The 116,496-nt window shown below is 41.4% G+C and overlaps 2 protein-coding genes and 1 pseudogene across 3 annotated transcripts; 1 reads left to right on the forward strand and 2 right to left on the reverse strand.

Annotated features, from left to right (window-relative positions):
• Positions 1-395: 395 nt before the first annotated feature.
• On the forward strand, positions 396-61,406 carry LOC101286035 (phosphatidylinositol 3,4,5-trisphosphate 3-phosphatase TPTE2). Its single transcript, XM_049701084.1, has 19 exons — positions 396-3,580; positions 4,844-4,897; positions 5,564-6,351; positions 15,956-16,006; positions 17,191-17,352; positions 19,161-19,280; positions 20,742-20,841; positions 20,984-21,047; positions 21,798-21,862; positions 27,810-27,870; positions 28,863-28,944; positions 29,050-29,138; positions 32,761-32,822; positions 34,501-34,581; positions 37,870-37,975; positions 43,717-43,808; positions 56,095-56,190; positions 57,466-57,536; positions 61,166-61,406. Exons 3-19 carry the CDS (start codon positions 6,287-6,289, stop codon positions 61,272-61,274), a joined length of 1,476 nt encoding a protein of 491 aa, XP_049557041.1. The 5' UTR covers positions 396-3,580; positions 4,844-4,897; positions 5,564-6,286; the 3' UTR covers positions 61,275-61,406.
• On the reverse strand, positions 24,714-26,000 carry LOC117203119 (serine/threonine-protein phosphatase 4 regulatory subunit 2-like; annotated as a pseudogene).
• A 1,523-nt stretch (positions 61,407-62,929) lies between the features above and the next one.
• On the reverse strand, positions 62,930-106,113 carry SLC25A15 (solute carrier family 25 member 15). 2 transcript variants are annotated; one of them, XM_049701085.1, is made up of 7 exons: positions 105,940-106,113; positions 102,922-103,046; positions 98,984-99,242; positions 89,277-89,414; positions 86,900-87,069; positions 67,147-67,305; positions 62,930-65,490 (listed from the first exon to the last, which is right to left on the reverse strand). In XM_049701085.1, exons 2-7 carry the CDS (start codon positions 102,974-102,976, stop codon positions 65,366-65,368), a joined length of 906 nt encoding a protein of 301 aa, XP_049557042.1. In that variant the 5' UTR covers positions 102,977-103,046; positions 105,940-106,113; the 3' UTR covers positions 62,930-65,365. The 2 variants fall into 2 exon arrangements, with proteins under 2 accessions (XP_049557042.1, XP_049557043.1); XM_049701086.1 differs by lacking the exons at positions 89,277-89,414; positions 105,940-106,113 and having other exon boundaries at positions 102,922-105,880.
• Between the last annotated feature and the right edge of the window lie 10,383 nt (positions 106,114-116,496).

Consider the following 116,496-nt stretch of genomic DNA (forward strand, 5'->3'; position numbering starts at 1 on the left):
AATGGGGGGTGAGGGCTGCGGAGGGGGTGGGTGAAATGGGTGAGGGAAGTCAAAAGGTACAAACTTCCAGTTATAAAATAAGTCACCCTGGGGATGTAATGTACAGCATGGTGACTATAGTGAATAATACTAATAATACTGTATGAGGGATGGTACCTGCAAACTACACTTGAATTTGAAATAATTGCAAACACAAAAACCAGTTACACCCTGGGATTAGGTTCAAAAGTAAAGAAATGTTTTTAAATCTTGATCCAGTGAGGATTCTTTTACAGGCCTAGGAATTTCATTGCCACCATGTAAAGCCACATTTCTAGGGTAAAATGAAATACTTATTTCCAAATAACCAAATTACGCATGAATTTGTAATTTTCAATTCATAATTGAAAATTTGTTTCTCTCTCTACAACTTAGCTAATTTGAATGAAAAAAGTAAGTCTATGAAATCACATGATGTTTCTGTACATTTTAATCCTTAAGCTATGAGCCCAATGAATTGATATCTGTAACCAGTGAGGAAGCCGTCACTAAAAGGTGAGATTATATACAGATAGATAGATATGTAAAGATGCACACACAGAGATATTTAATACTAAGTTTCTTGTATGCTTTTTCTAAAATGTTGGCATGTTCTGTATGTAACATTCTTTTTTTGATCTAGTTGGATAAAAGAGAAACAGATCAGAAGAGGGAGACTTACTCCCATCTGAGAGACTAGTAGCCAAAACTCTTGGAAACCTGTCAGATTGCCTGTGTGAGACTGCTAGAATGGGTTGTATTAGTTTGCTAGGGCTGCTGTAACAAAATATCACAAATCGAGTGGTTTAAGCAACAAAAATTTGTCTCAATCCTCAAGGCTAGAAGTTGGTATCAGGATGTTGGCAGGGTTGGTTTCTTCTGAGAGCTGTGAGGAAGAATCTCTTCCATGCCTCCCTCCTAGCTTCTGGTGGCTGCTGTCAATCGCTCCAATCTCTGCTTTCATCTTCACATGGCATTCTTTCCTTTTGTATAAGGACATCAGTCCTATTGGATTAGGAACCCACCCTAACCAGTAGGACCACATCTTGACTAATTACTTCTGCAACAATGCTACTTTCCATAAGGTCACATTCTGAGTTAAAGGGGATAAGACTTCACCATATGAATTTTAGTGGGATAGTATTCAGCCTACAATGTGGGACAAATGAGGAGAGATTCATATTTGGAAACAAGGGGAAGGCTAGCAGTGGCCTGGCAAGAGATGAGCCCTCAACAGAAGAGAATGGAGCTAACAGACCCTAGATCTGTCCCACACCCTCCAGAGCTCTGCCACTACGTAAGGGTCCTCAGACCCAAACCCGTGATGGCAGTGGAAGTGGCTGGAGCCATCACTGCCTCAGGCCTGCAGTTGTTGACCCTGTGTGAGGGATCAACATTATGTAGTGTCCTTCCTTGTCTCTTGTAACATTCTTTATTTTAAAGTCTATTTTATCTGAGTATTGCTACTCCAGCTTTCTTTTGATTCCCATTTGCATGGAATATCTTTTTCCATCCCCTCACTTTCAGTCTGAATGTGTCCCTAGGTCTGAAGTGGGTCTCTTGTAGACAGCATATATATGGGTCTTGTTTTTGTATCCATTCACCCAATCTGTGTCTTTTGGTGGGAGCATTTAATCCATTCACGTTTAAGGTAATTATCGATATGTATGTTCCTATGACCATTTTCTTAATTGTTTTGGATTTGTTTTTGTAGGTCCTTTTCTTCTCTTGTGTTTCCTGCCTAGAGAAGTTCCTTTAGCATTTGTTGTAGAGCTGGTTTGGTGGTGCTGAATTCTCTTAGCTTTTGCTTGTCTGTAAAGCTTCAGATTTCTCTGTCGAATCTGAATGAGATCCTTGCTGGGTAGAGCAATCTTGGCTGTAGGTTCTTCCCTTTCATCACTTTAAGTATATCATGCCACTCCCTTCTGGCTTGTAGAGTTTCTGCTGAGAAAACAGCTGTTAACCTTATGGGAGTTCCCTTGTATGTTATTTGTCATTTTTCCCTTGCTGCTTTCAATAAATTTTCTTTGTCTTTAATTTTTGCCAATTTGATTACTATGTGTCTTGGCGTGTTTCTCCTTGGGTTTATCCTGTATGGGACTCTCTGTGCTTCCTGGACTTGGGTGGCTATTTCCTTTTCCATGTTAGGGAAGTTTTCGACTCTAATCTCTTCAAATATTTTCTCTGGTCCTTTCTCTCTCTCTTCTCCTTCTGGGACCCCATATAATGCGAATGTTGTTGCGTTTAATGTTGTCCCAGATGTCTCTTAGGCTGTCTTCATTTTTTTTTTATTCTTTTTTCTTTTCTGCAGCAGTGAATTCCACCATTCTGTCTTCCAGGTCACTTATCCGTTCTTCTGCCTCAGTTACTCTGCTATTGATTCCTTCTAGTGTATTTTTCATTTCAGTTATTGTATTGTTCATCTGTTTGTTTGTTCCTTAATTCTTCTAGATCTTTGTTAAACATTTCTTGCATCTTCTCGATCTTTGCCTCCATTCTTTTTCCGAGGTCCTGGATCATCTTCACTATCACTATTTTGAATTCTTTTTCTGGAAGGTTGCCCATCTCCACTTCATTTAGTTGTTTTTCTGGGTTTCATCTTGTTACTTCATCTGGTACACAGCCCTCTGCCTTTTCATCTTGTCTGTCTTTCTGTCAATGTGGTTTTGTTCCACAGGCTGCAGGATTGTAGTTCTTCTTGCTTCTGCTGTCTGCCCTCTGGTGGATGAGGCTATCTAAGAGGCTTGTGCAAGTTTCCTGATGGGAGGGACTGGTGGTGGGTAGAGCTGGCTGTTGCTCTGGTGGGCAGAGCTCAGTAAAACTTAAATCCACTTGTCTGCTGATGGGTGGGGCTTGGTTCCCTCCCTGTTGGTTGTTTGGCCTCAGGCAGCCCAACACTGGAGCCTACCAGGGCTCTTTGATGGGGCTAATGGCAGACTCTGGGAGGGCTCACGCCAAGGAGAGCTTCCCAGCACTTCTGCTGCCAGTGTCCTTGTCCCCTCTGTGAGCCACAGCCACCCCCCACCTCTGCAGGAGACCCTCCAACACTAGCAGGTAGGTCTGGTTCAGTCTCCTATGGGATCACTGCTCCTTCCCCTGGGTCCCGATGTGCCCACTACCTTGTGTGTGCCCTCCAAGAGTGGAGTCTCTGTTTCCCCCAGTCCTGTCGACGTCCCGCAATCAAATCCCGCTAGCCTTCAAAGTCTGATTCTCTAGGAGTTCCTCCTCCCGTTGCCGGACCCCCAGACTGGGAAGCCTGACGTGGGGCTCAGAACCTTCACTCCAGCGGGTGGACTTCTGTGGTGTAAGTGTTCTCCAGTTTGTGAGTCGCCCACCCAGCAGTTATGGGATTTGATTTTACTGTGATTGCGCCCCTCCTACCGTCTCACTGTGGCTTCTCCTTTGTCTTTGGATGTGGGGCATCTTTTTTGGTGAGTTCCAGTGTCTTCCTGTGGATGACTGTTCAGCAGTTAGTTGTGATTCTGGTGTTCGTGCAAGAGGGAGTGAGAGCACGTCCTTCTACTCCACCATCTTGAACCAACCTTGAGTCATGAACTTTCTGGTGGGTCAAAAATATTCCTTACAATGTATATAGAATCATTTCTAGGAAAAATGAGATATCAAGTTCCAGATAACTGATTTACATGTGAATTTCCTAAGAGCCAACCAGTTTATAAGCTTAAGTGTAATTGTAGCAGGGAATTCTCTGGCGGTCCAGTGGTTAGGACAGCACACTCTCACTGCTGAGGGCCCAGGTTCAATCCCTGTTTGGGGAATTAAGATCCCACAGGATGCACAGTGCAGCCAAAAAAAAGAGTAATTATAGCTAATTTGAACTAAAAATGTAAAAGTCTAGAAGTCATGTGGTATCTTACTATGTCTGTTTTTAATACCATAGCACAAAAACAAAAACATACCATAGCACTACCCTGAGTGAATTGGCAGGAGGATTCTTCATGGCAAACTAAGATATGATAAATAAATACATGTATAATATGTACACACATACAAACATACAGAACATAACATATTCAGAGAGATTGAGATTTGGGATGTTCACCCTTAGGAGCACCCATGGGAATATAGAGTTCCCTCGATACTGTTCCTCACGTCTGCTCGTGGTAAGATTCTATGTGGAATACTCTTTGTCTTTTGAATTGAGGTAGAAAAAGAGGCACAAGACATAGAGGGAATCTTCTTACTCCCAGTCTTGACTCTCAGTTACTAGCAGCCAAACTCTCGGGAAACTGTCAGATTGCCTGTGTATGAGACTCTCCTGGAGTGGGTGTGGGGAAGGTGAAAGCCGTCTGGAGCAAGGAGAATAATAAATTGTATCAGCTACCATGTGAGGCCGATACCCCAAATCCAGACCCGTGTTCACATCAGATGGAGCCCCTGACTCAGGCCTGTGGTTACTTGACCCTATGTCAGGGGCAGGAAAGACGAGCATGCTTCCTGTGGAGCACAGACGTGGTCAGGAAGCTAGATTGGTCAAGAAGGTTGGGTACCTACAACCTGAAGTTGAATTTGAAATAAATTCCACCCCAGAAGGTTGTTACACATTGGATCAGGTTCAGTTGTAAAGAACTGTACTTCAATCTTGAGTCATTACCTTTTTGACAAGTGTAAGATATTCATTACAAATACATAAAGCCTCATTTCTGGGGAAAATGACCTACCAGGTTTCAAGCAATCGATTTACATGTCAGTTTTTAAAGGGTCATCTAGTTTATAAGTGAAAGCATTAATTTAAACTAATTTGAACCAGAAAGTTTAACTGAGAAAATTATAGGGTGTCTGACTCTGTGCCTTTTTAATCCTTGAGCACTGCTTTGAGTGAATTGACAACAGGAAGACCTGATGGACCCACCACTAATACGTGAGATAGAAATAAAGATAGATGTCAACAAAATATATATATGTGTATATAAATGCAGAGAGAGAGAGCATGTGAGAATGAGAGAAACAGAGAGAGGAACGGGGAGAGAGGTTGATTATATTTGGGAGGTTCATTTTTAGGCGTATTCATGACATAACAGCGTGTCTTTGACATTGTTTCTAAATCTTTTGACTGTAGCCTATGTAAGTATGTTTCTTTCTTTTTTTTGTATCTAGTTGGATAAAACAGAAACAGGTCATAAGAGGGATGCTTCTTACTCATCTGTTTATCACTCTTAGATGCAGCCGAAACCCCTAGGGAAACTATCCAAATGCTTGTGTATGAGGCTCTACTAAAATGGGCCAAGAAAGGAGAGAAACTTATTTTGCAAGGAGAAAGTTGTACTCCTGAAGGGGTTCAGGAGTCAAGAAATGTCTATAAACTTGATTCATGACTTCCCCCCCGCCCAGGACTTAAGATTTTCATTACAAATGTATAAAGCCTCACTTACAGGGGAAAATTAAATACCAGGTTTTAAATAACTGATTAGAATGTTATTTTTAGGGCAACTAAATTATAAATTGCAGAGTAATTATAGCTAAATTGCATTTAAAAATAAATCTATAAGACACATGGAGTCTTACTATGTACATTTTAATCCTTTAGCCCTGACTCATGTGAATTGAGAGGCAGAGATAAAAGGTGAGATATAAATATAGAGAGAGGGGAAGAGGGAGGATATTGAGATTTGTGAAACCCAATTAGTTATGGAGTCCTTGTCTCAGGCAGTGATTTGAAACCTATTCAAGGAGAAGACGATATCCATGGTATGTGAAAAGTAGGTGGTGCAGGGACCCAGGTTCCAAATAACTGACATAATTTTTTTAGAGTTCAACCAGTTTATAAGTTCTAGAGCAAGTGTATCCAATTTCAGCCAAAAAAAGAAGTCATTTCGTGCTATGTACATTTTTAATCCTTCACAGTGACCCAAATAAATTGACATTAAAGGTCTTTGACTACTTTGATATATCTTGCCTTTTAGTTATGGTGCCTTCCAAGGCTGCTGATATAATTTACTTGCATCAGTGCTATCTATATATTATTAATCTCTATCTTTATAGAAAGAGTGAGACAGAGAGAAGCAGAGACAGAGACATAGGGAGAAACAGAGAGGGAAAGACTTGGAAAATTCAGTCTTAGAAGTATCCATGGAATACAGAGTTTTCTAGACAGTGATTCTAAATTTCTGTAAGATTGGGTCATCCAGTGAGCTAAGTCATGGTTCCTTTAGATTCAAGGAATTCTTTTTCTTCAAATAAGTTTTTCATATCACTGTTCCATGTAGCAAATCTCTAATGATATATTTTTGCATTTGTTGGCGGTTAAAGTATGACGGAACAGCTGTCCAAGATCGATGATGGTGATGAAGACATTGACCTTCTCAATTCACATTAGTAAGTCAGTTTGAGGTTCGGAGGGAGGGAGCTGTTGATGGATTTATCTTTTAGAAGATGGGGCTCATGTTGAGGTGAAAAAAAAAGGAGCTATGGAAAAGATAGCAAAATGTTTGGGAGGGAGGGTATAAAATGATTCCATTTGTATTTGTATGTAAGTACCATACTTGAAAAAATATTTCCACATATTCACAAGTGTTCTAGTTTGAAAATGTGAAAATATCCTTAGTAGAGACTAATTTTATTACAAAGTTTCTTTCTAAACAGAGGATTGCAGAATGCTACTTCTCTTCACTCGTGTTCCTTTCTCATTTTTCTTGGATATGTTCTGATTCCTAGTTTTGTTGATTTTGTCTATGAGCAAATGGGACTGAGAGCAAAAGCAAACATGTTTTGCTGATTAAAGACCTCTTAATGTCCGTTGGGATTTTATTAATTTTGACTTGTTTCTGAGTAATCTCACTAGAGTACTTCCTGTTGCACTGATCTCAAGGCATTTTTACCAGTACTCAATGACAGGGACACGATACCTTCTTAAAATCACACACGTCTGACTCTCCCTCCCCCAAACTACTATGTATAAAATAAGCATCAAGGATATATTGTACAGCACAGGGAAATATAGCCATTATTCTGTAATAACTTTAAATAGAATATAATCTATAAAATTATTGAATCACTATGTTGTACACCCGAAACTAATCTAATATTGTAAATCAATTGTACTTCAAAAAAAAAGCCCATATGTCTGGACTGCAGAATTATTCATGCAATTTTTCTTCTGCTACTCTCTTGGCCAGTTACTGGCCAGTAACCATTTACCAGTAAATGGCCAGTAACCATTTACCAACTTGAATTAATGTTGGGGAGTGAGTATTGCTAAAGAGGCAATGAATTGGTTACTGTTGTAATCTGTTGGTGTCCAGACAAAAACAACATGAAAAATAAAGGGGCGACTAATGAATACAAGTAGTTCTTCAAATTACCCATGAATTTCCATTTTCTGTTTTTTCATCATGGGCCATCAGTGAAGAGTTCACTCTGCTACTTAATTAAATGATATGTCTGCATATTAACTATATATTTTCTGCAATGAGGCTGCCCAGGGCGGGGGCAAAATTTGAATAGACTGAGGAAGGCAAGCATTTCCTTCTTCTTACAAACAAAAAGTGTTAGTTTAGTTTTTTAAATGACAAATGCTTATGGTAGAGATTTGGGTGGCATTTGCAATAGTCCCTGTGTGAGAGACACTGGTGTTTCAGACTGGGGGATGGTATTAGATTTGGAGTAAGACCTGGAATCAGTGCTTGGCTTTGTCATCTAATATGCACTGGACACTTGGCAAAATACTAAACTACTTTAAATTTTAGGTCTTTTATCTGTAAACTGGTAATAATGCTATCTACAATATCTATCTACTGGGTGCTAGGTGTAGTATAATAAAAACCTAAAACTAAATGGGGAGTAATATGTACACACATATTATTCAGTGTGATTTTAAAACTCTAAAGCACCATAAATAATTTTTATACTAAAAACCAAAAGTAAAGCAATAAAATTTCACTATTAGGAAAATCAGAAAATACAAACAAGCAATAAATCCTCCCATTAATAGGCATTCCTAATGTTTAATAGATGCCCTTCAAGGTTCTTTAGGCTTTTTGTTTATGGATATGGTATAATACATTGTTTTAAAAATAACCTTATTACTTAGTGACATATCATGACTATATTTCCATGCATTTATATTTGCATTTACAACATTATATATTTTTTAATTTCAGATTTTTTATTGTTGCCTGAAGTTCTGCCTGTATTTGATTTTATTGATTTTTAAATTTGCAACATTCCTTTTGACAGCTGTATAATATTTCATGGTATAGATGTTTAAATTGTCATTCATTTAAATTGTCAGATATTTCTGGACAATTTAAGCTGTGACTTCTTACAAAAAATGATGAATAACTTTGAGACCAAACCTCTGTATATTTTATTTCTTTATAATAAAAATTCTCGGAGGGCTTCCCTGGTGGCGCAGTGGTTGAGAGTCCGCCTGCCGATGCAGGGGAGGGGGGTTCATGCCCCGGTCTGGGAAGATCCCACATGCCGCAGAGCGGCTGGGCCCGTGAGCCATGGCTGCTGAGCCTGAGCGTCCGGAGCCTGTGCTCCGCAACGCGAGAGGCCACAACAGTAAGAGGCCCGCATACCACCAAAAAAAAAAAAAAAAAAAAAAAAATTCTCGGAGGTGGAAATTCTGTGTCAAAAGGAACGTTTGTGAGGCTATTGATTTTGACACTTTCCACACCAAGATACAGTGTACATTTCTTCCCCTTTCACGCTAGCCATTGCTCATCTTTTCAATGTTAGTAAATATGTTTGTTCTAATGCACATTTGACATTGTTTTTGTTTATACTTTTTTCATAGAACTTGTATTTCATTGTTTGCAAACTACCTTTGCCCGTTTAAAATCGGGGTGTTTATCACTGCCATTGGATAGAAAAGTTAAATATATCCTTTTTATATCATAGATAGGGCAAGTATTTTTTCCCAGGTTGCCTAGCTTTTCACTATATAGAAGTTTATAATCCTCATACAGTTGAATGCATCTGTCCTTTTCTTTATGATTGATGCCTTTAGTGTCAGAAAGTCTTTCTCTACCTAAGATTTTAATATATTCACCAAAATTCATCTATGCTTTGAATTTATTTTCTATATTTAAATAAAACATCTGCCCAGGATTTATTTTGTATTAAGGTATAAAATGTAGGAGTCTACTTTTCTCCCAGGTGACTACTTAGTTTCCCCAGCATCATAGTTGCATCCCCCTCCATTGTCCTTACCCTGATTTAATGATCCTTATTGCATTTATCACCTTATAACTTACTACCTTATTTATTTATTTATTATATTTATGGTCTGCACGAGACAGAATTTAAACATCATGATGGAAGAAAATTTTGTCCATTTTTTTAACTGCCGTATCTCCAGTGCCTCAAACAGTGCCATGGCACATAGTAGGCACTCAGTGAGTTTGGTTGAATGAATGAACCCATTATTGAAAACATTTATATCTTGTTCAAAGATTTTAAAATCCATCTCTATTATGTTATGAATCTTTATACACTGGGTCTTTCCAGAATCTATTTAATCATTTTTCTAGCCTTCTGATTTCAGCATGCTTTTCACACATTATGATATAATTTATAGTGAACTAAAACATTTTTTAAAAACATAAGTTCCATCCTTTTCCTCGTCCCCTTTTGTTTTTGTAGTCTCAAATTACCTGTTTTTGTTTAGTGAGTTTGTTACCAAACTGTAGATAGCTATAGTTATTTTTCTGCTTTCTTTTTTTCTCTCCCTTTAACCTTTATACTATAATAAAGTATTTAAAAACGTATCTTGGTAAAGAGTGGCAATTTTCTGGTTCTATTTATCACCTTGCTCAAAGTTTTGTGTATTTTTGTCATTTTGTTTCTGATAGAAGGGTTCGTTTCAACATCTCTTGTAAGGCAGGTCTAGTGTTGATGAACTCCAGCTTCTCTTTGGGAAACCATTTATTTCTCCTTCATATCTGAATGATACCTGTGTTATATAGAGTATTCTTGGGTGACAGTTTTTTTCTTTCAGTATTTTGAGAATGTCATTCCACTCCCTCTTGGCCTGTAGGGTTTCTGCTGAGAAATCTGCTGATAGCCTAATAGTGGGGGTTCCCTGGTAGGTTACCATCCTTTTTGCCCTGGCTGATTTTAAAATTCTTTGTCATTCACTTTTAACAATTTTAATATTATGTGTCTTGGAGAAGGTCTTTTTGCATGAGGTAATTAGGTGTTCTCTTAGCTTAATGGACTTGTAACTCCAGTTCCTTCTCCAAGTTTGGGATGTTCTCAGCTATTGTTTCTTTAAATAAACTCTCTGCTCCCTTTTCCCTCTCTTCTCCTCCTGGGATATGCACTATCCTAATGTTGTCCTTCCTGAAAGAGTAAGATAACTCTCTCAGGATTTCTTCCTTTTAAAAATCTTTTTTCTCTTTCCTCCTCTACTTGTATCATTTGTAGATTGCTATATTCCAGCTTGCTAATTCTCTCTTCCATATTGTCTGCTCTGTTTCCAGTGCTTCTAATGTGTGTTCTTCATCTCATTTATTGAGTTCTTCAGCTCCAGAGTTTCTTTTTGGTTCCTTTTTATTTAAATTATTTTTTATTGACATATAGTTGATTTACAATGTTGTGTTAATTTCTGCTGTACAGCAAAGTGAATCAGCTATACCTATACATATATATCCACTCTATTGAGTAGAGTTCCCTGTACTACACAGTAGGTTCTTATTAGTTATCTATTTTATATATAGTAGTGTGTATATGTCAATCCCAATCTCCCAATTGTTTCTTTTTAGAGTTTCAGTCTCTTTGGTAAAATATTCTTTCTGTTCATTCATTTTTATTCCTGAGCTCATTAAACTACCTCTCTGAGTTTTCTTATATCTCATTAAGTTCATGGGCTGTGCCACTGCAGGTGGGGGAGTGGCAGTGAGGTTGTGGTCACCTCGGCGGCTGGAGGGACAGGATCCCAGGCCCCATTGTTGGTCAGTTACATGTAGCCATGGGTGCTGGTGTGGTCTGGAGCCTGTAGTCATGTGTGCTGCTTCCCCTGCTGCTACTGTGTTCTCTGAAGCTGTGGGCACAGCTGCTGTGGTCAGAGGGCCAGGATTGCAGGCACTGATTCCACTGTTCCCTCGTTCCATCTCTTCTATGTTCCAATTCACCCGCCTTTAGATGTACAGATGTGTGGAGTCCTCTGGCAAACTGTTGTGTTGGACAGTGGCACCTTTGTTGAGTTGTGGGTTTTATTGGTTGTAGATTGAAGGGCAGAGACAAAGGTAGTTTTTCACTCTGTCATGTTTCTGACATCACTGTGAATGTACCATATTTTCTTATCCATTCACCCATTGATGGGCATTTGGATTATTTCCAGTTTGGGCCTGTTATGAGTAATGTGGCTATGAACATTTATGTACAAGTTTTTTGTGTGGACACAGCTTTCATTTATCTTGGGTTAGTGCCAAGGAATAGGATTGCTGATACTTATGGTAAAGTGTATGTTTAATTGTATAAGAAATAGTTTCCAAAATGGCAGTACCATTTCACATCTCTTCTTATCTTTAGGTTTTCATTTTCTTTCGTCAAGTTTTGTAATTTTCAGCATACAGATCCTCCACGTATTTTGTTACTTTATAATAAAAGTATTTCATGGGTTTTGGTGCTAATATAAATGGTTCAGTTGCTTAAATTTCTACTTTTCAATCATTCATTGCTAGTGTATAGAAATATAGTTGAATTTTGTATATTGACCTTTTATACAATAACTGTTAAACTCACTTATTAGTTCTGTTAGCTTTTTTGTAGATTCCTTGGGATTTTCTAGGTAGGCAAGCATCTCATCTACAAATAGTGAGAGTTTTATTTCTTCCTTTTCAATCTATAGGCCATTTCTTGCTTTATTACATTGACTCCAATATAATTTTGAGTGGAAGAAATGTGAACTGACATCCTAGATTCCTAATCATTGGAAGAAAACATTCAGTCTCACCATTAAGATTGATATCAGCCATAGTTTGTTTGTTTGTTTGTTTTGGGGGGGCATAAATGCCCCTTGTCAGGTTAAGGAAGTTCCCTTTTTTCCTAGTTCACTGAAAGTTTTTATCATAAATGGATGTTAAATTTTGTTTAAAAAATTTTTTACCTCTATTGAGATTATCATATGTTTTATTTTCCTTAGTTTGTTGACATGGTGAATTACATTATTTTTAGAATGTTGAACCATCCTTGAATTCCTGGAACAAACACCAAGTGGTCATGAATTTAAAATATATATATATACTGCTAGATTCAATTTATTAATGTTTTGTTAAGGATTTTTGTATCTATATTTATGAGGGATATTGGTAATTTTCTTGTCAGGTAATGTCTTTACTGGTTTTGGTATCAGGGTAATGCTAATCTCCTAAAATGAGTTTGGAAGCAGTCCCTATTCTTCTGTTTTATGGAAGAGTTTGTTTAGATTTGTATCTTTCTTAAAGAATTAAGTAGAATTCTCCTGTGAAGTCACTTGGGCTTGGACTTTTTTGTTGTTGTTGGAAAGTTTTAAACTACAAGTTCAATTTCTCTACTAGATATATTACCTTTTAAGCTATTCAGGTTATCTATTTTTTCTTGAGCACATTTTAGTAGTTTGTGTCTTTCAAACAATATCTCCATTTAATCTAAGTTGTCATATGTGGCACCTTTAAAATTTCTGTAGTGATAAAATGCAATTAAATATCTTGTATAGTACTCTTCCACTTCACTGGTTTTATTAAATTGTGGTCAGAAAATGTAATCTGAATAATTTTTATATTTTAGAATACCATTAAAGTTTTTTTTTATCTTGTAGGATAAATTTCTTTTAAAATTTAATAGAAATGCTTTAAATATGTTTTATCTACACAATAGAAAAAAATATATATATATAGTTTTTAAATAAATATATATATATTTTAAAATGGATAGTGTTTGACCAGGGACACTCAGAGCTTATCCTTGCTACCAACACCCACTCCAAAGGGAAGTATATCCCTGAGGACCAAGCTGGGCAAAGGACACTCGTAGGTACTTTGGAGGTTCCTCTCTAAGTCCCAGTAAAGAATCCTAATGAGCTAACTTAGGTTGGACTCAGATCTAAAGCCTGACTCTGCTCTCTTCAACCTGAGTTTAATCTAGGAATATAGCCTTGTCTGTTGTGGATAGTTTGGTGGTGGGGGGACCCAGAGCCCTGGAGTGAGAGCAGGAAAACCAAAGAATCATCCCAGTGCCTTTAATGCTTTGAGTATGACCACGTGCCTCCCACCACCATCTGTGCAGAGAAATAAGTGTCCAATGGGAAAGATAGGACCTGCCCGCAATGCAGATCCCACCCCTGTTCAGCATGGTCTTAATAGTATCTTATAGAGTCTACCTTCTATCAGTATAAAATAAGTCTTGGTCATAGTTAATATTTTTGCTTTGAATTCAACTTTGATATTAATATTACTTTTAATGTTTTGAGATTTAACATTTGCATCTGATCTTTGTCCATCTCTTTATTTTCAAACTATCATTTTAATTTAGTTTTTGTCCTTGTATACAGCATATATTGCCTTTAGTTTTTAAACTTATCTAAAAGTATTTGTCAGTATTTGATGTGAGAGTAATGTGTTTGTATTTATTATCATTTCAGGTATGTTTGGTTTTATTTGCTATCATTTTACTTTGTTTTCTGTATTAAACACTTCTTGATATTTTTTCTTTAAATTTTTTTAACATTATACTATTAGTTGATTTGTTTTTATTCAAGTTTTAATAATAAAGTTATAAACCTATTTTTAGAAAACATAACTGTACCTTTGTTTCTCCATCAATATCCAGTTTAAAACTGGACTTGTACCTGGGAAGATAGAAATGCAACATGCTTTTACTTCTGTCTTCTGAGAAACCCAAATTAATGTGGGAAAATCCTGCAAATTTAAATCCATACTTTTATCGAGAATTTTGTTATTTATCTTTGCTTTTAGAATCATTTGTTTACATTTCCATGTGCTACATTAACAATGATTATTTGGACTTAGTTCTGAATTTTTATGACTTTATTTCTTGACACCTTTTCTCTATAAGGCATCTTCCTTATTCTTGCCTCCTTCATTTTTATTCCTTGCTCAGTTGGCTCAAGCACTTCTCTGAGTAGTCATTTTTAGGAAAGTTACATGGTTGCACTGGGTGTTGGGGAGTGTATGTCTGTTGCTCCCAAATATGAATAGTACTTTTTCTAAATGTATAATTACCGAGTTACAGTCCTTTCCCAGCAAACTCCACACACATTGTTTGAAGCTGCATTTATATAGCACACTCCTTTTTAAAAAAAACCTCAATTCTATATTTACTTGGGGTAGTTTTGGGAGGCACTGAAAGTGATAGTAGAGCCTAAAGCCACCCCAAGCCATCCTTTTGTGCCCCAATGATTCTGTCGGGCATGGTTCTGTAAATTCACTTTGTCAAGTAAGTTCTGATTTGTTGTAACATTTCTTTGCTACCCAGAGATCTGATAGTCTGTCTGGGATCAGAAAGGGCTTGTATTAAGAGAATGACGTGGGCTTCCCTGGTGGCGCAGTGGTTGAGAGTCCGCCTGCCGATGCAGGGGACACGGGTTCGTGCCCCAGTCTGGGAAGATCCCACATGACACGGAGTGGCTGCGCCCGTGAGCCATGGCCGCTGAGCCTGCGCGTCCGGAGCCTGTGCTCCGCAACGGGAGAGGCCGCAGCAGTGAGAGGCCTGCGTACCGCAAAAAAAAAAAAAAAAAAAAGAGAGAATGGCAACCTCAGGGGAGGTTCACCTCTTTTGGCCAATCAGTTCCCCATCCACATCAACCTTTGCTCGCTAAGCCTGGGCAGAGGTAGTGGGTGCAGATGGAGAAGGGAGAAATTAGAGGGGGTGGGGAGATCTTATAGCTCAGCTTAGCCCAACAGTATCCATCTGTGGCTCGTTCCACTTGGCAGTGCCCCAGTTCTATTTGGCATATATCCTCCCTCTTCTCCAGTCTTGGGCACAGTCTGTGAGCATTGCTTTGGGATTAAATCCCACTTGGGGTGGAATTTGGGTCACGTGTTGGAGGCTTCAGCAGGGCAAGAAATTGCTCCTCAATGACTACCTTGTCTCCAGCCATAGGGCAAAATGAGGCACAACTGCTGGCGCTATAAAACCGTCTCCTCCTCCTCCTAACAGAAGGAGCCCAGCCTCCAGTGTGTTTCCCCTTTGAAATGTATCTTACTAACATTCCTCACCTCCAAAGTGCCCTTCCCACCCCAGCTGTGAGTCTCATTAATGCTTAACTGTCTTATTCATGGGGTGACTTGTTTCAAGAAATGAATATTACAAGACAAGAGCTTCCCTGAAGTCCCTTATTCTATTGCTGTAGAACAGGTCTGGCCATAGTTTGATGACTTGCCCAGGATCCCACAGCTCACTCATGGGAGAGCTGGAACACACATCTCTTCTACCATTCCCTTCTGTCTCCATGCTCTGTTGCTTTAGTTGATGACCCCAAGCTTAATCTTACCATTACGTTGGGATTAGAGCCTTACAGTGAAGGGAAAGTTTAGTGGTTTTTTTCACATATATTCTACATAGGAAAGAAAAAAAGAATCAGGTGAAATTTTTTTTTTTTTTTTTTTTTTTTTTTTTTTGCGGTACGCGGGCCTCTCACTGCTGTGGCCTCTCCCGTTGCAGAGCACAGGCTCCGGACGCGCAGGCTCAGCGGCCATGGCTCACGGGCCCAGCTGCTCCGCGGCATGTGGGATCTTCCCGGACCGGGGCACGAACCCGTGTCCCCTGCATCGGCAGGCAGACTCTCAACCACTGCGCCACCAGGGAAGCCCCAGGTGAAAATTTTACAGTTATTAGTAAAAAGCATTTTGTTAGGCCACTTCAGGAGACTTTAAAAATTATAAAGGCCTTTGTTGGTTAAATTCATACTAATGTTAGGAAAAATCTGATACACTTGAAAGCTCTGAAATTTTATTTTTACTTCTTATTGCAGCAGCAAGATTAAGAGAATTGTGTACTTGATTGTATCATCCTTCACTTTCAGGTATGTGAGACTCCAGAAAAGGAGGTAATTAAGTATGTATTACATTTAATATCAATATTTTTTAATGGCAAAGGATCTGGGAGGGAAAAAAAAAGCATTTCCACTGTCAGTATGTCGCTAAATAACCTTTGTGCCCCATTTAATGCAATCTAATTTATCTTGGAATTTTAATTGAAGCTAAACATTAAGAATTGCAAAGAAATGGCATGTACGGAGTTTAATATCAACATATTAACATGTTTTTTTCTACCTGTAAAAGTAAAAATAATGAAACATGCATTTCAAAATTCTATAGTTATAAGGAAAGTGTTTTAGTAAATATTAATAAATACTAGGTGTTTATTCACCTAGAATTACTCCTTAATTCTGGAAACATTTTACTTAGATCTTTCTTCTCTACATGATAGTAAGATTTCATACTATGTTACAGATTCACACAATGTACTTGCTTCCTTTTAAATTGATATTTTAATTTGCATTGCAATTGTGAAAAAGTGCTTTAAGATTAATTTATCTTCATAGAGTATACAAATAGTATAATCAACTTATAGAGAATGTGTTTAGCGTATACAGGAAAAAGGCTTAGGAGTTACTTTAGAGTTCAATTATGTATGTATTTATTGAATTGAATTCCTTCTTACGTGCCCAGAACTGTGCCAGAACCATCCATTGATATGTAATCTTATATTTGTTGATACACTCACTGATAAGAAGCCTTACTGGTCAAAGTAGTCTTTTAAGGGCTTATGTTAGTCATGCTTTCACTTGGTTTTTATTACTAAATTCTTTAAAAATATCAAGATTAATGAGGTTTAATTTATTGAGGGAAATGGGTAGAAGACCCTTCTAAAATTCTTAAATTTTAAGAAGGGTTTACAATTGGAAATGTAATTTTAATGTAGTTTGCCTCTTCTGTCTTGGAGTGTTGGTCTGATGTGTCTTAATATAAAAGGGCATGATATCATGAAGTGGTTTAGTGGGAAATTTATTTCTCTAACAACTGCTTCTATTGGGTGAAAGCAGAGTCATTTATGTTGGGGTTCTAAGGGCAGTTCTCCCTACCACTGAACAGTTTAACCCCAAATAATGACATTTTGATATCAGATCATTGGGCTGAAGTTAGTCTACCTATAGGTGTGAAAACCACTTTATCCTTATTTGGTTTATTTATTTGTTTGTTGTAGAATATTTGGAATTTTGCTGACCTTTGTGGATGTGTCCCTCATCATTACAGACATAGTTGTCTCTGATAGCACGATGTATATTCCTGTGGAATATCGTTCAGTTTCTTTAGCTATTGCTTTATTTTTTTTCATGGATGTTTTCCTTCGAGTATTTATAGAAGGGTAAGTTTGATTAATTTTTTAAAAGCACATAGAGCTATTTTGTACTGCTATGAGAAGCATCCCAAGGAATTACCAGGTCAACCCAACTAAATGTGCCCCTCTTTATCAAAATAATTCTCCTTGAAGGCATACTCCACAAGAGCAACAACAATCCAAATCCCAATTTCTATCAGACTGAGCTTTAATAGTACTATTGCAACTGGCACTCTAGTCTCCAAACCATGTATTCTAGATAGTTCCTTCAACAGGTAAAGCTTAAAGGGTTTGCAAAATGGGGCCAGGCAGCTAATATGTCTACATGCATGTTATTAAGAGGAATATGTATGTGAAGTATAAATATTGATATTTTTATTGAGTTCAATGTAAATAAAAGCTGACAGTATATTAAGTACTAGATAATAGATCATGAGCAAACCCTACCTCCGTTAAAATAAAAATTTGTGGTACTTCCCTGGTGGTCCAGTGGTTAGGACTCCATGCTTCCACTGCAGGGGGCATGGGTTCGATCCCTGGTCGGGGAACTAAGATCCTGCAAGCTGCACGGCCAAAAAATTTTTTAAAAATGAGAAATTTAAAAATAAATGAACAAAAACTTGTGTTAAGCTCTATGGGAGAGCGAGTCAGGGACTAAACTCCCCAGCCTCACTTCATCAGAGCATTTTGGAACATGCTTGTCTCCTTTCTGGCTGAATCTCTGTCCTCGTGCCTCTGAGCTGAGGACAGTTGCCCACTCCCAGGTTACTCAGAGCCTAAAGGGGCTATCCCAGGATTAGAAGATGATTTCCCTGGAGCCCCAGTGCCAATGGCTGAAGGAGCTAGTGTTGAGGAGGTGCCAGGGCTGAAAGTTCAGCTTTGCACAGAGGAGGCCACACCAGCTCACTGGAATTCCACTGTGGGTGCAAAGCCAGGTGATGAGTTTGCAGGCCAAAGTAGTGGACCCATCTTCCTCTCACAAGCTCCTTTCATGCACATCTTACAGCCCGTTTCTCTAGGGCTGTGACATGTTCAGCTTCCATTGTGCGATAGCATCGCTCACCATCCCATCTCTCTCTCCCACCTGTGTGAAGGCAATGCTTGTCTCTTGTTCAATGGTTTGGTTATATCTCTTACTATACTATGGTTATACTTGCCATACTGATGTTCTTGTCCTATATAAGTATAAAATGAGTATGAATATTTTTTTCCTTAATCTAGTCTAGTAAATGCACTTTAAATCATTCATCAAGGGCTTCCCTGGTGGCGCAGTGGTTGAGAATCTGCCTGCTAATGCAGGGGACACGGGTTCGTGCCCTGGTCTGGGAAGATCCCACACGCCGCGGAGCAACTAGCCCCATGAGCCACAACTACTGAGCCTGCGCATCTGGAGCCTGTGCTCTGCAACAAGAGAGGCCACGACAGTGAGCGGCCCGCGCACTGCGATGAAGAGTGGCCCCTGCTCGCCGCAACTGGAGAAAGCCCTCGCACAGAAACGAAGACCCAACACAGCCAAAAATAAATAAATAAATAAATAAATCATTCATCAAAGCTGAATTCCTTTTTTTAAAAAATATTTATTTATTTTGGCTGCGCTGGTTCTTAGTTGCAGGATGCGGACTCTTAGTTGCGGCACGCACGTGGGATCTAGTTCCCTGACCAGGAATCTAACCCGGGCTCCCTGCATCAGGAGCGCAGTCTTACCCACTGGACCACCAGGGAAATCCCAAACCAGAAATCTTAAGGGGGATGAGTCAAATAATTTGTGCTTTTAAAATATCCCTACCTCTTCTTTGGGGAAGCGTAAACTTATATATATATATTTTTTGTTACAGGATACGACGGTATTTTTCTGATATATTTAACTCCTTAGATGCTGCCATTATTGTGGTGACTCTACTGGTCAATATTGCTTGTATTTTCTATGACTTTAAGGTTCTTAAAGATTTCCCCAAGTAAGAAACATATGCTTCCCTTCTCTTAAAGTTTTTCTTTCTTAAAAAATATTTTCTGTGGCTTTCATTTTGTGTAATCTTTTTAACTCTGAATGTGCTAATTCTGTGCTAAATGAGCTGCTTGAAAATGAAACGTTGAGATAAATTTCCACATATCTGGAAACTAAAGGATGGTGGTGTTTAGGGACCAGTGAAGGGTGTCCACACTGAGTACCTTTAGTTGAATGAAGAAGATGATGCCCCCAAAGAAGAAACTGGGGACTTGCCTCTTGTCCCAACTTGAACTTCTCTACATTTTGAAATTCCCACTAAATTCCCACTTGCGCTTCAACCACAAATTTCTTACACGTGAAATTCCTGGGTTTTTCCTATAACCAAGAGAGTACTGGTTTGAGTTGATGAAAAATGTGAGTGCCTCCAATGATGATTCTCTAAAAAGGAACAAATGGAAGAGAAAAACGAGGTGACATGGGTAGAAACACAGAGGTACAATTTTTGCAGTATAGTTAACATGATGAAAGCTGAGGCAAGGTTAGAACCATTAGGGATCAAACAAAAATGTGTATGAGAGACCGATGGCTTTTTTCTTTCTCCTCCTCTTTCTACTGTGGCAGTGAGAAGAAAAAGAGCAAAAGTGTTCTAGGATGTAGCTGTTGGGTGGCTCACTAGGCCTATTCCTTAGTCAGATAGCTTGCCACTTCCTGCACTCCAGCTTCTCAGGACTTTCCCTCAGGTCCCAACAAAACTTGATGTGACAAGCTTTCGGAGTTTTTGAAAATAACCAAAACCAGTATGGTCTTCAGACAGGCAACCTCAGCATCACCGAAGAGCTTGTCAGAAATACAAGAAGAAAAACACCTCAGGGCCCACTCTAGACCTACTGAATCAGCATGCACACACAAGCTAGAGAAGCGCTAGCCCAAACCATCAGTTCTTTGCCAGCGTGTTTCTTCCTGATGGTAGGAAGTAACTCATCTGCTACCTGCCTGATGTGTGTTCACAGCTCTAGTGAACCCCTGTTACTCATGGGAGTAACAGAGGGGAATAAGAATTCTGTTTTGATGGGAAAAAGATTGAAAAATGCTTGTCTTAAACCACAGAAGTTAAACCCACAAATTCCGAGAGTCTACCATATGACTTCTTCTTTAAATCAGAGTTTCTCAACACCAGCACTACTGATATTTTGGACAGATACATTTTTAGTAAGGGAGCTGTCCTGTGCATCGGTACTGAACAGCATCCCTGGCCTCTACCCACTAGATGCAAGTAGCAGCCCCTCGCAGGCAGTTGTGACAACGAAACATGTCTCTGGACATTGCCAAATATGCCCGGGGTGGGTGGGAGGCTTGGGCCAGGGGGTCGTGTGCAAAATTGCCCCTGGTTAAGAGCCACTGCTCTAAACTTAGTCCATACTGACAAAATCCTCTGTTTCTAAAGCAAAAATGAATCTTTTATTGTTAGGTCGACAATTATTTTACGACCTCTACGACTTATCACTCTGATAAGAGTTTTTCATCTGGCTCATCAAAAAAGACATCTTGAAATGCTGACCAGGAGGATGGTAAGTGGGCAAAATATGTTTATGATTCAGAAAAAATGTTTGTGCTTCAGGAAATACTGGCAAGGGTTGTAGATATCTATATATTGTTCTTTTTTTATGTTGATTTATGTTTTACAAATGAATGATTGTTTTAAACCCTCAGGTTTCAGGAAACAAACGGCGATACAAGAAGGATGGATTTGAGTTAGACCTCACTTACATTACTGGTTTGTGAAGTTTTCCTATATTAACATATTTTTCTTGTGTGTGAGTAAGTAATTATATGCTAATTTTTGTTCTTTCTCTGTCTGAGGCATGTTCTTTCAAAGCATTTTTTATCCACGAAGACATATGTCACTATGATAATGGGACATATTTGGAGTTTAACCCTGAAAATGGAAAAATCTTGATTTTCATCTCAATTCAGGGTTACTTGCTTATAGTATAGGAAGTTGAATGGATTTTCAGCTGACTCCATTTGTTTGGTTTCGAATTTATTGAATTCTAGTAGTTATCCTCGGTCCCAAGGATTTCAGAAAGACCTGTTCTCTTCCTAGAACGCTGAAGTCATTGCTTTGTAGGTCTGAGTTTCTGAGCCAGGGGAACACTGGAAAGCATCCTAGGAGTTCCCAACATTGCTGGAGCCCAGATCTCTCATTTTTCTTTGGTGTTTAAATAAGAAATCAATTCCCACCACAGGGGGCCCTCCAGACTAAAGTCAACGCAAATCTATTGCATAAGGTTGGAACCAGTTGAGACTTGGGAACACTGAATGTAATGGTCAAAATAGTGGATACTTTAATATCCAGTATTGGATATTAAAGTTGATTATCCTGAGGGTTAGTTAGCTTTTTTCCTGTCATTCTCAATCCTGACAGTTCTTTTCTATGAAAGCAGTCTGATTATATGTAAGTCGAGTTCTCATATATTGTTTCACATCTATCACATTTGTTAATAGTGACTGTTTTGACTTCCAGAGCGTATTATTGCCATGTCATTCCCATCTTCTGGAAAGCAGTCTTTCTATAGGAATCCCATTAAGGTAAGAGTTTTTAATCTAACAAATGCTCACATTTCCCAGTAAGCATAGACTGTGGAATTGTGAGATAATGTGGGCCCAGAGGTGACAGTGTTCTCCTAAAAATTTACTCTTTCAGGTAAAAAATTATCATGGATTGCTATCAATTAGCTTTTGCTCTGTGATGAATCACCCGCAAACTTAAATGACTTATAACAGCAAACATTTACTTTGCTCGTGATAATGTGGTTTGTGAATTTGAGTTGGGCTTCACTGATCAGGGACACGCTTAACTAATTTCAGCAGAGCTAACTCATGCATCTGTGGGCAGCAACTGGGCATCTGAGGGTTGGCTAGTCTAAAATGGCATTGCTGGCTGGCTCCAAGTGATGTCTCATTCTGTAACAGGCTAGCTTAGGCTTGTTCACATAAGGCAGTGGCAAGGACCTCACTAGCATCCAGCATAAGAATGCAGAGGCCCTGGCTCTCAACTAGTATAATGTGGCTTCTACCTTATCCTATTGGACAAGCAAACTACAAACCCGGTTCAGATTCAAGCAGACGACAGATGCCGTCTCTGGAAGGCAGGAATTGTGGTGAATCGTGGCTGTTTTTCATGGTCTGTCATAGGGAAGAAGATAGAGAATTCTTTAACTAAAATGTGTATTCTTAGATTGAGATCCTAAATTACAGTGGATACATACTGCTTTAGGTCCCGTAGATTAAAGTTCAAACATCAAGTGATGCTTACTATGAAATGCCAGTTAAAAGTCATTGTTTAAGAAGTTTGCATATGTGTGTATACATTAGTGCAATTTACAGTATTTGTTCTATCTCAATAAAACTGTAATTATGTATGTATATATGTCTGTATATAACTATGTGTATATATAATTATACTTTGAGGCATGTAAATTGTGCTAATCTCATGTATATCTTGATAAAATTATATATAGATATATATACAGCCAACACCCCTATCAAAATATAGAACATTTCTTGCTCTTTTTCAGTCAATACCCCAACACGCTGGAGGTGATTACTATTCTCCCTTGTGTCACAACAGATTAATTCTACTTTTTCTTGAATTTCACATAAATGGAATCATAGACTACATCTTCTGTGACCAGCTTTTTATGCTTAAAATGAATTCTGTGGGATTTATCCAATATTGTTGGGTGTACAGTAGTTCTTTCTAAATAGTATAAAATAATATTTATTGCTTCTAGAATACTGATTGAAAGCTCAAGCATTCAGTTTACTTACAGAAATTATACAATTATACATTGCTTCACAAAGGCAGCAAACACATTACACTCTAAAAAGTCTATTTTACAGAAAATTAAAAATTCTAAATATCAAAAGGTACATCTGAAGAAACAAGTATAAATTTGGCAGCCAGTAATTTTGACAGGAAGTTGTACGGCTTGCATGACTTTAATCTGTGATCAGTCATTTAGCTCAAGTTCATCATTAATTTAGTTTTCCAGTGTAATTGTGTTTCATACCATTGACATCTGCATACTCTAGAGTATGTTAGAAAGAAATGTGTAGTATTCACAAATGTTCAGAAAAGCAAGCAAAAGTTCTGTGAATCTGCCCAGTTCTTCTGAGACGGTCTCACATCAACTTCATAAGCATATTCAATCCTACAAAATAGTAAGCTAATGTTTTAACACAATTTCCAAGATAAAGCACATTTTCTCACAAATAGTGAAGTCTTTTTCTCAAGCACCACAAAAGTATACAAAAGAATTTTAGTTTGAACAGATCTCTCAGAACGTGTTTAACCTGATACTTCAACAGACTTAAAGTTTCCATGGTTTCATAAGGACCAGATTTTTAATTACTTAGAGGAGAAAGGAACAGCCTTGAAAGATGTGGACTCGATCATTACCAATAGAAAAAGTATCCAATGCATATTTTATAGAGACAGAAAAATAGAACATTTCCCCTCTCAGAATAATGTGTATATAATTATATGTAATATATATTATATATACTAACTATATAGCATATATAAGATAATGTATAGTTGTACATGTAATTATATAATATATAATACATTTCCCTCTTAAAATAGTGTATATTTAAATAAAATGTATATTATAGTATATATTAAATATATATTAATATATAATGTATAATATATAAAATTAGTATATAGTAAATGTAATATATATCATATGTTGTATATAATTATATGTTATATATTACTGCATATAAATTTTATATAGTATAACTATTATTCTATTTATAAATATATATTACATATATATCTTATTTCTTATAGAAATAGAAAAATATAACATTTCCCCCTTAGAATAATACATGTATACTTATATATAATATATATTATACAGAATAATATATAATTACATGTATAAATTATATATTATATGTATATGTCTTATATAACATGTAAATATATTATTCCATTTATAAATATATAATATAAACTTATCTCTTATAGAAACAGAAAAATATAACATTTCCCCTTTATAATAATATATATTTATATATAGTATATTATGTTATATATAATTATATAATATATAAATTATATAACTATATATTACATATCATATAATTATATAACAATAATATATAAGTATGCATATATTATGAATATATTAACATCATAAATATATAATACTATAAGTATATAGGTATGTAACTTATATAAATTTATAATTTATATATTATATAATTTATATTTTGTATGAATGATATGTAAATTAAAATTATATCATTTATGCAATATATAATTCTGTTATATATATTATTTGTATATAATGTTATGTTATATTTATTTTATATATGTATTATATTACATATGTTATATCATATAACATATATAACATTATAAAATATGTTATACATAAATATACATATATTATTCTAAGGGAGCAAATTTAAAATTTTTCTGTTTCTGTAAAAGATGAACATATATGTAATTTATAAATAATATAACTACCATGAAACCCTTTAATTCATATGGTAAATGTTGAAACTATGACCAAAATATGAAAACTACCAGAGCTGTTAGAAAAAGACTAGAAGCCTTTTCACATATGTATAATCTAAGCATGACACTCTCCAAAAAAAAAAAAAATTGTAATTATTACCTTCCAGTTTGAAAACTTTAATTCTAAATTAAAAAAAAATCTATACACAAGCCACTGATTTAACCAGATCCTCCCCCACCCCCCCAAAAAAGTGTTTAGTAAGCAGGACCCGGAAGAGCTGATACTCACAGTTCCTACAAGAACAACTCTTTCAGGGTTTATCCCATGAAGTACTTTATTTTACAACCTTCTACTTGTGCAAAACTAAAGGTCCATTTGATTACACAGAAATTTCATACAGTGTAAGACTAGAATTGAGTGTGAAATACTGCATGTAACTATTTCTAAATAGTCTCGTTCTGTTGGTTCATCAGTGACTTCTGTGGCTTTATAGTCATTTTCTGTGGAAGATTCTGAGAGAATCTCTCCAGTTCTACTGGAATTGGAGCCTCCTAATTCTTCTGTTTCATGGCAGTTGGAATCCTACTTGCAGGGCCTCTGTTTTCACTGTCTTCGGAATGTAAATCTGTCTCATCCTGAGACAGATGAGATTCCTTTATTTGATTATTTTCCACAGAATTCTCTTCATTTATAGTTAAGGCATCATCAGATTCTTTCTCTTGAATTTTTTTTTCTGGAATCATTTCTGTTGTTAAAGACACTTGTCCTCTTCATCCTCTTCTCTTCGTCTTTATTCTTAGATGAAACTGGTTCTTCTGTTTCTTCTGTCGTAACTGAAGAAGTGTGACTAGAAGTTGGTTGGTCATCTCTGACTTCACCTTCTTTGTCAAACTTGAGTTTTTTAACCTCATGTCCCTCAGCTCCCAGACCATATTCATTTGGATGTTTATTTTCTATACGGCTGACTGAGGAACTCCTGATCCAGATGTCAGAGTCATTGTGAATTTTGTCCTCGTCATGCTGTAAGTTTGTAAAGACTCTTTGCTCACTGTGCGCTGAAGCAAACCATTCCTTCCTTCCTCCCTCCCTCCCTCCCTCCTTCCCTCCTTCCCTTCCTTCCTTCCTGTTCTCTCCCTTCCTCCCTCCCCACCCCATTCTCTCTCTCTCTTTGTTTTTGTATAAGTTACAGGAGTACAGCATTAAAATTCAACATCTGTATACACTACAAAGTGATCACCAGCACAAGTCTAGCTGCCGTCTGTCACCATACAGTTGACCCTCTACCTATTTCAGCCACACCCCAAACCCCTTCCCCTCTGGTAACCAGTAATCTGTTCTCTGTATCTATGTTTGGTTTTGTTCACTTTTGTTTGTTCATTTGTTTTATTTTTTTAGATTTCACATATGAGTGAAATTGTACGGTGTTTGTCTTTCTCTTCCTGACAATTTCATTTAGCAAATACTTTCAAGGTCCATCCATGTTGTTGCAAATGGCAGGACTTCATTCTTTTTATGGTTGAGTTGTATTCATTGTGTGTGTGTGTGTGTGCATGCACACGCACGCGTGTTTATCACATCTTTATTCATTCATCAGTGGACATTTGGGTTGTTTCCATTCCATTAATAATGCTGCAGTGAATATAGGGGTGCAGATATCTTTTGGAATTATAGTGGTTTTTTTGTGTTCTTTGGCTAAATACCCAGAAGTGGAATAGCTGGGATCATATGGCATTTCTAGTCTTAATTTGGGGGGTAATCTCCGTGCTGTTTTCCATAGTGGCTGCTCCAATTTACAGTCCCACCAACAGTGTTTGAGGGTTCCCTTTTCTCCACATCCTCTCCAACATTTGTTATTTCTTACCTTTTTGATAATAGCCATTCTAATAAGCGTGAAGTGATATCTTATTGTGGTTTTGATGTGCATTTTTCCCTAATTATTAGTGATGCTGAACATCTCTTCTTGTGCCCATTGGCCATCTGTATATCTTCTTTGGAAAGTTGTCTATCCGGGTCCTCTAGCCATTTTTTAATTGGGTTGTTTTTTTGTTTTTAAGTTGTATAGTTCATATATTTTGGGTATTAACCCCTTATTGGATATATAAATTGCAAATATTTTTGCCCATTCACTAGGTTGCCTTTTCGTTTTGATCATGGTTTTCACCACCGTGCAGAAGCTTTTCGGTTTGACGTAGTCCCATTTGTTTACATTGGCTTTTGTTTCCCTTGCCTTTGGAGTCAGATCCACAAAAATATCGCTGAGAGCAATGTCAATGAAATTACCAGCTATGTTTTCTTCTAGGAGTTTTATGTTTTCACATCTTACATTCAAGTCTTTAATCCTTTTTGAGTTAATTTTTGTGTATGGAGTGACATAGTGGTATAGGTTCATTCTTTTGCATGTGGCTGTCCAGTTTTCCCAACACCATATATCAAAGAGACTATCCTTTCTGTATGTTCTTTGCTCCTTTATCATAAATTAATTATCCATATATGTGTGGGTTTTTTTCTGGGCCCTCAATTCTGTTCCATTGATCTATGTGTTTGTTTTTGTGCCAGTACCCTACTGTTCTGATGACTTCAGCTTTGTATCAATAGTATAGTTTAAAACCAGGGAGTGTGATAACTCCAGCTTTGTCCTTCTTTCTGAAGATGGGCTATTCAGGATCTTTTGTGGTTCCATACAAATTTTAGAACAAATTACAGTTTTCTTAAAGCTTGTTAACCACCTACTAACTTCCTTCTCTGGTAGCTTTAAACAATGTGTATTTACAGTAGAGGCTAATCAGAGTAGTCATCACAACTTTTGTGGGCTATTTGAAAACCATCAGTGGGTTAGATATGACTTGGAATGTATGTACCTTTTTATTCCCTGAATCTCCCATAAAAGGTGCTAAGTGACGGACCAGTGAATAGAAGGGTGATAATCATTTGAGGTTAGTCCTAGGAAAAGGCTTATGTTGGTGCCATGTGGAATATGTAAGGTACGTGTCCGTCTTTTTTAGGAAGTTGTACGGTTCCTGGATACCAAGCATCAAAACCACTACCGAGTCTACAATCTATGCAGTATGTACATGACTTGATATTTTGCTATTATAGATAGAAAACAGGTCACTCACTGCATGTAAGAAGGTGATTCAGTTTTTACATTTCATTTAATCATAGGTATTTGGTGGTGGTGGGAAGTGAGTTTTTAAAAGTCTCCATCTTGTGCTGGCTCTATTTGGTAGGAAAAGAAAGTGCAACAGCACACAGTGCCCCGTGAGGTAGGCAGGAGACTGGGGGCAGAGCTATTTTAGGAGACTCAAGTCTAGTGGTAGTAGGTTTTGGAAAATATTAGTTTTTTCCTGCCAGCTTGTGTTTTGAAGACAATTCAACAAATGCATGCTCTAACCCACTAGGAATGAGGAGTGAGGAGACCAGGGCCCTGCATGGGAAGAAACCCCCAAACCCTATAGCAAACAAATTATAGCCCAGCTGACCCTCTTCCTGTATATTAAATGGACATTTTCAGGAGGCAAGTATTTTGGTTGGCCACACTGGCTTCTGCTCTGTGTAACCTTCTGATAATGTAGTGAGTAGCCTGCTAGAAAAGTACAAGTAAGTCCTATTAAACCAAAATAATTTGGGCTTATGTTACTCAAGATGGACAAAACACTACTCTACTTTTATTTTTATTATTATTTTTTTTTGCGGTACACGGGCCTCTCACTGTTGTGGCCTCTCCCGTTTCGGAGCCCAGGCTCCGGACGTGCAGGCTCAGCGGCCATGGCTTACGGGCCCAGCCACTCCGCGGCATGTGGGATCTTCCCGGACCGGGGCACAAACCCGTGTCCCCTGCATCGGCAGGCAGACTCTTGACCACTGCGCCACGAGGGAAGCCCCTACTTTTATTTTTGAGACCCTTACGTTTCTTTTAGAGCAGCAGGAGCCAGACAGAAAGCTCCTTTTAAAGGTAGAGGAGGAATTTCAAATAGAAAAGTATAACTTATTTATACCTTGACCATTTACTGTGTTTATTAGGGTTAGAGATATGACCCGTGCATCATTTATTTCAGGTGAAAGAGCTTATGATGCTAAGTACTTCCATGATAGGGTCCGTCGATACATGATTGACGATCACAATGTCCCCTCTTTGAGGTAAGTTTGATGCCAAGCTGGCTGTCATAAGGGGGCTAAATATAAAGGGCTTGATTTTTTGGGGAAGTATTTTCATTCAACTAAAAATCTTTCACTTGGAATCAGTGAGATGGTGGCGTTCTCCAAGGAAGTAAAAGAGTGGCTGGCTCAAGATGAGGAAAACATCACAGTGATTCACTGTAAGGGGGGCAAAGGTAAAAAAAACATTTTTCTTTTTCTTTCTCTTCTTCTAAAGAAATTTGAAAAATATATTAAAGTACACCAACAAGATACGTTCTGCTATTAACCGGTATTAATCATTGTTAACATTTTTTACTATTAGCTTCAAGACTAAAGGAAGGGGAAGGAAAGAGGGAGGAAGCGGGGAGGAAAGGAAGAAAGAGTAAAGAAGAGAAGAAAGCAGGAATAGAAGAACTGAGGAAGGTTAAGTGTGTTTTCCCTTGTTTATTGACTATTTGAGTTTCTTCATTTTTGATTTGCCAAAATATCTGTCAAAATACAAACACTGTTTAACTTTAGAAACCATCAGAGCACTTTTCATTTTATTTAAGGTTGTTCTTAAACTTTGTGAGGACCTTTTAAAGTTAAGAGTGTCGACAGCAATGCCATTTCAAAGACCAAAAATCATACTGGAATTTTTATAGTGTAATGATACATAGAAGTTGATTTTGGTGGGGGGAAAATGGGGGTGGGGGGAAAGCCAGTTGTGAATTCAACCAATTTAACTTGAGTCAGATTTTCTCTCATTCAGATTTAGGCTTTTAATAATCATCTAGGCATATTTCACAATTTTTGACAAATAAGGAATTATGGTTTCGTTGGGCTGTGAAACAGTTTTTTATATTAAATTCCAGGAAAACACACTTTAAAACTGCCTTCTGTAATTGAGTAGAATAAAGTTTTAGTCTTATTTGAAAAGTAGTTTCAAGCTCATGAGTTAGTAGGCAAGTTCTATCTTTAGTTCCACAGGTCGAAATATTCTGTATGTACGGCAATTTACAATATTGTGCCTAAATGAAGAATACAGAGGTTGAACCACATGGAATTGCCTTTCTTTGGACCATCTTTTACTTTTAAAAAAGGCCATTTAATATGGCTCAACCAAAATATTATAATCTAAGAGTTGGCTTTAGTTTTCTTTTAATCAGGTTAATTCCCTGCTTAAAGGAAAACCTTCATTTCAAATTTAATTATTTTTCCTGAGGGCAGACTTACATTATTCTGTGTTCATGTGTGTTTCATTGCTTTTCCTTTAGGATTGTTTGGAAGGCTAGTATTCAGTTGGTCCGTACCAGAGCAGCTCCTTTTTTCAAGTTTTCATTCATCTTGGTTTTGCTTCTTTTTGTTGGTTGATGCCTGCACATTACCAGTAATATCATGATAGCCCAAATATTTTGTTATTGATTTATAGGACTTCTTTAAATAATCTGGGTGCTAATTTTTTGTTAGCAGTTTGTATTGCAAATATCTTCTTCCACTGTGTTGTCTTTTAAATTTGATTATGATTTATTTTTTCACATAGAGGTTTTTAATTTTTAATGTAGTGAAGTTTATCAATCTTTTGTGTGTGCATGGTTCGTGCATTTTGGTCACGTTTAAGAAATCCACCCATACGCTGAGATGGTGAAGATATTCTCCTTATAAAATAGTAAAGTTTCGCTTTTTACATTTAGGTCTTTAATCTAATTGGAATTTGGGGAGGGAGATTTTTTTCCATATGGATAGACAATTGTCCTAAAACCATCTATTACATGCTCATGTAGTCCCCATCAACTTGTAATCCCTTCTCAGTCATATACCAAGCTTCCATATGTATTTGGGACTGTCTGTGAATTTTCTATACCACACTATTATAATTTTTATATATTTCTGGTTGCATTGCATTGTGGTCAGAGAACATATGCATGTTTTTTAGTTCTTTGAGATGTATTTAGACTGGCTTTATCGCCCAGAATTTGGTCAATTTTATCAAATGTTTTCTGTGCACTTGAAAATAAAGTGTATTATGCATTGTCCAGAACAGTGTTCTATATGTGCCCCTTAGGTTGTTTGTTAATTGTTTTATTCAAATCTTCTATATCCTTACTGATATTTTATTTTGGTTTGCTTGAATTCTTTGCAGCATAATTCCTTCCTCCCACCACCACCATTTGCTTGGAAGTCATATACTCTTTTTATATTCCTTAGTAATTTCTCTAAAGATTTCAACTGACATCCCTTATTTAGCTATCAGTTTTTGCTTCTTTCTTAGGGTTGACCTTGTATCTTCCTGAACTCTTTCATTAGTTTTAGGGGTTAGCCTATAGATTTACTTGGACTTTTCTAGTCTGCAAATAATGAGTTTGTTTCTTCTGTTTTTATCCCTATACATTTTGTTTTTCTTATCTTACAATACTGGCTAAGCCATGTAGTAAATAGAAGCAGTGAATAGTGGATAGTTTGTTTAGTTCCTGGCTTTAAGAGGAATGTTATCATCATTTCATCATTAATATGATATACCTGGTAGGTATTTTGGTAGATTCCTTTCATCATAGTTAAAAACTTAAAACCTTTGTCCAATAGCAAAAGTTTAGTGAATGAATATATGTTTATGTTTTAAGTTAAAATACTGAAGACAAGTGTAAATCATTTTAATGATTCCTTGCATACCTGACTTGACTGGATGAGAGGGCATCTACTTTGTCTGTGGTTGTGCTTAGCCATAGCCACTGGGACATGAATCTGCAAGTTTTTTTTCGAATGGGAATATATAAGGGCTGTAAAGACTCAGAGATGTCCTCCAGAATTGAAATGTGAACCATCCATGCTAGAGAGCTAGAGAGCTAGATTGTCAATGGTCAGTAGCCTCCTTTAGCAAGAAGCTTTTCCTTATCAGAGCACAGGGTGGTACAAAGTCCTCTTTGGAAGTACTTGGCTTAGAATATTGTTTTTCAAACTATGGGTTGCAAAATAAATTTAGTGGTCCATTTTTTTAAAAGGATAGAATAGAAAATAGGGTGCATCTTAAGGTAAAAGGATAAGTTTGGAATTACGTAAAATAAAGTTCAGCATATACTGGCTGAGACAAAACTACAGATCATTGTAGAAAGAATAGATGCAATGTACTTTTTAACTCACATATTATGTGGCAGGGCAAAAATATAAATTAGAAAAAAACATGAGACTTGGAGGATAAAATGACATGAAATCAAGGATTTGCTTTAACGTGCTGGTGGGGGGGCTGGGGTGCATGTAGAGAGGGGGAGGGAAAGAAGGATGAGGGAAGAAAAGGAAGAAACAAGTATAACAATTAATATGATAATTATCGAACCTGGGGAACAGGTATATGGGGGCTCATTATTCTGTTCTTTCTACTTTAATATATGTCTTATAACACAAAAAAAACTCTAAAATGGAAGGAATAATAGATATGGCAAATGCTAGGTGGTGTTTTGGGTTCTGTCCACGTTTTATCTTTTATAGTTTCTTTTATTTACATTAGTAGGAAAACAGGGTGTGTAATTAGCTCTTAATTGGTAGGTATCTCTTTAGCTTTAGAGTCCTGGAGCAGAGCTCATTGCCTCTGCCTGTTACTGCAGTCTCCAGGGGTCATGAGTCAAGAACAACATACACGTGCACAGAATTAGCACAGAACTCCAGGTAGAACCTCAGAGCAAGCAGTGTAAGGGCTTTGTCTATCTCTGAATTGAAATATTTTGAACCAGCACTTTCAGAGTAGAAGAAAATCAATCCAAAATGAACTCTAAATACTTCTGAGAGTAGTTTTATACCAAGTGCTGCCATGGGCAATGGTTCATGAACTAACTTCTTTTCTAGGAAGAACTGGAACTATGATCTGTGCCTACCTTCTTGCCAGTGAAATATTTGCAACCGCAGAGGTATGAAAGATGCTCCTACCAATGCTGTCTTAGGCTGATTGAATTTGCTAGCTCTGAAGCCTCGCTGGTGGGATGTTAACGTGATCCCTGAGTCATGGTAATTAATGGAGTTGTAATTGGAGAGGTGATTATTAGAAAGCCTGGTTTGGATACTTTCTCATTTAACTGGCACTAGTTAGTAACTGACCTCAGGGCCTCTTTCTTTGGGACGGGATGAGGGTGAGGTCAATGAGACGCTCACCTTGGACACAAAATTTAAGGGAATGCCAGAAATCTCAGTAATTAAGAGAAATAATATTCCAGTGCAGCATTCAAAAAATCTAAGTTAATGCCAAAACATCCATCGTGGATACAATAGGAATATTTTAAATAAAGACAGGACACAACAGAGTCCAGATTAATGTGAAATGAGTAAGGTCAAGTTGTGAAAGTGCAAGAAAACCTCAGCGATACAGAAGCTTGACTTGCCTCCCTGAGACCCATAATCCCACCAGCTCCAGGCCTTCCTCCTTTCTCACGAGAATAAGAAGAAGATGGGTTAGGGAAGTTTTCTAAAGGACCTTGAACATCCTTGCAAGTGCTAGGTAGGTAAAAGGCATCGTTTTCCAACTCAGAACAAAGTCTCTCCTGGATGTTATATCTTTGCACAGTCAACATCTGTGGGGCCTGTGCCCTCTGGAAATTTCTGAGAAGACAGGATGGGCTGTTGCTATGTCTTAAAGCAGGGTTCCCACTCTTTTTCTGCCATGATCTTGCTAAAACGTCACCTCTTACAGGGCACGCTCCCAGGAGCTCTGCTTCTCGCTCAGCCTGCAGCCCAGATAAGAGAAGCTGGGGGTTCTGATCTGGGCCCAGCACCCTGATTCCACCGTCGTCTTTATTTCAAATTTGAGACACACAGGTCAGGAAAATGGATGCTGTAGGACAGTGTTTTTCACACTGTGGATCACAGTTTATCAGTGAGTTGTGAAATCAACTTATTGCGTTGTCACTCGCATTTTTTAAATAAAATGGAATCAATTAGAATAGGAAATATCAAAAGGTAAGTATTGTTTGTGAAACTTTTGTTTCAGTTCTGTGTGAGAGAGTGCGTGTGTGTGTGTGTATGTGTGTGTGTGTATCTCCCAGGTTTATGAATGTGGATTGTAGCTTTAAAAATAAAAAGTTTGAGGGACTTCTCTGGAGGTCCAGTGGTTAGGACTCTACGCTTTCACTGCCGAGGGTTGAGTCCCTGGTCAGGGAACTAAGATCCCATAAGCCGTGTGGCGTGGCCAAAATAAGTAAATATATAAATATAAAGTTGAAAGCTGTTGGTCTGGAGCCCTGGACAGAGCCAGAGGCCGGTGCTCAGGCCTTTGCTGTCTCTGACGGGCTGCATGCATCTCCATGGCAGGTCACTTGGTTTTCTTTGGGTCCTAATCTTCTCCATTTGTAAAATGGAAAGACAGGAAGAAGGACCAGATTCTCTCTAAAGTCTTCCAGCTCTAAAATTGTCTTTATGAGTCTTTGAATGAGAGTAGGCCTTGCTGTAGCTTTGTTAATTCTGTTATTTCGGGTATAGCCTCTGCCCAAAGACCGCTGACTTAAGGAAATCATGTGCCCTTAGAAACTTCAGAATGCCTTATACAGGAAAGGGACGTGCAGATGACCCATGACTGGACTGTCCCCTTTTTTATAGGACAGCCTTTATTATTTTGGAGAACGACGAACAGATAAATCCACCAGCAGTAAATTTCAGGGAATAGAAACTCCTTCTCAGGTAAGTGCTCTTTCTTTAAAAGGGGTCACTCTGGGGAATTGGGTTAAGATTGGCATCTATTACCTGGTTTCATTTTAGACTCTCTTCCTTGGGTGATTCCTTAGGTCATCTTCTCCTTGGGTGGTCTTCTCCTTGGGTGCCCCGTGACAGGCCTTGATCCCTTCCGGAGGCCAGGAGCCCTGCCTCAGGTGTTGCTTGGCTTTGCACCTTTGCTCTGAGTTCTCCCCAGAGCGCCCTGCCTTCCATTTTAACTGGTTATTGTTTGCAGAGTTCAGGAGTTGATTCCCTTCCCAAGGTAGGAAAGTCCAATTCCTAAGGTTTCAGACCCCCTGAAGATTATCTGAAGTCACTAGCCTTTTATTTCCATGTAAAGAGGAACTGAGTCTTTCACAAACCCCTATTAGGGCAATTCAGCCCTTGTAGAACATTGTGTGTGTGTGTGTGTGTGCACGCATGGGTGCACACATGTGCACATGTGTAAGGGAGAGACAGACAGTGACAGAAAAAGAGACAGAGTCGGTGGGAGGGGGGCTGCACTTCAAAGGAGAAAGGAAAGGGAAAAGTAACATTTTTCAAAAACCTATTTTATACTAGACACTATTGTACTTTTACATATATTGTCTCATTTAATACTCAGACAACCCATGTTATTACCTTATTTTTTTCCTTTTTAAAACGTTTTATCCTGGACTTTTTCATAAAAAGTCAAGACAGTCATACAGTAAATCCCCTTATATTCATCACACTGCTTCAGCAATCATTTCGTCATGTGGCCAACCATTCATTCCCTCCCCACTCCACACACACACACACACACACACACACACACACACACACACACACGCGCTTCATTTCACACTAAACTTGGATTATTTTGAAGGAAATCCCAGACATCAGATCATCTTATCCCCTAAGCCTTTTAATGTGACATCTAACATAAAGACTCTAAAAAAAAAAACCCTTAAAACCATTGACATACCTAACAATGTTATACCTTAATAGTATCAAATGTCTAGTCCTCGTTTAAATTTCCATAATTATCTTAAAATCTTTTTAAAACTTAGTTTCAGTCAGGATCCAAACAAGGGCACACATTTCATTTGGTTGCTATGTCTCCTTAAGTCTCTTTTAGTTTATAGGTTTCCCACCTCTCTTTTTTTTTCCTTGTAAATTGTTTATTGCAGAAACCAGGACGTTATCCCATAGAGTTTACAACATTCTAGACTTTGTTGAATCCTGCTAAGGGTTTTGCATTCATTATCTAATATTCTCAATAACTCAATGAGTGGGCACCATTATGATTCCCATTTTATAGACTGGGAAATCGAGGTTCAGGGAAACTAACTTTTTGAACTAAGAACTCAAATCCAGATCTTTCAGACTCCAAAGCCCGTTATTTCCCATCCTGTGCACAGCTTCTCATTTGGATTGCCTTTACTATACGGCCCCTCGAACCCAAGTGAGAGATGGTTGGGAATTCTTAAGGAATTGTGGATATGGCCATGAAGGAGAGTTTTCTTTGAGTGAAGTGATGAAAGCTGATACCCTTGGCCTAGTTAGCAGAACACTGTAACTGCTGGCTCTAGACATTTCATTTGGGATCAAACAACTCAGCCTTATCCATTCATACTTTTCTGCCAAACTCAAGCTACACAAGGAAAAAAAAAAGATAGCCATAGGCTATAAGTAATACATCGACTTATTGAAGCCCAGCTCGAATCATGCCATTTCACGCTCAAAATCCATAATGGCTTCTGACTGCCAATGGCAGCACATATATTTTAACCTGGCACTCCCCGTCTAGATTTGATTTTTCCAACCGCTTCTTCCACTATGTGCATCACACGCTCTAACGCGTTTGGATTGTTCCCCGTTTCCCAGCCTGTTTATACTTTACACCCACGTGCTCACGAGGGCCCTTGTCCTGGAGTCCCCTTGCCCTCCCAGCCTGAGGTAGTCTCCTGCTTTTTCAGGAGTTCTTATAGCCCTTTGTGTTCCTTTTAGGGACTAAGTTGCTTTACATTATTTTCCAGCCATTCGAAGTCGTGTCTTCTCTACCCTCTTTGCACGCCCATGTCTTGCCCATCTTTCCACCCTGGCAGCCCAAAGTGCCTCGTATAGTATCTCCTTTGTCTGTAGTGAGTGCTTACTAAATAGATGTTGGTTTTATTAACTTCTGCTACATGCGCCTGTTGTTCTGGGCTGTAGGGGAAAGAAGAGTGAGAGCAAACGCAGCTACAGGGCCATGGTAGGTTACAAGCCTTTAGTGGAAGGTCAAGAATCTGGTGGCAGGAGCCAATGGGACGTTAGAGGTAGCTCCTTCAGGCACATCTTCCCTTCCCCATTTCCTCTGCAGTCACGTGCAGTGTCTCTAACTTACTGCAGGACTGGCACACCCTAGGCTGCAGCTGAGTCTCTTCTGATTCACTGGGCTAGCAGTGCAGGGGCCCGGCCTCAAGGGCTGTGTTGGCGAGGCCCCAGGACAGAGTTCCCTGTGTGTGCGGCAGTAATTCTCAGACACCATCCCCTCCTGATCCTGCAGTGTGGCCATTCCATGCACTACATACATTTCATCCACCCCTGAGTTAAGAGCTTGACTGGTCCTTTCCAATGCAGAGGATGGTGGTTAATTTTCTTAACACTTCCCAACGGATGGGGAAGAGTCTATGAACTTTTCAGTCCGGTTGATTCTGTACCAGAACTCTTAACTTCTGGAAGAAAGGAGAGCCCTTGTGAACGGCTTGCCACAGGAGATGGACTAGGCTAAGAGAATCCCCAGGCTTCCTTGCAAAAATGGAATTGGGGAAACGGGAAGCGGAGAGATGCTCACTGGCTGGGACTGGAGAAGAATGTGAATGTGCTGCTGGCCTATGGAGCTCTCCCGCTGAGCTGTTACATCTTCCCTTCTCTCATGCCGAGGAGGCTACTGCTCCCCAAAGCACAAACCTTCCTTTAACTCAGCCACAATGAAGCTTCCACCCCAGGCCGACCTCTCCCACATTTGCAGTTAATGGCATCTTGCTGTCATGTTGTCCCAGCTGTTTTGTTGGTTCCAGTCAGTTGCACTCTCAGTCCCAGCAGCCTCTAAGCAACACCTGGCTCCTTTCTTGTTCCTTGCCTGTTGCTCTTCATTCAGTATTTTTTTTCTAAGGTAGATATTTAGTCATGAGGCAACAAATGCCTAGTTCCATAATGGCACCCGGTCAATGTTTCCTTCATCAATTATTTTCCTTAAAAAAATCAGGACTTTTTACCTCCACTTAAATCGAGACTTCTGTTGTTTTGCAGAATAGATTTGTTGGATATTTTGCAATGGTGAAAAATACCTACAATTTGACTCTTCCTCCAGTGAAAAAACTCACGATGGAAAAAATCATTATTTATTCAATTCAAGGTAAGTGCTTTATGTATAATTGGAGAATTGGCAGGAGGGCCAATGTTCTTACTATTCGGGAGGGTTTTCTCATGGTTATATACAGAGACAGTCCCAATGCATAGCTGTCTTTTTGTGTAGCCTCAGGTATAAACCCCTCCCCCTGGAATTGCCCATCAGCCCAGCGCTGCTGTGGCCACGTTACCACTGCTTAGGTGTCCTCTCCTTTCCTTTCCCATCACCAATTTGGGGGGCTCCATCCCCCCCTTCCCTTTCTCCTGTTCTCATTGCTGCTCTGGCCTCAGCCCAGGGTGTCCTTTTCAGAGTAGAACCTCTGAGAGTAAAGGGAGGGAAGGTCCCATGAGACCTGGAGACCACTTCTTCCTCATGCCCATCTCTGGTTCAGGGTTGTCTTGGGAGATGCACCCCTGTATCATTTTCTTTCCTAATCCTCTCAGAAACCTTTTTTTAATTCTTATCTCCTGATCTCTCCCTTTCCCAGCCCTCTTCCCCCATAGCCCCCTCTCCCCCAGCAGCTCCATCAGGATGTCTTAAATACCCGAACAGCAAATGAATTTTGTTGCCACAAATTCTTCTTGCAAATAACTGCTGAGCACTGCTTTGGGCCAGGCCCCCTGCTCGTGTTTCTTTGCCCTTCAGGAGCCCCTGAATGTAAGCAGAGGAGAGGAAGGTACACAGATGAAGAGCTGACCACAGTGTTGGACAGCTTCCTAGGAGAACAGCACTTAGGTCTTCCGAACCTACAGGAACACAAAAAAGGGTTGGGAGAAACCTGGCCTCTGCGGGGGGCGGCTCTCTCAGCCCCCTAGCTGTTACCAGTTCTTACCAAGAGTAAAAATCCTTATAAACTTGAAAAGAGCTGACGATGCCTGCTTCAGGAGTGTAAGGAGAAAGAGGGACCTGCCGTCGCCCTGAGAGGCAGAGATATTGGTCAGATCGTCCACCTCTGGGACTTGAAAGACAAGGAAGGAGGGGAGAGGAATGGGCCTCAAGGCCCTGTCTCTATTTCTCTGTCACCCGCCTAGCTTCCCTGTACAGCTCACCCTCAGGGAGGTGGAAACAGGGGACTCCTCAGTGTGGAGGCGCAGCAGGAGGTGATGCTTCTGATTCCCTAAAGCAACAGCAGCTTGTGGAGCGCGAGGCGCGGTGCTGAGTGCCGGGCCTCTCCTGGGCCCGGCTGCGGGGCGAGGGCGCTGGTGTCCACCCACATAGCCTATTGCTTTTAGCCCTCTGAAGAGTCACACAAAATAAGATCTAGACGTGTATTTTTTAACGCTTCGTCCAATTATTCAGAAATAAGAGAACCCTTTAAAATATATGTAAAAACTGCATAGTCAAAAAAAAATTTCAATTGTTAGTTAAAATATAAAATGCTTTTTTCAAATTATTTACGTATTTCTCCCCTCTCCACATGCCCGCATCGCCGCCACTGCTTGGCAGGGGTGAGGAATTGTGAGAGTTACACGAGCAGATTGCATGGGTTTCTGGCTTCCGGAAACAAACTTCGGCCCAGCAGCATGGTTTCTGTGGGAAATTTTGGTCTAGATTTCCAAACAAGCGTTGTGCGGGCAGACCCTGGAAACACAGCCTGTTCCAGCAGGAGGCTGCCTGTCTGTATACAGGAGCAACTGTGCGAAGGCTTTGTGGGCTGCAGAGTGCTCTATGAGGTCCATTCTGTGATGTGTGTGTGTCACGTATGAGGGACAGGGCTGGATTGGAGCCTCGCTCCGAACACCATCTGCCTTCAGACGTCCCCAGGGTAGAGCCAGGCTTGTCCGGCAGCTGGTGGGGGGGAGGGGATAGCAGTGCCTTGTTCCCCATTGTTTCCTGTAGAAAGTGCAGTGTGAGAGGCAACCCAGGTGGCTGTTGGAGCAGTGTCTTCCTCTAGGAAACTGAAACTCAGCTCTAAAGCCAAGTTGGTGGCGTGAGAGCCTGTTTTGTACCTGAGTGTATCCTCTCCCTCAGGGTCCTCTTGGTTAACGGTGGGAATCCAGGCATCCCTCGTTTTATTGCTCTTTGCTTTATTGCGCTTCACAGACGTTGCACTTGTTCAGAAAATGAAAGGTTTGTGACATTTCTGAGTTGTCAGATGATGGTGAGCAGTTTTTTTTTTTTAGCAATGTGGCAATCAAGTTCTTTTATTTAATGGTTTGTGTTAGAATTTTATGTATTTATTTGGCTGCGTTGGGTCTTTGTTGCTGCTCGCCGTATTTCTCTAGTTGTTACTCTTTGTTGCGGTGCACGGGCTACTCATTGCGGTGGCTTCTTTTGTTGCAGAGCACGGGCTCTAGGTGCGCGGGCTCAGTAGTTGTGGCTCATGGGCTTAGTTGCTCTGCGGCATGTGGGATCTTCCTGGGCCAGGGTTGAACCCGTGTCCCCTGCATTGGCAGGCGGATTCTTAACCACTGCGCCACCAGGGAAGTCCCGATCAAGTATGTTTTAATGAAGGTATGTACATAGTTTTCTTAGACATAATGCTATTGCACACTAAATAGACTACAGTATAGTGTAAACATAACTTTTTGTGTGCACTGGGAAAGCAAAAACGTTCGTGTGACTCGCTTTCTTGCGATATTCGCTGTATTGCAGTGGTCTGGAACGGAACCCACAGTATCTCCGAGGTAACCCTGTAACAGTATCTATACAAACCTCTGTGAGTATTAAACTATTCCAAACAGGCAAAAAGGCATTTAGTCTGATGGAGTTTTGATGCGTTTTCTCTAACGTGAACGGTGAGAATAGGAATAGTTTCTCAAACTTCTAAGCTTAAAAATGGTTTTAATAAGTTCTAGCATTTCATATACTGTCCCAGTCTGATATCATATCCTAAGACTGTGACTTCTCTCTTCATAGTTTGAATTTTACTTAACCTCTGTGGAGATATTGTTTAGTTAAAACTGTAAAGTGCAGATCTAGACAACAGAGGAACTAACGCAGATTTCTAAGTACTGCAGGTGAAAACTGGTGGAGAGTTTAATGGGTTTGGTTTCCTCATCTCAGGCTAACATAAAATAGAGGATTTTAAAAGTCTTATTTGAGATCCCTCATAAAGGCTTCCAGACAGAAAGTTGTGCCCTTTGCAGCTGTTCTTACGGTGTGGGCCTCGGCTGGCAGAGCCCACTTAAGAAGGCCTGCCTGGTATGCCAAAATTCTTGCTGCACCCACGTAAATAAGCAGGCCAAACCCAATGACAGCAGCCTTCTTTTGGAATAAGAATTATCCCCTTTGAGGGAGATCAAGGTGATGAAGTAGGAGGATGCTGAGCTTACCTCCCCCCATGAACACATCAAAAATACAACTACCTGTGGAGCTACCTGGAGGCTGGCAGAAAGGCCCTTCTACGGCTAAGGCTGTAAAGAAAAATCCACACGGAGTCTGGGAAGGGAGGAGAGGTGATCTGGTCGAGACCTGCACCCTTGGTGGGGGACCCAGACGTGGAGGGGGGTGTCATGGGCTTGGGGAGCCTCCCTGGGGAGCAAGGGGTTTGAGCCACACATTTGGCACTCCAGCCCTGGGGTCTGACACCAGGAGGATGAGTGCCCTTAGCTGCTTCGAAAGCCAGTGGGGCTCATGGGAGGCTGTAAAACACTGAGACCTCACTCAGAGAGTGCGTGCTTGCTTATACCCCCATCCTGGCAGACGCAGCAGCCTGAAAACTCTGACCAGGGAGAAAGCAGCCTTGGCCAGTGCTCGGTCGCTGCCCACGTTTAGGAGGACTGAAACTACTCCAGGGCAGGGACTGACACTGCCAGCAGGAAAGAAACCAGCTCAGCAGTGAGGCACCAACCCCTCCGGCCCTGACCCAGCCTCTAACCAAGGGTGCACAGTGGGGAAAATGTACAACCAGCACAGAAGTGCAGCCCCAAACCCTTGAGACCCCGCTGCACCCCAAACCCAGGTGGAGACTGCCGTCTCTCTCACACACAGGGTCGCACCCAGCTCCGGCTCCAGCCCCTCCATCTCCAGCCCCGCTTCCCACCAAGGTGATGGCTGCCACCGCACCCCAGGGGCCCATGGGACCTGTGCTCACTTCTCCCACCAAAGCCACTGAGCATACGCAGGCTGCACAGTCCTGCACAAGGGCACGCCTTCAAGACTGGGCTAGGTAACTGATTCACTTAATTTCATAGAGACAGAGAAAGGTAAACAAAATGAGAAGACAAAGGAGTATGTTTCAAATGGAAGGACAGCAACAACCAAAAAAAGCCCTAAAGAATCATCTTCCTTTGAGATTATGATCACAACAGACTGTCAGGAAAAAGTGTGATAGATTCTGAAATGGGCAGTGTCTTCTCTAGGCCCTCCTCCAGGGTTACCTTCACCTTTCATGGTCTTTAAGCTATTTTACAACCCTAAGGTGTAGAAAACTGATAATAATGCAAATAACTTTTGTACATAAAAATGCAAATTAGTTGTGTCTAGCAGAATGCAACTGATTATTGACCTGTTTCGTATTTATTTGTAAATTCATTTCATCATTCCTTATCTGCCCAGAAATGTGCAGTACTTTGAAACAGCTGTAGCATTTTACTGGTTCCTTAGTAATAAGTTAAAATTTTTGACGTGCTAAAAAATGCATGTACAGGACAGGGCTATGGCATGCAACAATTTCTGTAAAACAGTTGTTTGTGTGTATATACACACAGAAAACCTCTGGGAGAATATATATTCATATTTGATTATACAGGCATAAAAAACTAGAAACTAGTAATAGGGCTTAGCTGGGGCTGGAGAACTAAACAGGTGGGAGATAGGGAAAATGGAGACTTTTCAACTTCATGCCTTTTATACCTTTTATTTTTAAATCATGCAAATATACTTAAATTATTTAAAAAATTTTAAATTGTGTGGGAATTAATTTAAGCTCATAAAGCAATGCCCTTTTCCTGTCATGTGATAAGTGTTCGACTTGGTTTAGCTCTACGTTTCACTGACTTCTGTTGACATCCGTAGAAAGAAGTTCTGCAGGTGGATGGGACAGAGGGAACTGAGGCAAAGAAACTATGATTCCTCATGACAAATTAATTGTGTTAGTGAGAACAAAATTAAATGAACACAAAACAAACTTAATATAACAATTAAGAATGATGGATATATGACTTTATTAGAATATTTGTTTTAGTTCTGTACCTTTAGTTCTGTGCATATTTAAGTGAAATATGCAGGGTGGAAAGGAAAGCCGGAAAAACTAATTGGAGGCTTGAGAAACCAGCCCTTTCATGAAATGCTGAAGTAAGTGGGTCAATTAAATTGAAAAAAAAAAAAAAGGGAGAAGAAACCATTTGTCTGTAAATATATGCTGAACATAGCAGGAACGTTTGGATACAGCTCTCCTATATTTTCCATAAACTGGATTTAAACTAGGGCAAGAGGAATTTAGACTATTTATTATTAAGAAACATCACAATTAGAAGCCTGAAGAAAGCAACACATCAACAAGAAAGGTTGCACGTCCCCTTCCCTAATTTTTTTTTTCTATGAAGGTGAAGCGATGGGATTCTAAATCTTAGAAGCTGAACAATGTCTTTTTTTTTCCTCCAGCCTTATAAATTCTGCTTTAGGGGACAGAACTGAACTTTTGAAGCCTTGTCTTTCCAAGACAAAATCCATACAAGAGCCAAATGATTCAATATTGACACATTGTTAGCTGGGATAATTTTTTCTCTTTTTAATCTGTATTGTTAATTGGTGAGACATTTTGATCTTTGCTCTAACCAGCCTAACTTTTTAATTTCATTCAGGTGTTGGAAAAGGCAATGGAAATGACCTAAAAGTACAAATAATAATGCAACGAAAGCCTGTCTTTTTCTGTTCTGCTTCCAAAAACTGTGGGGTAAGAGAAAGCATGGAAACTGAAAATTCTAGTGTTTGTTTTAAATCTCAATGTCAAATCAGCATGTTGCCCTCCCCAGACCATCACTCACCACAGGGAGGGCCCGTGTTGCTTTCTGGTTACCATCCAACTTGGTGTCCCTGGGTTTGGATTTGAGTCAAGAGTTAAATTTATTGTTCAAAATAGTTTTCAGGGGAAATAGTTTTCCAGAATATATTTTCAGTTCAGAGTGGTGCTTTGCCTTTCCCTTTTCCACAAATGCCAAGCATGTTCCCAGGAATCTGTCAGAGTTTTAGATTCATGCATCTGGTCACTTTTAGCCATATTCTCTTCTTCTTGGTCATTTTTATTATATGGCACTGATTCTGAAATTTTAATGTGCATGAAAATCACCTAGAGACTGGTAAAGATGCAGATTCCTAAGTTATACCCCCAAAGTGTGATTCAGGAAATCTGGAAAGGGGCCCAGGAATCTCTAGACTTAGCAATGTCTCAAGTGATTCTAACTCAGATATCCTGTGGGACTGCACTGTGAGAAACAATGCAGGGGTGTATGGATTGGGGAGGAATCTCTTTGGGACCAAATGTCAGTTTTCTTAAAGGCTGAAGAAATGGTTAAGACTACAGACCTTTCCTGGAGCAACAGGAAAGCTTCCTTCATGGGTGTAAGAAATATAAACTTTTAAGATTCTTTCTCAGGCTTTGGTCTCTAGTTCTCCTATTACCTCTCCTCTTCCTTCTTTTTACTCCCCTGACCCCCGGGAGGGGGCACTCCCCCCAAGCCTCATCCCTGGCTTTCTGTCCTTATCTCCACACATACTCTATTCTTGGTTCTACACATCCGTTCCCCTACTTTCAATTATAATATCTTCTTTCATTCACTTGACACGTATTTATGAGCCCCATACACGGGGTAGACGCAGGAGCTGCAACGTGGGCATTCTCTACCCCAGCAATTCAAACACAGTTGTCAATCCAAATTTATCCAATGAACTTTTCATCTGCTTCTGCAAATGACACCAGCATTCTCTTACTCAGACTTTCAGATCTGGTATCATCTTTGATTCTCTCTTTGCCCGCGGCCCCTAGATCCAGTTAGTCACCAATTCCTGCTGATGAGACCACTGGAATCTCTCTTCACTTGCTCCCTTCCTGTCTGTTCCCATTGCCACTACCCGGTCCAGGACCTCATTTGCTCATGCCTAGACTTCTACAACGGTCTCCTTACCTTTGCTTTCTCCTTATACAGGGCAGTATATAGGGTCCTGCAATACGCATCCTGAAATACTGCTCTCATTGTAAAAAGCTGTAGCTAGAGCAGAAGACACACTGTGTACCCACGGTCAAAGCTAGTTAATATCTTTGGCGCAATATTCTTTTTTTTTTTTTTTTCTGGCTGTGAGGCATGCAGGATCTTATTTTCCCAACCAGGGATTGAACCCATGCCCCCTGCAGTGGAAGCGTGGAGTCTTAACCACTGGACCGCCAAGGAAGTCCTTCTGGCTCAGTATTCTTATCTGTAAAATAAAGGTTACATCTCAAGTGTTGTGAGGATTGAATTAGATAATATATGTGAAGTTGCTTTGTGAGTCATACATCACTAAATAAATGTTAGATGTGATAATTACCAGGCCAGCTTTATCACCTAGGAAATGCTCCACTATAACTTTCAACAACTTCATTCTTATTTTCCTGGGTCTTGAATTCTCAAGATATAGCCCTATCATACCTGAGCTTATTCGCATTAGTAACATGGCCTGCTGTCTCCATGCCAGGTAGACTGGGTCCCCTCTGGCCCTTGGAACACAACACTCTAATTTCTGCTTCCTGTTTTTGCTGGTCTTTTTCCCCTCCTCCAGCCCTGCCCTCCCAGTCCCCTGTCTGAACTGGATTCTCTTTACAGAGCTCCTCTTTTTTAAAAATTGAAGTATAATTGACATACAATATTATATTAGTTTCAGGTGTACAGCACAGTGATTTGACATTTTATATACATTATGAGATGATCACCGTATAGTTACCATCTGTCACCACCATTTAAAGTTATTACAACATTATTGACTATATTCCCTATTCTGTATATTACATCCCCATGACTTATTTATTTTATAACTGGAAGTTTATGCCTCTTAATCCCCTTCACCTATTTCACCCATCCTCCTATCCCCTGCCAACCACCAGTTTGTTCTCTGTATCTATGAGTCTGCTTCTGTTTTGTTATGTTCATTTGTTTTTTAGATTCTACATGTAAGTGAAATCATGCAGTATTTTTCTTTGACTTAATTCACTTAGCATAACACCTTCTAAGTCCATCCATGGTGTCACAAATGAAAGATTTCATTCTTGTTATGGATAATATTCATATATACATACATGTGCATATATATATATATATATACACACACACACACACATATATACCTCACATTTTCTTTATTGATGGACTTAGGTTGCTTCCATATCTTGGCTATTGTAAATAATGCTACAGTGAACATAGGGGTGCATATATCTTTTCGAATTAGTATTGTCGATTTTTTTTTTTTGGATAAATACCCAGAAGTGGAATTGTCCAATCATGTGGTAGTTCCATTTTTAAGTTTTTGAGGAACCTCATACTGCTTTCCATAGTGGCTGCACCAATTTACATTCCCACCAACAGTGAAAGAGGGTTTCTTTTTTTCCACACCTTCACCAACGTTATTTTTTGTCCTTTTGATAATAGTCATTCTGACAGGTATGAGGTGATGTTCTGGTTTTGAATTGCATTTCCCTGATGATTAGTAATGATCATTTTTTCATGTGCCCGTTGGCCGTCTATATGTCTCCTTTACAAAAATGTCTGTTCTAGGTCCTCTGCCCATTTTTCAATTGGATTGTTTCTTTTTTTGATGTTTCCTTTCTAAGTTGTATGAGTTATTTTTATATTCTGGATATTAACCTCTATTGGATACATAATTTACAAGTATCTTCTCCCATTCAATAGATTAGCTTTCCATTTTATTGCAGGATTCCTTCACTGTGCAAAAGCATTTTAGTTTGATGTAGTCCCACTTGTTTATTTTTGCTTTTGTTGTCCTTGCCTGAGGAGACGGATCCATAAAGGTATCACTAAGATCAAAGTCAAAGAGCTGACTGCCTGTGCTTTCTTCTAGAAGTTTTATGGTTTCAGGTCTTACATTCAAATTTTTAATCCATTTTAACTTTATTGTCATATGTGGTGTAAGGTAGTGATCCAGATTCATTCTTTTGCATGTTAACTGTCCAGTTTTTCCAACACTGCTTATTGAAGAGATCCTTTTCCACTTTGTATATTCTTGTCTTCTCTGTTGTAGATTAATTGACCATAAGTGTGTGGATTTTTTTCTGGCCTCTCTATTCTGTTCCATTGATCTATGTATTTGTTTTTGTTCCAGTAACAACTGTTTTGAATACTATAACTCTGTGATATAGTTTGAAGTCAGAAAAACTGATACCTCTAGTTTTGTTTTTTTAAAGATTACTTTGGCTATTTGGGGTCTTTTGTGGTTCCACACAGATTTTAGGATTCTAGTTCTGTGAAAAATGCTATTGGTATTTTAATAGGGATTACACTGAATTTGTATATTGCTTTGGGTAGTAGCATAGACATTTTAACAATATGAATTCTTCCAGTCCATAAGCACAGTATACCTTTCCATTTAATTGTGTCACATTTACGTCTTTCATCAATGTCTTATAGTTTTCAGAGTTCAGGTCTTTCACTTCCTTGGTTAAACGTATTCCTAATTATTTTATTCTTTTAGATGCAATTTTAAATGGGAGTTTCTTAATTTATATTTCTGATAGTTCATCATTAGTGTATTGAAATGCAACAGATTTCTATACATTAATTTTGTATCCTGCAACTTCACTGAATTCATTTATTTGAAGTTTTTTGGTGGAGTCTTTAGCATTTCCTATATATAGTACATGCCATCAGCAAATAGTGAGTTTTACTTCTTCCTTTCCAATTTAGATGCGTGTTATTTCTTTTTACTGTCTAATTGCTGGGGCTAGGACTTCTAATACTTGGTTCAATAAAAGCAAGAGTGGGCATCCTTGTCTTGTTCCTGATCTTAAGGAAAAGCTTTCAACTTTTCAACACTGAGTATAATATTAGCTGTGGGTTTGTTACATATGGTCTTTTTTTTTTTTTTTTTTTTTGCGGTATGCGGGCCTCTCACTGTTGTGGCCTCTCCTGTTGCGGAGCACAGGCTCCGGACACGCAGGCTCAGCGGCCATGGCTCACAGGCCCAGCCGCTCCGCGGCATGTGGGATCTTCCCGGACCGGGGCACGAACCCGTGTCCCCTGCATCGGCAGGCGGACTCTCAACCACTGCGCCACCAGGGAAGCCCCAAGTCTGGAATATTTTGATGAAGGATAGGTATTTACTCTTCTTTAAATGTTTGGTAGAATTCACCTGTGAACCTGTCTGGTCCTGGACTTTATTGGGAGTTTTCTGATTACTGATTCAATATCATTATTAGAAATCTACCTATTTGGATTTTCTATTTCTTCTTGACTGTTTTGGAAGATTGTGTGTTTCTAGGAGTTTATCTATTTCTCCTAGGTTTTCTAATTTGTTGCTGTAGTTTCATATGATCCTTTGTATTTCTATGGTATCAGTTGTAACTTCTCTTTCATTTCTGATTTTATTTATTTGGGCCCTCTCCCTTTTTTTTCTTGATGAGTCTGGATAAAGGTTTGTCAGTTTTGTTTATCTTTTCAAAGAACCAGTTCTTAGTTTAATTATCTTTTCTATTTTTAAAAAAATCTCTGTTTCTGTTCTGATCTTCATGATTTTTTCCATTCTACTAACTTTGGACTTCTTTGTTTTTCTACTTCCTTTAGGGCTAAGGTTAGATTGAGATTTTACTTGTTTCTTGAGTTTGGTCTGTATTGCTATGAACTTGCTTTTTAGAACTCCTTTTGCTGTGTCCCAGAGATTTTGGAATGTTGTGTTTCCATTTTCATTTGTCTTAAGGTATTTTTAAAATTTTCTCTGATTTCTTCAGTGACCCATTGGATTGTTTAGTAGCATGTTGTTTAGTCTCCATGTGTTTGTGTTTTTTTTCTAGTTTTCTTCTTATAGTCAATTTCAAGTTTGGTACTGTTGTGGTCAGAAAAGATGCTTGGTATGATTTTAATCTTAACTTTATTTAGACTTGTTCTGTGGCCTAACATGTGATCTATCCTGAAGAGTGTTCCATGTACACTTAAAAAGAATTATATTCTGCTGTTCGGGCGTAGAATGTTTTTTATAATTTATTAAGTTCATTTGGTCTAATGTGTCATTTAAAGCCAGTTTCTTTATTGACTTTCTGCCTGGATGATCTGTTCATTGCTGTAAGTGGGATATTAAAGTCCATACTATTATTGTATTACTGTCAATTTCTCTCTTATGTCTGTTAATATTAGCTTTACCTATTTAGGTATGCCTATGTTGAGTGCATAAATATCTACAAGTGTTATATACTCTTGTTGGATTGAACCCTTTATCATTATGTAATGCTTTTTTTCCTTGGTCTATTGTTAGAGCCTTTTTTTGTTTTGTATACATTTATTTATTTATTTATTTTTGGCTGCATTGGGTCTTCGTTGCTGTGCATGGCTTTTCTCTAGTTGCAGCGAGTGGGGGCTACTCTTTGTTGCAGTGCACGGGCTTCTCATTGTGGTGGCTTCTCTTGTTGCAGAACACAGGCTCTAGGCACGTGGGCTTCAGGAGCTGTGGCATGTGGGATCAGTAGTTGTGGCTTGCGGGCTCAGTAGTTGTCGCTTGTGGTCTCTAGAGCGCAGGCTCAGTAGTTGTGGCACGTGGGCTTAGCTGCTCCATGGCATGTGGGATCTTCCCAGACCAGGGCTCGAACCTGTGTCCTCTGCACTGGCAGGCAGATTCTTAACCACTGTGCCACCAGGGAACTCCCACAGCCTTTGTTTTTAAAAATTGGTTTTATTTTTGGGGATTTTTTAAATTGAATTATAGTCGATGGACAATATTATATAAGTTACAGATGTACAACATAGTGATTCACAATTTTTAAAGGTTATACTTCATTCACAGTTATTATAAAATATTGGCTATATTCCGTGTTATATAATATATCCTTGTAGCTTATTTATTTTATACATAATTTGTACCTCTTAGTCCCCTACCCCTATCTTGCCCCTCCCCCTTCCATCTTCCCACTGGGAACCACTAGTTTGTTTTATATCTGTGAGTCTGTTTCTTTTGTTATATTCCCTAGTTTATTTTTTATATTCCACATATAAAGGATATCACACAGTATCTGTCTTACTCTGACTTATTTCACTTAGCATAATACCCTCAAAGTCCATCCATGTTGTTGCAAATAGCAAATTGTTCTTTTTTATGGCTAAGTAGTATTCCACTGTGTGGTATATATGTGTGTGTATATATATATCTTTATCCATTCATCTGTTGATGGACATTTAGGTTGCTTCCATATCTTGGCAATTGTAAATAATGCTGCTATAAACATTGGAGTGCATGTATCTTTTTGAATTAGTGGGGTTTTTTTCTGTATACATACCCAGGAGTGGATTGCTTGGTCACATGATAGCTCTATTTTTTGGTTTTTTGAGAAGCCTCCATACTATTTGCCACAGTCACTGCACCAATTTACTTTCCCACCAACAGTGTATGAAGGGTCCCTTTTCTCCACATCCTTGCCAACATTGGTTGTCTTCTTTTTTTTAAATCTTTATTGGAGTATAATTGCTTCACAATACTGTGTTAGTTTCTGTTGCATAACAAAGCAAATCAGCCATATGCATACACGTCCCCATATCCCCTCCCTCTTGAGCCTCCCTCCCACCCTCCCTATCCCACCCCTCTAGGTCATTGCAAAGTACCCAGCAGATCTCCCTGTGCTATGCCGCTGCTTCCCACCCGCCAACTATTTTACATTCAGTAGTGTATGTATGTCGATGCTACTGTCACTTCACCCCAGCCTTGCCCTCCCCCCCATATTCTCAAGTCCATTTTCTATGTCTACCTCTTTATTCCTGCCCTGCAACTAGGTTCATCAGTACCATATATATATATATATATATTTTAGATTCCATATATATGTGTTAGCATACAGTATTTTTCTCTTTCTGACTTACTTTGCTCTGTACGACAGACTCTAGGTCCATCCACCTCAGTACAAATAACTCAATTTTGTTTCTGTTTATGATTAATATTCCATTGTATATATTGCCACATCTTCTTTATCCATTCATCTGTCAATGGACATTTAGGTTGGTTCCATGTCCTGGCTATTGTAAATAGTGCTGCAATGAACATTGTGGTACATGCTTTTTTTTTTTTTTGGCTGTTTGGTCTTTGTTGCTGTGCATGGGTTTTCTCTAGTTGCAGTGAGCAGGGGATACTCTTCATTGCAGTGCATGGGCTCTCTTCGCGGTGGCTTCTCTTGTTGCAGAGCACGGGCTCTAGGCGCCTGGGCTTCAGGAGTTGTGGCTCGTGGGCTCTGGAGCGCAGGCTCAGTAGTTGTGGCGCACAGGCTTAGTTGCTCCGCGGCGTGTGGGGTCTTCCTGGACCAGGGCTTGAACCCGTGTCCCCTTCACTGGCAGGCAGATTCTTAACCACTGCACCACCAGGGAAGCCCCATGTCTCTTTTTTTTTTTTTTTTTTTTTTTTTTTGTGGTACGCAGGCCTCTCACTGCTGTGGTGTCTCCTGCTGCGGAGCACAGGCTCTGGACGCGCAGGCTCAGCGGCCATGGCTCATGGGCCCAGCTGCTCCGCGGCATGTGGGATCTTCCTGGACTGGGGCACGAACCCGCGTCCCCTGCATTGGCAGGCGGACTCTCAACCTCTGCGCCACCAGAGAAGCCCCCCATGTCTCTTTTTGAATTATGGTTTTCTCAGGGTATATGCCCAGTAGTGGGATTGCTGGGTCATATGGTAGTTCTATTTTTAGTTTTTAGTTTAGTTTTTTAAGGAACCTCCATACTGTTTTCCATAGTGGTTGTATCAATTTACATTCCCACCAACAGTGCATGAGGGTTCCTTTTTCACCACACCCTTTCCAGCATTTACTGTTTCTAGATTTTTTGATAATGGCCATTCTGACTGGCATGAGGTGACCTCATTGTAGTTCCGATTTGCATCTCTCTAATGATTAGTGATGTTGAGCATCTTTTCATGTGCCTTTTGGCCATCTGTATGCCTTTCTTGTGAAATGTCTATTTAGGTCTTCTGCCCATTTTTTAACTGGATTTTTTTTTGATATTGAACTCCTTGAGCTGTTTGTATATTCTGGAGATTAATCCTTTGTCTATTGTTTCATTTGCAAATATTTTCTCCCATTCTGAGGGCTGTCTTTTCATCTTGTTTATGGTTTCCTTTGCTGTGCAAAAGCTTTTGTTTCATTAGGTCCCATTTGTTTATTTTTGTTTTTATTTGTTACTCTAAGAGGTGGGTCAAAAATGATCTTGCTGTGGTTTATGTCAAAGAGTGTTTTCCTCTAAGAGTTTATAGTGTCTGGTCTTACATTTAAGTCTTTAATCCATTTGGAGTTTATTTTTGTGTATGGTGTTAGGGAGTGTTCTAATTTCATTCTTTTATATGTAGCTGTCCAGTTTTCCCAGCACCACTTATTGAAGAGGCTTGTCTTTTTGATGATAGCCATTCTGACAGGTTTGAGGTGATATCTCATTGTGGTTTTAATTTGCACTTATCTGATGATTAACAATGTTGAGCATCTTTTCATGTGCCTGTTGGCCATCTGCACGTCCTCTCTGGAAAAATCTCTATTCAGGTCTTCTGCCCATTTTTGCCTTTTTTTTTTAAATGTTGAGTTGTAGGAGCTGCTTATATATTTTGGACATTAACCCCTTATCAGTCATATCATTTACAAATATTTTTCCCCATTCAGTAGGTTGTCTCTTCATTTTGTCATTGGTTTCCATTGCTATGCAAAAGCTTATATGCTTGATTAGGTCCCATTTATTTATTTTTGCTTTTGTTTCCTTTGATTTAGGAGACAGATCCAAAGAATTATTGCTATAATTTACATCAAAGAGTATTCTGCCTATGTTTTCCTCTAGGAGTTTTATAGTATCCAGTCTTACATTTAGGTCTTTAATCCATTTTGAGTTTTTGTACATGGTGTTAGAGAATGTTCTTTTACATGTAGCTGTCCTACAGCCTTTGTTTTTAAAGTCTATTTTGTATAAGTATTGCTACCCCAAATTTTTGTTTCTATTTGCATGGAATATATTTTCGTATCCCTTCACTTTCAGTCTGTGTGTCTTTAGATCAGAAGTGAATCTCTTGTAGGCAGCATATAGATGGGTCTTGTTTTTTTTTTTAATCCATCAGTCACCCTATGTCTTTTGACTGAAGAATTTACATTTAAAGTGATTATTGATAGGTTGTACTAAATACCATTTTGTTAATTATTTTCTGGTTGTTTTTACAGTTCTATGCTCCTTCTTCTCTTGCTCTCTTCCTTTGGAATTTGATGACTTTCTTTAGCATTATGTTTGAATTCCTTTTTCTAATTTTTCTCAATATTAGGTTTTTGGTTTGTGGTTAATTTGAGGTTCGTGTATAGCAGCCTATGTGTATAGCAGTCTATTTTAAGTTGATGACTTAAGTTCAAATCGTTCTAAAAACACTACATTTTTACTACCCCCACTCCACGTTTTATGTTTTTGATACATTTTACATCTTTTGATTTTGTATACCTACTAATTATTGTAGTTATAGTTGATTTTACAACTTTTGTCTTTAAACCTTATAACCTTTGTAAGTGGTTGATCCACTGCCTTTACTATATGTTTGCTTTTACCAGGGAGATTTTTCCTTTTACATGTTTTCTGATTTCTAGTAATGGCCTTTTCTTTTTTTCTTAAAGAAGTCCTTTTAACATTTCTTGTATGACTGGTTCAGTGGTGAACTCCTGTAGATTCTGCTTGTCAGGGAAACTTTATTGCTCCTTCAGTTCTGAACAATAACCTTGCCAGATAGAGTATTCTTGGTTACAAGTTTTTCCCTGTCAGTACTTTGAATATATTGTGCCACTCGCTTATGGCCTGTAAAGTTTCTGCTGAAAAATCAGCTGATAGTCTTATAGGGGTTCCCTTGTACGTAACTAGTTGTTTTTCCATTCTTTTGTGCCTAATATGCTCTTGATTCCATCTACTGTATTGTTCCTTTCAGTTATTGTATTCTTCAGCTCTGGTTGGTCCTTTTTTATATCTCTTTGTTGAAGTTCTCACTGTGTTCATTCTTCTTCCAAGTTTGGTGAGTATCTATCTTTATGGGTATTACTTTGAACACTTTATCAGGTTGATTACTTCTGTCCATTTCGTTGGTTCTTATCCTCAAGTTTTGTCTTGTTCTTTCATTTGGAGCATATTCCTGTCTCCTCATTTGTTTCTGTGTATTAGGTAGATGAGCTACATCTTCTGGTTTTGAAGAAGTGGCCTTATGTAGAAGGTTTCCTGTGGGGCCCAGAAGAGCAATCCCTGCTGTTCACCAGAGCCAGGGATGTTTTCTATGTGGGCTGCGTGTGCCCCTCCTGTTGCATGGTGCCACAGATGATGCAGTCACACTAGTGGAAGGGGCTGGCCCCCAAGCCAGCTGCCTGTGTGGCCTGGCCACAGCTGCTGCGCACTCACTGGTGGGCAAGGCTGGCCCCAGTGTGGCTGGCTGTGGGGCCCAACCACAACAGTTGCAGGTACAATTGTGGGTGGGGCTGGCTCCCACCCTGGGAGGAGGGGGACTATACCAGCCAAGGACTCCCACTGGATATGGCAGGAGGGGTGGCAGCTGGGAGGAGCTGCTTTGGGCAGGGCAGGTCTGCAGGGGAATGCTGGGGTTGGGGTGAGTGGTGTTAGCAAGGCAGATGGCAAATGTTTTGAAATGGTGCCTGCCAGTGCTGGGCCAGCCTAGGTAGAAGGAGAATTTTTTAAATGATGCCCGCCAGCACTTTGTTCCCCAGAGGCAGTTTCTTCCCCCACTTTGGCACTCACCCTAAAGTTAATGAATGTACTTCACATGTGGCCTGGGCACTTTGCAAAGTACTGCCTCTGTCCTGGGACTCAAAGTGAGTGAATTTGTGCCCTTTAAGAGCAGAGTCTTGGTTTCCTACAGCTCTCCTGGATACAAGCCCTGCTGGTTTTCAAAACCAGATGTTGTTATGGGGGCTCATCTTCCTGGTGCAGGTCCCTAGGGCTGGGGTGCCTGACGTGGGGCTCAAACTCCTCTCAGGGAGAACCTCCGTGTTTGTGAGGTCCCCTCCCGTTTGTGGGTAGCCATGTTGGGGGTACGGGTCCTGATGAGACCACATCTCTGCCCTCCTACCTGTCTCAATGTGTTTTTTTCTTTATATCCTTAGTTGTAGGAGAGCTGTTCTGCTGGTCTTCAGGTCATTCTCAGAGAGAGCTGTTGCACACGTGGCTGTAGTTTTGGGGTGTCCGTGGGAGCATCTTCCTACTCCACTGTCTTGATCCTGCCTCAGTGCTCCTCTTCATTTATACAGATCCTTCCATGCCCATCTCAGTTTCTACCTCCTCGGTGACACTTTCTCATTCTACGCCTCCTGTTAGCCTCCCTGAAGCACACAACGGCACCCTTAGTCTTCATCATACAGCTTAACACGTAGTTCTATGCTATTCTGTTATTGTTATTGATGTGTTTTACTCCCTGAAGCATCAACGGAGTCTTCACTTGCTTTTGTATTTTTCCCAGGGCCTAGCATAGACCTTTCTCACTGTGGGTGTCATTATCATACAAGGGTGTATCCGTAACAAGTAATCAGTATAGCTTCAAAGTCGTTCATTCCAGAAACTTGGCCTACCTTTGGTCACTCCATCCAGCAGTCTGCTACAGACAAGGCCTATGACCCCATCAGCAAACACATTTTTGATAAAATGTGAGCAACTAGGCATTGCTTTTTAAGTACACATACTAGCTTTAAAATTGAGCTTCTTATGTATTCCCAACATATGAAAATTAGGTGACACACATTCAACACTATTGTTTACTTGGTTAAAGTCTAACAGAAAATTGAATACTTTGCTTTTCAAGTGTTCCACCATAGCCCTCAACCACGATGGCCTGTTAAAAATGTTAACAGTATTGCAACTTTATAGAAATAAATATTAACATTTATACATGTAGTCATTGGGCTATGAGACCAAGAGTACTTGATTAAATAGAAGAAGCCTCCATAAGTGAACATGCTGTCTCATCAGTTAGGTTTATAATTCTGAATTCCATGTGTTCATCCACAGATAGTTCATGATGCTGAAACAGACAGAGTAATAATTAATCTATCCAACTGTCCACCTCTGTATGATGAGGTGAAAGTGAAATTTCTCTCTTCTTCGGTGAGTAATCAAGAAACAATTTATGCTGCTAATCTTGTCTAGTTTTCTGAATGATTCTGGTTTGGGATTTCCTTTGCTACAGTTCCCAACAAGGGAGATGATAGGAGATGTCAACCCCTAGTCAGGGATGGGGAGACAAAACAAGTCAGATTTCTATATCGAATTTTTTTTTAAAAAAGAAAATATGTAATTATATTTTTGCTCATTTGTTTTCTAAATTGTATACAATTTACATGTATTAATTTTCAAATAAGAAAAAAATACAAAAACCCGGATGTTAAAATAAAGTTATAAACTACATAGCAGTGATCATATTTTGGGTTTGTATCTTTAAAACACATTGCTCCCCATAACTTATAAAATACGTGAAAGTGAGGGAGATTTTGCTTTCCTCTCAATTGATAATTCATTTAAAATAGCATATTTAATCCAATATTTATGAAAAATAAGAATATCTGCCATTGTCATTACAGTATAATTTATGCTGACCAGTTATCAAATGTATGTCTGATTATTCTGTATATAGCAAATTTCTAAGCCCCAGTAGTTTCATTTTCCTATTAAATCATCAACCAGAACTGCCAACATGTAACTGTGTTTGCTCAATTTAAAGCTTATTTCCTGTGCCCGCCTGCATCCCCTGCTTGCTCCCTGTTGGCGGAGAATTTACTAAGTTTGAAATGGTACATGTGTTGAAGCAAGTGGCTGGGATAGCTCCCCTTGAATAACTGAGCCAGTCTGAATTCTCTTAATCAGGAGTCTCTAAGCAGAAGCACTGGTGTAGGGGCGCTAGCCAAGGGGATGTTGGTGATTTCTGGCCTTTGTGGTTGTCGAGGGTCATGAGATGAAAGCACTTTCAGAAATCGTAGGTATTTCTGTCATCATCAATCGTGGTTAATTATCCAATGTAGCTGCTCCTTGTAGGAACAGATGATATTATTGGGGCAGAAATAGACATAGGTCCTTAGTAGATTCTGTTTAGCACTATCCAAACCAGATTAAAAGACCAGTGTCTAAATTTATAAATATCAGAGAAAATACATTTCCTTGAAAATTTTGCTAGAAATGGCAAGAGAAAGGAACAGCAATCTCTCAAAGTCTCTGTCTTGGTGCCTTGAGTATAATGTTGATGGTAAGTGCTGCATATTCAATAGCTACAGTTATTTGATGAACGTACAGATGAATAACGGAATTTTAATCCCTTTGGAAAGATTATTTTTCACAGTAAAATGGATACGAAGAACTAATTTTTCTTTTTTAACCATGTCTTTTTAGGATCTTCCTAAATACTATGACGACTGTCCATTTTTCTTTTGGTTCCATACATCTTTTATACAAAATAACAGGTATGGCTATGGTATAATCTAGTAGAAACAGCTTAGTCTCGAATGTCTATGTAAGAGGTAATGACAAGTATTTTGCTAATTGCCATAAGCCCAATTTATAGAAGCCAAAAAATCCTTGAGTCACTGTTCTTCATTGCCTTCCTTATTGTGATCTGGTTATTTAAAAAATATGGCTATTTTTCTTTAACATCTTTATTGGAGTATAATAGTTTTACAATGTTGTGTTAGTTTCTGCTGTATGACAAAGTGAATCAGCTATATGTATACATATATCCCCATACCCCCTCCCTCTGCGTCTACCTCCCACCATCCCTATCCCACCCCTCTAGGTGGACACAAAGCACTGAGCTGATCTCCCTGTGCTATGAGGCTGCTTCCCACTAGCTATCTGTTTTACATTTGGTAGTGTATATATGTCCGTGCCCCTCTCTCACTTCGTCCCAGCTTACCCTTCCCCCTCCCTGTGTCCTCAAGTCCATTCTCTATGTTGTGTCTTTATTCCTGCCCTGTCCCTAGGTTCATCAGAACCATTTTTTTCTTTTTTTTAGATTCCATATATATGTGTTAGCATACAGTATTTGTTTTTCTGACTTACTTCACTCTGTATGACAGACTCTAGGTCCATCCACCTCACTACAAATAATTCAATTTCATTTCTTTTTATGGCTGAGTAATATTCCATTGTATATATGTGCCACATCTTCTTTATCCATTCATCTGTTGATGGACACTTAGGTTGCTTCCATGTCCTGGCTATTGTAAATAGAGCTGCAATGAACATTGTGGTACATGACTCTTTTTGAATTATGGTTTTCTTCAGGTATATGCCCAGTAGTGGGATTGCTGGGTCATATGGTAGTTCTATTTTTAGTTTTTTAAGGAACCTCCATACTGTTCTCCATAGTGGCTGTACCAATTCACATTCCCATCAGCAGTGCAAAAAGGTTCCCTTTTCACCACACCCTCTCCAGCATTTATTGTTTGTAGATTTTTTGATGATGGCCATTCTGACTGGTGTGAGGTGATATCTCATTGTAGTTTTGATTTGCATTTCTCTAATGATTAATGATGCTGAGCATCCTTTCATGTGTTTGTTGGCAATCTGTGTGTCTTCTTTGGAGAAATGTTTAGGCTTTCTGCCCATTTTTGGATTGGGTTGTTTTTTTTTTTGATACTGAGCTTCATTTTTCATATTGAGCTTGTATATTTTGGAGATTAATCTTTTGTCAGTTGCTTCATCTGCAAATATTTTCTCCCATTCTGAGGGTTGTCTTTTGGTCTTGATTATGGTTTCCTTAGCTGTGCAGAAGCTTTTAAGTAAGTTTCAAGAGGTGGGTCAAAAAGGATCTTGCTGTGATTTATGTCATAGAGTATTCTGCCTGTGTTTTCCTCTAAGAGTTTGATAGTGTCTGGCCTTCCATGTAGGTCTTTAATCCATTTTAAGTTTATTTTTGTGTATGGCGTTAGGAAGTGTTCTAATTTCATTCTTTTACATGTAGCTCTCCAGTTTTCCCAGCACCACTTGAAGAGGCTGTCTTTTCTCCATTTTATATTCTTGCCTCCTTTATCAAAGATAAGGTGACCATATGTGCATGGGTTTATCTCTGGGCTTTCTATTCTGTTCCATTGATCTATATTTCTGTTTTTGTGCCAGTACCATACTGTCTTGATTACTGTAGCTCTGTCTGAAGTCAGGGAGCCAGATTCCTCCAGCTCCATTTTTCTTTCTCAAGATTGATTTGGCTATTCGGGGTCTTTTGTGTTTCCATACAAACTATGAAATTTTTTGCTCTAGTTTTGTGAAAAATGCCATTGGTAGTTTGATAATTGCATTGAATCTGTAGATTGCTTTGGGTAGTATAGTCATGTTCGCAGTGTTGATTCTTCCAATTCAGTAACATGGTATATCTCTCCATCTGTATCCTCTTTAATTTCTTTCATCAGTGTTTTATATTTTTCTGCATACAGGTCTTTGTCTCCTTAGGTAGGTTTATCCCTAGGTATTTTATTCTTTTTGTTGCAGTGGTGAATGGGAGTGTTTCCTCAATTTCTCTTTCAGATTTTTCATCATTAGTGTATAGGAATGCAAGAGATTTCTGTGCATTAATTTTGTATCCTGCTACTTTACCAAATTCATTGATTAACTCTAGTAGTTTTCTGGTAGCATCTTTAGGATTCTCAATGTATAGTATCATGTCATGTGCAAATAGTGAGTTTTACTTCTTTTCTGATTTGGATTCCTTTTCTTCTCTGATTGTAAAAATATGGCTATTCTTGAGACCCACTGGTGCATTATCCTCTAGGTCCATGCCATAGGACTGCGTTATAAAACATACTATAAGCAGATCTTGAGTGTGGCAACAAATCCCTCCCATGCAAGTTTAGTATGAGTTTGTTCAGTACCTTGAATATGGCAGGTCCTCAGTATGTGTTGATTTACTGATGACTGACCAACACCAAATTCTATGCCACAGGAAGGTGTCATCCAGGGAGGCTTCAGCTAGTTTAAAAGGTGGTTGACACACTTACATCTAGGGCAGAAGTTATAAGACACAGTAAGTATCAGTGAAGACAGCTTTCAAAGAATTAATGGTCTCCCATTTAAAACTGATTTTCTTATAACTAAAAAGTAATTGATTTGAAGAGTATTCCAAAGAACCTCTATCATATCTGAAACTCATTCCTAAATCTAGAAGGTCTCCACATCGTCTATTCTGTGGTGCTGAAAATTTGAGATTGGTATCACCATACCATTCAATACAAAAGGAAAGATAATATTCACAAAACCATAAAGAGTTTTGAAGAAGTGGTTATCATTGTATGTGCCATGAACTGACAGTTCCCATGACATACAATCCTAGCCTTTTCTTCAAATGTAGACTGCATCTAATCCCACCTCAAGTCCACTAAGGTGACAGTAAATAAAAACCTAGCCTAAACACCTACAATGCACACACATTTAGTGGATATTGAGAGTGAACTTTGGATTTGATGGAACATTTTTGCCAATTTTTTCCCCTGGATGTATACAGATAGAAAACTTTGACTTATAACATGAGCAAAGTCCCTCAAATAGACATCTAGGTAGAACTTCATTTGGTACTACTTCTCAAAAGTGGTTCTTGCCAAAGGGCACAGTTTTTTCCCTTAAAACACCATGTTCATATTAGAGAAGCAACCTGCTAAATCACTTTTCTCCTCACTTTTATAGTTTCTGAAGGTTTAACGTGTGAATTTCCATACTCCTTGGTAAAGCTGTTTTTATTATGAGACTTAATTTACCCAAAAAGCCAACTTCATCATTTAAAAGACACTTGTTATTACTGGGTTTTAATACACATCTAGTCTGATTTATCACATATAGAAATTTAATTTATTAAATATTAATTCCATAAAAGGCAGTATTAAAAGGATCAGTGACACGTTGTTACTGAAGGTCATGATATTTTTGTGTCTTAAGAGAGAAAGTGGGAGAGCTGGTCTTTGAAAGCTAATTAGATGCAGGGGAGGGGTCGAGACTGATGGTGACCAGCAAGGCTTGTTTTTTTAAAGCTCTAACAAGGCTGTTCTACAGCATGGCTTTTCTGTTAGCCCTACAATAAAATGTAATCTTTTTTTTTCTATTCTAGGCTTTATCTTTCAAGAAGTGAATTGGATAATCCCCACAAACCAAAAGCATGGAAAATTTACCGTCCAGAGTTCGCAGTCGAGGTATATTTTGATGACGTTAAGTTGTAGCTGGTATAAGTGTAGTTCCCCTTCTAGGCTAGAATCATGTTCTTCCCAATCCTTGCTACCTATTTATATCTTTTAAACCTATTTCCTTGCTGATATATTTACATATATATACATATGTCCTTGAGAACTCTATTAAATATATACAAAAGAGAATGTCAATGGCAATAGTTTTTTTTGAAAGAACATATGTCACAGTTTTCATTTGTATTGAGATAAATTTGAAACAGTACCCGGGAACGTTAGTTATCACTTAACAACTCAGAAATAAAACTTTCCTATCAAAATAACATATTTAAAAATTGTGACTGTCCCCCAATACTGTGGGTTTATTTACTTATGTCTTTTTGGACAAGTATTCATTCCCTCCTTTGGTTTTCATTTTTGTTAGAAAAGTGATTTCTAATTCCTTCTTCTACTTGATTTACAAACTATTAACGAGCAGCAGAATGGCAGCAAAGATCGTTTTAAAACCCATCACCCCTGCTCACAACCAGCTTCACCTAAGCTTGGGGAACTCTGAAGTAAGGTCAAGTTTTCATTATAGACACTGGTTAGTCCTGTGTCCACAGGGAATCATTTTCTCTTTGGTACCAGGTGCTACTTTATTCTAAGTACTTTCACTGCCACTATCTTAAGGCCGTAATTGTCTTTGAAAACAGTTCTATGTTGGCTTTACTATTTCAGTGATTTTCCTTTTATTGGCAAGGCTCTCAACAATCTAGCCCAAGTTGAACTGACCAGGAAATGAAAAGTAGCAAACGATGAGAACCAGTGCCTCTGCTAAAACACAGACTGCTCGTTCCTGAAAAACCTTGCACTTTGCAAAAAGCACACGATAAAAAAATAGGGTTTGGGGGGTTGGGACAGACCATTCCAACTAAGCAGTGTTGTAACAGCGCACTAACCACTGGCCACTTGGGTTGGCAGCCCCACGAGGTCTGGAGGTTGCCACAGTCAGTATTTTTTAAGGGAAACTAGAGCAACAGTTTATAGAGAAGGGTGGGTGGGTGCCGACCTAGCAGGGATGGGAGGAGAGCCCCGAGCCGCCAGCGTGGTGGCGTGGAAGGCCATGCAGGGGCTTCTCTCCCCCTCAAAATAGCCCCCAAAGAGCGCAGCTGCAAAGGTTATTCTACTCCCCTTAATCTGACTCCCCTTGGGGGAAGAGCTCTTGGAGACACAGCCTTTCAAACGCCTTCCATGTTATGACTACATTATCCCTGTAATTTGGGTTACAGAAATGTATTGTGGCAGCCCAGGTTATCTCCTTTAAAATTCCTGCAGCTGTAATCCGTGGAGGGCAGATCAGCGGGCAGGCCTAGGTGAACGGGAAAAAAAGCGAGGAGTAAGATCTACCTTTAACACTGGCAAAAGCTGGGAAACCCCAGTTTTTCAGAATCTTGCTTTTTGAAATAAAGGAAATTACAGTTGGGGGTTTCAAGTCTTCCGTAGCCCTCCAAAATGGATGGAAATTTCTGGCAATTATGAGCTGTCACACTATTCTGCTTTTGCTCATAAAGAACTTGTTCAGGGCCTCCAGCAGGGCCGCTTTCCTAGAACCCCGTGCAAATAATTCGTTAAACAACTTGAGGAACTTAGATCATAATATATCAGAACGATATTGGTTTTCTTGAATAGAATTTACTGACCTGGAAAACTTGATATCCAGAAGTTTATTTTAAAAAATAGAATGGCATCCTGCCAAATCAGTCACATCACATACACAGCCTGGTGGAGGGAGAGTAATTCTAGTGGGCCACGTTTCGCAACTGCAGTGTATACAGAATATGCATTTATATCAGTAGTTATTGTACATCAGGAATCTTGCTGACAAAAAAAACAATGCTCGTTGCAATAAAACCATCACCTTGAAATATCACCATACATAACTCAAACATTCCTGACAGTTGGTTCTTAGCACATAAAGTACTTAAATCATATCGTCAACTATTAGGCAAATTTAATGATAGAACACGAGAATTTCTTTAAACACGGTATTTCAAGTTACTCTCTTTTTGTCCGGAGTACAGATTTGAAATGGTACAAACTGTACTCAAATACTAAACCATGAATTAAGCAAACAGAATGAAACGTTAAAAAAAAAACAACTCTCAAGTTTCCATTCATTACTCCCACTCACTCTTACCTGCCTCAGACAGTTTCTGTTGAAGATATTCAGTTAAATCTTTACAGGACAACACGTGAGAAGACCTACTGCCAACAGGGCTTAGACAACAGGGGCCCGGTGGGCTCTGGAGCAGGTCACTTCCTGGGGGAAGCCAGTCCCATTTGCTATTTTTGCTTCAATCCAGGCCTGTTCAGAAGAAGCACCACTCAGTAGCTGCTGACCATTTAAGTACGGACAAAAGTAAGGTAGAAAAATTGCTTTTCAAAAAAAGGCAAACAGAAGACCAGGCATAGCTCTGGAGCCCGTCGGGCACAACACCGGGCATCCCCCCTCCGCTAAACGTCTGCCAGCAGCTGGCCTTCCCGACCCTCTCTGGCTTCTGGCCGGAGTCACCACCGAGGCTGCAGGGAGAACAAAAACTTATGGAAACTGGAGGCCTCACACACAACGCTTCCGTCCTGCCAACAAGGGGGGACATACCAGTGTGGACCATTATTAACACGTCAGCCGCAGGGGCGGATTAAGAGCTCTTTATTAGAGGCCTGGGGGGTCTCGGGGCAGCACAGAACGAGGCGGCTGACTTCACTGGTGACAAGGGCTCACGTAAACCGGACGGCCAGGGAACAGCTGCCCATCCCAAGTCTACGGGAGTCAGGTGAACCAGGGTTTGTTAGTAGTGCATACCTACGGCACAGTTTAATGAAATTACCTTTGCTTCATTGATTTATTAAGTCACACCCCAGAGACCACCATCACTGAAATTCACGACAGCCAGTACCCCATATTAAAGGCTCCAGCGTGGCAAGGAGTGAGGGATCCCGAGACAAACTTCAGCCCTGACACCACTCACGGGGAGTGCAAGCACGACACTCTGGTTCCCTCTGAAAGGAGACCGCTTTGCCCACAAGCACCACTCTGTCCCCAGACGGGGAGCCAGGGCCTCTCTTGGCTTTGGCACTCTGCTCCCTGGAAGGGCTTCCGATTGGCAGAGGCAAGGAGGGCGTGGTCCAAAGTGGATCAGCAGCCCGAAGGTGGTCCGACAACTTCCCTGGAATCCCGCCCAGGCCCGGACACAGAGGCAGCAGCTCAGGGCAGCTGTCAGCCACAGTCTTCACAAAGCACCACAGGCCCCTCCCCTCAGCCCCTGCCTCGAGCTCGAGCCCAGCAGAGACAAGCTCCCTGGGACAGGAGGAGGGGCTGGCACAGGCGAGGGCCGTGCTGCTTCCCAAAGGCTCTGGGCCACACCCAACAATATGTCCGGGCGTGGAATGGGATCCCACCTGGAAGAAGATGGGTGGCACTGTTTCCACAGAGGAGCACCTTGGGAAAATCCAGGATGCTTACTCTGAAACTGAAATCAAGAACATGGAAGCCACACCACTATGCAGATATATTCTCCTCTTTAGAATCTAGACGGACGCCTTAGTTTTCAAGCACCACAGGAAAACTTTTTAAAAACTTTAACCACTTATTACAGGGTATGTGCTAAGTAGATTTTAAAAGAGACCCACATCTAGCATGGATGAAGCATTTATAACCATCCTCCTGAAACATGGTTACCTCTGGTTTTTTCTAGTGAGATCTGAGATTAAACATGGAACTAAATTGTGCTTCACTCACAACACAACCACCTAAACCGCATGTACACATACAGGTTTACGCAAAAGCCCTTAAGATAGCTCTACTTAGCCTTTCAGATTAGGTACCTCGGGCCAGCAGCCCACCCTGTATGTCCCACCAAGGACAAGAGCAGCAACTTTTCCACTTCACTACAATTATGGGCAGAAATTATATAATAGAAAAGAGAAGCTCTTCTATAAAGTTTAAGGTAGAAGGTAGAAAAATGGAAGACAAAAAAAAATTTCCCACAAAATCAAAAAATTCCACATTGGTCTTGTACTCCTTGAAACCCTGAGAACTGCAGTCCTCAAACAGCTTCACTTTGATCAAGGTTTGCCAGAACACTTCAGTATGCTTCAAACTGGCTCATCATCAACTTCCTGCTGTATTCATAGGCCAAAAAGAGTGCCCCGTTGGCAGGGAACGCGCGAATCATGGTAGGTTTCAGTCCAGAATATAAGGCCGTTATTCCTAGAAAACAAAAGGGTGACCAAAGACTGAGCTTCCCCTCCTTGGACATATCGCACGAACCCACACAGCACAGATATTTTTACAGTTACAGATCCAGACAACAGCGCTGAACCCCAGCAGCGATGGAACAGGTTTCCCTGGACTACTGGAACTAGACAGACTAGTAGAAACAAGGGCGAGGGCAGGTCTGCCAGCAGAGCTGGTGAGGCTCCGGGTACAGTCACCGATCCCGTGCCTGTTACCTCCTGGTAAGCAGGTCAGGCAGAGCAGGGGGCCTCCTGTGGGCAGACAGGAGGCAGCCACAGAGCCACGGACGGCAGCAACTTCGCAGCTTCACCTGGGGGGCGAGGACCACGAGGCACTGGGCCAGAACACAGAGCACTGACATTGATGTGGAAGACCTGTTTCTAGTGTTAGCACTGCCCAAGGCAGTTCTGAAGATCCAGGCAGATAAGGGAGGTGTAAGTACTTTGGAAAACTACAAAGTGTAATGCAAATTTAAAAGGGGTTACTGTTAGTAATACATAAGATGTCTGTGCTCTATTTGGGGTTAAAGCAATTTCTGCATGCTGTTACTGTGCTCGCTTTCTCTCAAAATCAAGACAGAAAAGTGCACATCCAAGTTTTAAGACGTATAGTGGATGCTGGAAGGACAGGTCTTTACTCACTAGTGGCATAAAATTGGCTTTATACAAACACTAAAAGTCTTTATCTACCTGTGTAACTAAAAACTGATAGCAAATCACCTTCAGAAATTGCTTAGTGCCTTTCTCATTGCAGAAGTCTTATCATTAAGGATGTACGTTCTTTTAAATGCCTTACTGATATGCTGTTAGAGCTCATCTCCTGATGATATTGTTTAAAACAAGTGGTGCAGGACTTCCTTGGTGGTCCAGTGGTTAAGACTCCACGCTTCCACTGCAGGGGGAATGGGTTGGATCCCTGGTTGGGGAAGTTTCACATGCCGCAGAGTGCAGCCAAAAAAAAAAAAAAAAAAAAGTGGTGCTAACTCTGAAACATGTGTCCTCTTAGACAAAACACATACTTTAAAAATTCCCACCAGGCTATTTAGAAACAAAATCCTGGCCCAAAGGTTAGGAATCAGAGCTTTAAACATTCTTGAGGGGACTTCCCTGGTGGCGCAGTGGTTAAGAATCTGCCTGCCAATGCAGGGGACACGGGTTCAATCCCTGGTCCAGCGAGATCCCACATGCCGTGGAGCAACTAAGCCCGTGCACCACAACTACCGAGCCTGCACTCTAGAGCCCGCAAGCCACAACTACTGAGCCCACAAGCCACAACTACTGAAGCCCATGTGCCTAGAGCCCGTGCTCCGCAACGAGAAGCCACCGCAATGAGAAGCCCGCGCACCGCAATGAAGAGTAGCGCCCACTTGCCGCAACTAGAGAAAGCCCGCGCACAGCAATAAAGACAACACAGCAAAAAATAAACAAAATAAATAAACATTCTTGAGAATAATGAAGTAAGCTAAAGAAAGGGGTCTGGAAACAAATCCACAAATGTGAATTACATACACGGTTAGAAAAGCAAGGCGGTGGAAGAGAGCGATGACCCACCTGCTCGACTTCGACAAGACGAGTGGCCGAATGACCACTCCCCATACGTCCCTCCTGTTGCAGCAGTTGGCAGACTCACCTTCATTTTTCACGATGCTTATGAAAGTTCCAATAAATCCTGCCTGCTTTCCAGACATGGAGAGAACTTGAATTCTGGATTTGATACAATCCACTGGGTAAACAGCAAGCCAGAGGCAGATTCCACCAAATCCACCACTTAACATCAAAGGGACAGGGCCTAGAGAAGAAAATGAGCAAACAGCGTTTTGTCTCAAGAACAGCTGATGTGATATTTCCAGAGGTCAGTGTAGGAGTGGCTGCAGGTAGGTGCAAATACAAACACGAAAGCTGCGGAACACAGTTCTCTGGGGCAAGTGTCAAACTGTCTAAGAGCACAGGTTCTGTGTGGTAGCCTGGGGCTGTCCCTCATGACTCCAGGACAAGGGGCAGCCCTAGTGAGGGTCAGATTTAGGCTGGTCTCTGTGGCCCTCCTGCCCCGTCCTCCAGAGGCCTGGCCCCCCAAGAACCAGCAGGCCCCCAGCAGCATGGCAACGCCCTACCATGAGGAGTGAGAACAGAGGCCACTGAAACACAGGCTGCATCTTCTTCAACTTTCCCTTAATTATTTTAATATATTAACGTCCCACAGCTCTGATTCTTCCTTTGCCATGAAAAAGCAAAGTTATTAAACGTAACAGTTAAGCCTAGGAGCTTGACTATCCCCAGAATAGGTCCAAAACACTGAAGGGAGGTATTTAAGAAACAAGTAACCACTCATGTGAGCCAGACATCGATACAGTTGTGTCAAGCAGTTAATTAGGATAAACTAGAAAGAAGTACACTTCTCACTGCTCTCAAAACACTATCAAGATTTATTACTAAGTTTACTGCAAGATGATTTATAGGTGATTTCCCCAATTGTTGGTGATATCCTACAGGGAAAATAATGTCTGTGTTCTCCCCTAAAATGGACCCAGAGCAAATGAACAAATGTTATTCCAGTAAAATCTGGAATTATTATTATTAAATATTAAAATAACTGGAATTATTATTTGGTGGGGGGGGACCTTCAAGATGGCAGAGGAGTAAGCCGTGGAGATCACCTTCCTCCCCACAAATACATCAGAAACACATCTACATGTGGAACAACTCCTACAGAACACCTACTGAACGCTGGCAGAAGACCTCAGACCTCCCAAAAGGCAAGAAACTCCCCACATACCTGGGTAGGGCAAAAGAGAAAACAGAGACAAAAGAATAGGGATGGGACCTGCACCTCTGGGAGGGAGCTGTGAAGGAGGAAAGGTTTCCACACACTAGGAGGCCCCTTCGCGGTGGGGCTTGGGGTGGGGGGAGCTTCAGAGCCACAGAGGAGGGCGCAGCAACAGGGGTACGGAGAGCAAAGCGGAGAGATTCCTGCACAGAGGATTGGTGCCGACCAGCACTCACCAGCCCGAGAGGCTTGTCTGCTCACCTGCCAGGGCGGGCGGGGGCTGGGAGCTGAGGCTCAGGCTTCAGAGGTCAGACCCCAGGGAGAGGACTGGGGTTGGCTGCGTGAACACAGCCTGAAGGGGGCTAGTGCGCCACAGCTAATCAGGAGGGAGTCCGGGGAAAAGTCTGGACCTGCCAGAGATGCAAGAGACCATTGTTCAGGGTGCGCGAGGAGAGGGGATCCCCCTTCGCTGTCTGCCCACAGAAGGCAGAGCACCACCTAAATGAGCTCCAGAGACAGGCACAAGCTGTGGCTATCAGCTCGAACACCAGAGATGGGCATGAAATGCTAAGGCTGCTGCTGCCGCCACCAAGAAGCCTGTGTGCAAGCACAGGTCACTATCCACACCCACCCCAGGAGCCTGTGCAGCCTGCCACTGCCAGGATCCAGGGACAACTTCGCCGGGAGAACACACAGCACACCTCAGGCTGTTGCAACGTCACGCTGGCCTCTGCCGCCACAGGCTTGCCCCACATTCCAATTATAACTACCATACTCCTCCCTCCCCCACCAGCACGAGTGAGCCAGAGCCCCCTAACCAGCGCTGCTTTAAACCTGTCCTGTCTGGGCATGAACAGATGCCTGAGGGCGACCTACAGGCAGAGGTGGGTCCAAATCCAAAGCTGAACCCCAGGAGCTGTGCGAACAAAGAAGAGAAAGGGAAATCTCTCCCAGCAGCCTCAGGAGCAGCGGATTAAAGCTCCACAATCAACTTGAGGTACCCTGCATCTGTGGAATACCTGAATAGACAACGAATCATCCCAAAATTGAGGCAGTGGACTTTGAGAGCAACTGTGGACTTTGGGTTTGCTGTCTGACACTGACTTGTTTCTGATTTTTAACTTAGTATAGTTTTTAGTGCTTGTTATCATTGGTGGATTTGTTTATTGGTTTGGTTGCTCTCTTTTTATTACTTTTAAATTTTATTTTAACTATTTTATTTTATTATTTTTCGTTCTTTTTTTCCTCTCTTTTCTTCTGAGCCATGTGACTGACAGGGTCGTGGTGCTCTGGCCGGGCATCAGACCTGAGCCTCTGAGGTGGGAGAGCCAAGTTCAGGACATTGGACCACCAGAGACCCCCTGGGCCCACATAATATCAATCAGCAAGAGCTCTCCCAGAGATCTCCATCTCAATGCTAGACCCAGCTCCACTCAACGTCCAGCAAGCTACAGTGCTGGACACCCTATGCCAAACAACTAGCAAGACAGGAACACAACCCCACTCATTAGCGGAGAGGCTGCCTAAAATCATAAGTTCACAGACACCACAAAACACACCATTGGACATGGCCCTGCCCACCAGAAAGACAAGATCCAGCCCCACCCATCAGAACACAGGCACCAGTCCCCTCCATCAGGAAGCCTACACAAGCCACCGAACCAACCTTAGCCACTGGGGGCAGACACCAAAACCAAAGGGAACTACGAACTTACAGCCTGCAAAAAGGACACCCCAAACACAGTAAGTTAAATGAAATGAGAAGACAGAGAAATTTGCAGCAGATGAAGGAGCAAAGTAAAAACCCACCAGACCAAACAAATGAAGAGGACACAGGCAGTCTACCTGAAAAAGAATTCAGAGTAATGGTAGTAAAGATGGTCCAAAATCTTGGAAAGAGAATGGAGAAAATACAAGAAACGCTTAACAAGGACCTAGAAGAACTAAAGAGCAAACAAACGATAATGAACAACACAATAAATGAAAAGAAAAATTCTCTAGAAGGAATCAATAGCAGAAATAACTGGGGCAGAACAACAGAAAAGTGACCTGGAATATAAAATAGTGGAAATAACTACTGCAGAGCAGAATAAAGAAAAAAGAATGAAAAGCATTGAGGACAGTCTCAGAGACCACTGGGACATTAAACTCCCGAACATTCGAATATAGGGGTCCCAGAAGAACAGAAAAAGAAAGTGTCTGAGAAAATATTTGAAGAAATTATAGTTGAAAACTTCCATAACATGGGAAAGGAGATAGTCAATCAAGTCCAGGAAGCACAGAGTGTCCCATACAGGATAAATCCAAGGAGAAATACTCCTAGACACATATTAATCAAACTATCAAAAATTAAATACAAAGAAAAAATATTGAAAGCATCAAGGGAAAAGCAACAAGTAACATACAAGGGAATCCCCATGAGGTTAACAGCTGATCTTTTAGCAGAAACTGCAAGCCAGAAGGGAGTGGCAGGACATATTTAAAGTGATGAAAGGGAAAAACTTACAACCAAGATTACTCTACCCAGCAAGGATCTCATTTAGATTTGACGGAGAAATTAAAACCTTTACAGACAAGCAAAAGGGCTTCCCTGGTGGCGCAGTGCTTGGGAGTCCACCTGCCGATGCAGGGGACGCGGGTTCATGCCCTGGTCCAGGAGGATCCCGTGTGCCGTGTAGTGGCTGGGACTGTGGGCCATGGCCACTGAGCCTGCACGTCCGGAACCTGTGCTCCGCGACGGGAGAGTCCATGGCAGTGAGAGGCCCGCGTACCACAAAAAAAAAAAAAAAAAAAAAAGACAAGCAAAAGAATTTAGCACCACCAAACCAGCTCTACAACAAATGCTAAAGAAATTTCTCTAGGCAGGAAACACAAGAGAAGGAAAAAACCTACAAAAACAAACCCAAAACAATTAAGAAAATGGTAATAAGAACATACATATCAATAATTACCTTAAATGTAAATGGATTAAATGCTCCAACCAAAAGACATAGACTGGCTGAACAGATACAAAAACAAGACCCATATATAGCTGTCTACAAGAGAGCCACTTCAGACCTAGGGACACATACAGACTGAAAGTGAGGGGTTGGAAAAAGATATTCCACACAAATGGAAATCAAAAGAAAGCTGGAGTAGCAATTCTCATATCAGACAAAAATAACCTTTTTTTTTTTTTTTTTTTTTTGCGGTACACAGGCCTCTCACTGCTGTGGCCTCTCCTGTCGCGGAGCACAGGCTCCGGATGTGCAGGCCCAGCGGCCATGGCTCACGAGCCCAGCAGCTCCACGGCATGTGGGATCCTCCCAGACCGGGGCATGAACCCACGTCCCCTGCATCAGCAGGTGGACTCTCAACCACTGCACCACCAGGGAAGCCCCAAAATAGACTTTAAAATAAAGACTATTACAAGAGAGAAAGAACAACACTACATAATGATCAAGGGATCAATCCAAGAAGAAGATATAACAATTGTAAAATATTTATGCACCCAACATAGGAGCACCTCAATACATAAGGCAAATGCTAACAGCCATTAAAGGGGAAATCAACAGTAACACAGTCATAGTAGGGGACTTTAACACCCCACTTTCACCAATGGACAGATCATCCAAAAGGAAAAAAATAAGAAAACACAAGCCTTAAATGACACATTAATAAACAAGATGGATTTAATTGATATTTATAAGACATTCCATCCAAAAACAACAGAATACACTTTCTTCTCAAGTGCTCATGGAACGTTCTCCAGGATAGATCGTATCTTAGGTCACAAATCAAGCCTTGGTAAATTTAAGAAAATTGAAATCATATCAAGTATCTTTTCCGACCACAGTGCTATGAGACTAGATATCAAGTACAGGAAAAAAAACTGTAAAAAATAAAAACACATGGAGGATAAACAATACGCTACTAAATAACCAAGAGATCACTGGAGAAGTCAAAGAGGAAATCAAAAAATACCTAGAAACAAATGACAATGAAAACACAATGACACAAAACCTATGGGATGCAGCAAAGGCAGTTCTAAGAGGGAAGTTTATAGCAATACAATCCTACCTCAGGAAACAAGAAACATCTCAAACAACCTAACCTTACACCTAAAGCAATGAGAGAAAGAGGAACAAAAAAACCCCCAAAGTTAGCAGAAGGAAAGAAATCATAAAGATCAGATCAGATATAAATGAAAAAGAAATGAAGGAAATGATAGCAAAGATCAATAAAACTAAAAGCTGGTTCTTTGAGAAGATAAACAAAATAGATAAACCACTAGCCAGACTCATCAAGAAAAAAAGGGAGAAGACTCAAATCAATAGAATTAGAAATGAAAAAGGAGAAGTAACAACTGACACTGCAGAAATAAAAAAGATCATGAGAGATTACTACAAGCAACTCTATGCCAATAAAATGGACAACCTGGAAGAAATGGACAAATTCTTAGAAACGCACAACCTGCCAAGACTGAATCAGGAAGAAATAGAAAATATGAACAGACCAATCACAAGCACTGAAATTGAAACTGTGATTAAAATCTTCCAACAAACAAAAGCCCAGGACCAGATGGCTTCACAGGCGAATTCTATCAAACATTTAAAGAGCTAACACCTATCCTTCTCAAACTCTTCCAAAATATAGCAGAGGGAGGAACACTCCCAAATTCCTTCTACGAGGCCGCCATCACCTTGATACCAAAACCAGACAAGGATGTCACAAAGAAAGAAAACTACAGGCCAATATCACTGATGAACATAGATGCAAAAATCCTCAACAAAATACTAGCAAACAGAATCCAACAGCACATTAAAAGGATCATACACCATGATCAAGTGGGGTTTATTCCAGGAATGCAAGGATTCTTCAATATACGCAAATCAATCAACGTGATACACCATATTAACAAGTTGAAGGAGAAAAACCATATGATGATCATCTCAATAGATGCAGAGAAAGCTTTTGACAAAATTCAACACCCATTTATGATAAAAACCCTGCAGAAAGTAGGCATAGAGGGAACTTTCCTCAACCTAATAAAGGCCATATATGACAAGCCCACAGCAAACATCATCCTCAATGGTGAAAAACTGAAAGCATTTCCACTAAGATCAGGAACAAGACAAGGTTGCCCACTCTCACCACTCTTATTCAACATAGTTTTGGAAGTTTTAGCCACAGCAATCAGAAGAAAAGGAAATAAAAGGAATCCAAATCGGAAAAGAAGAAGTAAAGCTATCACTGTTTGCAGATGACATGATACTATACATAGAGAATCCTAAAGATGCTACCAGAAAACTACTAGAACTAATCAATGAATTTGGTAAAGTAGCAGGATACAAAATTAATGCACAGAAATCTCTGGCATTCCTATACACTAATGATGAAAAATCTGAAAGTGAAATCAAGAAAACACTCCCATTTACCACTGCAACAAAAAGAATAAAATATCTAGGAATAAACCTACCTAAGGAGACAAAAGACCTGCAGAAAATTATAAGACCTGCAGAAAATTATAGGACACTGATGAAAGAAATTAAAGATGATACAAATAGATGGAGAGATATACCATGTTCTTGGATTGGAAGAATCAACATTGTGAAAATGACTCTACTACCCAAAGCAATCTATAGATTCAATGCAATCCCTATCAAACTACCACTGGCATTTTTCACAGAACTAGAACAAAAAATTTTGCAATTTGTATGGAAACACAAAAGACCCTGAATAGCCAAAGCAATCTTGAGAACGAAAAAAGGAACTGGAGGAATCAGGCTCCCTGACTTCAGACTATACTACAAAGCTACAGTTATCAAGACAGTATGGTACTGGCACAAAAACAGAAAGATCAATGGAACAGGATAGAAAGCCCAGAGATAAACCCACGCACATATGAACACCTTATCTTTGATAAAGGTGGCAGGAATGTACAGTGGAGAAAGGACAGCCTCTTCAATAAGTGGTGCTGGGAAAACTGGACAGGTACATGTAAAAGTATGAGATTAGATCACTCCCTAACACCATACACAAAAATAAGCTCAAAATGGATTAAAGAACTAAATGTAAGGCCAGAAACTATCAAACTCTTAGAGGAAGACATAGGCAGAACACTCTGACATAAATCACAGCAAGATCCTTCTTGACCCACCTCCTAGAGGAATGGAAATAAAAACAAAAATAAACAAATGGGACCTAATGAAACTTCAAAGCTTTTGCACAGCAAAGGAAACCATAAACAAGACCAAAAGACAACCCTCAGAATGGGAGAAAATATTTGCAAATGAAGCAACCGACAAAGGATTAATCTCCAAAATTTACAAGCAGCTCATGCAGCTCAATAACAAAAAAACAAACAACCCAATCCAAAAATGGGCAGAAGACCTAAACAGACATTTCTCCAAAAAAGATATACAGACTGCCAACAAACACATGAAAGAATGCTCAACATCATTAATCATTAGAGAAATGCAAATCAAAACTACAATGAGATATCATCTCACACCAGTCAGAATGGCCATCATCAAAAAATCTAGAAACAATAAATGCTGGAGAGGGTGTGGAGAAAAGGGAACACTCTTGCACTGCTGGTGGGAATGTGAATTGGTTCAGCCACTATGGAGAACACTATGGAGGTTCCTTAAAAAACTACAAATAGAACTACCATATGACCCAGCAATCCCACTACTGGGCATATACCCTGAGAAAACCAAAATTCAAAAAGAGTCATGTACCAAAATGTTCACTGCAGCTCTATTTACAATAGCCCAGAGATGGAAACAACCTAAGTGCCCATCATCGGATGAATGGATAAAGAAGATGTGGCACATATATACAATGGAATATTACTCAGCCATAAAAAGAAACGAAATTGAGCTATCTGTAATGAGGTGGATAGACCTAGAGTCTGTCATACAGAGTGAAGTAAGTCAGAAAGAAAAAGACAAATACCGTATGCTAACACATATATATGGAATTTAAGGGAAAAAAATGTCATGAAGAACCTAGGGCTAAGACAGGAATAAAGACACAGACCTACTGGAGAACAGACTTGAGGATATGGGGAGGGGGAAGGGTGAGCTGTGACAGGGCGAGAGAGAGTCATGGACATGTACACACTAACAAACGTAGTAAGGTAGATAGCTAGTGGGAAGCAGCCGCATGGCACAGGGATATTGGCTTGGTGCTTTGTGACAGCCTGGAGGGGTGGGATAGGGAGGGTGGGAGGGAGGGAGACGCAAGAGGGAAGACATATGGGAACATATGTATATGTATAACTGATTCACTTTGTTATAAAGCAGAAACTAACACACCATTGTAAAGCAATTATACCCCAATAAAGATGTTAAAAAAAAAAGAAATGAAGGAAATGATAGCAAAGATCAATAAAACTAAAAGCTGGTTCTCTGAGAAGATAAACAAAATTGATAAACCATTAGCCAGACTCATCAAGAAAAAAGGGGAGAGGACTCAAATCAATAGAATTAGAAATGAAATAGAAGAAGTAACAACTGACACTGCAGAAATACATAGGATCATGAGAGATTACTACAAGCAACTACATGCCAATAAAATGGACAACCTGGAAGAAATGGACAAATTCTTAGAAAAGCACAACCTTCTGAGACTGAATCAGGAAGAAACAGAAAATATAAACAGACCAATCACAAGCACTGAAATTGAAACTGTGATTACAAATCTTCCAACAAACAAAAGCCCAGGACTAGATGGCTTCACAGGTGAATTCTATCAAACATTTAGAGAAGAGCTAACACCTATCCTTCTCAAACTCTTCCAAAATGTAGCAGAGGGAGGAACACTCCCAAACTCATTCTATGCGGCCACCATCACCCTGATAGCAAAACCAGACAAAGATGTCACAAAGAAAGAAAACTACAGGCCAATATCACTGATGAACATAGATGCAAAAATCCTCAACAAAATACTAGCAAACAGAATCCAACAGCACATTAAAAGGATCACACACCATGATCAAGTGGGATTTATCCCAGGAATGCAAGGATTCTTCAATATATGCAAATCAATCAATGTGATACACCATATTAATAAACTGAAGGATAAAAACCATATGATAATCTCAACAGATACAGAAAAAGCTTTTGACAAAATTCAATACCCATTTATGATAAAAACTCTCCAGAAAGTAGGCACAGAGGGAACTTACCTCAACATAATAAAGGCCATATATGACAAACCCATAGCCAACATCATTCTCAGTGGTGAAAAACAGAACCCATTTCCTCTAAGATCAGGAACAAGACAAGGTTGCCCACTCTCACCACTGTTATTCAACACAGTTTTGGAAGTTTTAGTCACAGAAATCAGAGAAGAAAAAGAAAAGGCATCCAAATCGGAAAAGAAGAAGGAAAACTGTCACTGTTTGCAGATGACATGATACTATACATCGAGAATCCTAAAGATGCCACCAGAAAACTACTAGAGCTAATCAATGAATTTGGTAAAGTAGCAGGATACAAAATTAATGCTCAGCAATCTCTTGCATTCCTATACACTAAGGATGAAAAACCTGAAAGAGGAATTAAGGAAACACTCCCATTTACCATTGCAACAAAAAGAACAGAATACCTTGAAATAAAACCTACCTAAGAAAACAAAAGACTGCTATACAGAAAACTGTAAGACACTGATGAAAGAAATTAAAGAGGATTCAATCAGATGGAGAGGTACACCATGTTCTTGGGTTGGAAGAATCAACATTGTGAAAATGACTCTACTACCCAAAGCAATCTACAGATTCAATGCAATCCCTATCAAGCTACCAATGGCATTTTTCACAGAACTAGAACAAAAAATTTCACAGTTTGTATGGAAACACAAAAGACCCCGAATAGCCAAATCAATCTTGAGAAAGAAAAATGGAGCTGGAGGAATCTGGCTCCCTGACTTCAGACTATACTACAAGGCTACAGTAATTAAGACAGTATGGTACTGACACAAAAAAGAAATATAGATCAATGGAACAGGGTAGAAAGCCCAGAGATAAACTCACACACATATGGTCACCTTATCTTTGATAAAGGAGGCAAGAATATACAACAGAGAAAAGACAGCCTCTTCAATAAGTGGTGCTGGGAAAACTGGACAGCCACATGTAAAAGAATGAAATTAGAACACTCCTTAACACCATACACATAAATAAACTCAAAATGGATTTAAGACCTAAATATAAGGCCAGACACTATAAAACTCTCAGAGGAAAACACAGGCAGAACACTCTATGACATAAATCACAGCAAGATCCTTTTTGACCCACCTCCTAGAGAAATGGAAATAAAAATAAACAAATGGGACCTAATGAAACTAAAAGCTTCTGCACAGCAAAGGAAACCATAAACAAGATGAAAAGACAACCCTCAGAATGGGAGAAAATACTTGCAAATGAAGCAGCTGACAATGGATTAACCTCTAAAATATACAAGCAGCTCTTGCAGCTCAATATCAGAAAAACAAACCCAATCCAAAAATGGGCAGAAGACCTAAAAAGACATTTCTCCAAAGAAGATATACAGATCACCAAGAAGCACATGAAAGGATGCGCAACATCACTAATCATTAGAGAAATGCAAATGAAAACTACAATGAGATATCATCTCACACCAGTCAGAATGGCCATTATCTAAAAATCTACAAACAATAAATGCTGGAGAGGGTGTGGTGAAAAGGGAACCTTTTGCACTGTTGGTGGGAATGTAAACTGATACAGCCACTATGGAGAACAGTATGGAGATTCCTTAAAAAACTAAAAATAGAACTACCATACGACCGATCAATCCCACTACTGGCATATACCCAGAGAAAACCATAATTCAAAAAGAGTCATGTACCACAATGTTCACTGCAGCACTATTTACAATAGCCAGGACAGGGAAGCAACCTAAGTGTCCATCGACAGATGAATGGATAAAGAAGATGTGGCACATATATACAATGGAATATTACTCAGCCATAAAAAAAATGAAATTGAGTTATTTGTAGTGAGTTGGATGGACCTAGAGTCTGTCATACAGAGTGAAGTAAGTCAGAAAGAGAAAAACAAATATTGTATGCTAACACATACATATATATGGAATCTAAAAAAAAAAAAGGTTCTGAAGAACCTAGGGGCAGGACAGGAATAAAGATGCAGACATAGGGGGACCTTGATGATGGCGGAAGAGTGAGACACGGAGATCACCTTCCTCCCCACAGATACACCAGAAATACGTCTACACGTGGAACAACTCCTACAGAACACCTACTGAAGGCTGGCAGAAGACCTCAGACCTCCCAAAAGGCAAGAAACTCCCCCACGTACCTGGGTAGGGCAAAAGAAAAAAAAAAAGAAAAAACAGAGACAAAAGAATAGGGACGGCACCTGCACCAGTGGGAGGGAGCTGTGAAGGAGGAAAAGTTTCCACACACTAGGAAGCCCCTTCGCAGGCGGAGACTGCGGGTGGCGGAGGGGGGGGAGCTTCGAAGCCGCGGAGGAGAGTGCAGCCACAGGGGTGCGGAGGGCAAAGCGGGGAGATTCCCGCACAGAGGATCGGTGCCGACCGGCACTCACCAGCCCGAGAGGCTTGTCTGCTCACCCGCCGGGGCGGGCGGGCCTGGGAGCTGAGGCACGGCTTCGGTCGGAGCGCAGGTAGAGGACTGGGGTTGGCGGCTTGAACACAGCCTGAAGGGGGTTAGTGCGCCACGGCCTGCCGGGAGGGAGTCCGGGAAAAAGTCTGCACCTGCCGAAGAGGCAAGAGACTTTTTCTTCCCTCTTTGTTTCCTGGTGCGTGAGGAGAGGGGTTTAAGAACGCTGCTTAAAGGAACTCCAGAGACGGGCACGAGCCGCGGCTAAAAGCGCGAACCCCAGAGATGGGCGCGAGCCGCGGCTAAAAGCGCGGACCCCAGAGACGGGCAGGGGACGCTAAGGCTGCTGCTGCCGCCACCAAGGGGCCTGTGTGCGAGCACAGGTCACTCTCCACACCCCTCTTCCGCGGAGCCTGTGCAGCCCGCCACTGCCAGGTTCCCGGGATCCAGGGACAACTTCCCCGGGAGAACGTACGGCGGACCTCAGGCTGGTGCAAAGTCACGCCGGACTTTGCCGCCGCAGGCCCTCCCCGCCGGCCTGAGTGCACCAGAGCCCCCGAATCAGCGGCTCCTTTAACCCCGTCCTGTCTGAGCAAAAAACAGACGCCCTCCAGCGACCTACACGCAGAGGCAGGGCCAAATCCAAAGCTGAGCCCCTGGGAGCTGTGAGAACAAAGAAGAGAAAGGGAAATCTCTCCCAGCAGCCTCAGAAGCAGCGGATTAAAGCTCCACAATCAACTTGATGTACCCTGCAACTGTGGAATACATGAATAGACAACCAATCATCCCAAATTAAGGAAGTGGACTTTAGGAGCAAGATCTATGATTTTTTCCCTATTCCTCTTTTTGTGAATGTGTATGTGTATGCTTCTGTGTGAGATATTGTCTGTATAGTCTTGCTTCCACCATTTGTCCTAGGGTTCTATCCGTCCATGGTTTTTTTTAATTTTTAAAATTTAAAAAATTTAAATTTTTAATTTAAAAAATTTAAAAAATTTTAAATTTTAAAATTTAAATTTAATTTACAAAATTTAAAAAATTTTTAAATTTAATTTAAATTTAATTTTTAAATTTTTAAATTTTAATTTAAATTTAAAGTTAATTTAAAAAATTTAAAAAATTTTGAATTTAAATTTGATTTAGAAAATTTTAAATTTTAAATTTAATTTAAATTTAATTTAAATTAAAATTTAATTTAAAAATTTAAAGTTTTAAAATTTAAATTTATTTAAATTTATAAATTTAATTTAAATAAAATTTAAAATTTAAATTTTTAAATTAAAAATTTTAAAAAAAATTTTAAATTTTAAAAAATTTTAAATTTTTTAAAAATTTCTTAAAAATTTTAAAATTTTTTAAAAATTTTTTCTTAATAATCAATTTTAAGTTTAATAACGTTATTATACTTTACCTTCGTTCTTTCTTTCCTTCCTTCCTTCCCTCCTTTAGACAACGAATCATCCCAAATTGAGGAGGTGGTCTCTGACAGCAAGATTTATGATTTTTCCCCCTTTACCTCTTTTAGTGAGGGTGTATGTGTATGCTTCTGTGTAAGATTTTGTCTGTATAGCTTTGCTTCCAACGTTTGTCCTAAGGTTCTATCCGTCCTTTTTCTCTAAATAAGAATTTTTTAATTCAATAACTTTATTATACTTTATTTTTACTGTATCTTCTGTCTTTTTTCCTTCTTTCCCTCCCTCCTTCCTTCCTCCCTCCCTCCTTTCTTTCCTTCTTGCCTTTTCCTTCTTTGCTTCTTTCTTTCTTTCTTCCCTCCTTTCCTTCTTTCTTTCCTCATACTTCTACTAATTCCCTCTACTTTTTCTCCCTTTTATTCTGAGCCGTGTGGATGAAAGGCTCTTGGTGCTCCAGCCAGGAGTCAGGGCTCTACCTCTGAGGTAGGAGAGCCAACTTCAGGACACTGGTCCACAAGAGACCTCCCAGCTCCACATAATATCAAACGGCGAAAATCTCCCAGATACCTCCATCTTAACACCAGCACCCAGCTTCACTCAACGACCAGCAAGCCACAGTGCTGGACAACCTATGCCAAACAACTAGCAAAATAGGAACACAACCCCACCCATTAGCAGAGAGGCTGCCTAAAATCATAATAAGGCCACAGACACCCCAAAACACACGACCAGACGTGAACCTGCCCACTAGAGAGACAAGATCCAGCCTCATCCACCAGAACACAGGCACTAGTCCCCTCCACCAGGAAGCCTACACAACCCACTGAACCAACCTTAGCCACTGGAGACAGACACCAAAAACAGCGGGAACTACGAACCTGCAGTCTGCAAAAAGGAGACCCCAAACACAGTAAGATAAGCAAAATGAGAAGACAGAAAAACACACAGCAGATAAAGGAGCAAGATAAAAATGCACCAGACCTAACAAATGAAGAGGAAATAGCCAGTCTACCTGAAAAAGAATTCAGAATAATGATAGTAAGGATGATCCGAAATCTTGGAAACAGAATGGACAAAATGCAAGAAACAGTTAACAAGGACCTAGAAGAAATAAAGATGAAACAAGCAATGATGAACAACACAATAAATGAAATTAAAAGTACTCTAGATGGGATCAATAGCAGAATAACTGAGGCAGAAGAATGGATAAGTGACCTGGAAGATAAAATAGTGGAAATAACTACTACAGAGCAGAATAAAGAAAAAAGAATGAGAAGAACTGAGGACAGTCTCAGAGACCTCTGGGACAACATTAAACGCACCAACATTCGAATTATAGGGGTCCCAGAAGAAGAAGAGAAAAAGAAAGGGACTGAGAAAATATTTGAAGAGATTATAGTTGAAAACTTCCCTAATATGGGAAAGGAAATAGTTAATCAAGTCCAGGAAGCACAGAGAGTCCCATACAGGATAAATACAAGAAGAAATACGCCAAGACACATATTAATCAAACTGTCAAAAATTAAATACAAAGAAAGCATATTAAAAGCAGCAAGGGAAAAACAACAAATAACACATAAGGGAATCCCCATAAGGTTAACAGCTGATCTCTCAGCAGAAACCCTACAAGCCAGAAGGGAGTGGCAGGACATACTAAAAGTGATGAAGGAGAAAAACCTGCAGCCAAGACTACTCTACCCAGCAAGGATCTCATTCAGATTTGATGGAGAAATTAAAACCTTTACAGACAAGCAAAAGCTGAGAGAGTTCAGCACCACCAAACCAGCTTTACAACAAATGCTAAAGGATCTTCTCTAGGCAAGAAACACAAGAGAAGGAAAAGACCTATAATAACGAACCCAAAACAATTTAGAAAATGGGAATAGGAACATACATATCGATAATTACCTTAAATGTAAATGGACTAAATGCTCCCACCAAAAGACACAGATTAGCTGAATGGATACAAAAACAAGACCCTCATATATGCTGTCTACAAGAGACCCACTGCAGACCTAGAGACACATACAGACTGAAAGTAAGGGGATGGAAAAAGATTCCATGCAAATGGAAACCAAAAGAAAGCTGGAGTAGCAATTCTCATATCAGACAAAATAAACTTTAAAATAAGGACTATTAAAAGAGACAAAGAAGGACACTACATAATGATCAAGGGATCAATCCAAGAAGAAGATATAACAATTGTAAATATTTATGCACCCAACATAGGAGCACCTCAATACATAAGGCAAATACTAACAGCCATAAAAGGGGAAATCGACAGTAACACATTCATAGTAGGGGACTTAAACACCCCACTTTCACCCATGGACAGATCATCCAAAATGAAAATAAATAAGGAAACACAAGCTTTAAATGATACATTAAACAAGATGGACTTAATTGATATTTATAGGACACTCCATCCAAAAACAACAGAATACACATTTTTCTCAAGTGCTCATGGAACATTCTCCAGAATAGATCATATCTTGGGTCACAAATCAAGCCTTGGTAAATTTAAGAAAATTGAAATTGTATCAAGTATCTTTTCTGACCACAACGCCATGAGACTAGATATCAATTACAGGAAAAGATCTGTAAAAAAAACAAACACATGGAGGCTAAACAATACACTACTTAATAATGAAGTGATCACTGAAGAAATCAAAGAGGAAATCAAAAAATACCTAGAAACAAATGACAATGGAGACACAACGACCCAAAACCTATGGGATGCAGCAAAAGCAGTTCTAAGGGGGAAGTTTATAGCAATACAAGCCCACCTTAAGAAGCAGGAAACATCTCGAATAAACAACCTAACCTTGCACCTCAAGCAATTAGAGAAAGAAGAACAAAAAAACCCCAAAGCTAGAAGGAAAGAAATCATAAAGATCAGATCAGAAATAAATGAAAAAGAAATGAAGGAAACAAGAGCAAAGATCAATAAAACTAAAAGCTGGTTCTTTGAGAAGATAAACAAAATAGATAAACCACTAGCCAGACTCATCAAGAAAAAAAGGGAGAAGACTCAAATCAATAGAATTAGAAATGAAAAAGGAGAAGTAACAACTGACACTGCAGAAATAAAGAAGATCATGAGAGATTACTACAAGCAACTCTATGCCAATAAAATGGACAACCTGGAAGAAATGGACAAATTCTTATAAACGCACAACCTGCCAAGACTGAATCAGGAAGAAATAGAAAATATGAACAGACCAATCACAAGCACTGAAATTGAAACTGTGATTAAAAATCTTCCAACAAACAAAAGCCCAGGACCAGATGGCTTCACAGGCGAATTCTATCAAACATTTAGAGAAGAGCTAACACCTATCCTTCTCAAACTCTTCCAAAATATAGCAGAGGGAGGAACACTCCCAAACTCCTTCTACGAGGCCACCATCACCTTGATACCAAAACCAGACAAGGATGTCACAAAGAAAGAAAACTACAGGCCAATATCACTGATGAACATAGATGCAAAAATCCTCAACAAAATACTAGCAAACAGAATCCAACAGCACATTAAAAGGATCATACACCATGATCAAGTGGGGTTTATTCCAGGAATGCAAGGATTCTTCAATATACGCAAATCTATCAATGTGATAAACCGTATTAACAAATTGAAGGAGAAAAACCATATGATCATCTCAATAGATGCAGAGAAAGCTTTTGACAAAATTCAACACCCATTTATGATAAAAACCCTGCAGAAAGTAGGCATAGAGGGAACTTTCCTCAACCTAATAAAGGCCATATATGACAAGCCCACAGCAAACATCATCCTCAATGGTGAAAAACTGAAAGCATTTCCACTAAGATCAGGAACAAGACAAGGTTGCCCACTCTCACCACTCTTATTCAACATAGTTTTGGAAGTTTTAGCCACAGCAATCAGAGAAGAAAAGGAAACAAAAGGAATCCAAATCGGAAAAGAAGAAGTAAAGCTGTCACTGTTTGCAAATGACATGATACTATACATAGAGAACCCTAAAGATGCTACCAGAAAACTACTAGAGCTAATCAATGAATTTGGTAAAGTGGCAGGATACAAAATTAATGCACAGAAATCTCTGGCATTCCTATATACTAATGATGAAAAATCTGAAAGTGAAATCAAGAAAACACTCCCATTTACCATTGCAACAAAAAGAATAAAATATCTAGGAATAAACCTACCTAAGGAGACAAAAGACCTGCAGAAAATTATAAGACCTGCAGAAAATTATAGGACACTGATGAAAGAAATTAAAGATGATACAAATAGATGGAGAGATATACCATGTTCTTGGATTGGAAGAATCAACATTGTGAAAATGACTCTACTACCCAAAGCAATCTATAGATTCAATGCAATCCCTATCAAACTACCACTGGCATTTTTCACAGAACTAGAACAAAAAATTTTGCAATTTTTATGGAAACACAAAAGACCCTGAATAGCCAAAGCAATCTTGAGAACGAAAAAAGGAACTGGAGGAATCAGGCTCCCTGACTTCAGACTATACTACAAAGCTACAGTTATCAAGACAGTATGGTACTGGCACAAAAACAGAAAGATCAATGGAACAGGATAGAAAGCCCAGAGATAAACCCACGCACATATGAACACCTTATCTTTGATAAAGGTAGCAGGAATGTACAGTGGAGAAAGGACAGCCTCTTCAATAAGTGGTGCTGGGAAAACTGGACAGGTACATGTAAAAGTATGAGATTAGATCACTCCCTAACACCATACACAAAAATAAGCTCAAAATGGATTAAAGAACTAAATGTAAGGCCAGAAACTATCAAACTCTTAGAGGAAGACATAGGCAGAACACTCTGACATAAATCACAGCAAGATCCTTCTTGACCCACCTCCTAGAGGAATGGAAATAAAAACAAAAATAAACAAATGGGACCTAATGAAACTTCAAAGCTTTTGCACAGCAAAGGAAACCATAAACAAGACCAAAAGACAACCCTCAGAATGGGAGAAAATATTTGCAAATGAAGCAACCGACAAAGGATTAATCTCCAAAATTTACAAGCAGCTCATGCAGCTCAATAACAAAAAAACAAACAACCCAATCCAAAAATGGGCAGAAGACCTAAACAGACATTTCTCCAAAGAAGATATACAGACTGCCAACAAACACATGAAAGAATGTTCAACATCATTAATCATTAGAGAAATGCAAATCAAAACTACAATGAGATATCATCTCACACCAGTCAGAATGGCCATCATCAAAAAATCTAGAAACAATAAATGCTGGAGAGGGTGTGGAGAAAAGGGAACACTCTTGCACTGCTGGTGGGAATGTGAATTGGTTCAGCCACTATGGAGAACAGTATGGAGGTTCCTTAAAAAACTACAAATAGAACTACCATATGACCCAGCAATCCCACTACTGGGCATATACCCTGAGAAATCCAAAATTCAAAAAGAGTCATGTACCAAAATGTTCACTGCAGCTCTATTTACAATAGCCCGGAGATGGAAACAACCTAAGTGCCCATCATCAGATGAATGGATAAAGAAGATGTGGCACATATATACAATGGAATATTACTCAGCCATAAAAAGAAACGAAATTGAGCTATTTGTAATGAGGTGGATAGACCTAGAGTCTGTCATACAGAGTGAAGTAAGTCAGAAAGAAAAAGACAGGTACTGTATGCTAACACATATATATGGAATTTAAGGAAAAAAAAATGTCATGAAGAACCTACGGGTAAGGCAGGAATAGAGACGCAGACCTCCTAGAGAACGGACTTGGGGTTATGGGGAGGGGGAAGGGTGAGCTGTGACAGGGCGGGGAGGAGTCATGGACACGTACACACTAACAAACGTAGTAAGGTAGATAGCTAGTGGGAAGCAGCCGCATGGCACAGGGATATTGGCTTGGTGCTTTGTGACAGCCTGGAGGGGTGGGATGGGGAGGGTGGGAGGGAGGGAGACGCAAGAGGGAGGACATATGGGAACATATGTTTATGTATGACTGATTCACTTTGTTATAAAGCAGAAACTAACACACCATTGTAAAGCAATTATACCCCAATAAAGATGTTAAAAAAAAAAAAGATGCAGACATAGAGAATGGACTTGAGGACACAGGGAGGGGGAAGGATAAGCTGGGACGAAGTAAGAGAGTGGCATGGACATATATACACTACCACATGTAAAATAGATAGCTAGTGGGAAGCAGCCGCATAGCACAGGGAGATCAGCTCGGTGCTTTGTGTCCACCTAGAGGGGTGGGATAGGGAGGGTGGGAGGGCGATGCAAGAGGGAGGAGATATGGGGATATATGTATACGTATAGCTGATTCACTTTGTTATACGGCAGAAACTAACACACCATTGTAAATCAATTATACTCCAATAAAGATGTTAAAAAAAAAAAAAGTTGGGGATGTCCTGCTGCAGCCTCTGCCCTGAGGAAGTTACCAAGGCTGGAGGATGGTGCTCGTTGTTACCCGCTGCACGGTACTCCCCGGCATCCAGAAACTCCCAGTGCCAAGCGGAACCCCCACAAGGGGCGAAGTGCACAGAAGCCACCGAGACTACACCACTGGGAAGCAGACACCGTCGAATCCACCTGCTGTCCCTGCCAACACACTTACCTAGTTCATCTTTTGATCTCCCCGATGCAAAAAACGATCGGCTCAGCTCATAGCCACCGAAGAAGAAGAAGTAGCCCGGTACTTCTCGAAGTAAAGTGCTCGAGAGTCCATGGTAGAAGCCCAAGGGGCCGTCCTTCCTAAGGATACTCTTCACGACAGACCAAACTGTGCTGGGGGGACACACGGGGTGACAGATAAGAACAGCATTCACACCCAACTAGCAGACCTGATGGAGCTCCAACAAGGAAGTAGCTCATTTTATAAACAGAGGAACCAGAATTCCAGCAATAAAAGGTTTTTGTGGGAAGGAAATATCTCCGAGAAAGACAGGTTTACAATTATTTTGTAACAAGTTTTATTACTTGAACTAGTCTGTGTAAAGATATTTTATGACAACAAATGCATACATTTCTAGAAATCGTTATCGAAGATCTAAAAGAGCCAATACCCATATTTTCAATAGTAAGTAAGTGAAATTACAATGAGATTGTCCAAACTCAGAGCAAATAAAATGGCACTGTACGTGCCCAGTCCCTTACCTGCCTTGATTCCTATCTCCTCAGCCTTTCTTTTGAGCTTGTGTATTTTGAGGGAATTGGTTCAGGTGTTTAGGGTTTGTTTTGTTTTGCATTCGTCCAGGGAAGTGAGCAACAAGCCTTAAATGTTACTTAAAGGCAAGACAAAAGAAATTCTCAGAGCTGAGCTATAGCTCCTGTAAGGCTCTAGATGCACCCAGTATTTAGTTCTTAGCGAGGTCGGTGTGTAAAAATTTTTTACTTGAAGCAGATCAGAGCCTGCAGGAGCCAGAACACGGGCACTTTCCGTGCAGGCTCCTCTTCCTGGTGGGGTAGCGGCGCAGGCCTATCCCTGGGAGGAGAAGCACCACAAACCACCCGTCAGCTTAGCCAGCCCCTCACTCCTCACTTTGTTCTCAGCAGGTGACCTGGCTTGGATCAGGGAAGGATCAGGCGCCCAGGGAACAAAGGCCACCTGCTTTTATTGATGATCTTCCTTCCCAGGCATTACCCCCTAGCCAGGCCCTGCCTGCAGTGCCCCCTCCTTCTATCGATACAATGAAGAAGTAACAAAGTCATCCCACTCCACACACTTAGCCTGCTTCCAATCCAGGTCTTAACCCCAAGCTACCAAATCCCAGGCTTGGGCACTGCTATACCTAAAATACAGTTAGCCAATATTTACTTTTGTACAGGGTGTCCGTCTACCTAAGTCCTTTGGATCTAACAATTGCTTTCTTTAAAAATACTTTAAACGACTTTTAAGGGACCCAAGGGCAACTTTCTAGGTGCTGTTCATGATCTGTTTCTTTATCTAGGTACCAGTTTACAAAGGCATGTTCATTTTGTCACTACTTGTGGAACTGCACACCTAGGATTTCCTGTGATTTCTGGGTGTGTTCCTGTTACTGTGTGTACACTGTATCTCAATAAAAAAGCATTAAAGACTTAAAGTTTTGAACTTTTAGGCTATGAATAATTGATTTGAATTGGTTGTAATGAATCTCACAGGTGCAGGAAATAGGGCGCTATTATGAACCCCATCCTCACTGGATGGAAAGTGATGACTCTAAAAATGGTCAGTTTACCTAATGGTTTTTCCCAGGAGATTTACTGGCTTTGAGTTAACTTCAGCAACAACCACGAGCAAACCTTTAGCTTAGATAAATAAGCAAGTTTTGAGATTAACAAGGATAATAAACTGATTTTCAGTTCAAATATATAATAAATCAGATTCTATATGATACATACACTCACAGGGTAACTAGAATCTGTTTTCAAGACAGAGTTGGAGAGTGACTGGATCACTGAAGACCTGCTATGCTTACGAGGGTTTGCGTGAATGTTTTCAGAAGCTGGCTGGTTTGTAGGTACACTTGAAGGATTCGGGAGGAGGTAAAGTCACTGCTAGAAGCTGGGATGATCAGCCTGAGCGCCCATGTGCTGGGGAGACTGGGGAGTGAGCAAATACTCAGCCCAGAATCCAAACTGGCAGCTAGGAAAAGCCCAGCCCTCGATTCCAAAGCCGCTGCTACGTGCCTCCCAGTAGAGTTGGGGGTCATGCCTTATGCACTCCACAGGCCAAAAGGGGTGTACGCCCCTGCTTCTCCACTTTTGGGATATTAAATACTTGCCTACAACATTCTGTGGGGTGGATGGTGATTCCAACCACCACAGACAGTGTGTTCAGAAAATTATCCTCAGAGTGGTGGTGGAGAGGGGTGTTTGGACTAGATAAACTGTTTCTCTGCCACTTAATTTTAGTACAACATAAAATTTAAATTTAAAAAAATTTAAAAATTTAAAAATACTGGATACACCAAGGCAACAAGACCCCAGGTTTGTGCCCAAGCAGCACTTACTTCTGGCTTTTGGCTATCTTTCCCGACATCTCCATTTCATACATGGTCTGCAGTCGGCACTTCACGAGCTCGGTGGGGCAGAGGACCAGAGCAGCAAAGGCAGAGGCAAAGGAACCAGCAGCTGCATTCTGCAGATCACTGGAAGGACGCAAGCACAGGAGGCGGTTACCCACCCATTATTCATTCGCTCGGTCTCAGCATGCCGAAACACTGGTGGTAAAGGAGAGCAAGCCTGAGGGGAGAAGAAGACTTCCTCAGTGCCCACGAGGCACCTGCTGCTTCCTCTGAGGAGCCCATGACCCTGTGAGGGTGACAGCAGTACCCCAATTTTCATATGGGGAAAATGACGCTTAGAGATGCCACGTACTGTGCTCAGAGTCACACAGCTGCTAAGCGGCAACGCTAGGTTTCAAACCCAGGTCTGCCTGATTGCAAGCCCGTGTTCCTTTTATTAGGCATAGCTCTGTGGGCTGGACGTTTGTGCCCCTCACCCCCAGATTCCTAAGTTGAAGCCATAACCCCCAATGTGATGGTATTTGGAGGAAGGCCTTTGGGAGGTAGTTAGGTTTAGATGAGGTCAGGAGGGTGCAATCCTCTTGATGAGATTGGTGTCCCTGTAAGAAGAGACCAGAGAGCTGGCTGGCACTCTCTCCACCATGTGAGAACACAGCCAGCTGTCCCTCTGCAAACCAGCAAGAGGACCTTCACCAGACACTGAATCAGCCGGCATCTTGTTCTTGGACTTTCCAGCCTCCAGAGCTATGAGAAACAAAGTTTTGTTGTTTAAACCACCCAGCCTGGGGTATTTTGTTCTAGCAGAGCCAGAACTAAGACAGAAGTGACACAGAAAAACCAAACCAAACCACACAATGTGGGGGAAAAAATTCCCTATGGTCCCACCACCCCAACACACACACTATTAATACTTCAGTGTGTTTGCCACTGAGCTTTAAATAAAAACAGGTTTCGAGGCCATCCCTACATGCCTCTGGATTCAGCCCAGAACAACCACAAGTGTAATGTAACTGCTACAGATGAAAACCCAGGATACATTTTTAACCAAAATGTTGCTCATTGAAAAAAGACTTCCCAGTTCAGCTGATGACCTCCCGGACCTCAGCTGCACAGAGGGCACGAGGTGGGCCAGTGGTGCTGCCAGTGTGAGTCAGCAAGCTCCACGGTTGTAGGGCAAATGGCGAAGCTGGAGATATAAATGGAAAATGAATGCACATAGTACAAAAATGCAAGAATTCACTTCATCTCACATGGGCTCAGTACCACCAGCCTCAGTCACCAGCAGGGGAGTGAAACCGGAAAGAATACGGGGGAAAGTACAAGAAACAAATCGCCAGGAAGACTCCTGAGAGTTCACGGGGGTCAGCAAAGGAGACCCCCTCCAAGCCTTGGGAGGACGTTCTGTCACGAGAGCACCGCTGGCACCTACGGGGACAATCTTTAGTTGCACAGAAAGGACTGAGCTGCTCCCAGCAACAACTAGCTGTGACACTCGCCTGTTAACTGCCAGCATCCAGCTGCCACTGGATGACCAGAACTCACAGACCTCCAGGAGCCCCCAAAGGTAACCCCCTAGGCAGCCTGCCCAGGTGGCGAGGTCCCCTCACGATTTCTCTTCCATCTGTGAGCAGAGAAGCCTAACAGAACTACCACATTCAACTGTCCTAAAGTTACAATAAACCACCCCACTCACACCAATGGACAGATCATCCAGACAGAAAAATCAATAAGGAAACACAGGCCTTAAATGACATATTAGACCAGATGGACTTAATTGGTATTTGTAGAACATTCCATCAGAAAGCAGCAGAATACACATTCTTCTCAAGTGCACATGGAGCATTCTCCAGGATAGACCACATGCTAGGCCATAAAGCAAGCCTTGGTAAATTTAAGAAAATTGAAATCATATCAAGCATCTTTTCCAACCACAACACTATGAGATTGGAAGTCAATCACAGGAAAAAAAACTGTAAGAAACACAAACACGTGGAGGCTAAACAGTATTACTAAACAACCAATGGATCACTGAAGAAATCAAAGAGGAACTAAAAAAATACCTAGACACAAATGACAACAGAAACACTACAATCCAAAACCTATGGGATGCAGCAAAAGCACTTCTAAGAGGGAAGTTTATAGCAATACAATCTTACCTCAGGAAACAAAAAGAAAAATCTCAAACAACCGAACCTTACACCTAAGGCAACTAGAGAAAGAAGAACAAAACCCAGTTAGTGGAAGGAAAGAAATCATAAAGATCAGAGCAAAGGGCTTCCCTGGTGGCGCAGTGGTTGAGTCTGCCTGCCGATGCAGGGGACACGGGTTCAGTCTGCCTGCCGATGCAGGGGACACGGGTTCAGGAAGATCCCACATGCCGTGGAGCGGCTGGGCCCATGAGCCATGGCCGCTAAGCCTGTGCGTCCGGAGCCTGTGCTCAGCAAAGGGAGAGGCCACAACAGTGAGAGGCCTGCGTACAGCAAAAAAAAAAAAAAAAGATCAGAGCAGAAATAAATGAAATAGAGATGAAGGAAACAATAGAAAAGATCAATGAAAGTAAAAGCTGGTTCTTTGAAAAGATAAGCAAAATTCATAAAGCTTTAGCCAGATTCATCAAGAAAAAAAAGGGAGAGGGCTCAAATCAATAAAACTAGAAATGAAAAAAGTTATAACCGACACCACAGAAATACAAAGGATCCTAAGAGACTACTACAAGCAACTATATGCCAATAAAATGGACAACCTAGAAGAAACAGACAAATTCTTAGAAAGGTACAAACTTGTAAGACTGAACAAGGAAGAAACAGAAAATATGAACAGACCAATCACAACTAATGAAATTGAAACTGTGATTAAAAAACTCCCAACAAACAAAAGTCCAGGACCAGATGGCTTCACAGGCAAATTCTATCAAACATTTAGAGAAGAGTTAACACCTATCCTTCTGAAACTATTCCAAAAAATTTCAGAGGAAGGAACACTCCCAAACTCATTCTATGAGGCCACCATCACCCTGATACCAAAACCAGACAAAGATATAACAAAAAAGGATAATTACAGGCCAATATCACTGATGAACACAGATGCAAAAATCCTCAACAAAATACTAGCAAACTGAATCCAACAATACATTAAAAGGGTCATACACCATGATCAAGTGGGATTTATCCCAGGGATGCAAGGATTCTTCAATATCCACAAATCAGTGTGATAGACCACATTAACAAACTGAAGAATAAAAACCATACGATCAACAATAGATTCAGGAAAAGCTTTTGACAAAATTCAACACCCATTTATGATAAAAACTCTCCAGAAAGTGGGCACAGAGGGAACTTAGCTCAACATAATAAAGGCCATATAGGACAAACCCACAGTTAACATCACTCTTAACAGTGAAAAGCTGAAAAGCATTTCCTCTAAGATGAGGAATGAGACAAGGATGTCCACTCTGGCCACTTTTATTCAACATAGTTTTGGAAGTCCTAGCCATGGCAATCAAAGAAGAAAAAGAAATAAAAGGAATCGAAATTGGAATAGAAGTAAAACCTCACTGTCTGCAGATGGCATGATACTAAACATAGAAAATTCTGAACATGCTACCAAGAAACTACTAGAACTCATCAATGAATCAGTAAAGTTGCAGGATACAAAATTACTACTCAGAAATCTCTTGCATTCCTATGTACTTACTACAAAAGATCAAAAAGAGAAATTAAGGAAACAATCCCATTTACCATCACATCAAAAAGAATAAAATACCTAGGAATAAACCTACCTGAGTAGGCAGAAAACCTGTACTCTGAAAACTATAAGACACTGATGAAAGAAATCAAAGATGACATAAACAGGGGAATTCCACGGCAGTCCAGTGTTTAGGACTCCATGCTTTCACTGCAGAGGGCCTGGGTTCAATACCTTGTTGGGGAACTAAGATCCCACAAGCCATGTGGCACGGTCACAAAAAAAAAAAAAAAAAAAAAATACCATGCTCTTGGATTGGAAGAATATTGTCAAAATGACATACTACCCAAGGCAATCTACAGATTCAATGCAGTCCCTATCAAACTACCAATGGCATTTTTCACAGAACTGGAACAAAAAATTTTTTCATCTGTCTGGAAACACAAAAGACCTCAAATAGTCAAAGCAATCCTGAGAAAGAAAAAAGGAGCTGGAGGAATCAGACTCCCTGACTTCAGGCTATATTACAAAGCTACAGTAATCATAACAGTATGGTACTGGCACAAAAACAGAAATATAGATCAATGGAACAGGAAAGAAATCCCAGAAATAAACCCACACACCTATGCTCAGTTAATCCATGACAAAGGAGGCAAGAATAAACAACAGAGAAAAGAAAGGCTCTTCAATAAATGGTGCTGGGAAAACTGGACAACTACATGTGAAAGAATGAAATTTGAACACTCTAACACCATACACAAAAATAAACTCAAAATGGATTAAAGACCTAAATGTAAGGCCAGATACCATAAAACTCTTAGAGGGGACTTGCACAGTGGTCCAGTGGTAAAAAAATCCACCTTACAATGCAGGGGGTGTGGGTTCGACCCCTGGTCAGGGAACTAAGATCCCACATGCCACGGGGCAGCTAAGCCCACACGTCACAACTACTGAGCTCGTGTGCCTCAACTAGAGCCTGTGTGCCACAAACTACAGAGCCCACATGCTCTGGAGCCTGCATGCCACAACTAGAGAGAAGTCTGCACACCACAAGGAAGAGCCCTTGCACTGCAACGAGAGATCCCACATGCTGCAACTAAGACCCAATACAGCCAAAAATAAAATAATAAATAAATCTTTAAAAAAATAATAAAACTCTTAGAGGAAAACATAGGCAGAACACTCTAACATAAATCACAGCAATATCTTTTTGGATCTATTCCTGGAGTAATGAAAATAAAAACAAAAATAAACAGATGGGACCTAATTAAACTTAAAAGCTCTTGCACAGCAAAGGAAACCATAAACAAAACAAAAATACAACCTACAAAATGGGAGAAAATATTTGTAAATGAAGTGACTGACAAGGGTTAATCTCCAAAATATACAAACACCTCATGCAGCTCTATCTCAAAAAAACAACAACCCAATAAAAAAAAATGGACAGAAGATCTAAATAGACATTTCTCCAAAGAATACATACAGATGGCCAAAAACCACATGAAAAGATGCTTAACATCACTAATTACTAAAGAAATGCAAATCAAAACTAAAATGAGGTATCACCTCACACCAGTCATAATGGCCATCACCAAAAAGCTTACAAACAATAAATGCTGGAGAGGGTGTGGAGAAAAGCGAATCCTCCTGCACTGTTGGTGGGAATGTAAATTGATACAGCCACTATGGAGAACAGTATGGAGGTTTCTTAAAAAACTAAAAACAGAACTACCATATGATCCAGCAATCCCACTCCTGGGCATATATCCAGAGAAAACCAAATCAGAAAGATACATGCACCCCAATGTTCACAGCAGCACTATTTACAATAGCCAAGACATGGAAGCAACCTAAACATCCATCAACAGAGGAATAGATAAAGAAGATGTGGTACATATATACAATGGAATATTACTCAGCCATAAAAAAGAATGAAATAATGCCATTTGCAGCAACACAGAGGGACCTAGAGATTATCATACTAAGTGAAGTCAGTCAGACAGAGAAAGACAAATATCATATGATATCACTTATATGTGGAATCTTAAAAAAAATGATACAAATGAACTTATTTACAAAACAGAAACAGACTCACAGAGTTTGAGAACAAACTTATAGTTTCCAAAGGGGAAACATGGTGGGGGGGGGATAAATCAGGAGTTTGGGATTAACATATATAAAATAGATAATCAACAAGGATGTACTGAATAGCACAGGGAACTCTACTCAATATTCTTTAATAACCTATATGGGAAAATAATCTGATAAAGAATGGATATATGTATAACTGAATCACTTAGCTGTACACCTGAAACACAACATTGTAAATCAACTATATTCCAATATAAAATAAAAAAATTTTAAATGTTTTAGAAAAAGTGTTTTGAAACCATAAAAAAAGTTACAATGAACTAATAGTTATAGAAACTGAGGTCAAACGTTACTATAGGCAAACCTTGTTTTACTGCACTTCGCTTTATTACTCTTTGAAGATACTGCATTTTTTAAATTTTTCTTTTTTTTTTTTAAACACCTTTATTGGAATACAATTGCTTTACAATGGTGTGTTAGTTTCTGCTTTATAACAAAGTTGAAGGTTTGTGGCAACCCTGAGTTGTCAGAGGATGGTTAGCATTTTTTTTAGCAATAAAGTATTTTTAAATTAAGGTAGGTACATTCTTTTTGGGACATAACACTATTGCACAGACTACAGTATAGTGTGAACATAGCTTTATATGCACTGGGAAACCAAAAAATTTGCAAGATGGTCTGGAACCGAACCTCAAATATTTGACGTGTGCCTGCATAGAGCCAAGGGCTGCCTACCATCCGGGTCCCGATTTCCTATCCCTGGTGGTCTGGCCTTGGTGCCTCAGGTGGATGTGAAGTGGGTGCCCAGGGCTGAGCCGGCCTGTTACACAGCCGGGCCTCAGAAGAGCTGGCTTGTAGCAGGCCTGCTTTCAGGAGGAAGACACCGCCTGCAGTGTGGCCTTCCTTTCGATTTTAAAGAATGACGCGTCCGACGGTCACCAGGAGACTGTACCGGCACGCGGCTTTTTCTAGGGGTGGGAAGTGCCCGACGCCATCCCCTCCATCCTTCCCCCTTCACTCCTACTTAAATTGTTTGTCAAAACCAAAGCTTAAAGGGTTTGTCTCTTGGCCAGTCTGCAGATCCATACTTGGCCTCCCTCTGGGACTCTCTGTCAACCTGCTGACAGGCTGTAGTCAATCAGGGTCATTGACCAGGGTTTGCCAGTCTCGCTGGAACAAAGGTGGTATCGACAGATACGGACGGCTGTTTTCATCCAAGAGGCGGTAACGCCTGAACGAACCCCAAGCATGCTGATACAGGGCAACCCAGGGCCAAGTCAGATCTGCAGTGGACTTTGGCTTTCTAAAAAATGCTTTCACCTACCAGTGCATGAGATGAGGGACTTGGGCCCCAGGCTGTGCCTATAGTAGAAACGTTTAGAACTGGATCTCAAATGGCAGTCGGCATAGGATGGGATTTTGTAGGAATCAACTGTTTTGTCACCCACTCAACAAACATGTTCCTAAACACTCCTGCTGTGTCAGAGCCCGTCCAGCCAAAGGTGAAAAGAGAGCGCTACTCAGGGAGTGTTCAAACCGAGAATATTTACTGTATCACTGCAGAAATTCATAACAGGTGGTCACAAGCAGTTCCTTTCCCTGCTTCTGTGTAATTATTAATGTTTTCTCTAGACCTGACCCCTACAAAGTACTCCAGAGCCCCGCCTGTGGTCTTGAGGGAAGAATGCCGGATTGGGGGTGCAGAAGACACGGGCTGCAGTCCCGGCTCTGTCACTTATTAACCCAGTGATCTTCAGCGCGTCAGTATCTGTACCAGAGTTTCCCCATCTATAAAACGGATACCATCACCTGCCTGGATTCTCGCGCAGGACCACGGTGAGGGCTAAGAAAGCACGACACGCATGTCAGAGCTTCGTAAGCTCTCAGGCAGCATTTGCTCACTGGTAATGAGCAACCACTGTTCTGCAGGATGAAAAAGCTGCAGCCCCCCTCCTGTCCCCCACGTTCAAAAAAGACGTGGGTGCTGGGTTAGGCCGAGTGAAAGAGGAAGCTTTCTTCACTGCAGAACCTGCTCCAGAATCTCCTGTGGTTGCTCCATTTCCCTGTCCTTCTCCAAGGATGCTGAAGGAGACCTCAACTCCAGGTCTCCTCAGCTAGGAAGTCTCTTGCTCCAGTGCAAAGAGCTGCAGTCACTGCAGTGCCCTTCCTGTCTGTCTCTACCACGGGACACCACATTCTCCTGGTTTATCTTCTGCTTATTTCTTTACTTCCTCTTTTTCCTGACCCCTCCCTGCTGGAGGGTCCTAGGATCTGTGCTCAGTCCTATAAACACTGTCTCCCTGGGGGATCTCATCCAGTCCCAAGCCTTTAAAAAACAAGTTCCATCTATCAAGATGGGATGCCTGCTATAAATGGGCACATCTCCAGGCACCCCCAAAGACTTCAGTACAAAAGGAACCTACTTTAGCCACGTGGGACCTGTGTTTGCAATAGGGTCTTGAATTCCCACCAAAACAACAGGCAAGACTGCCCTCTGCAACCACGAAGCTGATAACAATAATTTTAAATGATTTAAAATAAACCAATGGGGACTTTCCTGATGGCACAGTGGTTAAGCATCCACCTGCCAATGCAGGGGACACGGGTTTGAGCCCTGGTCGGGGAAGATCCCACATGCCACGGAGCAACTAAGTCTGTGTGCCACAACTACTGAGTCTGAGCACTAGAGCCCACGAGCCACAACTACTGAGCCCGCATGCTACAACTACTGAAGCCCACACGCCTAGAGCCTGTGCTCTGCAACGAGAAGCCACCACAATGAGAAGCCTGCGCACCGCAACGAAGAGTAGCCCCCACTCGCCGCAACTAGAGAAAGCCCGCATGCAGCAACAAAGACCCAATGCAGCCAAAAATAAATAAATAATTTTTTTTAAAAAGAGTGAAAACTTATAAAATAAATCAATGTTCAAAGGAGTAAAGGCTAAACATCCCAGTGGTTTCCGAATTCCTTTTAGTCTCGGTATAATAAATACCCAAGGAATGACCAAATACACACCCAAGTCTGATGTTTGGGGCAGACTCGACCAATGAAACAGTAGGTTCACCTGCATCTTCTCAGATGCTCTGACCCTTCCTAAAATTCCAAGTTCTTCCTCAAACCTATTTGGCTCTTCCAATACCCTGCATTCTGCTGATGACGTGAAACCCAAAACTCGGGTCACAAGTTGCATCTATGGTTTAAGTTCTGCACTTCTGCCCAGAGAAGTGGCACCAACAGCAGCATTTGAAAAGCATCTTCCCCAAATATCATATGATATCACTTATATTTGGAATTTAATTTTTAAAAATGGCACAAGTGAGCTTATTTGCAAAACAGAAACAGACTCACAGATCTTGAAACCAAATTTCAGGTTACCAAAGGGGAAACATGGGGGGAGGGGATAAATTAGGAGATTGGGATGAACATAAACACACTACTCTAAATAAAGCAGATAACCAACAAGGACCTACTGCATAGCGCAGGGAACTCTACTCAATACTCTGTGATGACCTATATGGGAAAAGAATCTAAAAAAGAGTGGATATATGTATATTTATAACTGATTCACTTTGCTGTACACCTGAAACTAACACAACATTGTAAATCAACTATACTCCAATTAAAAAAAAGAAAAATAATAAAAAAAGAAAAATAATTTTTAAAAAAGAAAGAAAAGCATCTTCCTGAAGAATAGAAGGAACTGAGGGTGGTTGTTTCTACGCGGTGGATTATGGGCAACTCTCCTTTTGCATAACACATGTGCGTTTCCCCAGTTTTCTATGATGGCAATGTATGACTTCTTAATCAAAGGAAGTAGTTATTGTAAAAACGGAAATGTTCTTCTCCATAAGGTCTCATAAAAAGCTTGACTACACAAGTGTTGTTTCTCAAAGAGGTCTCAGTGACCTCAACTCACCTCAGCTTCGCCTGCTTTTCCAATCCAACCACTTTCCGTACCACCTGCTGGCAGAATCCGTAGCACATGAAGAGGACGGAGTTCTCGGCGATGTTGGCAATCAGCGCTGGGCTGGTCCCCTTGTAGAAGCCCCGGAAGCCCACCTGGGAGTAGGTCTTCAGGCAGCAGTCGGTGAGGCCCCTGTACAGGTCGGGGAACGTCTGCATCTTCACCTTCATGGTGTCGAAGGGCTGCCCGGTGAGTACACATGCTGTGCCCCCTGCAACCAGGACAGGAATCCTCGTCCAGCACCAGTCTACAGCCACGTGGTAGAGTGCGGCCTCGAGGACCCATGGAGATGAGGGACAGGCAGCCCACCGCAGGGCTTACCTCTGGGTCACTTCATTTTGACGTCCTCCCCCCCCGCCAACCCTTCTAGCTCAGTCCAATAAAACTTCTAGGGGTCCTTCATGAGTCTGGCACCCCGCTCCAGCCCTGAAGGAGCTCAACTCGGTAGAGGAGAGGACGTGTGTTTGACAGTCAAAGCCACCGGATGTGAAGGTGTGACGTGTGTTCAGGAGCATCGGTCAGAGGGACCTGGGCTCAAAGCCCGACTCTGCTGTGAAATCCTGGCTAAGCGATGTGACCTCCGAGCCTCGATTCCCTATCGGGTTAACATGAGGATTAGGAGAAGGCTCTAACGTATTGGCTGCTACACCACAAGTGGCTCACTTACAGCGGTTAACTGTGTCTGTGTGTGCGTCCACATAAAAGGAAGGGGAAGGGAAGAGTCTGGCGTTAATCACGCTTTTGCCTGATGCCCAGTGGTCCTAATGACTATCAGGGAAATAACAGAGGAATAGGCCACAGATAAAGAAAACAAAGGGTCTAATTAGTCCCTGAAGAGCTAAATGTTTGACCCTATGGGAAAACATCTTATTTGGACTCTACCAATTAATGATTTGTATTCAGACAGGAAATGGATTGAAACTTACCCCTGTTTAGCATAAATCATATATTTATATGCTTTTATACGACAAAAGCATTGAATTGCATTCAATTACTTCGATAAAAATTCTGAATGTAAGGAGAAGAATGAACTATTAAACCCTGTAATATCTCCAGACCCTGAACTGGGTCAGCATTTGGGGAACTGTCTGTCACTGGTGAATGCTTCCACCTCCCCTTGGGCCTGGGACGTCCCGTGCTTGTGTCAGGAAACAGCCACTGGATGAGGTTACTAAAACCTCAGCAAAATTGAAGAGAAGGCTTACATATTTCAGAAATGCAATTTCATAACTTAGACATAATACACAGTTACTCCAATGAAGTTGTGGAAAGTAGAGATGGAGGGAGGGCTGTTAAGAATAACTCCCGGGCTTCCCTGGTGGCGCAGTGGTTGAGAGTCCACCTGCCGATGCAGAGGACGTGGGTTCGTGCCCCGGTCCGGGAAGATCCCACATGCCGCGGAGCGGCTGGGCCCGTGAGCCATGGCCGCTGAGCCTGCACGTCCAGAGCCTGTGCTCCGCAACGGGAGAGGCCACAACAGTGAGAGGCCCATGTACCGCAAAAAAAAAAAAAAAAAAGAATAACTCCCAATTAATTATTGGTAGATGGACATTTCCAAAGAGTCTGAAAACTGATCTCTTAAGCAAGCACAAGTGTGATCTCCATGATCCTATCACCACTGTCCCTTTCTTCTAGGACAGCAATGACACATTTCTGCTTTGTTTTGCCACACTATCCCCAGTTCTGAATTAGTGGAATATAATTTAATAAGATGTTACCATAATTAGAGTTATTCTCTCCCAGGTACTGATGGGCTAGAATAAAATAAGATACTACTTGTGTCAAAAATAATCATTCTGGGCTTCCCTGGTGGCGCAGTGGTTGAGAGTCCGCCTGCCGATGCAGGGGACACGGGTTCATGCCCCGGTCCGGGAGGATCCCACGTGCCGTGGAGCGGCTGGGCCCGTGAGCCATGGCCGCTGGGCCTGCGTGTCCGGAGCCTGTGCTCCGCAACGGGAGAGGTCACAACAGCGAGAGGCCCGCGTACCGCAGAAAAAAAAAAAAAAAAATCATTCCAAAAGAGGTGAATGTCAGAATTTTTAAAGTGGGTTCATAATTTTGACAACCTAGATGCATTTTAATTCTATCACAACAGATCCTACAGTCTATCTTTGATAGAGTGACTGAAGGATATAAAATTCCAAAAGCTGAGCATCCCTCATGGGGTAAAATGCCCTTCTATTGCAGAGACACAGACTGAGCCCAGGCATTCACGGGAGGGTAAGAGGATGCCAAGGGCAAGCAAGTGGGTCCACTGTTGCCAAAGTCATTATCCTCCGCAGTATGGCATTGGGGGAGCGGGGAGTGGTGAAGGGGTCGGGGATGGTGCACAGGGCCTGGGGGGCTTGATTCCACGGCAGGGTGAGGGGCTGACCCAAAGGCACTCAGCGCGTAAGAGGCCGTGGGGCGGAATCCAGGCAGCCCTTGGTTCCCCTGCTCCTTGTCGTCTCTGACCTGGGAGCGCCCTCGCCTGAACTTATCAGTGTCTGCAGACTTCCTCATGAGCCTACTTTGGCCGATTTCTGGTTCATGGAAAAATACTTCGATCTTCCCTGAACCCATGATTTCTTTTTTACAATTAAGAAGACGACAGGGGACTTCCCTGGTGGCACAGTGATTAAGACTCCACGCTCCCGGGCTTCCCTGGTGGCGCAGTGGTTGAGAGTCCGCCTGCCGATGCACGGGACACAGGTTCTTGCCCCGGTCCGGGAAGATCCCACATGCCATGGAGCGGCTGGGCCCGTGAGCCATGGCCGCTGAGCCTGCGTGTCCGGAGCCTGTGCTCCGCAGCGGGAGAGGCCGCAACAGTGACAGGCCCGCATACCGCAAAAAAAAAAAAAAAGACTCCACACTCCCAACGCAGGGAGCCCGGGTTCGATCCCTGGTCCGGGAATTAGATCCCACATACACGCTGCAACTAAGAGTTCGCATGCCACAACTAAGGAGCCCGTGAGCCGCAACTAAGACCCGATGCAACCAAATAAATAAATATTAAAAAAAAAAAAGACGACGACAGGATGAGAGAAGGCAGCTCTGACTGCTCTTGATCTGTTGACTCAGGAGGTCCCACCAGATAAAAGGACAATGGGCAACCGGCTCCCCTGGCCTCTTCACTCCAAGGAGCGGTGACCCAATATAAGAATCGGTGAGGGAGGCAAGGGTAAGCCAGGGTCTGCATCTGGGAAGTATGGGCATTCCAGCGCTCCTCCAGCCCTAGAATCATCCAGGAATCTGGAGAACCAAGTAACCACCCAGGCACTTCCAAGTCTGTCACTTGCCTCAGGCTGAAAAAAGGTGACCTTTCTAAAGAGTGGCCTGCGGTGGCAGGTGCTGCCCAGAACTCGATGGTGCCTAGTGGGGCCAGAGTCCGCCCCAGCACTCGCCCCGCCCACCACTCCTCGGCCAATCCTGGGGCCCCTCCTTTCAGGGCTTTAAGACACAGTAAAAAGTCAGCCTGATTTACCAATGACATTTCTAAGGGTATCCTTTCTCTCCCCCAGCAGTTGTAAGGACAGTAACTAGGATTTTCCCTGGAGAGATGGCACAGTGTTATTTTTGCACTCTAAGGCCTCTGAAGGCTGCCAGGCTTGGGGTGGAATCCTGCATATCCCAGCCACATGGCAATGGACGAGTGGCTTCAGCTCTGAGCTGTGATACGTTCCAGCTGTCACCCGGGGACACTCCCACACCATACCCTGACTCATAGCTCTAATACAGCGGGAACTACTCTACCTTCTGCTGTGTTTGCAACACAGTATCACACCTGTATTAAGTGGATTCATTCCAGGGTTAAAGCATGTCGCTTCTGGAGCTACAAAGGCAATGTCTTCACCAGAGCTCACTTGCAGAAGGTATCTGAGGAATAAAGGAGGGGTTTTCTCTGGGATTACCTGCGGCCCCCGCCGTAAGGTCAATGGCAGCTTGGATGGCAGGATTGGATTTCATGTTTGCCCACTCCTCTGCTGGGTTCCGCGGAGGGCAACTCTCACGAGCTTACAATGGGCACCTCATATTCCTAGAAGGAGGCAAGAGTTCACCATCAGTCGGGCCTCCGCAGCCCCCCTTTCTCTAGGCCTGCTGCCTAGCTACTGGACTTGAACTTCAGGGAACCGGGAAACTGTCTCTACGTTGCTCCAAAGGAGGGGGCTCGAGCTGTCAGAGCAGTTTAGTGATCCGCCTCCCCTTCTCCCTGCCCACCACCTCCCCATGAAAAGCACGCAGACCAAAAACCTTGCTCACGTAGCACTGCTACAGCCACAGGTGAGGGCACTTCAACCAACCTTTCTGAAACCCTCAAGAAACGAAAGCCAATAAGCAAGCCAACCGCACATCCCAAGCCCCATCAAACCAGTTTTTCAGAGGCCTAAGTTAAACCATCAATCCACTGGGTTCTGTTCCAAATTCAGACAGCGGCCTGAGACCCTAAGAGAAGGTCACAAAACAGTAGCCTGGAAAGGAATGGGTTAGGAGCTCGGCCAAGTGACACACGCCTGGGTCTGAATGCTTGCTCTGCCACTGGTATGGTGGCCCTTTGGGCCCCTAAAGCTGGAGGTTCCCGTCTATACAAGGTGAAAAATAAAAGTACTATCATTATAATACGAGGGCAATCAAACAGCCACATCGGACAAATACGACGATGAACTGTGAACACACACCAGGAGGTCTTAGAACAACTACAAAGCACAGCACCAAACATTACTATCATCATAGGCCTTCCAGAACTTCTCAACCATAAACATGCACACGAATCACCTGGGGACCTTGTTAAAAGGCCGATTCTGATGTGATTGGCTTCAAGTGGGACCAGAAATGCTGCCTGCCTTCACCTGCTCCCAGGTGAAGTTGATAAAATGCCTGGCTATTAACCATACTTTGAGAAGCAACCCCTGGGTCCATTGCGCCCCTAATTTGCTTGATAAGAATCACCTGGGACACTTGTTAAACATTCCAATAACCAGGCTGCTCTCCTGGAAATGTTGATTCAGTAGGTTTGAGCTGGAGCCTAGAAGTTTGGGAAAACCAGGGTCTACTCCTCTACTTTAGACAAAAATCAACCATTGGCAAGGCATGGACTTAATTAATATTGACTAGAAAAGGAGAGGTGTTTCATTCACATAGAATATTAAAATAACCAATACAGAAACCAATTCTGTATGATTTTCAAGCTATGTCACTGACTTAACGCCTGAATAACAAGGAATGCTTTTTATCCATCACACTGAAGACCTGTGTGATCCCAGTCAGGACACCTCTCAGAGGAGGGGGTGGGCAGGCTGGATGACCAATGAATACCAACATCTTCCTAATCAGCAGCAGCGGAGAATAATTTTAGCCACCAAGAAGTTTTTTAACCACTTGAAGCATGTTGTCAATGACTAGACACCAAGAATCTTTACAAAAAATGTTAAAACCAGCAACAGCACAAGAACACTACTTAATAAAGCAACTAAAATTAGACATACAATTAGATGTACAAAACACTGACTTTATGTTACTGATAGACCTGGAGAGGCAGTACCAATTACTAAGGTTGATAAGACGGTGACCATCCAGTATCTAGAGAAGGATATCAGGGTCCTAACCCAATCTCTTCCTTTTCCAGATGGAAAACTGAGTCCAGAGGAAGACAAGGACTTGTCCAAGGTCATACAACAAGTCCGTGGCAGAGACAGGATTCAACTCAAGTCTTGCCTTTTGGGTCTGTTCTATCAAGCAGAGTATTCCCACCTGGCCAAAAAGAGAAAACAAAACACCCAACCCTGCATTTTAGAGGAAAATGGAGACAAGGGGGGAAAGGAGTCACAGACAGGTCACATCCAATGCAGCCCATTCCCTTGGCGGGGGTGGACATTTCTTTCTTAGAAGAGGCACAGCAGATGGTACTGTGTCATCAATGCGAATTCAACCCTTTTAGATTCGACCCTTTTAGGCAAGTCAAACAAACACATCAACTCCTACAAATAACTACTTGTAGAATTATTAGAACAGTTAACAAACAGTCTTAACAGATTAACTCAGAAGGGGCATCTGTTTCAAATTACGCGTAGCTTTGGCTTGAAGGAGGCAATGGGGCGTGGAGGCAGCCAGACTGATCAAGTTGAGTTAATTAAACTGATTCGTGAGCCTTCGTACCAACTGGAAGAGAAAAACGGAATCCTTTCAGCGTCCCTTTACCCTTCCTTCAAACTACACCGGAGTCAAACTCCAAACGAAACAACGCAGACCATGTATCTTTTTCATTCCTTCGGGAAATTAACTTATCGTGTGGGAGAATCCGAGGAGGCCGCATTCCCCACTAGGTAACACGAATTGCTCCGGGAAGATTCCAGCTTCAAGGCCGAAGCTGGCGCCCGCCATCCGAGCGCCCAGAGCTGGTGGGGCCCACGGGCGCTGGGATGCAAACCAGTCTCGCCGCTCAGCAGCTGGCTCGGGAGCTCCTGCTCCGGGGCTCGGGATCCCGATCCGCACAAGGGTCAGCTTAAGGAGACAACTTCCAACTTTGTTGTCTTCCCGGCCCTAAACGTTCGCTGACTCTGCCACAACAACCTGCGAGGGTCTCCCATTCATAAGCGCCTCCGCCCTCCCTGCCCGGCGCGGTGCCGGCATGACACTACGACCGGGCAAATGAGGGCAACCTTTCCCGGGACGTGACCACTGCGCGCAGGAGGCGGCGGGGCCCGAGTCTCCATGGAATCCCAGGCAAAGCGCGGGAAGGCGGCGCCCGCGGGCCCCCGGGCACGTGTGCGGCGCGGCGGGCCCGGGACCCCGGATCTCCACCCCGCCTCCCGGGAGGGTCACGCCGCCCAGGCGCGGAGGCCGGCCGGCTCGCCCGCTCCCTCTCCCTCTCCCTCCCTCTCCTCCCGGCCGGTTGCCTGCAGCCCGCGAGCGCCCGGCTGAGTTGCGCTCACCGCCGTGCCGACTGGCCACGTCCTACTCGCGCTCCGCCGCCAGCTCTCGACTCTGGCTCGGCGGCGGGGGCGGCCGCTTAACACCCACGTGGGCTACCGGCCGGCCCTCCGCCCCGCCTCCCGCGCCAGACTGCCGCCGGCAGGCGCCCCGCGGGCTCAGGAGCGACCCCTGCGGCCGGGACGGGCTGCGCTGGGGCTGGGGCCGGGGCCGGGGCCGGGGCCGGGGCCGGGGCGCCTCCCGCCTGCCGGGGAAGCGGAAGTCGGCGCGGTGCGGCGGCGCGCTCGGGCCGGGGGGCGCGCCGGGAGCGGGAGGGGCTGGCGGGGCCGGGGGGAGGGCTGGGAGCCGCGGCCTCCACGTCGCTTTCCTGCCGTTCGGTTCCCGGAGGCCCTCGGTGAGCTCGTCTCTAGTTCGACCTCAGGAGGGGCGGGGGCGGGGGCGGGGGGTGTCGGAGTGAGGACGAGGGACTGAAGTCTTCAGGCTGATTAGCTTTGCAGGAACTCGGGGCTCAAGGCTTTAATTTTATGTTATAATTGAGTGCGAAAGTACTGGAAAGGTAGTGATGAAAAATAAATTTGCTTATTGCTGGTAAAAACAAAACCCCAAACATTTCCCAGTCCGCCCTCCGCGAGGACATCCATCCCCACCGATGACATTTCGGAAAGCACACCCACCGATGAAAACTGTAACTCTAAATGTCCTTTTAGTTTCCAGTGAATTATAGGCTAGTTCTATGGTTCTCTGGAATTTTATTAGAAAGCAGGAGTCTGTTGTGCACCGGGAGTAAAGGAATTTTCTCTAGTGCCCCAGGCAAAGACCCGCACAGCTGGAAGTGTCTTGGTCTATTACTGACAGCTGCTCGATGTTAACAGCCGCGGCCTTCGGAGTGCTTTGGGTCAAACCTCATGGATTTATTTTCCTTTTCTACACCGTGTTTTCTTCCTTAAACTGTGCTATCGTTTTCTTTTACAATTTTCTGCCCTGTTTGGATGTGGTGTTAGACTACGGCCAATGTAACTTAAGTGATTTCGGGTGAGGGCCAGTGACAAATATTTGAGGTGACTTGTGTTAGTCCTTAAACACCGGTGCCGAGCTGAATAGACCTTGGGGAAGGAGGGAAAGGGGGAGGTGCTGTGAAGGTTCAGAGCTCCTGATAAACAAGGGCCCTCCTCAACCCAGCCCAAGACCGTCTTCTGCTGCGCTTTAGAACTCAAGCTTCCGGAACAAAATTTAATTACAGAAGCAAGCCAGGGCGTTTGAGTGACTTGCCCAAAGTGACATGTAACATAACAAGTGGGAAGCAGATCAGGACAGAACCTATGGTATAACGTCCTATAGGACTAGGACTTTCAGTATCACCTGGCTTTTGCAAACCAGAAAGATGAGGCCCAAAGGAGCTAATTAGGACAGGCTTAGATCTCCTATTACAGATTAGAAAGAGCTGGACTTGGAGCCAGGCCACTTGTGTTAAAATCTCTGTGAACTTTAGTGAGTCATTTAACCCTTTTAAACCCCAGCCATCACGTAACAGCATCTTGGCTTCCTCTGCAACCCCCTGCTGTGGGAGCCTTGGGGGCAATCCAGCATGGGGGCAGGGGAGGGCACTGCTACTCCAGATCTGGGTCTCCCTGAGCTATCAGCTCCCCCCTGATACTTTGTCCTTTCTGGCTTTAGCACCTTCCTCTCCTACCCTCATAAGGGCTGTCCCAAACTCTCATCACTCTCCCCAAGCCTTTTACATTTCTTCTCTCCCTCGCCTCCCCTAAACAACCCTCAGCCTCAGTTCTGTAAACTAAGAAGCAATTAGGAAGCTTCTGTGCAACTCTTTAACCCCTAATCTGCAAAGTTGCCTTTTTGCACAAACTCTTCTCTGCCTGCTGTCCTGCTTGCTGTACCCCACGGCTGGCAATGATGCTGGTGAAGAAACTGAGGCTTAAAGAGGTCAAGTGACTTGCCTGATGTGCTGGTTAATGATACTAAAAGGAGAAATAATTTCACCACTTGAAGCTTTTGGGCCCTGATACCATGTGGGTGTGTTTTAACAAAGTGTTAATTGGAGTGGCAGATAATTCGAAAACAAATTACTAAGGGGGGAGCTGGGACTCAACCAAGTTTGTGTTGTTAACTGCTACACTGTACATTAATACCTCCCAGAAGGCTTCCTCTTAAAAGCAAGAGGGTTGCAGGAACCAGAAGTCCTTTCTCCTGGAATAGATCTCCCTCCATAATATTTTATAAAATAACCTCAACTGCTTAAAATCCTTCACAGCAGTGGCCCTATCTGCTATCTTTGCTTTAGGAATAGAGAAATATGTAGATGTAGAAAAGCTTAACATCTCACAGGAGCTCAGGGAATGGATTGGCAAACCACCTGGTTGGCATTAAATCATGAAAGTGTCCATGCAAGCTTTGTCCTAAGGGTAATTCCCCAGCAACCCAATGGCCTCTTGAGAACAGAGTTTTAGAGTCATGCATCACTGCTCTCCATAGAGGTTAGTCAACCCAATGGTATTTCAGATCCAGGTTCAAAACAGCAAATAAGTCAATGCACTGACCTCTTTGCTCCAGGCATCTGTTTGCTGAACTTGGGATTGCACAATCCAGGAACATCAGTGGGGCTGGCTCTGGGATGAGAGGGCAGGTATGATGCAGGTCAGAGGTGAGGGGACAGACAGAGTGGTTACATGGAAAAGGGACCTTTTGCTGTTTCAACAGAATTTCACAATGTGCTGGTTAATGATACTAAAAGGAGAAATCATTTCACCACTTGAAGGCTTTGGACCCTGAAACCATGTGGGTGTGTTTTAACAAAGTGTTAATTGGAGTTGCAAATAATTCAAAAATATAAATTATCTCTGATTCAAAGGTACTTTTAGTTAATGAGAAAGAAGAAAAAAATGCTTTGATTACACAATTTCAACTCCCATTGAACATTCCTGGCTGCTGATGTAACTTATTGAAAACTCCCTCAAAATTTTTTGGAATCAGGTAGAGTATGTATTTGAAATAAACATGGGTTTGGATTTCTGTCTTTCAATGTGGAATAAGGGGGTAATTCGTGTCTCATGAAAGAGTTGTTAGGGCCATATTTTAAAGGGGGACAATTTCTTTTGTCTTTTCCTTGTCAGCTTTTTAATGGTACAAGCAAAAATAAGAAAAAGAAAGTCAGCAAATGTGCACGTTTTATGAGCCTTAAGTTTGAATTTGTAAAATATGTGTTAAAAATAAGATAACACAAAGAATTAGGAGAAATGCCCATAAATGGTTAAACCTTAATGGGTTATCAATAAGAGGAAATACTATGCCATAATTTTAAAAATCATATTCTCATATGTTTTAGTACATATTTGGCTGCAAGTAATAGAATGTCCAACTGTCAGTATATTTATTTTGAATATAAAAATATATCTAGAAGTAGGAAGTTCCAGGGTTGATTAAGTTAGCAGCTCAAAAGTATCTGGGCCCCCTTCTCTGTGATTCTCTTCGCTTTTCCTCATGACCACAAAATGGCTGCCACAGCTCTACTGATCACATTCTCACATGTGACATCCAAAGGCAGGAAGCATTCTCCCATACTAACTTTTTATCAGAGAAAAATATTTTCCTAGAAGCCCTCTGTCAAACTTCTCCTTATATTTCATTGGCCCAGAACTGGGTCTCATGCTCCCCCAAACATAAACATTGGGAAGAGAATGAAGTTAACATGATTGGTTTAGAACAGGGGTCAGCAAACTTCTTCTGAAAAGGACCAGCTAGGAAATATTTTAGGTTTTGCAGGGCATACAATCTCTTGCCTCTATTCAACTCTGCTGTTGTAAAGCAACAGCCATAGACGCTGCCAACAGATAAGTGTGGTTGTGTTCTAATAAAACTTTATGAACACTGAAATTTGAATTTCATATACTTTTTACCTGTCACGAAATATTATTCTTCTTTTAACTTCTTTCAACCATTTAAAACTGTAAAAAACAGAAACAAGCAATAAAAACCATTTTGTATGGTTCGTGACCATAAAGAAGTAAGTGGCAGTCTAGATTTGGCTACCAGGCCATGATTTGTCAACCTCTGGTTTATCCTCTTGGGAATAAGGAGAGACCCACCTTCCCGGAGACATAACCACTGCAGACCTTAAAAAAGTAAAATAAAATAAAGCAGGGTTCTATTAGGCAATCAAGAAGGTCCCCTACCATGTATTTAGGATATGGAAGAATGCTCAGGATATAAATTTTAGAAGGCAGATTACATGTCAATATGGACTGGATGATCCCAACTAATCCTGACCGTTGAAACCCCCGCTCTTCACCAAGACCTGTATTAGACATGGCTCCTCAAATGCCTTTCCTGGTCCCTGGTCCTCCTAAACAAATTAGATCACTGCTTCCTATCAAACTTTCCTAACAAATTTAGCACCGATCATGTGCTAGGCTCTTTGTCAACCCAAACTGAGTGCTGGAAATACAGAATGAAAGAGACAATGGCTAGCCTTAAAGAGACCTCAGTCCAAGCAGAGGAGGAAGAAACAAATAATTATAATTCAGGGAGAGCGTGCAGCAAGAGGGGTATGGGTAGTGTAGCATCTCGGAGAAGGGCATGAATAAAAGATGGAAAAGAGGGTTTCAGGGGAGGCCCCTAGGAGACCCCCGTATCAGGGTGGGTTCTGAAAGAAAAAGTGGCCCTTTTTTAAGAGGATGAAAGTCTGTTGATGTACCACCCAGGGCTCTTAGCTGCAATCAACAGAAGCTATCTCTGGCTGGTGGAGCACAAAAGCAGCTGGTTAAAAGGATGCTGGATGACTCTCACCACTGCTGAGTAGGGAGATGGTACTTCCTGAAGAACTTGAAACAAGTCCTCAAACCCACTGCAGAGCTGGTCATCCGTGGAACCCATGCTGCAGCTCCTTCCGAGCTGTAGATGTTATAGTTTGTACCACTGTCCCATTTGTGCCAGGGCCTCAGCCTTGTAGCTACTGCTCTTCCAAAGCTGGGCACCTTGGTTCCCAGCTCTGCCCAGTAAATCACTGCCACGCCATGTTCACTGCCTTGTGTTTCTCATTCCAAGTTGATGTCTCCTGTAGATACAGCTGATGGTTGGAGTCCGGGTCACGTGCCTGGACCCTGATCTGTAAAGGGAGGGCTGGGAGTGTGGGGTTTCTGGCTTCTGTCTTGGAGAGGAAGGACTCGCTTGTTAGGAAGTTCCCTGAATGTAGGTAGGGTTTTCAGACAAGTTTAAGCAGCCAGAAAACATGACACATGCCCACTCCAGATGGGCCAAGCATTCCTGTCTGGGGAAACGGCACGTCTGAAGGCACAGAGGTATGAAACAGGACAGCACGTTTGGGGAACTATAGCAGTTTGGCTCTGCTGGAATATAAAGCAGGGAGTGCTGGCAGGTGGGGCTCGGAGGTGGAAGAGCCACCTGCAGAGTTCTCAGGGCCGCTGTTCTCTAATCTACTCAGTGTCCCCAGCTAAGGCACAGAAGCTGTGATTTACACCTTGCCTGGCCCAGGGCTTTGGCTATGGAGGGTTTTAGTCACTATCTGTTGATATGAATCATTATAATAAATCTGTTGGATTGCATCATTGTTGTAAAATTTACCAGTATGAAAGTTGCCGGTGTATACAGTTCTCTTGTGTGTGTGTGTGCTTGTGTACACATGTGTCTTTCCCCACAACTGGGCCTATCTCCAACGGATACTCTTCTAAAGGCTAATCTGCTTTCAGTATGAGAAGTATTCAATTACTAACTTTCAGAGCCGCGTCCGTATTCTCTGATGATGCCTCCATTTGAATGTAAGATCAAAACCATTTTTAAAAAGTCATAAAATATGGCTTGAGAAATAGAATGAACAAGAATCCATCTCATCGTAAAATAAATGGAAAACATTATCAAACTTGCCGATCGTTTACACTTATACCAAATTAATGAGCCAAAGTAGGCAGTGCAAGCATTTTATATATTTTTCAAACAAAATAACTGTAAAGGCCATTTCTTTTTGCCTTTGTTTTTTTCTGTTTCGATTATTAAAATCTGCAAAATCTACTTATTATTGGTTCTATTATCTTCAAAATACAAACATATCAAAAGTATCTGATGAATACATTTTCTCCTGTAGGTTCCCCTTGTCCTTTCTCATCTTCACATCTACAGCAATCAGGTATATGCCTTCAAGTTTTCCGAGGCAACAAGCATTAAATTCAGCTTGAACTATCAAAGAAGTACCGCCATCAGCTCGGGGACTTAATATATAGTATCTTCACGGTCAGATCTGGGGGAACAGTTCCTAGTTTGGTCACTATTAACCAGAGCAGGCCAGGTGACACAAATGATGGCAGAACAGTTGCCTTGGTACCCATCATGCTATGTATCAAGCCCACAGTTCTTAAATCTATCTTCTTCTCTCACGTATTGGGTGGGCCAAAAGTTTCCTTCGTCTTTTTCCGTAAGATGACTCTAGTAGCACTTAGATGTCTTTAACTTCATTCGAAACAATTTTGTTAGATTGTATGTGACAGCTGTCATATCAGTGTGTATTTAAAAAAAAGACATCAAAATCAGTGAATTTTTGTGTAGCCATTTTAATATTGGACATGGAAAGGGAAAAAGCCACATTTTCGGCATATTATGCTTTATTATTTCAAGAAAGGTGAAAACGCAACTGAAACCCACAAAAAGATTTGTGTAGTGTACGGAGAAGTTGCTGTGACTGATCGAACATGTCAAAAGTGGTTTGCGAAGTTTTGTGCTTGGAGATTTGTCGCTGGACGATGCTCCATGGTTGGGTAGACCAATTGCAGTTGATAGCGATCAAATTGAAACAATAATTGAGAACAATCAACGTTATACCACGTGGGAGATAGCTGACATACTCAAAATATACAAATCAAGCGTTGAAAATCATTTGCACCAGCTTGGTTATATGAATCGCTTTGATGTTTGGGTTCCAATAAGTTCGGCGAAAAAAACCTTCTTAATCATATTTCTGCATGCGATTCTCTTCTCAAACGTAAGGAAAATGTACCAGTTTTAAAACAAATTGTGACGGGCGATGAAAAGTTGATACTGTACAACAATGTGGAATGGAAGAGATCGTGGGGCAAGCGAAATGAACTACCACCAACCACACCAAAGGCTGGTTTTCATCCAAAGAAGGTGATGCTGTGTACATGGTGGGATTGGAAGGGAGTCCTCTATTATGAGTTTCTTCCAGAAAACCAAACGATTAATTCCAACAAGTACTGCTCCCGATTAGACCTACTGAAAGCACGAAAAGCATCCGGAATTAGTCAACAGAAAACGGCATAATCTTCCATCAGGATAACGCAAGAATGCATGTTTCTTTGATGAGCAGGCAAAACTGTTACAGCTTGGCTGGCTGGGAAGTTCTGATTCATTCTCTGTATTCACCAGATGCTGCACCTTCAGATTTCCATTTATTTCAGCCTTTACAAAATTCTCTTAATGGAAAAAATTTCAACTCCCTGGAAGACTGTAAAAGGCACCTGGAACAGTTCTTTGCTCAAAAAGATAAAAAGTTTTCAGAAGATGGAATTATGAAGTTGCCTGAAGAATGGCAGAAGGTAGTGGAACAAAAGGGTGAATACGTTTTTCAATAAAGTTCTTGGTGAAAATGAAAAATATGTCTTTTATGTAAAAAACCGAAGGCACTTTTTGGCCCACCCAATATTTTGTTCACTGTGGTCAGTGGCAGGTTTGAAGTTTGTCTCTATTCTCTTGTGGAGAATCCCCTTCTATGAGCCAAACAAGACAACCCAAGAAGGAAAGCTGTATATTGTATGCCCAGAAGGTTGTGTATATTGATTACTTATTTATTTATTTTCATCTATTCACTGTTTTTTATTTCTTTATTTTTTAAAAAAATATTTATTTATTTGGCTGTGCCCGGTCTTAGTTGCAGCACACGGGATCTTCTTTGCCTCATGCAGGATCTTTAGTTGTGGTGTGTGGGATCTAGTTCCCTGACCAGGAATCAAACCTGGGCCCCCTGCGTTGGGAGTGCAGAGTCTTAACCACTGACCACCAGGGAAGTTCCTATCTACTCTTTTTTAGATTTCCTTCCAGTTTAGGTCACCAGAGATCACTGAGTAGAGTTCCCTGTGCTAAACAGCAGATTCTCATTAGTTATCTATTTTATACATAGTGGTATATATACGTCAATCCCAATCTCCCAATTCATCCCACCACCCCCCCTTGATCATTTAATACAGGGTTAAAAATTACACGTGTGATTTAACACCAAAAATATGATGGGGTGCTGGGTAGGATTTTTCTTGTCCAAACTGATGCTAAGATTCAGTGCTTAGGGGAAGGGCATTCTAGAGAGAGCCACCACAAGTGGCTAATAACGCCTCCTTGTAGGGTTAACCACGAGGTGTCACACCTGCTGCTTCCTCATCCATCAGCCCGACCCTCCTTGCCCAAGCTCCGCCATCCCAGCCTCCTGTTCCATCACTGGGAGAGGAATTGATTAAGTGTGTGAGGGGAGAGGTTAGTCATGAATCGTAGGCCACCTGGGGGAGAGGGGGCAGGGAGGGTGCAGGGCTTGTGTCGAGACGCCTATTCCTTCCCTTCACAAAATCATTTGGGTCACCAGGACATTGAAAGGAATCCACTTAGCTCTCTCCCAGCTGGCCACTAGTGCACTTACTGTCCAAGCAGAGCTGAGCATGATGAGGGGGTCTTGGAAGAGCTTGTCTTGGGACAGCTGGTGTACAGGGGTCTCATGAACATGAGGACTGGTGTCTATTTCTCACAGAGAGATTCTGAAGGTGGGGAGGCTTGGCCAGCTGGTTCGAAGGAACAGTGGCCTGGGGAAGGGTAGCAGGGTTCTCAGTGGTTCCCATGATTCCCCATGAAGGAGAATAGTACAGGAAGGGGAGACGTAGGGCTGCCCAGGGAGCCAAAGGAGGTGATACCCCACCAGAAGAGGGCATTTGGGGGTGAGCTAACAGCAGCAGAAGGAAGCCTGGCTGCCCTTCTCTGAGGAGGTGCTTCACCGTGGAGAGGGCTGCGGTGACCCTGAACACCATCCCTTAGGAAGCATTGCTTTGCTTCATATACTAACTATGTGTCTAAATAGTTAAATGTAAATACAATCACAAATGAATTAGAATTAAGAGCACAAACAACAAAAAAGGCAAGACTGCCGTTTCTATCCCCTTCCTGCCCCATCCTTGAGGGGCTTGAGAGGAGGGAGAGGAGAAGAGAAATTGGGGTTGAAATTGGATTGGACTGAATTATCGTAACCAAAGGATCCAAAAGTTCTGACATTAACTTGACCACCCTATTTTATTTTTTTAAATTTTTATTTATTTTTGGCTGCGTTGGGTCTTTGTTGCTGCATGCAGGCTTTCTCTAGTTGCCGCGAGCGGGGGCTACTCTTCGTTGGGGTGTGCGCGCTTCTCATCGTGGTGGCTTCTCTCGTTGTGGAGCACAGGCTCTAGGCACACAGGCTTCCGTAGTTGTGGCTCACGGGCTCAGTAGTTATGGCTCACGGGCTCTAGAGTGCAGACTCAGTAGTTGTGGCGCGTGGGCTTGGTTGCTCCGCAGCCTGTGGGATCTTCCCAGACCAGGGCTCGAACCCATGTACTCTGCATTGGCAGGCAGGTTCTTAACCACTGTGCCACCAGGGAAGCCCTGACCCCCCTATTTTAAAATGCGACTTAGGCCCTCCTTCCTCTGCTGCACACTTCATTTTCTGTAGCACATCATGTGCTATATATTTCACTTATTTATTATGTTTTATTTACTGTGTTTCTCTTCCTTTCTCACCTCTACCTTCATCCCCAAAATGTAAACTCCTCAAGAGGAGGGATCTTTGTTTCTAACTGATGTTTCCCTAGCATCTAGAATTATACTGTCCATTTTGGTAGCCCCTTGTTACATGTGACTACTTAGTTTAACTTAATTGCAATGAAGTAAAATTTAAAACTCAGTGCTTCAGTTGTACTAGCCACATGGAGGGGCTAAAGAGCCGTCTGTGGCTAGCGGCTACCATATTGGTCAGGACAGATACAGGCTATTTCATCACCACCAAAATTTTATTGAACGTTGCTGACCTAGAACAATAGCTGGCATGTTGTAGAGCTCAATACGTATTTGTAGAACAAATGATTGAATGGCTGAGTTGTTTTAAGACAAGATAGGCCAGTGGTTAAGAGAAGAGTATCTAGAGGCAAATTGCTCTACTATTAGTCGTTGTGTAAACTTGAGTAAATTAAGACAGTGCACCCATCGTTAGGCAATTAGCTATTTATGAACTTTTTTTTTTTTTTTGTGGTACGCGGGCCTCTCACTGTTGTGGCCTCTCCGGTTGCGGAGCACAGGCTCCGGATGCGCAGGCTCAGCGGCCATGGCTCACGGGCCCAGCCGCTCCGCGGCATGTGGGATCTTCCCGGACCCGGGCATGAACCCGTGTCCCCTGCATCAGCAGGCGGACTCTCAACCACTGCGCCACCAGGGAAGCCCTATTTATGAACATTTTAAAAGTGCTTTTAGGGAATTCCCTGGCGCTCCAGTGGTTAGGACTTCGTGCTTCCACT

The sequence above is a fragment of the Orcinus orca genome, chromosome 18, assembly GCF_937001465.1.
Source record: "Orcinus orca chromosome 18, mOrcOrc1.1, whole genome shotgun sequence".
Lineage (NCBI taxonomy): Eukaryota > Metazoa > Chordata > Mammalia > Artiodactyla > Delphinidae > Orcinus > Orcinus orca.

Bases quoted from the DNA above. Each gene is read 5' to 3' on its own strand.
- LOC101286035 (XM_049701084.1), top strand. From the start codon at position 6,287: ATGACGGAACAGCTGTCCAAGATCGATGATGGTGATGAAGACATTGAC. The intron at 20,842-20,983 runs GTAAGTGGGCAA...TTAAACCCTCAG, and splicing joins AAATGCTGACCAGGAGGATG to GTTTCAGGAAACAAACGGCG. The intron at 21,048-21,797 runs GTTTGTGAAGTT...TTTGACTTCCAG, and splicing joins AGACCTCACTTACATTACTG to AGCGTATTATTGCCATGTCA.
- SLC25A15 (XM_049701085.1), bottom strand. From the start codon at position 102,976: ATGAAATCCAATCCTGCCATCCAAGCTGCCATTGACCTTACGGCGGGG. The intron at 99,243-102,921 runs GTAATCCCAGAG...TCCTGGTTGCAG, and splicing joins CCTTACGGCGGGGGCCGCAG to GGGGCACAGCATGTGTACTC. The intron at 89,415-98,983 runs GTGAGTTGAGGT...GCGTCCTTCCAG, and splicing joins GAAAAGCAGGCGAAGCTGAG to TGATCTGCAGAATGCAGCTG.